At 43.8% G+C, this 144,179-nt stretch overlaps 1 non-coding gene across 1 annotated transcript; it reads left to right on the top strand.

The window, feature by feature from the left end:
• Positions 1 to 46,868: 46,868 nt before the first annotated feature.
• TRNAH-GUG (transfer RNA histidin (anticodon GUG)) lies at positions 46,869 to 46,940 on the top strand. The gene has a single exon. It is a non-coding gene; the product is annotated as a tRNA-His (tRNA).
• Positions 46,941 to 144,179: the final 97,239 nt, after the last annotated feature.

Here is a 144,179-nt window from a genome sequence, read left to right as displayed (position 1 = left end):
GTCCTCCCCACATACACCCCCCTTCCACACACACACACACACACACACACACACACACAGACACACACGGAGGGGACATAGGGATGCTCAGATGGGATCAGAGTGGTGGCCTGGCCCAAACAAAACCTCCCTGGGCCTCCCTGTGTTACCTCTGGGTCCCGCCGTGCAAAGGGCCACAGGCCTCTGGGCCGAGTCCATCACTGCCTTTCTTGAGGCCTCGGCGTCTGCACACTGGGAGACAACACGGACACATGGTGTCCTCTCCAATGTCTCTGTCCGAGTGAGACGGGAAGGGGCAGTTATAGAATGGGGCTGCCTGGTTACCAGGGTTCCAGGTTCTATTGGGCTCCACTTATTTCTATCTTCCTCAGTTTCCTTCCTATACTGAAAAGTATAGGTCTTTTACCTCCTTGGTTAAATTTATTTCTAGCTACTTTATTTTGTTGTTGTTGTTGCAATAATCAGTGGGATTGTTTTCTTAATTTCTCTTTCTGATAGTTCATTATTGGTGTATGAGAACACCACCGATTTCTGAATATTAATCTTGTGTCCTGCTACTTGCAGGCAGTGACCTCATTTCTCAATGTTGTTTTGCTCAGGTGGATATAGAGAATTTAAGTTGCATTTTGGTGGGCAGTTCAATTTCATTGGTGGAAAGAGGACTTTCATGGTGCTAAATGTTAGAGATATTTACAGTAAAGAAAAAAGGGAAAGGGAATTTTTAAAAGTATCATTTGAGGTTATAATTTGGATTTCTTTATATCACCCCACTTGGACTGCTATACTGCACTGTCAGTCTCCAAATCTTCGTGTCTTGAAGCAACATTACTTTTCATTCACATGACATATTAATTGTGGGACACCTCTGACTCAGCTCTGTATCCTCTTCATTGCTGAGCCCAGGCTGAAGGGCCCGTCCTGAATGCTCTATGACAGGCAGAGGGAAGACTAAGATGGTAGAAGCACTACTTGAGGGCTCTTACAGCTTCTGCTGGCAAGTGGCATTTGTCACTTCTCACCTTGCTGTGCTAAAGTGACAGGGCACAGCCTGACGTCAGCAGGTATGGACATGTAATGCTCCCAAAGCCATGCATTTGCAGATAATAATCTATCATGCCCTAGTAAATCCTTTAGGAAACAGGTTCTTTGAAGGAGATATGCTGGCAGGAATTTTATTGGCGGTGCTCTTAGAATAGCACCTGTGAAGGAGTGAGGGAAATGGGTGGGAGCAGAGGGAAAAGGTGAACTATGATGCATTCTCCACAAAGGCTTCATCTGAAACTGAAACTGCCCTTCAGAATTGCCCCACATTGAGGCAAGGAGGCTGGATGTTTGTATGGCAGCACCGACCAGCCATTGGAAGAGGCTGTCCCTGGGAACAGGGGCATGACCTTGGGCAGGACAGTCCCTGTAGCCAAGGGCAACATTCCTGGAAACCAGAAGAAGGAGTGTCTCTGGCCGGGCAGTGCAATCTAGGTGGTACACAAAATGTTTGTACACATACTCTTTGATGTTCTTTATGAAACATCTATAAGGACTGCAATGGCTTATTATTATTATTATTATTATTATTACTTTCTAAGAGTTGCAGCAACAGTCAGAGGCTGCTATGGGGCATCCATCAGTTTATATACATGGGGTTCACAGAGATATAGAACTGGATATCCTGCTTTTCTTTTATGCTGTTTTAAAAATCATCATAAACATCATTTATCCTGTGGTTGAAGGAGATAGAAAATATGCAAAATAGGGAAGCTGAATCTATTTCTCAATCCAGTCTCCCGTGCTTGCTCCTCGGAAAGTTTGCAGGAACTACTGATTAGCTTAGAAAGCCATGGTACTGGCTGCTGAGCTAGCCGTGGGAGGTGTGTGGGGTGGAGAAGGAAGGGAGAGAGAATTCTGCTTTCCTTTTTAATCACGTGTCTGATGCGTTCCAGGAAGGAACTTAAATTCTTTGATTTTTCTGGTTTGCCAGTAAGAATCACCCAACTGTCATCCTTCTGAGGATTTGCTAAGGGGAAGGGGGAGAAGGAGAGTATGTGTGGGCATCACGCATTGAAGCTACTTAAGTCAGTGGGTCCTAACCGCCTGTCTTCTGTGATCTGAGTGTGTTAGCAGTTCATTTCCCAAAAGATCTTAAATTTTAACAGACTATTTCTTTTCATTAGATCTGAAAAGTGATTCTTTCTGCCAGAGGTTTTCTTTCTCTAAATCTTCTAACTGAAAAGGGTACCTATAATGCTAAGTGATCATTGTGAGTTTTCTGCCCTTTTACCAATTTTGGCTGGAACTCAGTGAGGCAAATGTTACCTTAACAATTTATTTTTTAAATTCCTACTGCACTTAAAGGGAGGAAAGGCAATGAAAAGTCAGTTTTTGTATATGTTCAAAGCTTGTCTGAATCCAGGGCAAATTTTCCAGCCTCATAAAACTGGTTTGTCTTATTCAGACAAAACCTTTGCTGGTATCTAAGCATGTGAAGTGTCACTGGTGAGGGAAGGGAAAAGACAGGAAAATGTATTTGGATAAATTGACATGAAAATAAGGCTGCACTTAGGTTTTAGTTCATAGATAGAGCAACCAGCTCTGCAGCTTTGGTACTGCCATGCTTTCCCGGTGTAAGTCAACTTTATAAATTAATTTCGTTGTTTATGCTCACAAAAATAGTAGCTGTTCAACGTAGAAAACATAACATGTAGAAATTGATAAAGAAATAAACAAAAATTGGATATTATCTCACTACTCAGGTACACCCCGCCACGCAAGGAGTATCATGGTTAATATTTTCTTTGTCTCCCCTGCACATACTTAAGTGTGAGCATGCATGTACTTATCTGCATGCATACTGCATACCTGCCACAGTGTTGAAGGTAGAAGTCTCAGGTGGGGAAAGCCTGCTGTGTAATACAATTCCCTCTCTTCGGGGCCAACAACACTTCATTAAAACTGCTCTCCTCCCATTTGTCCGCCGCCGCCTTTTCCTCTTTGCTTAATCCTGGGCACTTTTCCCTCTTTACTTTGAACTTGTGATGCTGGCCACCCCACTCCCCTTGGTAACAGCCTGATGCCTCGCCTCAACCTCCATGGCAGTGCCCCCTCCAGGGCATTCTCCTGCTCTGGTCCACTCACCATCCACGGCCTTGGCTATTCTCTCCTATTTGTTCTGTGTTGCTGCTCCTGAGAGCTCTGTCCTAAGAGTTCCTCCCTCCATACTCTCCATATATATTCGACTACTTTTGGTTTTCCTAAGGAGCTAGATATTCTGGTACTCCAAGTTTTTTCTGTTAGTTCTTCCCTATATCTGGAACATATCCCCTTGGACTGCATGCTTATACACACACTTTACCTAGATTACTCTTACTCATCTTTAAGATTTCAGTTTAGGCCTGGCCAGTGTGGCTCAGTTGGTTGGATGTCATCCTGTATACAGGTCTCGGGTTTGATTCCCCGTCAGGGCACATACCCACGTCTGCAGTTTCAATCCCTGGTTGGGGCATATATGGGAGGCAGTCTATTGATATTTCTCTCTCACATCAGTGTTTCTCTCTCTCTTTCTCTCCCTTCCTCTCTCTCTCAAAAAATAATAATAAAATTAAATAAATAAACAAACAAACAAACAAACATGTCCTCGGGTGAGGATTTAAAAAAAAAAGTCAATTTAGACATTACTTCATTTGGAAAGTCTTTGCTCCAAGTAGGTGTGCTTCTTTTTTGTGTGTGTTTTGTTTTATGTGTGCTTCTTATGTCAGCCCTTAACCCCATCCTTTTCCTTTTTCTAGGACTGAGAACACTGTTTTGTAAATACCCATTTGTTTGACTGTATGTCCTATCAAACTGTAAGGCTAAAGCCCATCTTGTTAGTCATCACTGTATCCCCAACTGCTGATAGTGTCTGGAACTTAGTGGTCTCACAACATTTATTGAATAAAGAGATGCCAACAAAACTCTGCACACCATTTTCTGTGGAGCTCTGTGAGTCTAATCAGTGACGATTGGTACAACAACTATGTCAGCTGAGTTCCTTCATCATATGTGTCTTAGTCCATTCAGGATGCCGTAGCAAAATACCACAGAGTAGGTGGTTTAAACAGCAGACATTTATTTCTTATAGCTCTGGAGGCTAGACATCTGAAATCAGGGTCGATTCTTGATGAGGGCTCTCTTCCTGTTATGTCCTCATATGACCTAACTTAGTGGGTGGTGGGTGGATAGGGGTGAGTATCATTCTTGTGTTTCTTCTACTTTTTATAAGGCCATTGATCTCATCATGAGAACGTCACCCTCGTGGCCTAATCTAACCCTAATTGCCCCCAAAGACCCCCTTCTAAATACCATCAGATTAGGGATTAGGGTTTAAACTTTGGTGGGACACAAATATTCAGTCCACAGCAATAGGATAGGCATATGATTTCTTAAAAAAAAAATCTCCTTGAGTACAAAACAAGATAAATTTGCCTTTATCTGCAACTTGAGTGTTTAGATCAAAGTACTAAATAGTGAGGGGCGTTCAATCCAAGACCCAGCCCTGGAATGAGCATGTGATATCCTTTCCCTAAAGGTCTTTGACTATTGGACATGTCGGTGACGCCTTCACACACATATAGGCTTCCAGACAGCATTGTCTTAATCTGTCTTGTTCACTATTAATCCCTCCACTTTGAATGGAGCCTGGCATATTGCAGATGGTCAGGGATTCTCCGTTAAATTAGTGAATGAAATGCAGTGTGTTGTTGCTCTGAGGCCGAAGGTGGGAGGTAATGGGGAATAAAACTAGATGGCCATTCAAGATGTAGGGAGATCTAATTTACAGTTATTTGAATCCACATAGACCTCTGTTTGCTTGTTGAGTTTCTTTGTTTATTCATTTCTTTGATGAATTTATAAATTCTTAACTATGGTTCTCCCAAGAGGTGTTGAGGTTGCATATGGAAACACGCATTTTTCAGCAGAATCATAAAGAAATAGATGAGAAAAGTGGAGTAAAGTTAGTACACTAGGTTGCATGCTATAAGGATCTGCATCATTTGGCTCTGAACTTGCTATAAGCGAAAACTAAGAGTTAAACCAAGCCAGTTATAAGGTTTTCAGTTTCCATAGATAAAAATAACCTCGTTGCCAGGGAGGTAGGATGTAAACTGCATCACACAGGGCAGGGATTTCTCTCTCTTTTTTTTCACTATTTTATTTTCAGTACCCAGAACAGTGCCCAGCAAAAACTGAGCGTGATACAATCTTTAAATGAACTAAAAACTATTTTTCCTACTCTTAATAACGAAAAGATCTTCACAAAAGGGGAAACCATGTAATAAAGTACCTAGCATCCTCAAGACACCCTTATGATGAGTAAATATTTAATTCCCTAGAGCTACTTCTTTTTTGCACTTCCATGTGAACTGATGACATGACATATAACTCAACAAAATGAATTCAATAATATCAATTCTATAACTTCAGTCGTAGCTTTTTGAAGGTCCGTCTTGTGCAGAGGATAAAATATAGGCTATTTTCAAACAATGTCCCATGAAGGTTATTTCTCATAATATTTGATCAGAAATAGGCAGCAGAATGTCTGGAATAATATTTTTCTGCGGAGAACTATAGTGCACGTACTCTCTACGTGAAGGTCAGCCACGTCCTTTGCCGCTCAATGGCCTGTGAGCAGGGCAGTGCTACTCCTAGATTCTTATTGCTAACACGCCTGGGTAACTCCCCTGTCGTGGGTGCTGGGCCAAGAGTTCCCTTTCATCCTCCCATCAAATATAAGAGTTCATACTATCATGAAACCCCCATTTTTACAGGTAACAAATCAAGGCCCAGAGAAGTTAATAATAAGCATTACAGAACTACCAGTGGTGTTAGAGAGACAAGATTTGACCCAGGTTGTCTGACCTCTTAATCAATATTTCTGCTTATGTGACAATGAAGGAAGCTTCCGAGATATGTGAGAATCGATACTTTTTTCTTTCTCCAGCCGTCATAACACAATTGACCAGTTCTCTCTCTAAGCAGAGGCCGGACTTCCCCAGAACCCTACTCAGGACCTTAACGTGTTCTCTATGCCATGTAGCAGTGAAATGAGTGATGTGATAACAAAATAACATCATAGTAATATCTTAATCTTCCAAACATATTGTGTTGTTGAATTTTTAAAATAATTTTACAATCACACACAGAAACTGAATAGAATTTTAGAAACGTACAGTTCTGTGATCTTCCAACAGCCCAAGCAAGCATTTCTGATTCGGTCCATAGCCAGTTCCAAAAGGGCCATTTCCCTGTGCCTTTTCCTTGAGTAAATAATGCACAAGACAACCATTGTCTGAGTGCAGGATCATAATGCATTTTCTTTTTATTTGAATTTTCATTTATTGATCTTGTTTCTCTTCCACATGAATAATGCATCCTTTCAGAAGGCTTCCAAATTCACATTATTTGGCACACTAAATAGAAAGTCCTTTCTTTTATGCACTAACAAATACAAATTATGTAGTCAATGTGTTTTTAAATTGTTTAAATATGTATTTACATGCTCAGCCGAAGCATTATTAGAGTTGTTTGTATAGCAAGTGGAGTTCTAAAGTGTCCAAATATCTGTTCATCGTAATAAAATAACTTTAAATGAGTCTGTTGTTGTTCATCTGGGGGAAATGGCATATTTAAATATTGATATAAACAGCATTCCCTGTACTAACTGGAAGGCGGGTTGTAACAGTTTAGGCAAACAATGCAGGCCTTTAAAGGGTCCGCACAAATCGAGACACTTGAGTAATGCATTGTATCCATCTTCCAAGCATTCTTTGCTTTGTGTTCTCCTATATAATCAAAAGAGAACCTAAATAATGTCCAAACTGTCTTCTCCCAATTCATCTTCCCAGAACAGCGAATTGCCTGTGGGAGGGTTCCTGAAAATACGAATTAGGGAAGGAAGCTAGCAGTACCCCAGAGGGCGGACACGCGGCTGGGCGGGTGAGCAAGATACGCCCCGTGCCCCAGTACCATCAGAATGGCGTTGGGGCAGAGATATGGTGATTTCATAGCTGACTATGCCCTTGGCCATGGCACTGTGTTTGGCAGGGCTTTCTTTGAAAGAAGAGAAACAGAGGAGCTATTTCTGATCCAGGCGAAGACATTTGACAGGAGTGACATACAGGAACTAAGAAGAATTTATTCAGCCCAGTGACCAAAGAGCATCTTGTTTGTGGAAGAAAGGAGTGATCTTCTGCAACACAGCATTTCAGAAAGAATCTGGTGGTCATTTTCTTTTGTGGTTGACCCAGTCTTTAGAAGATTGGGGCAAAGTCATTGGGGATAGAGACCTATAGAGGGGTTGGGGGTAATTTAGCCAGACTGGTACTTGGAGGACAATCAAAGGTGAAGATGGCACCCATGCAGGGAATGGGTTGAGGGGGAGAACCCTGCACAGCACCACTTGGGACTGAAGAGCATGATTCCTACCTTGGGTGAGACTCTTGGGCAGACATGGAGGCCCTATGGGTCTCAGCTTCCTGCCTGCACATTTCTGTCATTCTGTGTGTTGCCATATTTAACTTGTCGGGTAAAGAGAGACCTAATAAACTCTGCCATCTATCTGTAGGAGTAGCCATGGAGGGGGGGACCACTTAATTTACTGATGGCCAGCAAAACCTTGGGACCTTAAGAGATTAGTCAATGGAGGAAAAGTCCTGAAGGGATGAAAGAAATCCAAGTTCAACAGGAAGAATAGAGAAAAAGATCAAAAGCTTATTTCCTTTTTTGAAATTCTTTTAAATTTACCTTTATTGTGGAAAGTATTAGAGATGTCCCCCTTCCCTCCCACCTTTAACCCCCTCCCCTCCTCTCCCCAGGCCTTCACCACACTGTTGCTGTGTCCATGGGTTCTGCATATACGCATACAGGTTCTTTGGTTAATCTCTCCCCTCCCCCATCCCAGCCTTCCCTCTGAGATTTGTCAGTCTGCTCCATGCTTCTGTGTCTCTGGATCTATCTTGTTCATCAGTTTATTTTGTTCATTAGATTCCACATATGAGTAGATCATGTGATACTTGTCTTTCTCTGACTGGCTTATGTTGCTTAGCATAAAAGCTTATTTTCTTTTCTTGTCCAGAGTGTGTGTCACCCTTGTCTGGTTTGGGTCTTTCTTGAAGAAGCCTCTGAGACAAAGATTCTAATGCAAGTAGACACTTGGGAGATAATCCCAGAAAACTGCAGGAGAGGAATGGGGAAGTGAGACAGGAGAGTGAAGGATGCCAATACAGGGTGCCTTGTCATACTGGTTGCCTAGAGCTCAAGAACTCTAGGGGCAGGGTAGAGCAAGCATGTCAAACTCAAAGGCTAACACGGGCCAAATAAACAAGGTTTAAGTTTATGTGGGCCGCTAAAAAAACAAAAGCTTCAATTTTCATAGAAACATAGGCTTATTTCAAAAAGTATAGTATAAAGAAAAAAAGAACAAGAGCAATGATAAAATTAATGTTTTCTTCCTGACACTTGTCATCTCTTCTCTGCTACCATCTTTCTTACTTCGGGGGAAATCTTGTTCGCAGCGATTACTTTCAAAACTGACCCAAGGTGAATGTCAGTAATTCTGGATGGGACAGGAGACTTACTTCCTTTCATAATTGTAAATAACTGCTCACACCGTTATATTGGCTGGGCCACAAAAAATATTCGTTGTGGGCTGCATGAGGCCCGCGGGCTGTGAGTTTGACATGCGTGCCTCTGATTATTCCAACCAAGGTGTTAGGATACTGATCTACTTGTTGATATGTATCAGCCCAGTCTTTGGCCATTTGTCCATCTGATTGGTTATCCATCCAGTCTTTAGATGAGAGCCGTCATTGGATTCGCTCTCTCACACACCCTACTTGCCTCGAACCCAGGTCTGTCATACTCCCCCGTCTGGCAAAATCCTCAGGGATTTTGTTTACTGTCACAGGGTTCATGGTGAGCATATGAGGGGTCAAGGGTGAGACACCAGCAATGTCTGCTGCTACCTTTTATGTTTTTAATCAAAGTAAAAACCAGGATCTGAGATTTCTCCACTGATGTTGTTATAACATGATCTCCAGCAGAAGTGGTGTGAAATGCAGGAAGGCTTTGTTCTTGAGGATGAGGGGGTGGTTAGAGGTACCAGGACATCTACAAACAGATGTATTTCCATCTCAGCAGGAGACGGCCATGTTCCTCTAAGCGTTGATTACACTGTCCCCCCATGGTGGTTCCCTTGTTTGTCTCATTCATGTTGTTCTCATTTACCTCCTTTTGCTCTGGGAATTTGCCAGCATGGAACTTGTTTCAATGTCTACACTGATTAGATACAAGCTTATGTTAAGCTGGAAGCCAATAAACGTTTGGCTGGGGAACTTATGGGGCTCATTTAACTCAAAACAGGGTTTTGAACTGAAAATGCAAATAGACACGGGAAGGTTACAATGAAGGTATAAATGCAGGACACAGTGGCCTGTTCTTCAGAAGCAGGGACACTTCACTTCACTTTTGAGGACTGATGTCAAGGAGATCCCTCAAGTTCCTCTACTCAGAGTCCTTAGGGGAGACTGAATACATGGGTCTGATGTCATTGATGATTCTTGTATTTGCTTTGAGCTTCTTATTAGGCCTAGAAGCAGCATGGTATGGTGGAAAGGCTCAGGTTTAAAAATCAAGAAAACTTTGATTCAAATCCTGCACAAGGTAATTCATTGCCTTGTGACCTTGGACAAGGTATTGAAACTCTCATTTTCGCAAAAAGTCTGGGTAATAACCACATCTCAAGTTATGGGGAAGGTGAAATTAAGACACAATAGCTAAAGAAGAGGCCTTGACATAAAATGAGCTCCAAATAAGTAATTTCCCTTCATCGTTTGTTGTTTCTCCAGTTTAGAAAAATGTCTACTTTCCTTCTTTTTTTTTTTTTTAACCATCAGTGGTTTCCAGTATGTTCACAAGATTGTGCAACCACCACCACTATCTAATTTCAGATTTATCTTTTGATTTCTTGACAGTGGTTTTGTTTGTTTGTATGTTATACCATGGCATTTACAAAGAGCGGTAGGAGACCCCCTTTACTAACAAAGCCTTACATTTGAAATTCAGTTTGGGCTACAAACTGCTTTCATATCTATGATCACTGTGGTCTTCCTCTGAAAACTGCATGATTCATTACAGAGCCTGTTTTGCAGTGGAGACACTGAGAGGTGACCTAAGGACAAAACATCTGTGAAGGTGATATATTAGGTCTTGTATCTCCCCTCTGAAATAGTACTCAGTGGCAACATTTTACCCCAGCAACGTGCGCGGCAATGTCCTGCGGAGGAGGCAGGTGTGGCTCCCAGGGTGAGGTCTCAGCGGTATGGACAGGTTGTCAAAACGAATGTGGCCAAAGGCTCAGCAGACTCACCCCGACAGATTTCTGTTACTCCCATGGCGCTTTCTCACTGTGGGCTTCACACCTGAAACCTGTTGGCATGGGTTTCAGTACTGCAAGGATGTTTCCCATTTTTAAAAAAAGGAGAAAAGGGCGATTGCACCACTACTTCTTGGGGCATCTGCTCACAGTCTTGGGCCCCCTGGAAGCATGGCAGGGGGTGCCTGTCTGCACCTTCCCTCAAGAGTCAAGGTCAGTGTCGTTAAGATTAGCAACCTACACAAACTCCAGCCACACCTACATTCTCTTGTCATTCACTAGGTCAAGGGTTTTGGATCCCTATTCAGTTGTATTTCCTATCATTTTTTTTTTCGTGTTATGTAGTGTTGCAGTGGGTTTAAGGTGGCAATGTTTAGGAATCATTTCTTGGTCTCATCCTAACTACTTAGCACCTGCAAGGATGATGTGATATGCTAATGACTGTTTAAAATTGTTATAAGACCCTTTAAATATTTCCCTGTGAGTGTGCACCCTGTTGATGGGAATGCATACACATGCTCTCTTGTGAATAGCTTGATACAGTCCATCAAAATTTCAAATGTGCCTATCTCTGAACCTGTAATTCTACTCCAGGGCTTTTCCTACAGCAGTCCACTCATACAAATGTGAGAATATCATGTGTAAGACTGTTCACTGCATCATTTTCCTAGTGAAAAATTGGAGGGAAAAGCTAAATATAGATTGATAGAGGGGATTCCTAAATATAATGTACTATGAAATACTTCCCATAAGGTTGATTTAAATGATATGGAAATTACAGAACAATATGCATCACATGTCCCCATCTTGTAAAATGGAACAATACCAAAATAATCTGTGTATAAAATCCAACCTCTTGGTTTCCTTTTTTTTAAAATCATGAAGGTGTGTTCTTTCTTTTTCTTTCTTAATTTTTTTTTGTTAATCCTCACCTGAGGATATTTTCCATTGATTTTTAGAGAGAGTGGAAGGGAGAGAGGAGGAGGAGAGAAAAACATTGATGTGAGAGAGACACATCAATTGGTTGCCTCCCACACATGCCCTGACCAGAGCAGGGATTGAGCCTGCAACTGAGCCTTTGACCAGAATCAAACCCAGGACCCTTCAGTCCACAGGCCAACACTCTATCCACTGAACCATACCAGCCAGGGCTCTTTGTTTCCTTTTTATAATTGTGAGGTCTCTTTTGGGTGGACCCTGTTAAATGATTCTGCTCAGTAGTTTTAATGAGTTTGGAGAGAAAGATTTTGCAGAAAGAGGTGAAGAAGTCTAACTTGTTCCGCATATTTGAAGGATAGAGGCCAGAGCAGAAAATATAAGAAGGGGTGGGGGGTGGGGGGAGAAAGAAGGAGGGAATTGGTGGGAGTCTGGTAGGATGTAATGCAAAAGCAAGTAAGAAGCTTCTTGGAGCAAGGAGGATGAAAGTACTTTTAAGAACAGAAATAGTTAACGAGCCATTTAAATTGTTTGCTATGTCCTTCATAGTAGCAACTCTGCCCCATAATCCTCAAATCATTGGTAATGTCACTATTTCTTTGTATGGATACATCTGTGTACATGAGTGTGAAGGTAAGGGTATGTGTGTGAGGGTGTGTGTGGGTGTGAGGGTGTGTGTGGGTGTGGGTGTAAATCCAAGGTGGGGCCAAGTTGCAGAACTGAGGCAGCAGATATTGAAGCAGAAGCCCTGATTGGCTTTGGTAACATCTCACTCCACCGTTGTGAAAAGATGCTGACGTTTGGGGGAGGGCATTGGACTTCCTCATAGCATGAATCAGGGGTTCCAAATCTTTCCAGTTTGTTGATGGTTCCCTTTGCTGTGCAAAACCTTTTTAGTTTGACATAGTTCCATTTGTTTAATTTTTTTCTTTTTTCCCCTTGTCCAAATAGATGGGTCAGAAAGAAATATTGCTAAGGAAAATGTTAGAGATCTTATTGCCTACTAGAGGCCTGGTGCACAAATTTGTGCACCGGTGGGGTCCCTCGGGGTGGCCTGCAGGGATCAAGTTCCAGCTCACACCCCCAAGCTCACAGCCCCAGCTTGGGCTCCAGCCTCACAGCCCCTCAGCCCCGCCTGGCACCCCTCCATGACCTGGAGCCACCCCTCACCTGCTCCACTATTCCACCTGCAGGGCGATCAATTGGGGCTGGCGCCGCCCCCCCCCCCCCCGCCCCTGCCCGGCTACCTCAGCACCTGGGAGCCAGGCAGCGGCCCCACCCACTGCTGATCGCCGTCTGTGGGGCGATCAGGCCACCGCTCGCACCCACCTTGGCCTGGCACTGCCCACTCACCTCCACGGTCCTGCTCTTGTCGGGGCCCATTGGGGCCTACAGTGCCTACACTGCCGCCTGCTGCCAGCACCGTGTCACTGATGCCCACCATGTTCCACGCCACCCCCTCGTGGTCAGTGCATGTCATAGTGAGAGGTCGAACTCCCAAGGGGATAACTTGCATATTAGGCTTTTATTATATAGGATGTCTTCTTTTAGTAGTTTTATGGTTTTGAGACTTATAGTTAAGTTTGTAATCCCTTTTGAGCTTATTTTTGTAAATGGTATAAGAAAGTGGTCTGGCCCTAGCTGGTTTGGCTCAGTGGGTAGAGCGTCGGCCTGCAGACTGAAGGGTCCCAGGTTCGATTCCGGCCAAGAGCACATGCCTGGGTTGTGGGCTCCACCCCCAGTAGGGGTCATCCAGGAGGCAGCTGATCAGTGATTCTCTCTCATCATTAATGTTTCTATCTCTCTATCTCTCTCTCCCTCTCTAAAATCAATAACAATATATATTTTTTTTTTTAAAAAGAAAGAAAGTGGTCTGGACCAAGGCCATATCTCAGATCAAAACTCTGGGAAGAAATGAAAATGTTCCATGTGCATTATTGGAAGAATTAACATGATAAAAAGGAACACCTTTTGTAGGTTTACCCCTTCCTGCTGAGTTATCTTGGGCAAGTCACCCACTCTATGCTTTGTTTCCTGAATTGCAAAGTTAGGATGATAATAATTATACCTCCTTTTATGGAGGTTAAATTAGTTATTGAGAACATATTAGATGCTCAGTAAATGTTGGGGAAAAGCCTTCTGGAAAGCAGAGCAGTCAGTGTACATGTTAAAATCTATAGTTTGAATTTGACGTCAGGGTTCTGTAGCTTCATTCCCTTCTCACATCTTGTCTGGCAGCCACCTGATGACTGTGCTCAACACCCGCATGTGGAGTGGAGCCCGCACCTGTGAGGAGGCAGTCAAAAACAAGAACAGTTACTAAAGAAACACTGTGTTGCATTTCAGAAATCTTTTCTTTTCGTAACTGGAAAACAAATCTCTGAAATTTCCAGTAAAAGTGATGGCATATAGGAAATCATTATGGGCCTAGATAGGATGAAAAAAAGAATGAAAATCATGTGACTCCTTATGGAATACCATTGGAGAGCAGTCATGGCCAATGCCATGTTCAGGGAGCTCAGTGACTCATGCCAAGAGCAAAGGGCGGGCAGTACGGCCTGAGTGAAATGGGCGCAAGGCGTGGGGACAGGATTTCAGGGCCAGGATTGCAGGGCTGCGGTGCTGGGAGAGGAAGCACAGAAACCCGCCGCAGAAATAGTGAAAAAGTCACTCCTTTTGCTGGTGAACAGCAAGATCTGCCAACAGCCCATTTTGAAGAAGCTTGGATTGGCTTCTTTACTGAACTGAGGGCTTCCTCAAGGCTTTCTTCTCTAAAAAAATTATTAAATGACAAAAGCCAAAAGAATACCTTCAATTCTACACTTATAATCTTGGCCATATGTCAGATGGCCATTGCTTTTTTTGCCACTAGGTTAAAAATTATATTCCCCTAGTGACAGATGATATGAAAATGTTTATTATACAATGGGATTTTCCCAGGAATCCCTCTGAGACATACATATCCTGTCCGTCAGTGTTTCCCCAGCAGTACTGAGGGGGGGGGGGTTCTGCATACCCCAGGCCTCTGAGAGTTAGGAGGTGTTTATTCCATCCCCTCCAGAACTATGCAGATCCCCTGTTCTTGAGCGGCGTGTAGAGTGTGGGGAAATCTACACCAGGAGGTGCTGATCATTGAGTTCTCCTTCTCAAGCCTGGATGCTAAGATGCATCACTAAGTACGGTTCAAGAAAGCTAGAAAGGAAAGTTGAAATAATTCTAGAGCAGTGCTTTTCAAACTATGTGTGTGTGTGTGCAGAAGAACCAGTTTTGGTTGGGTTTGGTATTTGCAATCTGTTCAGATGAATACTTTTATAAATTCTAACAAAAGTGAATTACTAGACAAATGAAAAGTTAAAAATCATACAAGGTCCAAATTTTACTTAACTGTGTTCAATGGACATAAAAGACACTCTGTAAACTTGTCATCACATTTCTAAACTCCTGCTTATCTCACTGTAGACCTGGACTGCAAGGTTCTGCAGATGGACCCTAAACCAGGGGTCATGACTTTGAGGAGCACGAGGCTAGAGAGTATTGAGAACAGTAGGTTTTTATCTATGCCTGGGACCTAACCTGTGACCATTTCAGAGCACCCAGCAACATGTGCACTGTTCGTGCTCACTTAAAGGAACATACTTTCAGGAAGACACTGTGTTGCAAAGTATTTTATTGCGAGGGACACAAAACAAAGGCGATCTCAAAATTTCAATCAACCCAATAATCCATAAGTAATGCACTGATGAAGGAAAATTGTTCTTCATCATTCTCCATCATTCCTATTTTTATGTATGAAAATGCCTACTACGGGACCTGCAAGGGCAGTCTGAAGAGCGGGAGAACCCACTGAAGGAAAAAAAAAATGAGCCTGAGTCTGGGATCAAGGCAGAGAATGAAGTTTGCCAAGGAGCTGGGGCAGTAAGCCCTTGACAACTCTATGTCTGATGAATGTGGGCAGACCAGTCCCTTCAGAGGCCTCGGGCGATTAAGCTAATTTTCCTAGGCCAGGAGACAGCTCAGACTGGTGTCTGTCGGGCCACTCTGAGACCGCACGTCACAAGTTGGTTTGGTAAAGTGGCAGACTGAATTTCCTGGATGCGTTCCAAGGCCCTCTGTCAGCAAGCGGGGAAGAGGGTAGGGAATTTGCTACTCTTAAGCAGCAAAAAGTAGAACCAGAAAACCCAACTAATAAAAGAACTATATAAAGTCTGGCCATGGAATCCCGTGTCCAAAGACAAGCAAATATGGTATTCTTCCTGAACCGTGGCCATAATTTTAGTAGCTTTGCAGTCTTCTAACTTAGTTATTAAAACATCATCATTGCCCTATCCAGTTTGGCTCAGTGGGTAGAGCGTCAGCCTGCGGACTCAAGGGTCCCGGGTTCGATTCCAGTCAAGGGCATGTACCTTGGTTGCGGGCATATCCCCAGTAGGGGGTGTGCAGGAGGCAGCTGATTGATGTTTCTCTCTCATCGATGTTTCTAACTCTCTATCCCTCTCCCTTCCTCTCTGTAAAAAATCAATGAAATATATTTCAAACAAACAAACAAAACAAACATCGTCATTTCCCCATGTCGCTGACTGCTTTTTTCTATTTCTACAAAATCCATATTTGGCCCAAGCTTTAGCAAAACTTCTGGGGTGCATTCCTCATGTGATTTCCATGTTACCAGCAAACTTGTTTATAAATAAGTCCCACCGACACCTGAACTCAGGGAGGAGGCAAATTCACTAAGAGCAGTTTAACTTTCATGCAGACTCACTGTGCAATGTCAGTGCTGTGGGAAGGAGATTGGAGCTTAGTCATCAGACCTGTTTAAGTGAAAAACCAGATCAGTGATTCTGAGTTTGTTGCTTCCTATCATTATAGAAGTTTATATATAATTTCCACAGTATTTTTACAGCAACATTATGCTAATTCAACATATGCTTACTTTATAAATTATTGTCTCCAAGAATATCAATATATATGGAATTTTTCAGATAATTAATGCTTTAAAAATGAGCCAAGCTCGGTTATCTAATCATGCCTCTCCATTTCCATTTCTTTTTCATCTTGGAGATGAGAAAATGGAGCCCCTTTGGGGGTGGGGGACAGTGAAATGAGTTACTGAAGGTCTTACAACAAATTATGGGTAGGGTCTATCTAGGCTTAATTCCCCTGACTCCTTGTCCAGTGTGCTTGTAGGGATTACCTCCTAGTTTTTGCAGAAATCAGAGTTCACCAAAGAAACCCTGAATATAATTGCTGTGGACATATGGTCTTGAATTTATACTACAAGATGCTAATCACTGCCTGCCTGCTCATACCCTCTCTAAAGGAAATCTCCCTTCCCCTAACCCCTGCTGCCTAAGCAGCCAGATTTTGTATTATGGAACTCCTCTAATCCCACTGTTGTTAATTAGTCTGGAGATGACCATCCTGCCCTGTGGAGTTCATCCATAGGAGGGGTGAAGAGGCAAATAGGACAATCAGATTCCCTCTCTCAGGAGGGTGAACCAAGGAAGAGAGAAAGGCTACTTTCTGGAAGTGGGATCATGAAGTCGAAATAGGAATAAGTTGAAAGAATGCAACTATGGCAAACAAAAGCCATATGCAGTTCAGAGTTATGCGAGAACGGCAATCAAGAGCAAGCGCAGAAAGCCAGTGAGTATAGAGCTGCACACAGGCTCTGCAACGCGACCACAATGGCATTAACAGTTAACTCTGCACCAGGCATTGTCCTTAATGTCTTACCCATATGAACTCGTTTCCACCCTCACAACAACCCATGAGCGGGGTGCTACTGTTAGCTGTGTTTTCAGATAAACAGGCACAGAGAGGTTAATGAACTTGCTCAAGGTCATACAGCTCACTTCACTGCTGTAGTTCCTGTAGGTCTGTTTGTATCCCATGTGGTAATGCCTGATATGGTTCTTTTTTTAACAACTGAAAATATAGTTATGTATGTAACCACAAACAAAAATAAAATGTTTGACTTGAAATCTTCAAACAGATGATAAAAACTCCCTGGGAAAGGTATGATCATTTATATGTTGCAGTTAGCCTGGTCTTTATCTCACAGTCCTTTACTTGAGTTAGAGTAAGAACCAAGGTGGGCAGCCAGTAACAACGATGGGGGTGGCTTCCTATGAAGTTTAGGCTGAAAATTAGGTTCTTGTGACCGAATGTTTGAAAGGGAATATAAGGCAGGGGTAGAAGGAGGAGGCTAAGTGGAAACACTAAACACGAAAGAGCTCACATGCCCAGCCTCTAACCAGTTCATCTCAGGCACCTATTGAATGACCTAGGGGCACGCATATGGGGGGAAGAAACCAGTGGAATGCACAAGGTGAGTCATACCCAAACTTGGAAGTGAGGAGCCATTTCAGAGCACGACTATGGGCAAAGGCAAACTCACCGACTCAGCGCCTAAATCCCATCAGTGAGAGGAACCCGGGGATCTGGAGAGGCCCAAACCAAAGCTGTATCCCGAGGGGTCAGCCCTTCTAAGAGCTTTGAAATGTAGCAAACTGAGAGGGCTACAGAAATACAAATACCGGGGATGTGGGCAGTTGGGCAAGAGGTCAGGAGGAGAGTCTAACAGCATCAATAAACTAATAATTTGTCACTGAAAACAGTGTGCCCCAAACCTTCCTTATGCTATGTAATGGAATAAATTGGGAGCTGATGAGAGAGAGCCAGAGAGAGTGGGGGAGAGAGAGAGAGACAGACAGACAGACAGACACACACAGACCAGTCCCAGGTCCCAACCTAATTTCACCAACTCCACACTTCAGGGAAGAGCCCTGGGAATCCGTACATCATCAGCCTCTGTGTGATTTTCATCCTCGGGGAAGTTTAGGAAACACCAGGCTGAGGATCCTTGTCCTGTGTGTGTCAACCTCACGCGGACTCTTTCAGGTTGACAGTGTGTTGTATTCCTTTGCCAGACGATGAAACTGAGTGCTGGAACTTCACCTCAGGCTACGCAGTTGAGAGGTGAGAGAGTCCACGTGACTCTACAAGCTCTTACATTCTGTGGCTGACAGTGTTTTTTGCAAACTTGTGTGGTGCCCACCGAGTAGGAAGGGTCTAGGCGGGGCCTTCAGATAAGAGGGCTCTGAGTCAACCCACTGCTAAAGGGTTTCAGGGTCCTGCCAGGTTCAATTTGCCCCTCTACATTCTGATGTTTGTATATCAGCCAACTTTGCAAACAGTGGCATCATGAAATCATCTTGAAAGGGAAAGAGGCAGGGCAAGGGAAGCAGACGCAGGCAGCAGGGGTCCAACTTGGAGAGTACAGGGTGTGAGAAGTGGGCATTGCTGTGTCCGTTCTCCCGTCTGGTCCCACTTATGTTACCTGGGTGGGTGAGTGTGGAACATTTGGGAGTGGGGTGTGGTCAGGGTTATGGGGAGGGAGAAAGGGGGGCAGAGGCTGTGGGGGTGAGAAGCTACCAGTATCTCTGGGATTATTTTCTTTCCAATTGCAGGTCCTCCTTCACCTCCAGTTTCAGAGAGAGATTTTATATGAGTCTAGGCTTTCCAACTCCTCACACTTGTTCTAGGTATTGCTCCCTGCCTGCTTCATCATGTTGATGTGCAATAAAATCCTTAAAATGAAGAGGGCTTGTGATTTTGGGGAAACAACCAAGAAGTAGATTTGGTTCCATACCTTCCCAGTTGTGAGATCTTAGATAATTTACTTGTTAGGGTCGAGTCGTGACTCCCTTGTCAGTAAATGAGTGTGATCACATCTACATCTTGACATTGTCTTAAAATTTAATGAATTATGTATGTAAAACACCTAGCATGCAAAAATCCCTCACAAACGTTAGTTCCTCCTTCATGTGTGTCCTCTCTCTCTCTCTCCACTCTATCTTTCGTCTAGCCCAGCCTTGGGCAAACTACGGCTTGCGGGCGGGATCCAGCCCGTTTGAAATGAATAAAACTAAAAAAAAAAAAAAAAAAAAAGACCGTACCCTTTTATGTAATGATGTTTACTTTGAATTTATATTAGTTCACACAAACACTCCATCCATGCTTTTGTTCCGGCCCTCCGGTCCAGTTTAAGAACCCATTGTGGCCCTCGAGTCAAAAAGTTTGCCCACCCCTGGCTAGTCCCTGCCAGCATCGTGCTAAAGTGGATTGTATCTCATAGTCCAAATCCTGCCTCCGAGAAGCACAGAGAAAAGGAACGAAGTGAGAGGCCCTCTAGGCGTGATTTTCACACACACAGAAACAGTGCAAAAATGTAAAGTTCCCCCAACCAAATGGAGCGCCCACTCCCACCCCTCTGCTCCTCCTGGGTCCCAGTGAACAAAGAATCTCTGTTTATAGATAAGTCTGTATTTCTTGTATCTATATTATTCCAGATGTTGAAAATAACCGCCTACACTGCCCCTGAGTGCCTTACACCCGTATCTTCTCATCTTATCTTACTGGCTAAAAGGTTTATTTTAAATAGCATTTCACCCTCCCGCTGGAAGTACAAGGACAAGCATTTTTTTTTTTTTTTCCTGCATTGGTTACCTTTATTGTAAGTCTTTTGAAAGGTCCTTATTCATTCTCCCATCTTAAAGTCTTGCTAAATACTGTGTTTTGCAACTAAGATATGTAGCATCATGTTTCCTAGTGAACTTCATCCTCCGACACCCAGTCTGAGTGGCATGTCTGAATTGGTTTTCTGCCTTGGCCCTTTGTGTAGAAGTTGGTTCATTCCCCTCTGAGAATAATTTCCAGACATAAATTCTGGGGAAACTATTTAATTCCCACTGCAAAGTTAATTACTCTTTCTCAGGTAAAGTGACATCCCCCCAAGATGACCGTCAGGTTGAAGTCATGCAGGCCTGGGCTTGATTATCATTTCTACCACTTAATGTCAACACTGTGTGTGTGTGTGTGTGTGTGTGTGTGTGTGTGTGTTTAATCTCACTGAGCCTCAGTTTCTGCATCTGTAAAATGGGGATAAGAATGTCTGCCATATATGTTTTCTGTGAAGATTGAAACAAATATGAGGCACCTGGCAACCTGCAGACACAGATCTTTATTTTCTTCACCGATGTATCCCAACTCGAGCCAAAAGCAGTGTCTGGTTCATAGTAAGTGCTCAATAAATATTTATTGAATAAATGTTGAATCAATAAATATTTATTGAATGAATAAATATGACTGAATGAATAAATATACATCAAATGAATAAGTGGCTATTGAATGAATAAATAAATCACATTGAATGAATAAACAGTCTATAAAGCTCTACAGTGTCAGAACAGAGACACGTACCCCTGGACACGCAGTAAGTGTTGTTCATGGGAACCAGTAGCCACAGGCGCATTCAGCTACTGTAAGGCTGTTTCCATCCTCTCTCGTCTTCTCTCTGGCTTCTCTAGGCCATGTTTCTCCTAGGCACGCATCCCCAAGTTTTACAGGCTTCTGAATACCTTGATGATGTGCTTGGATCCACCTGTGAGCTGGTCCACTCCTGTGTGCTGGCTGTGTGGGGAACAAGGTCAGCTTCCCCATGTCCAGGTGGGACAGGTCACAGGGGGGCTGGCTGGCTCCCTGTGGTACAGATACAGCCTTTTCCTCCAATCAGGACAGCCTATGGGTCCTCGCTGCCCAGTCCTAGGGTGAACTTGCCAAGTGATCAACTCTATTTACATTCTAAGAAATACTTGTCAACACAAAACAGCAAATACTTCACACACACACCCCCAATTCCTTGAAGGGGAACCCTAAGTAGCTGTCCTTAGTGTGTGGATGGGTTTTGCTGTTTCTCGGCCCCATTGGCCGGGCACACTGGGACCTCAGAGCCCTGGCTCTTTCTCAGGCGAGGTGGTGATCAGCCTGGCTTGTTTTGTTTCATTGGGGCTGAAAGCGAGGCCACCCGCCCTCGACTGTTTTCAAGACCCGGGGTGAACTGCTCTGTGTCTGCTGTGGCCTCAGCCCCAGCTCCCCTGCCATCACCCAGGATTTTTATCTGGTTAAAATGAACATCAAAGGCAGCCACAGAGAGAATAAAGAGGGAGGAGATATCACAAAAGGGGCCATGGGGGGCAGAGGAGAGAGGGAGGAGAAGAGAAAGGAGAGGGCCCCTCATGGGTAGGACTGTGTCCGCCCCCCGTGGGGAGGAGGAGGGGAGGCTCTGACAGGAGAGCCCCCTGTCTGATGGGCCTGGTTTTGTTTTCATGCTGGAAGCCCCCGCCTCCCTGGCTTTTTCCGCTGGCTTTACAGTCTCTGCAGCACATGGAGCCGGAGGCCAGAGGCAGAATGTAAAACACAGGCCCCTAAGATGGTGCCCTGTGCCCGGCTTCCCATCTGCTCACGGCCGTGCAGGAGCGCGAGGCCTGGTGTGTTTGATGTGCCCTGGGGAAGAAGGAAAGACGGGCCCTGCCTTAGTGTTGCTCGCTGCCACCACTTGGCAGCCCTCCAGGATTTTATGACAAATAGTAATGAATAATTAACAAATCATTTGAGCTGCTCCCAAAAGCCTGAAGAGAGAGAACAGCAGCGCCCCTGCTCCCGCCACACCAGACAGGCCTCGACAGTGTTTCCCCTCTTACCATAGGCGGCCGAGATGCGGGCCTCGGAGAACACCCCAGGCCGGCAGGGGACCAGCTCCCTCTGGCCTGCACTCTGTTACAGGAAAAATATAGCTGGCATCTTGGCTTTCTCTCTGCCACGCTTTTCTGTCTTAGACCAAGTTTTGAGGGATGCGTGAGCTCTTTGAGCTCCGTTAGAGCAATAGTGTATTTGGGCTGGGGGACAACTTCACCTTCTGCCCCCAGAGGACACTGAGCACCGTCTGAGACACTGTGATTGTCATACTGGGAGAGGGGTTGTGGTTGTTACTGGCCTCGAGGCCAGGGGTGCTTCTAAGCACCCTGCAGTGTACAGGACAGCTCCCATAACAAGCATCAGCTCACCCCAAGGCCCACCCTGCAGTACAGTAACAGGGTAGGTGCCCCCTCCTCCAGTTGGGTTTCAATGCTTCCTGGTGCCTGGAGTGAGCCCAGGACCAGAGAAACTTGGGCTCCCTCGAGTGGTGACTCACACTATGACAGCCAAGTCGTCAGGCCCAAAGCACAGATTTGGATAGTGTGTGTGTGTGTGTGTGTGTGTGTGTGTGTGAAACAAGTCAGTTTATCCATCACAAATGACGCTTCGGTTGATGGCGACAGCAATATTCATGAATCATTAATGAGCCATTTTCCTCTCTCCATGTTGTTAATATCTATGCAGTGGCCTTGGAGTTGAGAGCAGATTTCCTTCTGATTAGTCAGACAGAGTGTTTATTTTTGAAATACGTTCTTCACGTTTAGAGAAGCCCTTGAGTGTGAATTCATGTGCTTTCTTTCTTTTTTTTTTTTTTCTCCCTAAATAGAATCTCCGAGAGCTTCCATCATATTTCCTCATCCTCCCTTTGGGAAGAGGACCTTAGAAGTAGCCCGAATGAATGGGTTGTAGATAATGTTTCACTTACATTTTTTAGGGAAATGAGGAGAGAGGGTGGAAGGGGATTTTAAGATTCCAATTCTGATCAAAATAACCCTAAATAGGTCAGATCTTACACTGTCCACTCAAATGTATCTCCAGTGAAGCATTTGCGGAGCATCCCTTACCTGTGAGAGGTCATTTGATCTCCCAGCCAGGCAATACTTTTCAAATGGATTGACTTTCCTCACTTACCTAGGAGCCTGTCATCATGTCACTCCCATGTTCATATTAATTATAACAACATCAGTAATGATAATAACACTATTTATTGGGTGAATCCCACATGGCAGGTCCTGTGTCTCATTCATTAACTCATCTAATCTTCATTACAATCATGGGAGGGATGTGACTGCATTTTACAGACGAGGCACTGAGACATCAGAAGATAAGGGACTTGGTATGATCACTGAGCCAACAAGGAAGCACTCAGGACAGGCATCCGGGTCTGTCGGATCGCACAGCTACCTGAGGTTTTCTGGGCTCCGGTCGATTAGAACAGTTCTTCACGCTGGCGCTCAAGGTCACTGCCAATCCTTTCCAGCCAGCCTTCATTCTGTGATCCTTTCTTCATAAGCCTTTCCCCTCTGAGACCATCTCCCAGCTGGGCCCAGCTCTGCTCTTTCTCAACTCCGGATCCTATGCTCCTTTTCCTCGTCAGAAATGGCCTCCCTTCTCCTCCCAGGCCTTCTGGTTCAGTTTTGCTTCTAAGCCCAGTTCCCATCACCACCAAGAAGCCTTTCCTTGCCTTCTCCACTTGAGCATACGCACTGTCTGGTGCGGACACAAGCCTGCCTGAGTCTGAAGTTCTCGCGCTGTCACAGACTGCATTGCCTACAAGAGGGAAACCTGGCCTAGATATTCACTGGTTTTACAAGGCGAGGTTTTGTGCCTTTCTTTATCTGCAGGCTTCACTGAATATAGTGAGTATGCAGGTATCTACACTAATAAAAGAGAAACATGGTAATTGGCGTATGACCGCTACCCTTCCCATTGGCTAATCAGCATATCCTTATGCAAATTAACTGTCAGCCAAGATGGCGGCCAGCAGCCATGCACTGAAGCGAACAGGGAGGCTTGCTTGCTCCAGGGACTGTGGACTCCAACGTTCCCCGCCTAACTTGCCGCCAACTCAGCTGCAACTCTAAGCAACTATGTTGCAAATATAGAAGCTAAACAAAACCCTAGAAACCTGCTTTATTCAGCTGGACCGCAACATTGTATCAATGTTTTCAGCAACGAGGCCTCAGAGCTAAAGCTGGCCCAGAATAGAAAAAAAAAAGAAAAAAAGGAGCGGTTGGAGGTTCAGTCACCTGCCAACCAGAAAACGGCCCTCAGCCCCTCAGCCAGCCTGGCCAGGCACCCCAGTGGAGACCCCCACCCTGATCCAGGACACCCTTCAGGGCAAACCAGCCGGCCCCACCCGCCCACCAGTACTCTATTCTATATAGTAAAAGGGTAATATGCCTCCCAGCACCGGGATCAGTGTGACAGGGGGCAGTGCCCAAACCCCCTGATCACCTTGCGGCTCTGTGTGTGACAGGGGGCGGGGCCACAACCTCCCTATCTGCCCTGCTCTGTTCATGACAGGGGAAGGCGCCCCAACCCCCTGATCAGCCCTGCTCTGTGCCTGACAGGGAGGAGCTCCCCAACCCCCTGATCGGCCCTGCTCTGAGCCTGACCAGGGGCTGCACCTAAGGATTGGGTGTGCCCTCTGCCACCCGGGAGCAGGCCTAAGCCAGCAGGTCGTTATCTCCCGAGGGGTCCCAGACTGCGAGAGGGCACAGGCCGGGCTGGGGGACCCCCCCCCCCCCACCAGTGCACAAATTTTTGTGCACCGGGCCTCTAGTCAAATTATAACATGGCACGCCTGAAACTTATACAGTGGGGCCTTGACTTACGAGTTTAATTCGTTCCGTGACAGAGCTCGTAACTCAAATTACTCGTATGTCAAATCAATTGTGAATGAGTGAGACACGTGATGCTGGGCTGATGTTGTGGCATTCACTGTGACGTTTGCTCCGCCACCTAGTGGTGGGGTATCTGAAGCTGGCTCATAACCCGAATTTCAGCTCACAACTCAAAGCAAAAAATCGGCCGGCTCCTATCTCGAAAAACTCGTTAGTCGGGACACTCGTAAGTCAAGGCCCCACTGTATAATGTTATTAACCAACATAAACTCAATACATTTAATTATAAATAAATAAACCAATTAGACTGAATTGAAACCCAATCCATCTTCACAGAATTGTCGCAATAAATAAATGAGAAAATAAAAACACTTTGTAAACATAAGGCATGGTTAGATTATCATCTGGTCTTTCCCTCCCCTCCCCCCGCCCCCCAATTTTTATTAATTTCTTTGTGTGTTTTTTGTTGTGTTTTTTTTTTTCTTTTCTTCTCCACCCACTCCTGCCAGTTTTGTTCAGAATTACATGAAGTAGGTCAGCCATGCTGGGCTGGAGAGAAATCAAGCTTTTCTTCTCCTTCCCAGGCCTTCTAGCTGTAGAAATGCAAAATGTGGCCAGCAGCCTCGGATGCCACCACAGGGTGTAATGTTTAGAAAAGAAGGGAGAAAACTCAATGACTTCAGTCATGTAAACTATCCCAATGGTTTCTTGTGTCCCAGAAAATAAAGATTTTAATAAAATATGAGAAAAATCCACTTAATTCTGCCGCCCTGCCACGGAGAGAGGGAATATAGGTTTTCTTTGTCATTAACAGCATCACCATCCTAATACCAATAGGCGGGGGAAGTGGAGGCTTTTTCTAGGGTATTTATTAAATGACTAGTGGCCCGGTGCACAAAATTCATGCACATTAAAAGGGAATTAATTAGAGGAAATATTTTAATATTGCTATTTGCCCTTTATCTGTAATAGAAATGTCAGAGATGAAAGAAAATTAATAAAATGTATATGAAAATTTTTCTCCTGTCAGAGTCTAGGGTGTGCCAGGGGACCCACAGTCAAGTCCCTCCTCACCCTTGTGTGCCTTGAAATCGCACAAGACCCAGACCCAGCCAGCCCCACCCCCATTGGGTGAGATCCATACCCATCCAGCCCCACCCCCATCAAGCCCCACTGGGCAGGGGGCGCAGCCTCAGGTCCCCTGGCCTGGCGCCAGGCGGGGGACACAGCCTCAGGTCCCCCAGCCTGGTGCCAGGTGGGGGCGCAGCCTTAGGTCCTCTGGCACATGCCGGGTGTGGGGTGCAGCCTCAGGTCCCCCAGCCTGGGCTGGGATGGGGGGCTTGCTTTGAGGTCCCCCATCAAGCCCCGCTGGGCAGGGGATGTGGCCTAAGGTCCCCCAGCCCAACACTGGTGTGGGGGCATGGCCTGAGGTCTCCTGACCTGGGCCGGGGTGGGGAGCACACTTTGAGGTCCCCCGTCAAGCCCCGCCAGGCTGGGGGTGTGGCCTAAGGTCCCCAGTCAAGCCCCGCCGGGCGGGGGGGCACAGCCTCAGGACCCTGCTGATCGCTCGTTACTGCTCATTGTGGGAACCCCGCCTCTGCTGTGGGCACAGCTGTCTTGTTATGGCGTGATGTCATGAGGGTTAATTTGCATATTACCTCTTCATTATATAGGATAGGCAGAAATTTCCATTGGATTTTCATTGGAGTTGCGTTGATGAATTCAGAAAGAATTGACATATTTTCCTATTGAATCTCTCTATGCAGGAACACGCTGTAGCTCTATCTATTCAAGTCTCTGTTATCCCCTTTGGTGCTGATGCCCATGAAGACTTTTTATATATTGTGTTAGGTTTCTTTCTAGGTAGTTGCAGTTTCTCATGCTATGGCCATAGGCCATATTTCCTTTATGTTATTATCACTGGTTTCATGTCCTTGTGTTTTATAAGCACTGCAACTCTGTATGAATATTAACATTCCGACTTTGCTGAAATCAATAAAAATATATGTAAAAAAAATAAAGTGATGCGCCACATAGTATATATATCTGGGTACTGGGCTGGTAGGCAGAAACCAAAGGACATGTTTTGTGCATTAACCCAAAGCATTAACAGCACATAAAGATTTTTTTACTTTAACTGCAGATAATTTAAACCGATTATAGTGAGATAACCAGAGATGAATTATGGCTAGAATGTAAAATTTGCAGGTATATGTGTGTTTTAAGTACTGGGCACACTGCCCAGGTGTCTCAGAGGTTCCTAGTCAGCCTGTGCCTTGGAGTCCTTTGGGTTAAATGCCTGAGATGCCCTGGGAGTAAGTAGCAGCAAAGATGTACACATGTAACAGTGGAATCTCATTCTCCCCTTGCTTTTCCTCTCCTCTGGTTGCTCATTGGACTCTTCTGGAAGATTCCTTGGTGCTTTTAGTACACCTTTGTCTGCTTCGGGCCCAGTGACCCTGAAAGACTAACTGCCACCATGGTTCTCTAATCCTCTCCTTCTGCGCTCTGCCCCCTGACTAATCCGCCTCGAGCATCATCTTCATTAAACCACATCACCGAGATTCCCTGATCCACACCTTTCCTTGCATTTTCCCTCCCGGAATCGGCATGTCCTCCTCTCACCCCTCCACTGACTGAAAGCCTCGATAAATCCCCTTGTCCGTCTAGTTCACATCTTTGAGTGAAATCTTGCTTGGCTGGTGTGACACTCCACTGGTCCCTTGCGTGAAATCGCTGCTTTATCTCACCATTGGCACGTTTTTTACGTGTTATTTAACCTGAATGTCTTAGGTTTCAAAAACAGAGAAATCAGCCCTAGCTGGTTTGGCTCAGTGGATAGAGCGTCAGCCTCCAGACTGAAAGGTCCCAGGTTCGATTCAGGTCAAGGGCACATGCCTGGGCTGTGGGCTTGATCCCCAGTAGAGGACATGCAGGAGGCAGCCGATCAATGATTCTCTCTCATCATTGATGTTTCTATCTCTATTTCCCTCTCCCTTGCTCTCTGAAATCAATAAAGATATATTTAAAAAAACAAAAAATAACAAAAAACACACAGAGAAATCAACCATTTAGTTACATTTACATTAAACCCAAATTTCTGAGGTTGAAATAAAGAAACATACTCAGATTTTGATTTATTGGCACCTGCATTTGTCTAGATGTATCTCTAGCCGTTCATTCAATCTGTCGACAAATATGTATTGTATGCCGACCATGTACCAGGCACTCTGATAGTCATTTGACATTTGTATCAATTCAAACTAAGCTAAGCTAAGCAATGGTAACAAATGGCCCCCTAATTGTGGTGGTTTATATTCATAAAGGTTTATTTTTTGCACATGTTACATGTCCATCCCCATTCAGCTTTAACTCTGCTCCAAATCTTCGTTTCAGGACTCAGGTTAAAGTAGCTGCCCTATCTGGGATATGCTGGTCACATGGCAAAGGAAAAGAGCAAGGAGAAATCCATGTCAAAACTCTTAAAGCATCTACTTCGAAGTGGCACATGTCAATTGCACTCATATTTTATTTGCCAAAGCAAGACACACAACTAACCTTGAGATCAGTGGGACTGGACATAGAATACTCCAGTAGTGAGGGGCCCTTTAGTGAAAGGCATAGAATATTTTTAACAAATAATAGAATGAACCACAGCAATAAAGTGCTGAGAAAGACATGTAGTACTGATCACACAGAGATTACAAACTAGCAGGAATTAAGGACGTTAACCAAATAATAGCACAACTGTAACAAATGCTGCAAAGGAGAAAGGGAGGATGTTAAGAAAACCTAAAATGGGAAAACCAACATAATCTGGGTAATTGAAAAGACCCTCTTTCTACCACCACCAAGAGATAATTCAGAGTTAATAGAAGTTAACTAGGTAAGAGAGAGAGTTGCCTCTTGGGCAGATGCTTCCGGTAACTTGAGGTCATTCAAAACTCTTCAATATACTAATTTGATCAGGATGATCAGAATTAGAATTCTTCTGTTTTGCAGATTTTCTGCATCTTAATTGAATAAAATAATTTTCTCAAAGTCTCAGTATTTCACATTTCCTTATTAATAGGTTTTCCCCATATAACAAGTCAGAGATAACTTTAATGTATTACTGTGTTGACATTTTTATTGGTTTTGAGGGACCCTAAGTGACAACTTCTAATTAGACTGAGATATACCTTCCTCCAAACAGCAGCATGTAAGTCTTGATATTTATACCACCTATATATTTGCACAATATGTGTAATTTGTGTTATTGTTTTTTGGTAGTAATTATAGAGCAAGAGAATGGTTTAATCATCTGGATGGGAATGTACCCTATCTCTAACATGTAATTATTAGACCATTTCCACATTCATAAGATAATATTACTCTCAATTATTTACTGGGAAATAAATGAGGAAACTAATAATGATGCTGGGGTCTTCGTCTTGCTTTCCAAATGGATGCCTCAGAAGAGAGCCTTTGTAATTTCGTCTCCATACCATATGTCTCTGTTGACATTAAAGTGCTTAGTTCCAAATGAGTTGGCTTCATTCAAGCATCTTAATTCAAGAGTGGATGATTAGATCTTAAGCTAAAAACCTATTAGGAGTAAGCACTTGTGTTTTTGAAAGGTATTAAGGGAACATCATAGTATGGTTGTAGCTAAATCCTCCCTATCTGGCAGTGGGTTGGCAAAATTCTCATTTGATCTTCAAACGCTACTGACTAGCTTCATGTCAAAGTTAAGCACAGAATGAGAAGTCTTCCAAGTGTTTGTTATATAATACACAGACTGGATGGTGTCTGCTTTTATCCTTTTCTTGTAGTACTTTCCAAGATCCTGTCTCTGAGCAGAGATAGAGAGGACCATGTACCCTTTTCATGGGAAAAAAACACACAAAAACCAACACACCTTGAACTAGATTCCAGACTCAGAGCAGGAAGCCACCTTAACAGGACATCTCAAGTGAATGCCACCATGGTGGGATTATGCACCCGGGTTTCTTTCTTTCTTTTTTAAAAAATTATTTTTTTAACTTTTCAATTACATTTGAGGTATAATATAGTTTCAGGTGCACAACCCAGTGATTGGACATTTATATAACTTACAAAGTGATCATCCGGATAAATCTCATACCTTCTAACACCATACATAGTTATTATAATATTATTGACTATGTTTCCTATGCTGTACTTTACATCCTCATGACTATTCTGTACCTGCTAATTTGTACTTTTTAAAAAATTCTTATTGTTGAAAGTATTACATATGTCCCCTCTATCCCCCACTGTCCTCTCCCAGCCCAGGCCCCCCACCCTTTTATTGTCTGTGTCCATTGGTCATGCTTATATGCATACAAGTTATTTGGTTGATCTCTTACCCACCCACCCCCACCCACCCATCCTCCCCTGCCTTCCCTCTGAGGTTTGATGGTCTGTTCGATGCTTCTATATATTTGGGTCTCTTTTTGTTCATCAGTTTATGTTGTTCATTATATTTCACAAATGAGTGAGATCATGTGATACTTATCTTTCTCTGACTGGCTTATTTCGCTTAGCATAATGCTCTCCAGGTCCATCCAACACATGAGGTCTCTTCACCAGCACTGTGCTACACAGCAATCATCATGAGTAGAAAAAGATGAATCACGCTGCAAATACGTTTAATCCCTTTGAGAAAGCACATATTGATCTAAATGAAACCCAAAATATGATTGTTCCTGCTTTTATTTAACCACATGTGTGGTCCAAACTAATAGGATTCTCCCTCTTTCTGAGTTAATTTGCTTTGTCCCTGTGTAATCCTATCATCCGCAGGGCACAGTGATCTTTATACAGGGAATGGGAAAATCATTTGATAACCATCTGCCTAATGTTTTGGCAGAAATTTGTTTAGCTTACAGAGCTACTACCAGACTGGGACTCCTCATCAGGAGTCTCATCCCGGGACTGAGATTCCCTAAGAATGTTCTGACAAATGACCTATGGAGCTCCTGACGGTATCACTGCTGAAGAAAGACAACATGAATTTATTATTTTCTAACTTCAAAGACACAGGCTAGTTTCTCCCACCTCCCCTCTCTCCTTCTTTCTTCCCTTTCTTTCTTCTTTTACTTTTTTTTTTTACATAAAAGATATGGATACATTGAACCAGTAAAGGTGGGCTTTTATGAAAACTGCTTGGGGAATATTAATAGCTCATACTTCTAATTCCATAATCCCTCAGTGTTTTCCCTTTGGTTCACATCAACTATTGACAACTCCTTTATTGCTCATTAGAAACACAAATGAATAGAAAAGAAATGCTTATAAAAACAGGAATGTAAATTGCTGCAGAAAAACGTCAGATATATATCAAAGTACTTACTATTGACTTAACCATGAAAAATAAGAGCAGACCTCTGAGATTAGCTTGTATTGATAATACCTCTTAACTGTATCCTCTCCCACCCCCAAGGAGCTTTGAGTACTACAACAACATTATCTGGTTCAGACATGCAAATTAAAACAGGACTATAGGTTCAGAACTTGAAAGAAATGAGTCTATGCTTAAAAAAAAATTAGGCTTCATGAATGTAAACATTTTCATGAAAATTTAAATTAAAGCATGAGAACTAAGACCATGATGGGAGTGGGGTGGGTATTTGAAGCTGCCCTACTACAGAAATGTCCCCATAAGGATGAGTTCTCTCATACTTTAACTTAAATGAAAGATTAAAAAAATCTGAGTCGCTGGAAGTTAATCAACTTACTAGTATGCAAACTCTGATATAATACTTACTAGTATGTGACAATTGGATGTTTGAACTCTGGCTTTATATTGAACGATTTCAGCAACCTTCTATCAGTTTATTTTAGGCCTGACATGGTATTGTGTTTCTATTTTTTTAAGTGCTTATATTTTAGAGATACATACTAAACAAGTCCTAATGTTTTAGAGACACATTCTAAAATACTATGAAAAAAATAATAATTCATCTTTGATTTGCTTCATAATGACTTTGGGAGGAGGAGTGTACGGGGATATTAAATAAAATAACATTGACCAAGTGTTGATCAATGTTGAAGCTGAATAATGGGCACATTAAAGGTTCAGTATACTATTCTATTTTGTATATGTTAAAAAGGCTTCATAATAGCCTGGCCTGTGTGGCTCAGTAGTTGAGAGCTGACCCATGAACCAAGAGGTCACTGGTTCGATTCCCAGTCAAGGGCACATTGCCTGGGTTGCAAGCTCAATCCCGAGCAAAGGGTGTGCAGGAAGCAGCTATTCAATGACATTTCTCTAACCAGTGTTTCTGTCCTTCTATCCCTCTCCCTTCCTCTTTCTCTAAAAAATGCTTCATAATAAAATTTAAAATAAAAAAGATAAAGTATATTAGATATACAGTGATGTAATAAAGAATAATCTGGTCAACACTTACCTCCCCACTTTCCAACTGAAGAATTAAAACATAGAAATGTGGTTGAAAAGTTATAAAGCAATTCTTTTACTTCAATAACTTGGCTACATGTGTGATGTCCCATTGGGAGGGTAGTGGACTCATTCATTAAAGTTGGTAACACCTAAATGTTTACCCCAGCTAGCTAGAATAGATCTGGATTCAGGCTTCACTGAGCTAAGTCACGCCTGAGAATCAAAAACACCTAGATTGAAATGCCTGCTCTAATTACAATTGTGTGACCGCCAGTAAAGTTCCAAATCCCTCTGAATTCCATTACCTCATGTATGAAAAATATGTTTAGAAATCCCAACCTTGAAGGAGTACAGGCAGTGTCTGTAAATCACATAGTTGGCTCTGGGAAAATAGTAGCTATTTTATTTGATATTTTTAAAAGAAGACATGTGGACATTTCCCAACTAAAACGTATGAGCATCTCTGAATAAGCAATGAATAAATACTTTATGGATGAAAAGACAAAGTCCAATTTGCTGCTTATCAAAGGAAAGAGATCATCACCTGGAAAGAGTTCTAGTAGCATCTAGGAGTGGGGAGGACACGGTTAGGATACTGATAAGTTTGGAGGGGGATCTGATTTAAGGTAGGTCTTTAAATGTAGCATAAGGGGGCACATAATTGAGCAAAATGTATGATATTATAATTAAAGATTGGTAGACACAGAGTTGAGAGGATTTCAAAAGGAGTCTTGAAGCCCTAACTAGTTTGGCTCAGTTGATATAGCACCAGCCCTCGGACTGAAGGATCCTGAGTTTGATTCCGGTCAAGGGCATGTACGTGGGTTGCAGGCTCAATACCCTGCTCCAGTCAGGGCATGTACAGGAGACAACCAATCGATGTGTCTCTCTCACATTAATGTTTCTCTCTCTCTCTCTGTCTCTTTCTCTCCCTTCTGCTCTCTCTAAAACAGTCAATGCAAAAATATCCTCGGGTGAGTATTAACCCCCCAAAAAATAAAAAATGGAGTTTTGAAGAGTAAGTTATTTTTTGAAGCTATATGACATCCTGCAACTTTGGCTTCCTGGGCAAGAGTTTCCTGGAAAAATAAAGTTAGGTTAATGTACTCGAATAGTAAAGTTGTGTTAATGTAAACAGTAAGCCAAAGGGATAGAGATGTTCTTGTTCTCATTCATATATGAGCTCTACACAACATTTTTGTTGCTTGTATTTTTATTTTTAGGTCTAAACATGCATGAGGATTATATGATACGAGTGCATTTTAACAGAATTAACTTTCTTTATGGTCACACTTGCATCTCCAACATTCTTTATTGCTTTTTGTCACCTCATTTGAAGGTTTCATACTGTCCTTAGGATATTATTGTAGCTTTATGCCAGTGATCCTCAATTTTGCCTGCACATTAGAAACACTTGGGGAGATTTTGAAAGTTCCAAAGCCCAGGTCCCCCCTCAGGCCAATTCATGAGAATGTCTGGAGTGGGGCCTGGATGTCAGTAAGTTTAAACTCTCCCAGTCATTCCAATGTGCATCCAAGGTTAACAACAACTGCTTGATGCCTAGCTGGAGAAATACAACCTTGACTGAGGAATTAGAAGAGCCTCGCTAGATCCTGACACTAACTATTAACTGATGAAAGTTGGAGGAGCTTTCTAATGCCATTAAACTTTAGTATAGCCCTAGCTGGTTTGGCTCAATGGATAGAGCCTCGGCCCGCGGACCAAAGGGTCCTGGGTTTGAATCTGGTCAAGGGCATGTACTTGGTTGCAGGCTCCTCCCTGGCTGGGGCCCTGGCGGGGGCTCATGCTGGAGGTAACCAATTGATGTGTTTCTCTCACATCAATGTTTCTCTCTGTCTTTCTCTCTTCCACTCTCCCTAAAAATCAATGGAAAAATATCTTTGAGTGAGGATTAAAAAATAATAATAATAGCCAAAACCGGTTTGGCTCAGTGGATAGAGCGTTGGCCTGCGGACTGGAAGGTCCCGGGTTCGATTCCGGTCAAGGGCATGTACCTGGGTTGCGGGCACATCCCCAGTAGGAGATGTGCAGGAGGCAGCTGATCGATGTTTCTCTCTCATCGATGTTTCTAGTTCTCTGTCTCTCTCCCTTCCTCTCTGTAAAAAATCAATAAAATATATCTTTTAAAAAATAATAATAATAATAAATTTTAGCATAAATAATAATGACAGGGGTTATGTACACACATCCTGACCTCCACAGTCTGGATTCATATCAAATCACATTTCTCAGGTACTTAAAGTTTTATGACAACCTTCATCTTCAATTACCCACTCCAGCAACTTCCTTTTCTTCACTATCTTATCATAGTGCGATTCTTCTATTCATTCCTCTCTGGGAACCACTCCATTTCCTGGATTTGCACATGTACCCTGTCATCCCAGGACCTCCTCCCCCAACACACACAGGCTCATATAAGACTTCTGCAGATGTAGCTGAGTTTGCTGGATGCTGGGTAGATAGAAGTTTTAGATTGCAGAAACATAAAAAGATTAGTGTAGAATATTAGAAATCAGAAAATCCATGGCCTGAGAAAGTCCTTTGGCCACTTTGCATGCTGATAGTTACCCCTCCATCTACCTTTTTTCTGCCACTCTCTTTCTTCTTTGCCCCTCTCTCAAGAAAAAATAATTTTTTCTACCACTAAAGGACCTTACATGTTGTGCTTAAAGTTTGGACTTTGTGGACAATGGAAAGTCACAGAGGAATTTTTATTTTTTGTTCATTTATTAATACAGTAAACTAGAGGCCTGGTGCACAAAAATTTGTGCACTGGGGGGGGGTGTCCCTCAGCCAGGCCTGTGCCCTCTCGCAGTCTGGGACCCCTCGGGGGATGTCCACCTGCTGGCTTAGGCCCGCTCCCTGGGGGATTGGGCCTAAGCTGGCAGTCAGACTTCCCTCTGGCAGCCCAGGAGCCCTCGGGGGATGTCCACTTGCCATTGGGGACCAGGCCTAAGCTGCAGTTGGACATCCTTAGTGCTGCTGAGGCGGTAGAGGCTCCCGTGACCACCACTGTGCTGGCTGCCGTCAGCCTGGCTTGTGGCTGTGCAGAGCTCCCCCTGTGGGAGCACACTGACCACCAGGGGGCAGCTCCTGCATTGAGCATCTGCCCCCTGGTGGTCAGTGTGTGTCATAGTGACCAGTCATTCCCAGTCGTTCTGCTGTTAGGGTCAATTTGCATATTACCCTTTTATTATATGCCTGGTGCATGGGTGGAGGGTGGCTGGTTTGCCCTGAAGGGTGTCCCGGATCAGGGTGGGGGTCCTGCTGGGGTGCCTGGCCAGCCTGGATGATGGGCTGATGGCTGTTTTCACTTTGGCCACACACCCTTCAGGGAGGGGAGGCCTGCTGGGGTGCCTGGCCAGCCTGGGTGAGGGGCTGATGGCTGTTTGCAGGCTGGCCATAGCCCCTTCAAGGTGGTGGTCCCTGCTGGGGTGCCTGGCCAGCCTGGGTGAAGGGATGATGGCTGTTTTCACTTTGGCCACACACCCTTCAGGGAGGGGAGTCCTGCTGGGGTGCCTGGCCAGCCTGGGTGAGGGGCTGATGGCTGTTTGCAGGCTGGCCATAGCCCCTTCAAGGTGGTGGTCCCTGCTGGGGTGCCTGGCCAGCCTGGGTGAAGGGATGATGGCTGTTTGCAGGCTGGCTACGGCCCCCAGCCACCCAATCTCCCAGTGGAGGCTGGCTGGAAGCAGGTATCTGGGATTTATTTATCTTCTATAATTGAAACTTTGTTGCCTTTAGCAGAGGCCACAGCCGGTCAGGGCAGGCGGGAAGCTTGGCTTCCTCCATTACCGGGGCAACCAAGCCTCCTGCATATAGTTGCTCTGATTGGCTAGTGGGTGTGACTTGAGGCATAGCGAAGGTACAGTCAATTTGCATGTTTCTCTTTTATTAGATTAGATATTAAGAAATTACCTGCCATTTAATAGGCATAGTGCTCAGCACTGGGGATACATCCATGAACAAGACAGAGTCTGGAGAAGAGAGATTACTGAGAGTGTTAGGAGGTAGAATGAATGCATTAAGATTGGTGTCACGTTAGGACAAAATGGGATGGAGAAGTGTGGCTAGAGAAAGGGACTGAGGATGACACCAAATTTTTCTTCTGGCTCTGGAGACTGGGGGGATGGCGATGCCTTTGCCTGAGGAACGTGATGAAGGAGGGGAAGGTGGATGGGTGGGAGGCACCTGAGTTCAGCTTGGACAGTGAGCCTGAGATGCCTGTGGGGCTTTCAGTAAGGAGGCTGAGTAGCTCATTGGAAACAGAGGATTGTGTTTTTTGGAGAGAAGCTCAAGACGAAGCCCTTGGTGTGGGACACTATCTGTGGAAATAATAGTTGAGCGTGGTGGGCGGAGGCAGGTGGCACGATATTGCCAAGAGGGAGCAAGAAAGTGACTATTCATATTACATTCAAAACACAATTGGCATTGGAAAGTCAGTGAGTCCTAGCAGTGCCTTAACTAGCTCCTAGCTATGTAGCCTTCGTCTCCTTTGCCCAGCGTTTTGTGAGTCTCCCTCCTACTGTCCCCATATTTATTCAGGGAAGGAGAAAGCCAACATATATAGGAAAATCTTGGGATGGTAGGTTTAGAGATGTATGAAAAGTTTGCCTGTGCTTGACGTTGACCTAGTCACAGCCATGCCCAGGGTTAAAGCACTGTGTGCAGCAGTTCCTGCCAGGTTGCAAACACTATACCTGATAAAAGTAACCTGTATTCATTTATGAACATTATTAATACCATTATTACTAATAGAAATCACAGCTCATGGTTAATTATGGTTGGATTGTGTCCCCCCCCCCCCCAAAAAAAAAAAGTTGGATTTATAACCCCCCAGTACCTCATAATGGAACCTTATGTGAGGATAGGGTCTTTATAGAGATAAGTTAACATGAGGTGATTGGACACTGGTCATCCCAATATGACCAGTGTCCTTTAAAAAAGGGAAATTTGGACACAGCGACAGATATGCTCACAGGGAGATGCCATGTGAAAATGATGGCAGAGATTGGGGTGACTCATCTATAAACCAAGGAATGTCAAAGTTTACCCACAAACGACCAGTAGTTTGAGGAGTGTCATGGGGTAGATTTCCCCCTACAGCCCTCAGAAAGAGCCAGTCCTGCTGTCATCTTCCAGCCTCCAGAACTGTGGGGCGATAAATTTCTGTTGTTGGAGCCATCTAGTTTGTGGGACTTTGTTATAGTAACCCTACCAAACTAATGCATGGTTGTGTATTATTTGACATTTTACCAAATGAATTTTTTGCTCATTCTCATTTAATCCTCACAACCTCCTGTGTGCAAGGCATTATCAGTGATCCCTTTTTTGGGGATAAGAAACTACAACTATCAGAGATCTAGGTTTCTGTGTGATAAGACACAGGACACAGGAATTTTCATAAAGAGAAAGTCAGGACATTTCACCCATGGCCACAGCGTTGCATAAATGGTGTAGTAGAATATGTTGGTTTAGCTGATAGCATTCAGCCAAGGGCAGTCTCGTGGGTTCAAATCCCAACTCTGGCGGTTCAGGCTGTGTGTTTCTAAGTTTCTTAACCAAATCTGTACCTTAGTATGCTGGAGAAAATAACCATACCTGAGGCTCTCATGAGGATTAAATGAGTGAATTCCTGGGAAATGTTTAGCACAGTGCCTGCTGCATTAATGTGTGCTCAACAAGTAGTAACTATCTTAAAATAATTTTTCATGGGAAATTATAGGAAGTTAAGAAGCCCTTTACGAATTATGAGGGTCAAACAATCATAGTTGCCTCTCGTGAATGTACTATGCAAAAGGTCTGTACTAAATGCTTTGTGTGTGTGGTTTCTAGGTGTCTGGGGGTGGGGATGCATGACAACTGCTATCTATTCCACAGACAAACATGGCTTAGCGGTAATTCTGCTCAAGGGTCCATTCAGTTGTCACTGGGGAGGTCCTTTGCCCATCTTAACCCCTCAAGAAGTTCTTTGTGATGGCAATAAGGATTCAGGCCATCTTGTTAGATGTGATCCAGCAGAAAGAAAAAAAAAAGGAAAGAACTGGGGGTTATATGCAATTGGGAATTAATCAGTTAAAAGGTCAGAAAGTAAAGCACGGGTTCCTGACATAGATGGATCCCACATGCTTTGAACTTTGAAATCACTGCATAAGTTTTCACTACAAGCAAATTCTCCATAAAGGCATTTCACCACACAAATAATGAGTAAAAAAACACAGTCACCATTCTGAATTTTTTAAATGCAATTAAAATTGGTGCAGACCCACAAGCCTTGCCAAACCCTGCTTTAAATAACAGTTTAGAAAACCACAAACTTCAATTCCTTTTGGCAATGTCTTAGTTTTCTGTGAGGCACTATAGGTTATTAAATGTCATACCTATTTATCTTGCTAATGAATAGTTTATTCTACTTCAGTTAGGCTGGTCCCCCCACCTCTCTCTTTCCCTCCAGCTCACTCAAATAATTGATGATAATTAAGGGAAAGCTATCAGAGGACCATGCTTTTCATCTAAGATATCTTTACAGTTCTAGGGTTACCTGGTGTAGAAATCTGGCTTTATCTTGTAAACTTAATATCTACCTTTCATATCAGTACTGGCTATCATAACGATGATAGTAAGAATAATTGCAGTTATATGTTCTATGCAACACCTTTCAAAATATTGTGAATATTTTACATTGTTCTTTTACTATCCTATCTAATAAAGAGGAAATATACGAATTGACCATCACACCATCACAAAGATGCAGCGCCCAGTCCCCTCAACCCCACAGGAGTCCCACAGTCCTTTCAGCCCAGCGGGGCGGGGGGGGCGTGGGGGGCGGCAGGTGCACAGTGTGGCCGGACCCGCCCTCAGCCCCCCAGCTGCCTAGGGCCAGCCCAAGACACAGGCAAGCCTCGGATGTTGGCTGCCCAGCCATCTAGGGCCGTCCAAGGCTCAGGTAATCTGGGCCGGCCAAGGCTTTCACTGCCGGCAGCAGCAGAGGTGTGATGGGGGTGTCATCTTCCCCTGATCACCAGGTCGCCTCCTGCCCCTGAGGGCTCCTGGACTGTGAGGGGGGCAGGCCGGGCAGAGGGTCCCCCCTCCAGTGCATGAATTTTCATGCACTGGGCCTCTCATCTTTGTATAATAGACAAGGAGCAGATTTATTATTCTTTCTAAAGTCAATGAGGCAAAGGTGGTCAAATGAATGTTCCCAGATTATAAACTTCATTATGAACAAAGCAGAACAAAACATGAACAGGTGATGTAGTGTTCATTCCATCAAGCTATCCAGTGCCTGGTTCCTCTCAGGTGACAGAAGAACTGAGCCCAGGAGATGCTAATAGTATCTTCACATATGTCTAGCTTCCACACTGCTGAGGTCTGATCAGTTGAATAGCAGTCCCTTCCAGATCTGTAATGTGGTTATTTATCTCATAGCTCGGATTCAATCAAAAGAGTTGATGGCCCCAGTGATTACTGACACTCACAGAGGTGGTCAGAATTGAACACAGACCCTGTGTAATCCAACAGAAGTGTACTTGTGAAATGTATTTCAGGAAAGGCAAGGTTAAACTCATTAAAAAAAACAAAACACCTCAATATAAGAAAAAGGGCCAATTAAAGAGCTCTTAAATATTTAGCAGCTCTAAAGAAAGACCAGGTTCTGGAGTTTGATCCACACCCAAGCCAATTCCGTGTTTTAACCTAGTCAGCCAATGCTCTGTACTAGTCACTAATGTCAAGTGTGTGGGAGACAGAAAAAATAGTGCACTCCTTGGCTGTCATCTGTAGTCATGGCTCTCCTCCAGCCCCACCCCAGCTCGGGCCAGGTACCTCACACATGTGAGACCTTAGTCACTTTAAGAGCAAACTCATCATCATCACTTTAAGACAAAGAGAAGGCCCAGCTGCTGAGCCCAATGCCTTGATCATTCTGTACAGAAAAGGATTTGAGGAGTGATCTGGCTCCTTTGTGTCTCTCAATCACCCCTCCAGCTCCCCCCAACATGTTCCAGTGCCCACACTTACCTCCTGACTAACTTGGCTCCAATATTGGCTCCTTTAGGGCAGAGGGACAACAGGACAGCCTGAAACTGGGCAACTGCCTCTGCTTTGGGGGCCTTCTTGATTTGTATGCTGCATTAGTCTCTCTACTTATCCTCACCGTGTGTCCCAGTCACATCCTAACTCTGGGATTGGAACCACCTGTCCAGACCCCAAGGCATCCTTCCCTCTGGCATCTAACTAGCCACTTATCGTCATAACCAGCGCCCAGTTGGGAAGCCACAGGCCACCTCTGGTCTCATGCCTGCTCTTCTGGCACCTCCTCATCCTGGCCCGGAGCTCAGAGCAGCCGACTCCCATATCTCCTTTGACCAAAATATGCCGAATAATTACTAATGACTTCAGACTAGGCACTTTTTAAAATGCATTACATGTTTATTTAATCCTCCCAATAATCATATACATTTGACATTGTTATCATCCCATTTTTATAAAGGGAACTTAAGCACAGGGAGATTCAAGTATTAGTCTAAGGCTAGCAGCCCCAGATCCCCCAGCAGCCCATGCTTAAACTTCTTTAAGAAAGGTAGCTCCACAGTGATTGGCTAGAACCCTCATGGCCATAAATCCAAAGCACTAACTGGTCCCCATCCTGCCAACAGTTCTCTTTCTTAAGACCTCAGCCTCCTAATGTGATGGGGAGAAAAATATAGTCCTGGGGCATGTCCTCGCTTTCCACTATTAGTCCAGCCCTCTCTCCACCCCCTGCTTCCTCTGGGGGTCCCGTTGCCACCACTTTTCGTACATGCGGAGCCCTAATGCTCTGCCGCCCCAGGCCTTCAGCTGTTCTCGGGGCTCTGAGTTATTATTGCACATTATCATTAATGGATCAGCCCCCCCTCCCACCCCAATAAGGTTTCCAAGTAGAGGCCTGGCCTGCCAGATCATAAAGGTTAGGCCCACGTATTCCAGAGGGCTGTGTCAGATGAGGAATTCTATTAGGAGGCGTTGCATCTGGAGTTTTCTAATGGTGCCTTCAGGCAAAAAAATTAAAATTAAGCCAACCAAAACCCCCTCGGCCCATCCCACCATCCCCTCACCACCACCACCATTCCACATTCCCCACAGCAAGACTTCTGACTTGGTTAAATACAATTCATTAATAAGCATGGGGAAAATCACCTCAAGGAGTTCACTCCTGAAAATGTAAACTGTTAAACATTTTGTGGTTACAGGCATTCTGAAAATAATCCATGTTCTCTATTGTTTTGTGATTTCTCATAATCAAAGATTTTCTGTACAGGCAGGAAGCGTTTCAGAGGTGGTAAACCTAAGGCCATTTAGCTTTCAGTGTGTTTCTTTATGATAAAGGTGAAGTGCTTGAAGGTTTGAAATCTGGAGCTCCCATTTACTTGGGCTTCCTCTACTTCCCCCTACTTTTGTCCCCTCCTAAAAATTTTCAGGAATGTATACAAGCAATTCTTGGTTTCCTTACATGTACAAAAAAAGATTTGTCCAGCTGTTCTCCCCTCCTTTCCTGCTTCCTTCTCTCTCTCTTCCTCCTGCTCTTTCTTCTGCCTCTCCTCCTCTTCCCTTCCTCCCTCCCCCACCTCCCTCCCTCTCCCTCTCTCTCTTATACACACCATGCACATACGCACGCGCACACACACTGTTCACTGGTATGAGAATGAGGTTCTAGAAAGAACCCACAAAATGAATAGTTTTAAGGTCCCTTATATCCTCAAAGCTGGCCGGTCCAGGACTAGAGATGGGACTCTGGGAGGAGGGGACAGGGAGCCCACTTTGCAGGGCAGTTCCCAACCTGTCTTTGTCTGAAACTGGGCTCTGGGCCAGCCCCAACCCAATGGATTGCTGCTCTTGGCCTCCAGCCCAGTGATGGATCTGACTGTCATTTTCCTACCCCCAGCGAGGCAGGAGGCAAGCTGAGAAGAGGGATGAGGAGGAGAAACAGAGTTGGTCTGGGGGAAGAGGTGGGCGTGGCCATGCTGGAGATAGGACTCAGCTGGGGAGGTGGGAGCCTCCACCAGTCCCGGGGCCCTCTTGCCAGCCCTGCTCCTGTGTTAGCATCCATTAGGAAAGCCAGGGAAAGTAACAACTCCATCAGAAGAATCTGGTAGTCAGGCAGCAGGAGGAGAGCAGGAAGGCAGTCGCTCCATCACTTCTAACAAAGAGAGGCTGGTCAGCAGCATTCTTCTTTTTAAAAGGGAAGTCCATATCTTCTTCTTCCGGAATAAATTCCATAGTTAAATGCCCCACACAAGTGAGAAATCTTCACACCCAACTTAAATCAAGAGATCAACCCCTGTGTATGAAAATATGTTGCCATAGGCAGGGAAATAAGACTGGTAACATTTAGAAGCTGACAAAAGACCAGCTTCCATGTAGTTTAGAAAAACATAAGGGATAGCTAAACAGCTGCAGGACTTACCTGTTTTCATTGGGATTTTATCCCTTCACAATTTTTATATTTGGCTATTGTTTGTCAACTTATTTGTAGAAATTAAATTTATGACAAATCAGAGATATAAAGAATCTGAGAGGTCATCTAGTCCAATTCCCCTTACCTTACTGATGAGGAAATAGACTCTGAGAGGTCCAGGGACTAGCCCAAGGTCACAGGTAGAAGAGCTGGAGAGAGGACCAAAATCCAGACAAAGCAAGTGCTGACTTGCTCTCTATATATACCTTCCCTGCTTTTCTCTACTTCTGCCTAATTTAAAAACTTTAAGCAATATATGTATGTATGTATGTATGTATGTATATTCCTTTCCATGACACTAGCTCATACATTCTATTTACCTATTATTTTATCTATATGTCTCTCACTAGAATGTGAAAATCATGAAATCATGATACATGTCTCTCTTGTTCTCTGTTAAATTCTTAAGAGCCAGAAAAATGGCTGGACTATATTAGATCCCCAACAAGTATTTGCGAGTGATGAATAAATTAGTAGGAGAGGGATAATCACCTCAGGGTTGACATAGTAAAGTCATAAAAAAAACACAATCATGTAGTAGATTAAAATGAAGATGAAAATGCCATTAGAAGGCATGTTTTTTTAAAAAAATTATCTTTATTGAAAATATTACAGATGTCCCTCCCCCCCATTTTTTCCCATTGAGCCCTTCACCCCGCACCCAACCCTCCCAGGCCTTCACTACACTATTGTCTGTATCCATGGGCTATGCATATCCTATATAATAAAAGCCTAATATGCTAAGTATCTGGTCAACCTGTCTTCCATTCAACCAATCAAAGCGTAATATACTAATGATATGCTAAGGCTGCTCAACCGCTCGCTATGACGTGCACTGACCACCAGTGGGCAGACAGTCAACTGGTCAACCAGTCACTATGACGTGCACTGACCACCAGGGGCAGATGCTCCGACCAGTAGGTTAGCTTGCTGCTGGGTTCCGGCAGATCAGGACTGAGCGAGATGGGCCAGACACGCCCTCGAGCCCTCCCATGGCCCCTCCCCCCATTGGCCCCACCCCTGATCGGCCCCCAACACCTCGATCAGGGGCGGGGCCGGCCAGCCAACCACCCATGGCCCCCTCCCCCCTGCCGGCCCTACCCCTATGGGCCTCCATCGGAGTGGGCTGGCCAGACCCCACCCGTGCATGAATTTGTGCAGTGGGCCTCTAGTATGTATATAAGTTCCCTGGTTAATCTCTCCCCACACCCCCACCCCCATCTTCCCTCTGAGATTCATCAGTCTGTTCCATAGAAGGCATGTCTTGATTTTATCGCTTTTTCCCTTTGAAGTGGGTCATAGGTCATTGGTGCTTGTAGAAGGAATATTAATATATACTAGTATCCCCAAGAAGACAGTGAATGGGCAAAAGAACCTCGTAATTGTTCATAAGTTCATTGCAGTTCAGTAGTCAAGAATATTCCAGAGTCTATCCACATGGTGCCTACCATTATCTATTAGAGAACCCCATGGAGATGCTAAAGAAAAGCTGATGTGTTTGCCCCCGGTCATGTCTGCTGTTAGGCGTACAGCCTCCCAGATGTACCTCTCTACGCTTCTCATGGAATAGGATTGCTGGGAGCCATTCGTGCTGTTCCGCTGAGGTTTCCAGCACTGCCTTCCGGGTACAAGGCCTAGTGCCCTTGCAGGTACTTTTGCAGCGGGTTGAGCTAAGTGATCAGTTCTAGCCAGTGAGTTGTGAGAAGAGCCTTTAGTTGCTGGTCTGGACACTCCAGGGCTCTCTTTATATTTACAAAGCAATGAGCCATGTTCATGATGTCAGTTTCCTTACCCGGGGCTCCTGCTTGAGGCGCTACAGAGCAGGCCCTGCAGTGGATGTGAGAACAAGGAGGGGGAAAGGCTTCTTTACTCTCAGCCACTAAGACATCAGCATCGCGACATAGCATAACCTAGCCTGACAGACGCAGTGTGGGAGGCGATGCAGGGGGTGTAATGATTGGGGCATTTCATAGTATTGAATCCTGTGCAGACAAAGCTATTTCCTTTTCAGATCTCTTCCATCATTCAGATGAGCAGAGAAGAAACCTTGCTCAGAGGCTCCTATGCCTTTAACAGCTCTCCTACTGTTACTCACTTTCCTTTGCACGGAGAGTAGAACTTGGACTCGAGTACGGGCTGGATTTTAATTCTGTTGTTTTGTTTTCAGATTTTATTTTATTGTGCCCTCTCTTTATGGAATGCGATACTGTGTTTTTTAAAAAAAAAAAACCACATATTGAGCAGCGGTTCTCAACCTGTGGGTCGCGACCCCTTTAAATACATCCTGCAGATCAGATATTTACATTATGATTCATAACAGTAGCAAAATTACAGTTATGAAGTAGCAACGAAAATAACTTTATGATTGGGGGTCACCACAACATGAGGAACTGTATTAAAGGGTCGTGGCATTAGGAAGGTTGAGAACCACTGATATAGAGTGTTATAAAATTTCCTTCAAAAATACATTTAAATAAAATAATATAACTAATATTTCACAGTGCTTACTATGTAACAGGCCTCCTTTAAATTTTTGTTCAGTCCTCATACAATCCTATGAAGTAGGTCCTATTATCTCCACTTTACAGATGAGAAAACTGAGGCACAGAGGTTAAATAAGCAGCCCAAGTTCCCCCAGTTAATACATAACAAAGCCAAAATTAGAATCCAGAAGGCCTGTTTCCACAATTTATACTCTGTGAGTTGACTAAAACATACTTTCCTTTTTATGCTGTTAGTGTGTGCCCAGAGCAAAAATCATGAAGGTGGCACGCAAATGATGCTACTTTAGGAAACTGCTTGTCAGCCAAGAGATGTGGCTGCCCCCTGCCTCAGAGTGATTCTTACCGATTCACCTGTATTCCTGTTCAGGCCAGGGAGTGCTCTGCCCTGGTTCCCACACAGAATCGCTAGGGCTCAGGCCCTCAGCACAATGTTCTTCTATGTGACTGTGGAAGGAAAGTGGATTTGCGAGAGTTTGAAGCAGTGGTTCTCAACCTTCTGGCCCTTTAAATACAGTTCCTCATGTTGTGACCCAACCGTAAAATTATTTTCGTTGCTACTTCATAACTGTAATGTTGCTACGATTATGAATCGTAATGTAAATATCTGATATGCAGGATGGTCTTAGGCGACCCCTGTGAAAGGGTCGTTCGACCGCCAAAGGGGTCGCGATCTACAGGTTGAGAATGGCTGATTTGAAGGAAGACAGAAGGGACCATAGAGAATTAGAGGGGAGGGGATGAGTGGCCATTTGTGTCTGAGGCTTTTAGACTTCCTTCCAGAAGTACTGGAGCTGCTGGCTCCCACTCAACAGATGGACCAGGGTCTTGCCACCCCACGTACAGTACCAGCTAGCCCCAACTGCTCCCAGATCCTCCTTGTTCAGAAGGCTTAAAGGAGACACCCGATAATAATTCATTGATTAGAAATATATTTTCTGTATCTTTTCTATTAAGCCATTCAACCCTGGGAATAACTTTAACAGACTAATTTTTAGAACAAGGAAATGTATTAAAAAATTTCCCCTTGGAACGTATTCAGTGTGGAATGCTCCAGTTTCTTTGTGTGGTGGGTTGCTAATGTTACTGGCAGGTTTTCTTCTTGTGGCTTTAAGACCTACATATTTGTTTTGGGGGAGGGGTAGTTTTAGCTATCAGTGGGTTTGAAAAGGGGCCTTTCCTCAGTTCGGGCTTCCTTACTCTGAATTCTTCTAATAGGAGAAACAAGCTTTCTCATTCTCCCCAGTCCTCAGGCCATTTTGTTCTTGCCATGTTTTGTTATGGCCGCGCTGCCTGAGACGTGGAAATAAGGCTAGTGGTGGAGAAACTACAAAAGAAGCTCAGAGTCATATGTCACTCCATGCGGCCTATTTGGTGGTGGCGGTTGGGGGGTGGGAAATCTGTATTCATTATTGGTTAAAAATAGGAAGCATGAGTCAACAGACTCGTTTCTCTCGGTCTTATTACTTCGATTGCCATTTCCTGGACAGTAATTCTTGCGAATCCGACCTCATACGGTGTCACCAGTCAGCCAAGAAGACCACGTCGGTTTCATGTTCAGCCACTTTGGTATCGTTCCTCTAAATAATTAGAGCTTTCTGAACCGGTGATCCTCTTTCCCAATATTAAGAAAATGTACATAGTTAGGCAATAGATGGCAGTGTTTCCACAAATGATAATATTGCCATAGCCCTTCAGGGAAGCCAAGTGCTCAGCTGTCCTGTGGCTTGCCGTGATCGTATAGTGGTTAGTACTCTGCGTTGTGGCCGCAGCAACCTCGGTTCGAATCCGAGTCACGGCAGGAGGGGAGGAGGCTTTTGGAAGAGAACAACGCCTGCAAACAGCATTTTGCAGCGAGACGTCAAATAATGAAAATCCATAAAAGAGAAGCCGCTACAAATATTTTAGATTTTAGAGAGATGACATACACAGAGTGGCCCTATTAATGCGCTAATCCGGTGGCGAGCGTGTTGTGTGGGGGTTTTTTATTTGCGTGGACGGATAATATGATAAAACTGGAGTGCAGTGGGCATGTAATTATTATTAATTACAGCTACTTACGCCCTGCTTTGAGCGACTCGTCAGGTCTGCTTGCTTTTGAGCCCTGCCAGGGCTGTACAGTAATAACAACCCTGAATTATTTGGAAAGATGTCAGCAGTCCGTGTGGAAATCCTGTTTAACCAGGCATGAATTGTTGTTAGGAGGGTTTTTTTCCAGGATGACAGAGAGAAAATGAACTGTCCCTTATCAGTAATTGCAGGAAACATTTTGTTTCTATGATATGAACTGGCTGTAATTTCACTTTCCTGCATCATTGGATAATGTAAGAAGCCAGTTGTTGCTCAAAACGAAATTCTCTGAAGTGGGCATTTGGGTCTGATAAAGGGCATATTCTAAGTAGACAATGGGGCTCGGGCAATAAATTATGTCCATATATGGTGAAACTCTTAAAATGACATTTTCCAAAAGACTGGGGTCCGTATTATAAATGGCTAAATGTTGAATTAATGTGAGTAACATGGCTTTAATGGGCCTTTCTCCAGGACTTAGAATCATGAACAATATAGCCTGAAAATGTAAAATATAAGTGTGTTATAATGAGGTTTACTGCTCTGAAAGTATTGCCCGCCATGTTCAATAAGGGATCACGAGAATTTCCCTTATTTTAATGTCTCTTGTCCCTGTTTCATGGATGGTCTAGCAAAAACTTGTGTTTGTTATTTATGGAATACTATAAACAATTTTAAATAAAAATATATGTGCAGTGGGTAGACACAGAATCTACTAAGTTCCTTGGGTGTCAGTGAATTCCTAGAAACAGTATTCTAGAAAAACTGAAATATAGATTGCCCACCTCGTCCAAAAAACAAAACAGTTTCTGTTTGCCTATGGCACTAAAAGATCGGCCTCGGAATATCATAAAGTGAAAAGGACATATTTCTTGTTTTCTCCAAGACTGACTTTCAAGACCATTTTTTACTCTGAGTCTCTTCTTCCCTTGGCTTATTCCCTCATCCCTCCCTGTCACAGTCCTCCCCCCCCTCTCCCGCCCCCCAATTCTGCCTCCCCTTATGCAAAGGGCCTATTGTGGGCTTTGCCTCAAGACTGCAAGGCCTTTTTATCTGGCTGGTGCTAATAGTACTTCTAAGAAGACCACTGAATTTGCAGTTGTTCTTTACTGAAAATCAGCTTACAGAATAAGCCCACCCAAGGTTATTTTTATTTTATTAGGAGACTTAAAATGCAAAGAATTGATCATTTGAGGAAGAAAATCGTGTCAGTCAGAACTTAGTGTTTGCAAGTGACAGAAATAAAGCATGTCCTGAGTGAGAGACATGTACCCAGACATGTGTTCAAGGGGTCTTCAGAAATAATTGGTGTGGCTCAGTTGGTTAAGCATCATCTCATGTACCAAGAGCTCGCTGGTTAGATTCCAGGTCAGGGCATATGTTCAGGTTGCTGGCTTGATCCCTGGTGGGAGGGGTGTGGGAGGCAGCCGATCGATGATTGATGTTTTTCTCTCTCTTTCCTCCTCCCTTCCCCTCTCTCTCAAAAAAAAAAAAAAAACAAACAAACAAAAAAAAAACCCAAATCAATAAAGACATATAAAAAGAATTGGAACTAGGTTATTAAAGATGACCAGGGAACACTCTATATCTCATCCCCCATTTCTTTCCGAAAGTTACCTTTCTTCTCTCAAACTAACTTCTATGTGACAGAAAACATGGCAGCCAGAACGGATTCCTGCTCTTTATATCTTAGCTGTTGCTGTGTCCTGCAGGAGAGCCCCTTAGGAAGATGTCAGAATATGATAATTAATTTGGACACAGCCTGGAGCTTAGGGACAGAGCAACTGCTTGAACAAAGGGAGCCCTTCATCTTCTCTCTCCTCTGTCTTTGCCAAAGGGGTTCTTCTTGCCCTGGATGACTGCTCTCCCAGCGTGGCCGGGAGAGAGTGAAAACGCATCTGACTTTGCTCACAAAGACCCACTTGAACTTGGGCAAGTTATCTGAGCTCTCAGAGAAAACAGGAGGAGAGAGGTAAAGCAAAAAATAAAAGAATAATATGCAAGTAAACAAAGAACACCTAATCTAGAGGCACTAATGGAAATACAACACTGGCATCCAGCAGAGATGCAACTAATAATATTTGTTCCCATTATCCCATAGTGTCTGCATCGTGTCCTCATCCTCCACCCAGCCTCCATTGGTAGAGGCGTTAGAGTGAGATTTCTATTAGGAAAAGGGTTCCTCGCCATGGGTTCCAGAAGTTAAAGATGTGGTAGAGTAGACTCGACACCAGGGATAGCACAAGTCAGAACTCATTGAATGACCAGGTCCTTGTCCAGATTTGCTATCCTGGTTTACTCCCCCTTCACGTGGTTACCATGACCAAGAGTCATATAAATCAAAGGTTGTTTTCATTGACTAAAAGTTTGTTCACATTGGATGTCCTATCTGTCTTCTTGCTGATGTTAAAATATATTGATTTTTTGTTCTAAAACCAACTCTTTATCAAGTTGGTGTTCAGAAGTGTTAGAACATTTATCAGAAGAAATGAATTTTAATTACATTAAGTTCGAGATCATTCCTGCTGTTAACCTTTTAAAAAGCATTTCACAACCATCTCAACAGACTCCACTGTGTCCATTCAGATCGTCTACATGTTACACCAAAGCCAGTACATGCTGATGGAAAATCAGAGTGACTCTGCTATAATCTTTCAAAAACTGCCTCTCTAAAATGTCAGGTATAAAGCATTTCAGGGCAAAGGTGAGCCATTCACAAACCAGATTCCCTGACAGCTTTTTAACATTAATGCTGAAATGTTAAAGTACGAACTGAATCCTTATTTTGATCACATGGCTTTGACAGCTATACTTGTCATTAGTCAATGGCATTGTTATCCCCTACATTTGTTCATGCAAATAGTGAAATCATTTGCTCATTGACAAGTCAGGTAGCCTGCTTTTCTTTTTTTCTTTTTAGGGGGAGTCAACTTAAAGAGCAAGCGAAGTCTTAATTCTCAGTATAACCTACTACCGTATGTCCCTCAGGTGGGTATTGCTGCAGTGGTCTACTAGTGTTTGCTCAAGCAAAAAAAAACTTCACCTATGTGACTGTAATTGAGTAGCTGCATTAACAATTCAGAAGTATACATGCTAGCTTTATAAGCTTATGGCTTTAGCGGAATGCTTCTTTCTTGCTCTCTTCAATATAGTAGAGCAGAGTAACTACTTAATCTCCAGCATTAACCTGTTGAACTGAAGAGAGTTAATATTCCAGTATTTTTATATCCATATTTCAGTGAGTTTTCATAAATAAAAGAAATTAACATTTATTTTTCTGACCAGGTCATAAACTAAGCAGCCTAAAGTAAGTTAATAATGAGTACTTTATTTCTTAAAAATCAGCATCTATCCATCCCCTCATGATAAAGATTGTAGTTTAAGTTTGTTTTCTTTGTGCAATAAAAATATACTAAGGCATAGAAAAGGATGTGTTAGTACTGAATCTGAATGGATGGAGCTCCCTCTCAGGGAGCAGTGCTGGGCAGAAGGGATGGGTGGCGTGTTGCTGCAGGCCCCCTTGTCCAGCTCATTGGAGCAGCAGTGTCCCCAGGAGTGGCAGCTGGTGGTGACTTTGCAGAAAGAGCACTTATCCACTGACAGCTGCTGTGGCGTCATTCGCAGGATCTAAGCATTGAGAGATGGTGTGTGGGCTGTTTCTTCTCTCCGTAGCTCAGCCAACAGCAGCATGAGACACTATGGCCCTGCCTATTCCAAGGTACTGTTACTTACCTCAGTCACGCCACCCTGAAAGGCTGAAGACCGGTGGCAAGGCCTGGAAACACGGGCCTTCCAAAGAGGCAACTGGCAGAGGGAAATTCCCACAAAAGCTGAACCAGAGAGAAAGGTTTCCCTAACAGCCCGGATTCAAATTCCAACTCTGCCGCCTCTGACAGCTTGACTTTGGACTTGACCTCTTTGTGCTTTGGGTCATTAGCCAAACAGGGAGGACATAAGGGTTAGATAAGGTGATGTATATCTAGTGAGTCCCGACGACCATGGCAGTGCTCCCCTCCCTTCTGTCTTTTCCCAGAAACATGATCTTTGCTCTCTGTCATTTGTGTGGACTTCCCAGCATCCAAAAGTCAACCGAAGGGGAAAAACACACAACATGCCTTGGAGTCAGCCTCTGGTCGGCAGCAGCTTTAACACACTGTGTCTTCCCCTAAGCGCTGCCATTTCGGGTCATGTTGCCACCAGAAAGGGGACTCTATTTTCCAGCTTGTTTGATAATGAGCAGAGAGCTAGGCAGGGAGGTCACTGTCAAATGGACTGAAGAGAAACATAAATTGCCACTAGATGGCACTACTTGTTATTGTTTGTCAAAGACAAGGAACTTTTTTTTCTTTCTTTCTTTCTTTTTTTTTTTTTCTCTCTCCACGGGTTCCTGGCCCAGGATACCGGCAACTGGGATCCTCATCAGACCCGACTCTTCCGTTCTCTGAAGGGAGGTTCTGTATCCACCATGTTATCACCTACAAGCTGGGGCATTACCGCAACAGAGGTCTTTATTCAGAGGTGACTTTAAAAGGATATGTTGTATGTGGATGCCAACGTTCAAAGGCTCCAAAGCAGAAATTTTTATTTCTAAAGGAAGTATGATGAATGAAGCCACGTAAATCTCTGTAGTTTTATGCAGAGGCTGGAGTCCTTTCAGAAATCACAGCATACAAATCAAAGGAGCGGGTTTTTCTACATCCTCTTTCACTTTCTCTTATTCTCATTTCCACACCATCTCGTCATTTTCTTCCTCTCTTCTCTTTCACAGTTTCTTGAATACGTTTATCCCAATGTCCAAAACAGGAGGACAATTGATCAGAAATCCTAATTACAGCTGGTTCAAGCTCCATCCAACTGTGGCCATTTCTCTTCATTCTTTCCCCAAGAGATCTGAAGACAGGGTTGGGCTGTTGCAATGAACTCACACACCTCACAGACCGCTTATAAAACCTGAGCAAATTCTGAAACTCCGTGTAGTTCAGTATCAGTTAAGAGTCTTACTTAAAGAAAGCCGAATTTTTCCTGGCCAGGTTTGGCTCAGTTATTAGAGTGTCGGCCCTCGGACTGAAGGGTCATGGGTTAGATTCTGGTCAAGGGCACATACTGTAGTTGCAGGTTTGATCCTTGCCTAGTCGGGGCATGTGAGGGAGGCAACCAATCTATATGTCTCTCTCACATTGATGTTTCTCTCTCTGTCTATTCTTTCTAAAAGTCAATGCCCCCCAAGAAAATTATCCTTGGGTTAAGATTAACCAAAAAATAAAACCAAATTTAAAAATCATGTAGATCTCTACTGAAGGTTTTCTAGAAGAGGTGGTGCAGGGATTTTAGAGACTGCCTCACATAAAATATATCCAAAAATCTGCTTCAGACATATCTGTCTCCTTTAAATTTCCACTTATACCAGCTTCTAACTGGGCCCCCTACTCGCCTCCAGGTTCTCCAACTATCCACCCTTCTCTTCGTCTACGTCCTGTTCACACGCTTTGTCCCATCCATAAACGTGGGCCCTCTACTCTCTGTCATGCTGGGAGTCCCCTCTGCCCCTGGCAGTGGTCTCCTCCAATACCATGTTGTCTAGTGTCTTGGAGTGTAGTCTGGTGATTAAGCATGTGAGCTCTGAAGTCAGATTCCTGTGTTAAATTCCAGCTCCACTGATTACTTGCTAGGTGACCTGGGCAAGTTACTAAGCGTCTCTGGGCCTCAGTTTATTCCTATACAAAATGTGGGTGATAATGGTATCTACCCCAAAGGGTTGCTGTGAGTACTGCATGAGCTGGTCTAGGTAAAGCTCTCTGGTTCAGAGAAAGTACGATATAAGTATTCACTGTGACTACTATTATTATTGTAATTGCTATCATTATCACTATTATCACATGCCAGGTGTAATGGTAGGGAAAGAGAGCACGTGTATATAAAATAGACAATAGCTTTGTCTTCATGGAGTTTTCGGGCTCATGGAAGAAACAGAAGGCAGCTGGCACCTGCAATTCAGCGTGGGAAGAGGCTGAAAAGTACAGCCACAGGTATGGTAAGAGTACACACAGATCTTTAGGCCCTAGTGGGTAGTCTAGAGAAAGCCTCCCTTTGGCACTGAGACCCCAAAGGGACTGAGGAGTAGTCAGCACAGAGATGCACTCGTAACTCATGGCTTTTGTGGGAAGGACGCAGCAGAAGGGCGGGAGCCTTGTTCCCCTTCCCCCTGGGTCTCAGCCTGGCTCCAGTGCAGTGAGGCCTGAAGGGAACACAGTACCAAGTTGCAACTTGAGGGTTTTACATCTTCAGGAGCTGTAAGAGGCTCCCACGACAAGGCACATATCAGAGCAAACGGGTACAAATAGATTTCCTTCTGATTGTCCTCCTGGGCACTCCCTGAAATACCCAGCCATCCCTTCAGCTGGAGGGAGGATGAAGGAGAGGGCAGACGTTCCATGACATCTGGTAGGCTTGATGAACCAGCTGGGACAGAAAATACAGAGATCTGTCCTCACTGGGAAAGTTTTTCTTTTTCCTGCTTGTAAGGCATAAAAGACCCAGCTTTATCCGTTAGCAAACATATACTAAATGCTCACACTACAAAATATGGAGATGCAATCAGGAAGACAAAGAAAGCTATCATGAGCTTACAATCTAAAGGAAAAAATAAACAAGCATAAATTCAGTTATAATCCAGCAAAATGTGTCATTATAAAGTCTCAGGAGAACACAGAACTGGGTAGAGAAACTATAAAGACACACCAACTTAGATCTGGTCCATGAAGATTACAGTAGTAGAAGGGAGTAGGGATGCAGGATGAAGCCGGGAACAGGAAAGTCATTTAGAGATTAGCAAGATTATCAAACTACAAATAGAAGATCCTTTTTTCTTTAGGCTAAAAATTGTCATCCTATATAATAAAAGGCTAATATGCAAATCAACCGAACGGTGGAATGATGGGTAGCTATGATGCGCACTGACCACCAGGGGGCAGATGCTCAACGCAGGAGATGCCCCCTGGTGGTCAGTGCACTCCTACAAGGGGAGCACCACTCAGCCACAAGCTGGGCTGACAGCTGGCGAGCGCAGCAGTGGTGGTGGGAACCTCTCCGGTGGGCCTAAGCTGTCAGTCGGACATCCCCTGAGGGCTCCTGGACTACTAAAGGGTGCAGGCTGGGCTGAGGGAACCCCCCCCCCCACCCCCCCAGTGCACCAATGTCATGCACAGGGGCCTTTAGTCTAAATATAAGACTCTTGTCCTGACCAGTGGCTCAGTTGTTGGAGTGTCATCCTGTACACCAAAAAAGAGGTTGAGGGTTTGATGCCCAGTCAGGGCACATACCTAGTACAGGTTTGAACCCTGGTCTGGGCATGTAGGGAAGACAACCTATCAATGTTTCTCTCACTTCGATGTCTCTCTCTCTCACTCTCTCTCTCTCTCTCTCTCTCTCTCTCTCTCTCTAAAAATTAATAAAAACATATCCTCCGATGAGGATTAAAAGAAAATCTTAAGACTCTCCCTGTGTCACAATTAAGGAGGAGTTGGGAACACTCACAGACAGGATCACTTCCTCATTCTTCCAGATAGTATCACCTCCATTTCCCCAGGGAAGAAAGGCAAAGGAAAAAGAAAGGGGGCAGGTGAAAATGATGGGGGAGATAAAGAAAAGAAAGGACTTGTACCTATAAAGAAAGATGGCTGCCACCAAATTCTCCAAGAAGTCTCATTTTTCTTTCTTTAACCAAAAAGAAGCCACAGGTGAAGTCCCCTCTAGAGAATCAACTGAGAAGCAAAGGCTGAGCATCTTTCTAAATGAATGAAATTAGACCTCCGCAGTGAAGTAGCTCATGGTCCAGTAAGACAGCCTGCCAGGTAAACCAATATTCTAGTCCCACACAATAAGCTTTTGATTAACTATGCCAATCCTACCATTTGAAGTAAAACAAATGCCTGGGGATTAGGTGGCCTCAGGGAAGCTTTATGAATATGAAAAAAGGATGTAGCAATGTCTGAAATTTCAATCACACTAAGATTCATATGCGCAGAGAAAATATAATCTCTTTATATTGTTTATGTTCAACCCACTTTGTCTTACAAGCCCCACCTTATGGATGGACAGGCAAAACATCACTAAATGCCCAATTCAGTTTAGATTTTAGTCCAATCCCGAAGTGTAAATATCCCCTGTAAGTAAAACTCAGTTTTTTGAATGGTGGTTTAGTATTAACTATTTCTACCTTCTTTCCCCAAATTCTCTACAAGAGAGACTCGGGTGTGCACTCAGGCAGGCAGCAGGGCTCGCGTGACTTTGTTGGGGCAGAGTGAGGGGTCGTAGACCACAGAGTGCCCCTGTATGTCCTCTCTTCCTGCTGGTACAAATACTGAAGGTGGTGCTGGCGACCCTGGCTTTGGCTTCTCTCACTCTGGTCAGGGCCAGTGGCCCTTCCTGGCTGACTCAGCCTCATCCTGGCTCTCTGAGATGCTAAGGATCCCCATAAGCTCTGCCACATGACCGATCTGGCCACTGACTCCCAATCCATCTGCCTTCTGAGTGCTATGTGGGTGTAGGTGTCATCATGCCACATAGAAACATAGGGCAGAGCAGTAAAACAAATTCTAATTACTCCGTCTGTCCACACTACAGGCTAACTCGCAGATCTCCTAGGTAGGGCCTAGGGGATTTGAGCACTCCTTATCTACCCAATTTTTCTCCTCCTGCTCTAGCCAAAGGCTCATGAAAAATAAAGGAAAAATGGGGACAGATCTGATGAATTCCACCTCCACCTTCTCTCTCCCTCATTGTCGCCCCCATGCTGCTGGCAGGGGACACAGCGGGCTTCCCTTCACAACTTCTCCCTACCTACACATTCCTTATATAAATTCTATCCATGCCCTAACTGGTTTGGCTCAGTGGATAGAGCGTCGGCCTGCGGACTCAAGGGTCCCAGGTTCGATTCCGGTCAAGGGCATGTACCTTGGTTGCGGGCACATCCCCAGTGGGGAGTGTGCAGAGGCAGCTGATCAATGTTTCTAACTCTCTATCCCTCTCCCTTCCTCTCTGTAAAAAACCAATAAAATATATTAAAAAAAAATTCTATCCAGATCCCCAAACTTAACTCCCATTGATGTCAACTTGGAGCTGAAGAAATTTTAAAAACGCTTTTCCTCTCCTACCGCCTGTCTCGTGCTTGTTATCTCGCTCAAGATGTCAAGGACCCGCCCTGAGAGCTCTGCCTCTGAGTCAACAAGCCCCGTGGCTCAGGTCTCTGAGATGCAGCAAAGCAACGACTCAATAAGGAAATTAAATTTATGTCTTTAATATCTACAATGAGCATGTCAGTTTTCAGGTGATAGAACTGTATTTCCTTGTCTTCTAATTGGGTAGTCCAAGGAATGTTGCTTTGCCGGTTGCCTCTGGGTAAACTGTGGCAAGAGTTTCAAGCTCAAATAAGTTTAGGGAATGCCGAGTTAAACAGCGTTCAGTAGGTTTATTTACTGTGAAACCATCAGAGCCTGTGAGATCCTAATATGTTCTGTGAATTCTCTTATGTTGTTTCCCAATCTCATTTGCCCATGGAACACTTTCTAAACATATTCTGGGAACAGCATTCTATGGAATACAGGGATGAAAGAGGCTGAAAATACCTTGTCTCCGAAACCAGCATATACACCTCCACGCCACCATCCCACCTTCACTGAGTGAGCGAAGCCAAGTGTTCAAGAAAAAGTGTTTCTGTATCTGATTTGCTTCCTAACTGGGCCCTTTCTTTACTCCCTCAGACCCTGTGCTTATTTTTTTTTCTTTTTTTTGGGGGGGGGGGGGGGCGCGCAGCGGGGAACATAGCTGTGACATCAGTGTCATGAGCATAGAGTACCTGGGAGTTAGTCAGTTGGAGACACTAGAACTTAAAAGTGTTTACCACAAAGTAAGCAAGCCAGCGTAACCCCCTATGACACTGATGGATAAAAGGGCCTATTTCCCAGGCTGCTCTGGGAATTGTCCAGAGGAGATGCGTGCCTGCCCGAGTTGTCCTCGTGAAGGATGGGAAATGGGTGGTGGCTCATGGTGAAGGAATGCGAAATAAAGATCTTATGACTTTCAATATAAAAATACACATGGCGTAAGATCCCGGCACCGCTCCCCACCATCAGAAAGAATGCAAATGTTGCCTGCATGGCCTGGCCAACAGAAACAGAACCTGAGTAGACAGAAAATCGGGATCAATAGGAAGGTTCTGGCAAAAATGTTTTGTAGGGAACATAATGATCTTAAAATAGGTTCCCTAAGAGGGGCATTGCCTAGGAAAAATAATTGAATCCCAAGGGATATAGATGAGTTTCTAGGGAGGACAATGATGGATGAGAGGAAATGGCAGGAGAAAAGCGTGGATGGCCAGGATAATGGGCCCAGTGACCCTTTACCTTCCTCCAGCTTTTCTCCTGTCCCTGTGTAAACAGAGAAGAGGCCCGACTCGACATATAAAGTAAAAGCAGGAGAAAAATTGATATTTCATGTGCAGCCACATGTGGGCTGAAAGTATAACTCATAAAAAAATCAGTCCCATCGTACACATGTTCATGTAAGAGGGATTGATTTACACGAGAAGCTTTAGCATGAGCAAATACCCTGGCACAGAGGGAAAGAGCAGGGAATTCCAGGGTTCCAGGAGAGTCGCTGTTCCCGGCCACTCTGTACTTTCATGTGTAGGAGCAAGAAAGCCTCCTTAAGAATGAATTAGGAGAATACTCTTTGCCCGTAACCCCATTGCCACTCCAGACCCCTCAGATGTCCTCAAAACAAAGCATGATGTATGCATTATTTTCTAAGTCAATCAATCACAAGTACTGATAGTGGTAGCACTCTTTGAATTAAATTGTAATATTGTCGTTGGCCTGTGGGCGTACATGTTCCTCAGGAAGGAGTCAATAGAGATAAGAATGGTAATTTGAACTGTCATGAATCGATATGGCTCTAAAATAGAATAAAGTAGAATAGAATAGAATAAAGTAGAATAAAATAAAATAAAATAAAATAAAATCTACCCATAGCAAGACTACTGTTCTTGAGAATTCAGAACTGGAAATGCCTGATGTTCTTCCAGAGTAGGCTGGGAGACTGTGAGCATCATTGTTTCCTGTGTTCAACATCCTCCCCATCCTTCTTTCTGCCTCCTACTTCCCCCACAACACAGGGTTATGGCTGCTGGGGCTGGGAAACAGTATTCTCCAGCCCCCTCAGCCACAGAGGTGGTCACCGGACTCAGGTTGGGCCAATGTGGGACCATATACTTCTAGCCAAAGTGATTCATCCGAGTTATGGACATACGCCGATGTTGAGTCCATTGGAATTTTTCCGTGGAACGTCTGGAAATGAAGAGGAGGGAATACTGTCTCTGGGCCTGCCTTTCCAAGGTTTGCTTTTATGAACCTATTGGCCTATAAGCCTTATTGCCTTCTTAAATTTAAAGTAGTTCAAGCTGCTGTTCGTCATGTATGATTGAAAGGCCTCCAAGTAATACAAGGACCTTGGCAGAATGAGAAATACCCTTCCTTTCTCTTTCTTCCTTTATAAGAATGTTTATAGAAGGCACACTATGTGCCAGACCAGAAATTGGGTGGTGAGCAAACATCGGCATTACCGACATTCTCCTTCAGTGAGATTATGGTCTCCTGGGAAGAGCAAGCAACCAATGATTGCTAAAAATTAATGAATTTCAAGTTTTCAGTGTTCTATAAGGACAGGTAGCCAATAACCCACCCCAAGACCTTGCATCTGAAAGAGGCAACAAAGTGTCCACAAGGAAGTGATGATTAGGCTGACCTGAAGATGGTCAGAGTTTAGCCTCATCTTCAGAGCCAAAGTCTCCTTTGCCATTTTAACCCTGCATAGCAGAATGGTTACCTGTTTAAAAATGTTTTTGCCTTTTGTTTTTTATTAACTGAGATGACAGCAGCCTGTTTATTTGATAATACTAGTGAGGATATGAATTTTTCTGTACTTTGCATACTTCTTGTAATATTATTAAGTACTAAGTACATGATAATAGAAATATTTGATCTGAGCAGAATGAAGTACAAATAGTCCTCAATTTAAAAAAATATTCTGATTCTTATGTGATGAATCATCTTTGGAGTCTTACATAGCAATAACAGTTCTGATATATTTATTGTTTTTTACTCAATCAGCTATCATGAAAATATAGAAAAACTGGGCATGGTTTGGCATCAAAAAATATGTCCTTTTGTTGAAAATGAACTCTAAAAGTATAGCCAGATGAATCTGAGCTGCTAGGCATATTAGCACCAGGTCAATCCTAGTGTAGCATCCTTTGCTTTGTTGAAATGTTTCCAGTTATGATGGATTCACTGTCCATTGGTTCATAGCAGGTAATTTACATTTGTCAGCTCTCATTTGTATGCAGGTATGATAACTGATATTGAAAGCCCATCTTCTTATCCTCCTCAGTGGAAGAGCTAATCTGATTTGCCATCTTACACTGTATACTGTGCACTGAGGAATGCATTGAGGAGTTGCATTTAGTATCTTAAATTCCAGGTAGTGTTTGAATGACTTATGTTCATGTGTTTACATTTTCTCTCCTGAAAGAATGTCTACACTCTTTGAAATCAGGGACTAGGGCTTTGATACCTCTTCAGCCTTTCTCTATCATGCCTACAGCATCTCCTCCAATATCTAATATTGTAAATTATCTAACAAATATTTATTGAACTTGTAACATGTACCAGATGCTATTCTAGGTTTGAGAAATTGAAAAATAAATGTTCTTTTAATTAAAGTGATTGTTCTTTATCTTCTCTAACACTTGATAAAAACTGTCATCTAGAAAAGAAGGGAGGAAGGAAGGAAGGAAGGAAGGAAGGAAGGGAGGGAGGGAGGGAGGGAGGGAGGGAGGAAGGGAGGGAGAAAGGAAGAGAAGGAGGGAGGAAGGAAAGGGAGGACAGGGCCTGTGTCTCTATATTTACGAATGCTACAATTACTTCATATGCTACTAAATTTCTTTTTTGCATAAGACCCAGAGTTTTAAAAATATGTGATCGGATTCTGCAGCAAAACAGTTGAAGGCAAGATATCAGTGCAATTTACTTGTAATTAATTTAAGATTAACTTAAAAGTGAAAAACAATTGGCTTACTCTCGGTGGTGCTACTGTCGAACTGTCATCTGAAAGCTTATATAATTAGTGGGAGCATGCTAATTGAATTATGGCAATTAAGTCAGCCTTGAGACAAGAGGGTCCCTTCTGAGTGATGAGGTTGCAGTGATTCTGTAACCCATTCTTCCTCTGTTGAAAAGTTTCAGGACTGTGTCTCATCCTGCCCTTCAGTACTTTAGCTACCATGGCAGCATAGCGAAATCTTGATTTCTCATGTGTTAATTAGTATCTATTAGTACTTTGTGGGTTTTCTGAGCCCTTGGATTTTTACCTCCTTTCCACAGGGTTACCAGGTTGTCCACATTGATGGGTAAACTGGAGCCATGAAGAGGTCATGCAACTTACAACTGTTATTTCTATTACCAAATGTCTTCACCAGTAAAAGATAAGATGTGTGTGGGAGGAAATGAAAATATTTGGGGAATTGGTGTACGGAGAGTGATTATCTTCTCAGCGCTCTCTTTAATAATGTCACTGTTGATTAAAGCGTTGAGAAAACACTGAAGTGGGAGTTCGCATGAGTTTGGGGCAGTTTGGGGACTATAACTGTCCATGTTAACCCCCTTTTATAGATGCTGCTGAATGAGCTAGCCATGTCCCTAACCTGATATTAATAAACAGAGTAGCCTTGGGAAATTCCTTCCCTCTCTCCAGGACTACACTCACTCTATAAAATGAGATCACCATGGTTCCTTCTAACTGCAAAATTCTCCAGCTTTTCGTCTATTCACAAAGCCAAGGCCATGTTTTCTAGATTTCGAATCTGGGTTGTCGGCCTCCTAGGTCCTGGGGTGAGAAGCTGCTCGGGCCGGATGTCTGCCAGCCAAACAGAGGGACAGGGGGTGTAGCGCATGGCCCTGAGGACTGTCAGAAGCGAAGGCCTGGCTGGATTGCTCCAGAAAAAAAGAGAAGCTAACAGAGAAGAAGGGATGGGAGCACCACACTGAAATGGCTGAAAACAGCAGTCCCGGGAGCCGTGAGCAGGGCCAGCCACAGCACACGCCGGGCGTGGTCCGTGCAAAATGCAAACGTGAGGCCCCTCGTTCAGACACGAAGGGTTGCAAAATGGCAACAGCCGAGCTTGAAACCAAACACAGGGTCTTCTGCGTGTCAGCCCTGCCTGTGGGCCTGGCTGGGAGGGATTGAGCCTGTTTCCCAGGGGTTGAAATCACAGTCCCCTCCCCTCCCTGGGCCCCCAAATCTGCTGGGCTCCCTTCAAGCCTGCCTTTCATTCCGTGTTACGTTTCTTTCTTCCTTGCCCCCCCCCCTTTTTTTTAACAGTGCTGCTAGCTGTATAAATATTTTACAGTTCCCCTATGAAAAGTTTCCAAGGGGCCCCTGTTAAGGAAAAAATCTTTGAAAGGATTTTTCCATAGCAATTAAAACCTTTCAAAGCACCGAGAGCTCCCCAGTCTCACTTTGGTGCAACAAACCTCTATTTTTTTTTTTTTTTTTTTTTTTTTTTGCCCGGTTTGGATGGCTCTGGGTCTGAACATAAGCCAGCCTCTTTGTTTGGCGACTTTGTGGGTTGCCGATAGACATTTGGAATTTAAATTCATTAGCTACATGGCAGGGCTGTGGATGGAACCGGCGGAGGGTTTAGGAATGCCGTGATCAGAAACTCTAACCCCGATTTCCTGTATCTCATTTACGGCGGTAAAATGACTATAAATCAGCCTCCAGTTCCTTTTGGCTCCCCAGATGAAGTCCAATGTACACTCTGACTTATGCATATACCATTTTTAGTTAACGCACCAATAAAAATAATTGTGCAAGCCTAAATTTGGAAGTGTTCCCAGCGTTTATGACAAAACTTAATAAAGCCAAATGCATTGAATGTAATCTGGGAGTTTTATTGAAATGAAATTAGTCCATCATGTAAGCCCCACATTTTCCTCAGATTTCTTGGACTTCATCTGAGAGCTCTCCTGGGGACCCTAATAGGGTCCTGCAAACATTCAAGAACGGCTTGTGGTGACCCAGCGTTCAGACCACAGCTCTGCGGTGGATAGGACGGCGCACCCTGAGTTTCAGTGCAGCAAACCACACACACTTCTCCACGCATGTCCCTCTTCCCTTCACCCCAGGGCCTGAGCAGCAGATATATTGTTGGGGTTTTACTCAGAGCCTGGGACTCCTGGAGAGACGGGGCTGGGGTTCACTTGTAATTCTAGTAACCGTGGTGTGTGCCAGAGACGTATTATGTAATTTCCCTGGGGGGCCGGCATGGCAGCAGCCATTGCATTTGTCCATACAGTTTGATTGCTTGACCGTATTTACGGATGGAAGCCTGGGGGCTGTGGGATGCTTTTATGGCTGCTCCGAGGAGGAGGCAATATTTGTGCATTTAAAATTTAGGGTCAGGAGTGGTGGTGTAGGGATAAGGACATTTGAATGAAGGAATTCAAGTTCTGATATGGAGTGTATTTCGTTGACTGTGGTTTGCCAACTTTAGCAGGTACATAAAATCTTCCTGGGGTGTTTGTCTAAAAAGCAAGAGATTTTTGTCCTTCACATCTATAGTTGGACCTAGGAATCTGTTTGTTAAACAATGCCCCAGGTGATTTGACACAGGTTGTCCAAGAATGACCTTTTAAAAAACAATGCTATCAGGTTGGTCATCAACAGCAAACTTCAAGGTGATAGTATTAGGAGGTAGGGACTTTGGGAGGTGATTGGGTCATGAAGGTGGGTGGAGCCCTCAGGAGAGGGATTAGTGCCCTTATAAGAGAGACCCAGAAAGCTCCCAGGCCCTTCTGTCCTGTGAGGACACAGTAAGAAGGCAGGCTTGTAAGAACCAAGAATAGAGCTCTAACCAGACACCTAATCTGCCAGGCCCTTGATTTTGGACTTCCAAGCCTCTGGAACTATGGGAAGTAAATTTCTGTTCTTTCTAAGCCACCTGGTCTAGTTTATAGCAACCCGAACTGACTAAGACATTGCTAAGTATTTATATTTCAGGTTGCTATGTGCTGAGCAGAGGGAAAGCTCTGGACCAACTCCTTCATTGCATTTGGACCACCTCCTAAATAGCTGTCTAGCCTATTTTTTAAAAAACTCCTGGGACAAATATTTCATGTCTTCTTTTTATAGCCTGTTTCAGTGCCTAATCATCATTATCGTTAAGACTTTTTTCCTTGGTCTATTCCTTCTACCTGAAATTCAACCTCATTTCCCCTGTTTCCTCCTCAGAAAGGATGGGGAATGATTGGATGGTGTCTTGATGATAATCCCTTATGTATTTAAAGGAGGTTAGCTTTGTCTCTCCCACTAATCCACAGGCAGACACGTTTGCTCATGGTCAGGACAAGTTTCCATCCTTAAGGCTCCAACCAGCACGTCCAGGGATGGCTGCATTAAAGCCTGGACCTCACACACCTCAGCTGCCTACTCTGATCACCTTCCCCAAAGCCATACCGGATGGACTCTGGGGATTCAAGAATTGTTCTGGACATTGACATCACTATTTTCTCAGATCACATGTAGAGAGTAACTGTCTCTTCTTTGGTCTTCTCTTAAACAGATTCTACTTTCCCTCATCTTCCCTGACCTCTGTGGTTAGAACAGGAAATGAATTGAGAGGTTTGAGGGAGATAGTGCAATGCCTTTTCCTCTCTGCGACAGTGATGGACAGCCTTTGAGGTGGCCTCCTCGTGTCCATGCTTTGTGTAAACGCCCCCCTGTGAGTGTGTGCAGGGCCTGTGACTTGTTTCTAATCAATAAACTATAGGAAAGGTGATGGGTTGTTATTCACCTGATATGTTATGTTATGTTATGTTATGTTATGTTATGTTATGTTATGCTATGTGATGTAAAACTCTGTCTGGCTAACGGACATGACCAGTCTCACCTTGCTGGCTTGATGAAGTAAGAGGCTGTGTTGGGAAGCCCATGTGTCTCTGTAGCTGACTCTCGGGAGCTAGGGCAGTCTCCAACAGCCAGCAAGAGGCAAGGGCTCTCAGTCCTACAACTGCAAAGACATGAACTTCGCCAGCAACATAAATCAGCTAGGAAGCAGACTCTTCCCCAGGCAAGCCTTCCCGTGAGAATGCAGCCTGGCCAAGCGCTTGCTTGCAGCTTGTGAGCCCCTATGCGGAGGACTCAGGTAAGCTGTGTTCAGACTCCTGGCCCATGTAGACTGTGCGATAATAAGTGTGTGTGGTTTTAAGTGGCTAAACGTGTAATTTATAGAAAACTAATAGAATTTGACTTACCCAGCAGTATAGAGGAGGCAGTAGAAAAGGCATCTTAGAGAAGTCTTCCAGGGAAACATTTAGCCTGGGTACCTTCCTCAAAGGAGACCTCGTGTTTATATACTTGATAATCTTTTTGGTTTTGGTGGATCAGAACCATGCTTGAAGTCTTCTACGATGTTTACATAAAAGCTATTTTTCTTTAAAAATTAGAAATAATTATAACAGCTATCATTTATTTAGCATGTTCTAGTCACACTTTGAAGCACTTTATATGTAGTAATTCATTTAATTTTCCTGTCTTATCAAATAGGCAATATTATTAGTCCTACCTAAAAGTAAGAATATCAGCTCAATTATTTTTTTATATTTTTAAAATTTATTTCAGAGAGAGGAAGGGAGAGGGAGAAAGAGATAGAAACATCAATGATGAGAGAGAATCATCGATTGGCTGCCTCCTGCATGCCCCCTACTGGGGATGGATCCCACAACCCAGGCGTGTGCCCTGACCTGAAATTGAACCATGAATCCCTGGTTCATGGGTTGATGCTCAACCACTAAGCCACACTGGCCAGGCTATCAGCTCAAGTATTAAGTGAATTTCCAAAAGAAGGAGATGGTGGGGAGAGCAGGGGCAAAAGGGATAAAAGGCTTTTGGCCTCTTTGGTGTCCAAGTATGTTTCTGTGTATCTTCATTTTTAGAAGTATATCGAACTATTATAAAAACTGGGCATGGCATGGGCCTCCTAGAACTTCTGAGAGGTCCTGTGAGAATTCCTCATAGAGCTGTTTTACCTAATGATAATAAAAGTGCCAAGTAGACATAAGTGAACACTTTAGTACTAATTCTCTAAAGGTGGAAATGGTGGAAGCTCAAACTCTTGAACCAAATAGGATTTTTGCAAGCCTGCTAACTTTTGGCAGGTCATTTGCAATATCTCTGTTTTACTGGCTTTTCCTGGCATATTCTCCATTTTATTAATAGTCTTTTCAAACTGTAGAAACAAAAGACTGAGCTTGACATAGTCAATGAAGTACAATTTTGCAGCTCTCAGGGGTCATGCTGTTTTTATGTATCCTGGGATGATATTAAATTACCTTTGGAAGCAGCAGCATAACATCCCAAGCTGGTAGGCATCCCATGATTTACTTTTTTCTGCAAGCCTTAAATTTAATCAAGCATTTCCCCCATTCTGCTTTCAGTTTATTTATTTCTTTTGGCCTGAGGAACCTTATTCAGATTCAGCCAACATGTTTTTAGTGAATGCTAGGGGGTAATTACTAGTGTCTTCACTTTACAGATTAAAAAAACTACACTGCCTGTGGTTACACAATTAGAAATAACAGATAACAGACTGAAGTCCGACTACCTTGCTCCACACACAGGACCCTGCTCACAGTTCCCAGCTAAGGGCTGTGTATTTCCCCAGAAAAGTTCTGAATGGGCAATGTGATCGACCGCGCTTCCCTGCTCCCCACATTCTTGAGCATGCAGAAAAAATGAGTAAATTTATTTAAATGTGCCCCCAAAAGATGTGGGTTTTTCAGCCCACTGGGAAGGCTCCACCTGCCCGAAAGTGTGATCCCCATTACCATCCACTCCACTGGAGACTTATTCCTTTGGATGTAAAGGCTTTTTGGTCTCCATTAGTTTCATTGAGTCTTTATCAACAGATTATAAGACCATAACACATGATTGGAGGAGGCAGTTCAGAGCCATCAGGGGTTGTTTGGAAACCTCCCACATCTATAATCATGTACCACAAAGCGACATTTCAGTCCATGACAGACCGCATAGAGGGCGATGGTCTCATAAGATTATAATGGAGCTGAAAAATCCCTGCCACCCAATGATGTCGTGGTGGTTGTAAGGTGGTCGGCCACATGTTTGTGGTGATGCTGGTGTGAACACACCTACTGCGCTGCCAGTCGCATAAAAGTATAGCATGTGCAGTCATGTACTGTACATGACAATAAACGACTCTTACTGGTTTGTGTATTTACTGTACTATACTTTTCATTGTTATTTTAGAGTGTGCTCTTTCTACTCATTATAAAAATTTGCTGTGAAACAGTATGCGTGTTTCGACAGCAGCCGCCTCATACATCTCGTGTTTACCGTATCTCTTGATTGCATCTTTTTCTTTTGTTCCTAATTTAATCTGGTGTGGTTTTGTACCGTAACATGCTGTACAGGCTTGTAGTCTAGGAACAATAGGTTAGACCAGTGGTCGGCAAACTCATTAGTCAACAGAGCCAAATATCAACAGTACAATGATTGAAATTTCTTTTGAGAGCCAAATTTTTAAAATTTAAACTATAGCTGAAACCGGTTTGGCTCAGTGGATAGAGCGTCGGCCTGTGGACCGAAAGGTCCCAGGTTCGATTCCGGTCAAGGGCATATACCTGGGTTGCGGGCACATCCCCAGTAGGAGATGTGCAGGAGGCAGCTGATCGATGTTTCTCTCTCATCGATATTTCTAACTCTCTATCTCTCTCCCTTCCTCTCTGTAAAAAATCAATAAAATATATTTTTTAAAAAATTTAAACTATATAGGTAGGTACATTGCTATTAACTTAATTAGGGTATTCCTAAGGCTTAGGAAGAGCCACACTCAAGGGGCCAAAGAGCCGCATGTGGCCGCATGGGCCTAGACCAAGATCACAAGGAGGGATAGAATTTGAGTCCCATTATCCTTCCATTTTCCGTTACTCATGAAGATGTATAGTTTTTCTCCAATGCACTAACAAGGGATGGTTTCTCCTGCCACAACCTTTTCCTTCTCCGTGTGATTAAGATGGCCCTGTATCAAATTTAGCTAGTCTTAGGCCCCATCAGTTTCTGAAGCAAGAGGCAAGTAAGATGTAGAATATGTAAAAATACTAGTATGTTGCCACTCTGAGCCCCCCTCCCTGTCATACCTTTTCCCAGCATCAGGAGCCTTATTTGAATTCTCCTAAGACCTCTGCAATAGAACAATCGCTAAATCGTATGGGTCATAAATATGGATATGTGTTATTATTATTGATGCAAGTTTGAGACCAAGATGATGTCAGTCTAAGACTTAGTATCCAGAACTATCAACCAAAATTGCTAATATCCAGTAATGTGTGTTCATGAAGACTTATTTTTGTTTTCATTTAATAATGACTGTGAGAAATAATTGAAGGTTAGGGATGTTTAGACAATTTCTAAATGAATAGCATCTCAATATGTTTGCTCATTGTTACAATACTGTCAAAATGGAAACATATCTACAAGAATCACAGTTTATTATTTTTTACTAATCAACGTTTTTAAAGCATCAGTAATAGGTCCTGAGAAAATTGCTGACATTTGCAAAGTGTCAAAAGACTAAGCCCAGAGACTGGTTATCTTTAAAACTGATATTCCCTATATCAACAGAAAAAACCCCACAAATGAGTCTGGATTTTAAATTCAAAGCGACATTTGACCTGAGCCTGGGCTAATATGAGGCAAGCCCTGTGTGCACCTGTGACCTGAGCCTGGGCTAATATGAGGCAAGCCCTGGAGGCCCCAGAGCACAGAAGGGAGGTCACATTTAAGAAAATGACTGAGTAAGGAGGGTGGATGCTCCTAGGAGAGTATAACACCATCTACCCGAGGACTCAGGAATACCCACCCTTTCTCTGTTCATAACCTTAAACCTCTTTGTTTTCTCTGACTCTTGACTTTCGGCCACCGTGAAATCCAATGCAAGCCTGTGCCAAAGGTGACTGGCACCTGCTCATAAGAGCCAATGGTTAAATTTTCAAGGAAAATGTTACAATTGTCCAAATGTAGCCAATATTAAAAATTAAATTATACAAGCTTACAGTTAAATAAATTATATTTAAAAGAAAACATAATACTCAAAACTCATCACCTCCTAATTATTTGGCTATGTGTTGCTATTATCTATGCTCTTGAGGGTATTTATCCATAGTGAGAATATTTACACCATGGCTATCAGCAAACACTACAAATCAGGGCCTTTAAAAAATACATACTTTTATTGATTTCAGAGAAGAAGGGAGAGGGAGAGAGAGATAGAAACATCAGTGATGAGAAAGAATCATTGATCAGCTGCTTCCTGCATACCCCCCACTGGGGATCAAGCCAGCAGCCCAGCATGTGCCCGACTGGGAATCTAACCATGACCTCCTGATTCATAGGTCAACACTTAACCACTGGGCCACACCAGCCAAGCAGAGCTTTTTTTTCCCACCCAGAGAATCAATCGTAAGACATTTACCAGCATATCAGGAGGAGCATCTTTCTATTACGCACAAGATTTGTGGTAGCACTTGAGCCGGACGGCTGGGTTTAAATCCAAGTTTTGTCATTTGACAGCTATGTGACTCGGGCACATTATTTAACTTCTTTGTACCTTAGTTTATCATCCATAAGATGGAGACGATATAGTACCTACTCCATAGGGTCGCTATGAGGATGAAAAGAGCTGATATTTGTACAGCACTTTGGAACAGTGCCTTGACCGGAATCGAACCTGGGACCCTTCAGTCCACAGGCTGACGCTCTATCCACTGAGCCAAACTGGTTAGGGCTTTTGCCCCTTTTTTATTTCTTCTTCCATCCTGGTCTCTGAAACTTGGACTTGATGGCTGGAACTCAAGCCACTATATTGGACCCTGAGGAAGAAAACCAGACCATAGAGTTAAAAGAAATTGGAACAGGGAAATATGAAATCAGTGATATTTGATACCAAGATAGAAAAACATATTTAGTTCATAGTTTAGTATGCAAATGAAGATCTACGGATTCAGGTTTCAAAGGTCTTTAGAGCTAAACATCAAATCTGAATGATCTTTCAGTTCTAGATCCCTGAAACCCAGCTCACATGGCTCATGTTCTTGGATTTTTAGAAAATTCCATCTCTCAATGCCATGTACATCTTTATAATAAACCTTCATTACTTGAGCTAATGTAATTGATTTTCTATTCCTTGTAAACAAGAGTAAAATTAACTAAACATTATCGTTTTTAGTACAACCGTAAAGGTAGAATTCTACCTACCTACAGATATATTTTGCTCAGTTACATTTTTTCTAGGCAGGCAAACTTATCCCATAGGAACTGAGGGCTTCTCCTTTGGAAACGTTCTATATCCCTTTCTGGTCCTGGGGAATCTAATTATATTCTCAAGTATCATCTGCCACTTTTCCATTTTGAGAAGGCTCCGAACTTTTATTTCACTCTAGCTCGGTGGTTCTCAACCTTGGCTGCACATTAGAATCACCTGGGAATCTTTTTAAAATCCTGATTTCTGGGCCTCATCCTCCGGAAATTCTGTTTCTTTGTTACTAATGTTGTGGCCCCACCCCATAACACCCCATAACAAAGAAACAGAATTTCCGGAGGATGAGGCCCAGAAATCAGGATTTTAAAAAGATTCCCAGGTGATTCTAATGTGCAGCCAAGGTTGAGAACCACTGTTCTAGCTGGATTGTCATATATTATTCACTAGAGGCTCAATGGATGAAATTCGTGTAAGGGGCTTGGCCTCTGCCACAGCGGTGGCCGCCTCTGCCTCAGCCCCAGCCGCTGCGGCTTCGTCTGGAAGGTCATCCAGAAGGATGTCTGAAAGGACGTCTGGTCTAATTAGCATATTATGCTTTTATTATTATAGATAATCAATATCACCCTTCGGAAAAAATAAATAGATGATGTTTGCTTCTCTTCCAACTTTTTCTATTGCTCATTCTCACCTGAGTTCAGCTCCTGAGTTTATCGGGCACATCCACCTGATTAACTCTTCCTCAGACCCACTCCAACTGAGTAACATTGCAAACTTCACCCCCCGTCTCATTACAACTTGCCAATAATGAAGAATATTTTTCTCGATGCATTGCTAAACAGCTGGTCAGTTAATTAGAAACAACAATTTGATTTGCACTGAGATATTAGCTGACTCTATTAGAGATTTCATTATTGACTCATATGGACCTTTCAAATTGGTCCTTCCAACTCAAGCAAAGGGAAATTCAATACTTGTAAGGCATTGTGCTCAACACTATTTAATTTAAATTTTGCAACTAATATATCAATCAAGGTTTTAGTTGCAAACAACAAAAAATCAATTCTGAGTGACAAACAGAAAAGAAATAAATTGAAAGGATGTTCCAGAAGCTCAAAGGATTGCCACGAAGGTCACAGAAGCAAGCTTAGCAATGGACAGGAATAAGATAAAACAGCACCAGTGTATTCGTTGCAAAACTGATATTACTATCTGTATTAATAGATAAACCATGAGATTTCAATAGCTTAACACAAAATATATTTCTCACTCAAAATTTAATTGGAGTTTGAAGAAAAGTAGGTAAGGCTTTGCTCTGTGAAATCACTAAGGGAGTCAGGCCAATGAGAGCTTGAAACGTTTTTAGCAAATGGGCCCCAAGATCACCTTGAGCCACAACACCCTGTCAGATATACAGTGGGGGAGCAAGGACAAAATAACTGCAGAAAAGCCATTACTATAGAAAAAGAAGAGGTAACAGTCATCGATACGTAAAGGTATTAAATTCTAATGGACAGACTTCATGAGAACCTTGCTCTGGGGTGAGGCAAGTTTCTAGAATAGACCCCGGGGCTGCTTTTTGGGGGAAACTCTCTTGTCCATTGCCCTTCATGGCTCCTGTCTTCATCATCTGGAAGTTTCTACTTTGTCATTTTCCTCCTTGACCACTGCTGATACAGGCAGAGGAAAGTATGCTGTCCTTGCAGGCTGCGTGGCCTACGAGGCCTGTATAAAGCTGATAAATTTGGAGGAATAAAACTCATTTTGATACTCAAAGGTTTTAGTCCAAGCTTATGGTTCCTTTGACAATATAATTCCCTCGAGAATCTAGTAGACTTTTCTAATCTATTTGCTTCCAATCAGCTTTGTGTGCTAGTAACAATACCCAAAGTTCGTTCGGAGTCATAATCCTCAAGCCTGATTTATGGTTGTGCTTCCTAGTCCCACGACTCTTTCCATCTACTGCCCGAGGTCATCGTCAGGTCTGCATAGGACAGTAGTTCTCAACCTTCCTAATGCCGTGACCCTTTAATACAGTTCCTCATGTTGTGGTGACCCCCAATTTCATTGTCACAAATTGAACATAATTAAAGCATAGTGATTAATCACAAAAACAATATGTAATTATACATGTGTTTTCCGATGGTCTTAGGCGACCCCTGTGAAAGGGTTGTTCGACCCCCAAAGGGGTCGCGACCCACAGGTTGAGAACCGCTGCCATAGGAGGCCCTCACCCTTGACTTGTTCTATGCTGCATGCTACATCTTGTCCAATCTGACTTCTTAGTGTGTGAGTTTTGGAAGGAATTTTTCCAACTTTTCAACACCTCGAGTTTCTGACATTGTTTCATTTTTATTTGAAAACAAGCCAATTCTCTTTCTGATTTCATCCACTTTTTGCAGATTGCTACTAACATTCTGTTTTCCAACCCTTTCCCCTAGAGCCAAATAGTCTTTTGAGTTTTATCGGGAGGCAGTGTTATCAAAGATTTTGCCACTGAACAACACAGATCTTTATCTTTCCAACCTCTAAACACCAGTTTCCTTGTCACTCACATCCTCTTTGCTTCCCCAAATCATGCAGTTTAGGGTTTTGTTATGGCAACATTCCACTTCTGATACAAACATGTACATGTGTTAGGGAAATGTGGCCGCTATACAGATAAGCCCTAAAATCTCAACAGCCTCATACAATAGAAGTTTATTTCTCATTCATTAAGATCGAGTGGGTATGGAGGCTCTGCTTCCCGCATTCATTCAGGGAGCCAGGCTGATGAAGGTTGTGCCATAGTCAACATGTGACTTCCAGGCTATTCCGAGCATTAGCAAATGGGTGGCAGAAGAGAGATTATGGAGGATATATGGGTTTAACTTGGAAGTGGTATATATTTCTTTTGACTGCAACATATTAGCCAGAACTTGGTAATAAGGTCATACCTAACTCAGAAGGAATACTGAAAATTACAGTCCAACTTTATGCCCAGGAGGAAGGGAAAATGGTGAAAAACTACATACAGTCTTTCCCATAAACTAGAACCACAGCCAATGTTGTGGCAAACAATAGATGAGTGAGGGCACTATTGCCATAGCTGCTAAAGGCTGGACACTGGAGCTTGTACCACAGATGCCTCCAGCATCACAACAGGATGCTGTCATTACATCACTGACCCTGAAAAGACAGGGCCGCTGCTCACTCACACCATTCACAGCCCGAATGGGCTCTCCATGGTCCTAGCTCCCAAGTCAAACCCACAGCAAAAGTATCAGATTGGTTGATCTTTTTTTTTTTTTTTTAAATATATTTTTTTTTATTGATTTTTTACAGAGAGGAAGGGAGAGAGATAGAGAGTCAGAAACATCGATGAGAGAGAAACATCGATCAGCCGCCTCCTGCACATCCCTCACTGGGGATGTGCCCGCAACCCAGGTACATGCCCTTGACCGGAATCGAACCCGGGACCCTTCAGTCCGCAGGCCGACGCTCTATCCACTGAGCCAAACCGGTTTCGGCAGATTGGTTGATCTTAAATCATGTAGCTACTCTCTTATTGCAAAGTAGACTAGGGAAATAAGTCTGCATTTTTAGTTCTTATAGTGTACAACAAACTCTGCCCTCATTATAACTTCTGAGAAATTCTCCAAATAAAGATGAGGAGTCAAACTAAATCGAGGAATTGACTTCACGATAGAAATTTCAGCAAAAATGGCAAGTTGGTAAAAGAGAGTATATATATATATATATATATGGCTAAGTTCCATTCAACCAGTAGCTATGATGCGCGCACTGACCACCTGGGGGCAGAGACTCAATGCAGGAGCTGCCATGATGCACACTGGCCATTTAAAAATAAATGGCACCACGGACCTGGCACTGACAAACCAACACTTGGCTTCCCCCAAGTGGGACACAAGCCCCGCTACCACTCTGGAGCAACACCCCACCAAATCGCAGCCAACGCTGCCAAGACCCCATGGCACAAAATGCAGCCCACAGCCCAGCCTAACCTGGAAATGGTCACTGGGGTACCAGGTAATGATGTCACATAGCAACACCCGGCTTCCTCTCTCTAGCGACTAGCCTCCTTGGAGTTTCTTCAGCCCAGGAACACAACTTGCTTTATAGCCAGGTGCAAAACATTTTACACTTTAACCAAATGTTTGTGAAGCGTTTTCCCATGCCTCATCTCATTTGATCCTCACAGAAGTCCTGGAGTAGGTAGATAGAAAACTCGGTAGAATCCTATTTTCTTTTCATTAGCCGGAAAATAGAGATTTAGGAAGTTGACCAAACTGAAAAGAAGTAAGAAATGGTGGACCTTGAAAATGACTTCAGGTTTTCTCACTGTGTAGAATATAGTCAAACACTGCTACAGTTAAATATTTTACCCTTTGTTCTCCCTGCGTGATCTACAATAATCTGCTTCATGTTGCTATTTACTGCTGTGTTGCTGACAATTACCTGAAAGAGAAGTTGGGGTGCTTCACTGGCCAGGAAAAAGTTTAAATTAGAAAGCAGGTCTAACTAAGCAAGTTTATTTTATATATATAAAAGGCTAAGTTGACTTGCACATGTGTGATATATATAAAGCTCTCACTGGCACCAATTGCACATGTGTGTTTTGATCTGTCATTGTTGATCATGAGTTTGGTTGACACTTCTATTATAGAGAAAGGGAGAATAGCAATATTAAAATATTTCTTCTAATTAATTTCCTTTCAATGTGCACGAATCTGTGCACCAGGACACCAGTAATAGTAATAGAGCTCTAATATTAGATAATTGACCACAGCACAGAATTGTATCCTGCATGATCTGGCTTAGGAGCACTCATCTAGTTCCATGGTGGAGTTACATGATAGAAGGGACAGTGAAAACCAGAGGTGAGAGGAAAAGAGCAATAAATATGCCTGGTTATTTTTTTTTAAAATACATTTCATTGATTTTTTACAGAGAGGAAGGGAGAGGGATAGAGAGTTAGAAACATCGATGAGTGAGAAACATCTATCAGCTGCCTCCCGCACACTCCCCACTGGGGCTGTGCCCGCAACCAAGGTACATGCCCTTGACCAGAAACGAACCTGGAACCCTTCAGTCTGCAGACCGACGATCTATCCACTGAGCCAAACCGGTTAGGGCATGCCTGGTTATTTTTAAGATTTTCTAAATTACACCCTTCATAAAGAGCCCACTAAAATTTCAACTAAAAAATTATATGAATATTTTCATCCAAGAAGGTTCATGTCTTTGGTCCATGTATTTGAAATGTTCTCCTTGAGATGTTTTGTTTTGTTGTTGCTTTTTCTCCTTGGTCAGCTGGTGGCTTTGAGTATGTCTCAGGGGAATCTGTGTTTGTCCAATTTGAACATAGAACTCTGCTCTGGGAATGCGAATTATGACATGTCTTTGGCAGAGAGAGGTTTGCATTTATAGACATTTTAGGTGGCATAAGCCGCATGACACTATTTTTAAAGATGGGTGGCCAATATGGGGCAAATGCATTTAATCCTTTCTCACCAGATTCTCCTTTCATTCTGTATTACTTTGGTACAAAAAACTATGGCATGCCTTGCTCTGTCTCACTCTTTTGTCCTGACGTAGACGAGGTTAAAAAGTTTTGTGCTGCCGCCGAAACCGGTTTGGCTCAGTGGATAGAGCGTCGGCCTGCGGACCGAGGGGTCCCAGGTTCGATTCCGGTCAAGGGCAAGGGCATGTACCTGGGTTGTGGGCACATCCCCAGTGGGAGACGTGCAGGAGGCAGCTGATCGATGTTTCTCTCTCATCGATGTTTCTAGCTCTCTATCTCTCTCCCTTCCTCTCTGTGAAAAATCAATAAAATATATTTAAAAAAAAAAAGTTTTGTGCTGAATGAGATCTTTAGAGAGAAAGAAAGATGAGAAAAGGGAAGAGAAAGTCCAATATCATTTACACTTAAAATAAAGATCCTAAAAATTACAAAATAAGAAAGCCAGACTCCGCACAAACAGGAAAAATTTCCGGGAAAGGAGTACCCCACATCTTCTATTCCATCTTTAAAACAGGGACATGGGAGCATTGCCACCTGGCGTGAGTGACTTGCATTGCCTGCTGAGGCCGTGTGCAAAAGTCTATCTCTTAAAGAGACATGACTGTATTTTGAACAGGGATCACTGTGGCCTAGCAAGCCATACCCTCTCTGAATCATTTCATTGCCATGGGCGCTTAGATTTCAGGAGCGCAGAGCTGGGAGAAGTCTTCATTCCATCAACTATAACTTTGGAAAGAGGCAGAGATAAATATGCAAGAGCAAGACAAAAAAGTGTTCTGCTCAAGCAATGCAGAAGTGGGGAGTCTCGATGTATTGGCCAGAATGGTCTTAAACAGGAGTGAGAAATTAGCCAAGCTGTTCTTTTCCAGGTTCTGTATTTCAAATACTTTCTGCTATTTGCAAATGACCTTTGAGTACAAACTGAAGGTTCTTTTTACAAGTTGACTACTTTTTGTTGCAAGATAAGACGAGGGAAGAGAAAAAGTGTTTTTAAAAAGAATCAAAAATTATTTTTATTTCTGAGCACATTGGAGTTAATAGTTTTGGCATCTAGTATTTTATTTCGAGGCTAATATGCCACGCCATCTGCCAAGTGACGGTGTCTTTATTAGGTTACCATGGTATATAAAAAGCAAAATGCTTTGCAGAGTTTGTGAGCAAGATGATTTTTATTTCCCCCTTACAATTTTTTCAAAATGTAAACTAACATATTTTCAACAAAACTGTTGAAATTAGAATTATAAATATTGAGGTGGTACTACCTAATCATTTGATCTTTAAAGGGGTATATATAAACTTAAAAATCTACAACAGTGTTAACCACTGGAATAAATGCTCAGAATTATCTCCTCAAAATTTTTTTCTTATGGACAGGCCTTTATTCCAACTGCATTTAAGGAAAGTAAAACTAGTTTGTTCTTTAACATAAGTTGGGAACAAAGGACAGAAGCTGGAAGAAGGTGAAAAAAGAAAACGGGTTTGCCCGCTTTTTGACATAAGCTAACAATTTTCACCTTAAAGCCATGGTTTGTATGCCCTCTTTGTCTCCACCTCCCAAAAGGCACTTTGAGGTGACTATTGGATTCAGCTTTGTCCTAGGCTGGATAGTTTTTTGCCAGGGTTTTTATTTATTTGTTTGTTTGTCTAATTTATTTTTGTTTTTATAAGAGATTGTTGATTTAGAAAGTTACAGAGGGAGTAGAAGGAGCCCTCTGGGCTGTGCAGGCTCAGGAAACAAGTTCAGAGGCAGAAGAAGGGCCCCTGGAGCTTAGGAGAGAGGAAGGCCAAAGTAACGTAAGCACTGAGGGGAAGAAAAGGGTGAAGGGGAAGGAGGCGTAGGCATGCTCCTGAGAGAGTGGGGGCATGCTAGTCCTTCATCTTGAGGGTTTTAAAGGCTGGGAGTTCAGGGAGGTTTTAGGAGAGGGTCTCAACAGAATGCTCATCCGCTTTATGCTGATGCGCCAAAACGAGATTTATTCTTCTGACTTCATCCGCCCTTGGGTGTGTTTTGCACATTGACGCTAATTGAATTTTTGTTATCTGACTCCCTAAGTAGGGTGATTTAAGCTATTTACCCTCTGGTTGGGGAGACGTATAAACCATTTACTCTTTTTAAAATTTTTTTATCTTTATTGTTGAAAGTATTACATATGTCCCCCTTTACCCCCAATTGGCCCCTTCTGGTCCCCCCCCCCCCCCCCCCCGTCCCCGCCCCCCGCAGCTCCACCCCCTCCTCCTCAGGCCTTTACCACACTATTGTCTGTGTCCATGGGTTATTCATATATGCATAAAAGTTCTTTGGTTAAACCATTTACTCTTAAGTGTCCTTGGTTAAGGAAGATAGGATTTTGATTTGCTCAGATGGCTGTAAACTGCTTGGCCATTAAACTGTCTCAGTTTCCCTATTCCACTTGTCCTGGCTTAGGAGCCAGTCTCATTTTCCCCTCAGAGATTTCCATCCCTGAAATCTTTTAGGGGCGATTAGGGAGGGCGCTCTGTCTTCAGTAGCTGCTTCCTGCTGACAGGGCTGTGGTCCCTGCCCATATCGGTCTGGAAGTCTCTCCCCGCCTGATGGAGGGGAGACAAGGGAATGAGGTCTGAGACTGGAGCAGACAGGCTGTTAGCTGATTCTTCCAAAGTGAGATAGCCTGGAGTCCCCACAGCGTCATCGTCTTGATGAGAAGTTGTATCATTCCAGAAGCAAAGTTGGTAGATTGCTCCATATTGCATAGACTCGATTCTGTAGTCTGAAAATAAGTCCGTTCAGTTAAATTGTTGAGTCTCATTTCAGGAGGCTCCTAAAGTGAGACCTATGTTGTGTAAATAAGCAATCGGGTATTTTCCTCCTATGAAGACAGGAGGAAAAAGACAAAGGTTAATGATGACAGCAAGTTATTAACCAGTTCCTGAATCTGTAAGCCTGTTGTCTGCCAGTGTTTTTAAAGACCAAGCGTGATCAATATGCCTCTTCAATGCTCTGAGTCAAAGTTTCAAGCTTTCTCTTCCTTCTGTCTCTGGGGAAGATTTTCCAGGCTTCATGTCTGCCATATTCTTTTTTTTTTTTTTTATATTTTTATTGATTTTTTACAGAGAGGAAGGGAGAGAGATAGAGAGTCAGAAACATCGATGAGAGAGAAACATCGATCAGCCGCCTCCTGCACATCCCCCACTGGGGATGTGCCCGCAACCAAGGTATATGCCCCTGACCGAAATCGAACCTGGGACCCTTCAGTCCGCAGGCTGACGCTCCATCCACTGAGCCAAACCGGTTTCGGCTGCCATATTCTTAAAACATTTTTTAAGTGAGTCGTTTATGTCCAGAGACACATATGCACATATACAAAAGGCACACGCATATATGACAATGGTCACCTGTACTTTTGACATGCTTTGGAATTCATATATGCCAAGGGTAAGTGGGGAACTATCTCTGGCCCACCAACATCACTTCAATGTTTGAGAAGAAGCAAGTAAAGGGTTGTTCTGGAGAAAACTTTCTATAACCCACGGCCTATATTTACTATTACAAACTCTCGGACTGCGCCTCCCACAGCAGATAAGATTACAACGATAGTGAAATGGGTGGGAGATTCAAGAGTACTCGGCATCACTGCTTCTGTCCAGTTAGAACTAGTGTTTCTAGTTAAACACTAGACTACAGAGCTCTGCTCCGATCCACCCAACATAAAGAAATTGCATTCTTAAAAGCAACACAGGGGAATAGAGAAAATTCCACTTTCAAAGGAAGTCAATCAATATTTATTGAGTGGCTGTTCTGTAGTTGGGACTGCAAGGTGCCGAGAATATTACTTGAGTAAGATAGACCCTGTCCCAGCCTTCTCAGAGCTTCCAAGCTAAGGGCAACTTGCCTTTCCCGATGACAACACTGTGCTTAGAAAACTAAGACTTCGGAGCTTAGAAGCAAGGCCTCACGGGGACAGCTCTCACAGGCCTGACATCTGTACAGTGGGATGGATTCCAGTTGAGAAAAGAAATGGCAGGAGTGAGCTGGGGAATGACAAAAGTTATATTGGAGATATTGACTTGCGAGGGTTCAAGAGACTGATACCCTAACAGTGGTTCTCAACCTTCCTAATGCCGCGACCTTTTAATACAGTTCCTCATGTTGTGGTGACCCCCAACCATTAAATTATTTTCGTTGCTACTTCATAACTGTAATTTTGCTACTGTTATGAATCGTAATGTAAATATCTGATATGCAGGATGTATTTTCATTGTTACAAATTGAACATAATTAAAGCATAGTGATTAATCACGAAAACAATATGTAATGATATATGTGTTTTCCGATGGTCTTAGGTGACCCCCTGTGAAAGGGTCGTTCGACCCCAAAGGGGTCGCGACCCACAGGTTGAGAACCGCTGCCCTAGCATGTTACTGCTGATAGCTAATGAGGTGAGATGGTGAGGGCATGGATACATTTAGCCTTTTAAGGTAAGGAATTCTCCAGTGAGCTTTTTGATAAAGACTTGACATTTTCTGTGAAATCTGCTGCACATTTAGTTGACACCTACTTCTTGGAACTTGTATAATTCTAACCAGAAATCTACCTATATAATATTCTGTCCCCTGTTGGGGTGATTATAAAAACATTCCTGGTGATGAAGGTGAAATATCAAAGAGGGGACAAACCAGAGGCTACTCGGCTGGAGGAGCGGCCACCGATTAGCCGCTTTGCCGGCAGCCCACCAGCAAGGCCTTTGCCAAGCCATTGCCTCCTCCCTAAGCCAGTGATGCAAAATCACCCCACCAGAGTGTTTTGTTCTCCAAGACTCTGGCTTCAATAGGTACATCCCATTAACGAGGCCAGCAGATGTCAGTCCTGATCCACTTTTTCTCAGCATGAACGGAGGAGGAGGAAGAGTAGATCTGATTTCCCAATCACTGCCTTCTCTTTGCTGGCTTTTCTTCCCGAGATGGAGGCCCCCTGCTTGGTTTGCTTTGTTAATATTTGCATTATTCAATAGTTATTATGTGATAAGCATGTTGTTTGCTTTAGGTTTTGGTTGGCTTGTTTTCTAGTGCTTTTATTCTTAGCTGGAGGCTTCCCTTGAATTACAGCCGTGGTCTGTGTATTACTCAGTGTGGGTAGGATGTAGAGGTTTACGGAGACTTACCTGATGGCTCAACAATCCAAAGTTGGGCCAGAAAACAAAAATATAACAAAAAAAATTTTTTTCCAAGGAGAAATAAAATATGTAGTTTTTATTCTATGAAACCATCCTCTTGGTGTCAGCCTTGGATTTATCTCTTAAAATGAAAAAGCTTAGCACTACGGCAAACATCCCTAAATGCACATATTTTTAAGCTTTCTGATTAAGAAATAATAGTGTCCCTGCCTGTTTATCACGCAAGAATCTTGTCCTTGAGTGAAAAATATTTATGTCTAAAGACTATCATAAGTGAAAAATGGAATGATTGTAGGTAAACAGAATAATATAAAGCTAGTGTTAATAATGCATTCTGCTATCGGTATTGCAGTGTTTATTATAAAAGCATATTTTAAAGTTGCTATTGAAGTTCTAAACTTTAGGACTTGCTAATGAAGGGGAAAAAATGTGTGTTTTTACCTTTGATCTAGTGCTTGCTTGCTAGAGCTGATTAGCTGTTACACGCACCAAGGTAAGATTGTCATATAAGAAGATTTCAACATGTAAGGAAAGCATCTGAACTGGGAGCTGGCTGGGCCCGGAGTACATTTGGGCAATACTCTGTTGCTTAAATTCAATATTAAATGTTTATTTACTAAGTTGCTTCACAGGAACTTTCTTGATTTACTAAGAATAACAATGAAACCCGGAATATGTATGTCATTTTGAAACAGCTCCCACTGAGGACTGTAGTGTTTTCTTTCTTTTCAAAGTAATGCCTATAATAACCAGATACCTCACATTGGCTTTTTCCACTTGAACATAACTTCTGAGTTTAAAGAATTTAAAATTCTAATTCAAGTAAACTTGGACAATCTTCTGGGGGCAGGAAGAGCAAAAGAATCGTGATTTATAATTACTACAATGTTAAAAGTTTAAAACCAAAGACTGACTATCTCCAATTTTGTATTTCAAGCTGATATTTGAATTATTTAAAATTCCTTTGGCTGGCTTTTTAATTAAGAGAGACTCAATGCGAATACAAAAAACATGCACATAAAATATTTTCTCATCCTCAGTGTAGGATTTTTGTGTTATTATCAACTGTAAACTGAAAAGCAAAGCAAAGGGTATTTTTTAAAATGTTTTGCCTTCGATTATAAAACCATGTCCCATTTTTCTGTTCAACTACCCAGACTAGCGATGTTCAATGGAAATATATAATGCAAGTGCTAAATGTGAACCTTAAACACAAACTACACGTGTCATTTTAAATGTTTTGATAACCACATTTAAAAAAGGAAAAAGAAACAGGTAAAATTAATTCCAGTAATATATTTCCAAAGTATTATTTCAACATGTAACCAGTATGAAAAATATTTAGCAGGCACTTGAACATTTTTTTATCTGTGTCCTAAATCTTTGAAATCCTGCCTGTATTTTTACTGCCTGCACAGCTCAGTTCGCACTTGCCGCATTTCATGTGCTCAGTAGCCACATGTGGCAAGTGGCTACTCTATTGGATAGTGCAGGTCTATCTAAATTATCCAATTCCTACACCCAAACGCACTGGGCGGATGGCTTTATAAAATATTACTGCTGAGCTGACACCCATCTGAAAGATTTACATGTCCAAGCTAGATGGTTAGTGGAGCCGAGACCTTCACCCAGGAACTACTTGTTTCTGTCCTATTTTGCTGTTAACAGCTTGCTTTGCTCCGTAAAGATACACCAGTCACCCTCACGTGGTGAGACCCTCTGTTTGATCATGCCCATGCGTTTAGGTGGCTGAAATTGTCACTCTGGAGCAGGTTGACTTGGAGCAAACGTTCTAAAATTGCCCAACCGAGAGAGGCCGCGTCTACAGGAACTGTGTCGGGGATCCATTCAGGACGTGGGAGGAATCCCAGTGTCTGCTGACTTTGTGCGGTCCTGAAATGTAACCCCGGGATTCCTGAAAGAATGTCAACTCGAAGGCTCGGATTTTCTGGGAGAGTCTAAATTTCACATAGTTCAGCCGGTTTTTCTTCCCAGCGCCCCTATTCCTTAGGCCGTGTGTCTCGATTTGAGGTTCAGAGAGCACGGCCCCTCTGGCAGCGGTCCCTGGGGTGGTGGGGCTGGTTTTCCAGGCTCCCAGGGCTGGCATAGGGTTACTGGGAAATGGTGAGGGAAAGAATCGAAGAGGCCTGGGGATAAATTGTAGGTAGTGCAGAGAGAAGAACCAGCACGGGTGTTCTGAGGTTCATGCCCTTCCCGCAGGCCTTAAATTGCTATGAGGTTAGTCAAGGGGAAATTAAGCTGAAAAATAGGGAAGAATCGGCAAAATGCAGATATATATATATATATATATATATATATATATATATATATATATATATATATATATATCTTTATCTTTTCAATCCCTCTACTGTTATACCCCACCCCAAAGCCCTTATCAAAAATAAATAAGGGGCCATTGATCTTTGCCATTCCCTGTAATATAACCCAGAACGATACGGGAAATATTGGTATTATGTAACCATATTGAATGGAACCTGGGACGTAGTGGGCACTAAGTGGAGGATATTATTAGGAATATTTGTTGGTGATGAACCATCCAGGTAACACGAGAAAACCAGAGAATGACAAACGGCACCCTCTCTTTAATATCTGTCATTTTTCTGTTTTATCGTGTGTGCTCTGAAAGGCACTACATGCCCACTAGACCCTCTTTGTATTGTTCTCCGTGGAATCTTATTTTCTTCCTTATTAACACACCTTAGTTAATAGAGGTGCATTTGTATAGCCGCTGTGGCAGAACACCTCAGTAGGATAAAGGTTTTGCATGATATTGCTGGCTCTCTTCTTATTTCCCTATTAAGTTGGAAAAGAATATTGGTGCCAAGGTATAATCATGACTTCTTGAATAGAAATTTAATGGTTTTCTTAAATTGGTTCTGAGTTCCTTCTTAGTCTTGGATCAGATAAAGACTTGGGAAGAATTTCTCAAATCTTGAAAAATATAGGATTTTTATTCTCTACCCATTTTTAATTTATAAAAAGTATCACATTTCATATATATATATATATTTCACATTAGATATTTTAAAAATATCTTGGGAGTGAGAAATATGGATTGTTTTCTCCAAAATTAACACTTATAATCTTTACCACCCAAATGTCCACGTCATTACCAAACCTTTGCATGAGGCAGTTCAACAGGGATTTATCGAATAGCAGGAATGCACAGTTGTCTTTGCATATTTACCTAAGTCACTGTTGTTTGCACTGTTCTTTTTTGTTTGTTTGTTTGTTTGTTTTTCTCAGGCAGTGTATGAGAAATAACTGTATGCAATCCTGCAGAAACAACCTACAGTTGAACACAGCAACAGCGATTTTATTAAAGTGCAGTTTTAGGAGGCAGTGGGGTTTTTTTGTGTTGTTTTGCATTTCCACTGTTGCCTGTCTAAAGTCCATGGGCCTTTTATTTAAAGAGGAAGAGAAAGAGAGAGACAGAGAGAGACTGGACATACCTAGTGTAATAACAGAAAGAAATGCTGTCCACCCATCTTCCCAGAGACAAGAGGAAGAGCTTTGATAGGGTCTCCGATTCTACCTCATTTTAGAAACCAAGTTATGTTTACTTCATGTTAACGTTGTGGCATGCAGGCTAGACAATGGCTTTCCCAAACCCCTCTGCATCCCCACACTCTTAGGGGCACTGCTCTTCCTTTTTGATGCCATTAACAACTCAAGGGACCACAGGACCCTCACCTTGCTACGGAGGAGGACACTTGGTCACTGTCAGGCTCCCAGGAGAGTGACTCCCTGTGTCACTGTTAACTTTTCATGAACACCCTTCCTTCCTTTGAAAAGTTTCAGCGGAATGAAATGGATGTGCAATTTCTGTTTTTGTCTCCACTCTGTGTGGGGGAAGAGACAGTAATTCTGGGTGCTGGAGTAGGCTGTGACGTGCCTAATTTGGGGTGTTTAGAAGCTAATAATGTAATTTTGGCCACAGTTACACACAAATGTAAAACAATATATTTTTTTTCAAACTCCAGGCCCTAACATGTCTTATAACTGATAATATACCAAAAAGTAGAGAGACTGCCGGCCTGATTTGGGCCCCACTGTTCATTGCAGGGGATTGCTGACTCCATGGAGAACTCCCATAGAAGGCGTGCCAACAGCTCCCGGGACAATGAGTGCACAGAGGCACCACAGTGCTATTTGGGAGCATTATTCTTTCTTGGTTTCCACAATAGCTGGGATCTGATAATTTAGCATTAAGCCTCTTTTCAACTATATGGAACTGTAATAAGGTGATTTCGCCAATGTGCCTTTCCATTGTCCTGCAGATCCTGTGATCTATTATGCGGTAATGTGTAAAAAATAAAAAAAGAAAGAAAAATGAGGCGACACCCATAAACCAACTAATTATCAAAACCATGAAAAGCCGCTTTGAGAGAGCTGTTATTTATTGGCATTTTCTTATGAATCAATATAGATATAGGAATCGACTGCAGACGCCTCTGGGTGCAGGCACATAATGAAAGCCCAATTAATATCCAAAAGCACAGCGCGCTGCCGGCGATGGGGAGCTACCAGGACAATCACCGCTTCCGCAGCCAACACTGACAGCTGCAGTGCCCGATAGAACACAGCTTCAAAGGCCGGTGCCCACCCCGCCCCCACCCAGCCTCCACCGAACACTCCCTTCAAATCTCCCCTCACTGAGGCAGGGCCTGCAGGAACAGATGGGATACCAGAAGCAACCCATGGCTATCTGTGATGTCACCAAATGAGGCATTTGGGGATGCTGTTTGGGTGGCAAAAAATGTCAAAAGAATATGCAAGGGGGGTGGGGAGGGGCGAGGGAGACTTTTGTAGGTGAAATTAGTGTGGCAAGGCACCCCTGCCGGTTGGAGAACGGGCTGTGGGGTGGTGGCAGGGGTCATGCTGGGTCCAGATCGGGGCGGCTTACATTTCAGGTTTATTTTGGTGTGGATTAAGGGAGCTTTACGTTGGTTGGGCTCACCAGAAGAGCATGTGGCTCCATGTCCTGCAGGCCTGTTTGCTTTGGATTCATCCGGGACGCTGGGCCCGTGCCAGCCTGTCAGAGACGGTGTTCGGGGGCTCATTACCCCCCCTTCGCCCTTTCTCCATCACTACTACCTTTCTCACACAGGATCCAAGCTTTCTTCCTTAAGATGTGGCATCTCTTGATTTTTTTATTAGTTTTTATTTCTTTGGGGACCCCAAATGTGAATCCGTTTCTTACTAGACTAAAAAAACCAAACCCACACACAAACAAAACAAAACAAAACAAACCCAAAAAACTGGATTCTAAAATCAGACCACCCAAAATTGCTATCTGGGAATCCTTTTCTGAATGGCACCTCAGTATAATGATACCTAAACCTGGCTATCAGGCTCTCTCCCCCAGCATGCATTGCTACCTGGGCACCTAGGGGTCTGAAGAAGCCACCCAATGCCAGTCTCGTAAAAGCAGAAAAGTAAAGCTTGATTAAGTAGATCATAGAAGAGAAAGAGCAGCTCCACATAAAATGTTCAATTCTTACAAAGGCTGAGTGGGGGCAGAGGAGTTGCAATGGAAACATATTCTCCTTTGTTTTTAATAAATATGATAATTTATTTGTATTCTTAAAGCTTGTTAGAGTGTACAAAGATCTCCCATTTGATCTTTCCAGTAAGTCCAAGGTACTTTGTGGCAATAATGGCAAATAGACTATTGAGGAGGAAGTTAAGCTCAGAGTGATGCAATGACTTGCCCATGGTCAGAGTTGGGAAATATCAGAGGCAAGATTTTATTCCCAGGCTTCTATATCCTCAGCAAGACATTTGAAGAAATTCATAGAACAATTAGTAATTTTGGGGTGTTGCTCAACTGTCATTTCTCTATGAATATGTCCCTCCAACTAGAGTGTCCACATTGCTCTTATGATGACATTTATGTTGTGTTTTGCTTGCTTTCCGCCACCCCCCACCTCCCTCCCGCCACCCGCCGCCCCCCCCCCCCCCCCCCCAGCACACACACTGCATTGGGAGATCTTTGAGGAAAGGGGCTCTCATATTTATCCTTAAATCCCCACCACTCAGCATAACACGTTCAACCCAAAAACTCCCTTCCATGGCCTGGAAGAAATGGAACACGTTGGGTTTAATCCTTTCTGCATTTGCTAATTTGCCAAAAATACGATAGCTGGCAATAATAAGAAACAAAAAGAAAAGGTGACTGATTCTGATAAGTGAAGAGGGAGCATTATAGTTATATTATGCAAAAAAATGATAGGAAAAAGAAGGTAGGCAATGGCAGCTTTTATTTTTATTTTATTTTATTTTATTCCAATTCTTGGGAATTGTCCCTGCAGACAACGAATTAGAGCCCTCCCTGGAGCTCCCTGCCTGCTGAGGGAGATGAATCCTCACATGTAAATGCTTCAGGTGCTTTTCAGATGGCATCCACATTATCATCTGGGGCACAGGAGGTCTCCACCTTGATGCTAAACGCGGAGAAGGTTACTGGGTGAAGCTGGAGTTGGCCTCTGCCCAGAGGAGCTAGGGGAGAGTATGCAGAAGGCCGGCAGTCCCTGCAGCACAGGGCTCTGACCCAGTGCCCAAGAGCAAATCTCTAAATCCAGTCCTTAGCGTCAGCTCCCGGGACTTCCAATTTGAGCTGGGAGCAGAGTCAAAGAAGTGTAATGGACAAAGTGGAAGGGATGGATGTGTAAGTAGGAGCCAGGGGTGTTGTGGGGAGCAAGCACCACATGGCGAACTGCACGTTTGAGGCCGTGTCCGTCCAGTGCCATAACCCTACAGAGAGGCTCTAATGTACTGGAGGTGTATGCAGCACGTTTCTCATAAAATGACTAAAGTCGGATTTGTTGGATAAGGAGACAGGGTTGGAGGAAAGTTATTAGAAGGAGCTTTGCCCAGTTCTGTGCAGATGAAGTTTAATAACCCAGAAGCGTTGTCCAATCCATTACTCAAGAGTTCTATCCTGATGTGCGGAATAGTGCTGGAAAAATCAAAGTGATGAAATAGACTCACCCAGCAAAGATAAGAAAGATGGGATTCCCAAGACCATTGATCTTTAAAAATAGTGGGTGTTATTGGATCTTTCTGAATACTCCCAAAATAATAAGAGCATTCAACTTCTGAAATGGGTTGGTAAGCAGTTTGTGAATTAACTCTGCTTAGTAATACTAGGTACAGGGCACCATACTAAATGCTTTCAATTTGTTATTTTATTTAACCTTCACCATCACCCTATGAGGTAACTGTTTCTCTTCATAACCTTCTTACTTTAGACTAGTTTTAGACTTACAGAAAAGTTGCAAAGATGGTATAGAGCAGCAGTTCTCAACCTGTGGGTCGCCAACCTGTGGGTCGCGACCCCTTTGGGGGTCGAATGACCCTTTCACAGGGGTCGCCTAGGACCATCAGAAAACACATATATCATTACATATTGTTTTTGTGATTAATCACTATGCTTTAATTATGTTCAACTTGTAACAATGGAAATCCATCCTGCATATCAGATATTTGCATTATGATTCATAACAGTAGCAAAATTACAGTTATGAAGTAGCAACGAAAATAATTTTATGGTTGGGGGTCACGGCCACATGAGGAACTGTATTAAAGGGTCGCGGCATGAGGAAGGTTGAGAACCACTGGTATAGAGGTGTCCTGCATACCCTCCACCCAGTTTTCCCTATCAACATCTCACATTCGTAGAGTACATTTTTCACAGTTGACTGATATATTATTCATGACAGTCCACACTTCATTCAGATTTTCTTGCTTTTCACCTAATGTCCTTTGTGCTGTCCCACGATACCGGGTTACTTTTAGTCATCATGCAACCTTGGCTTCTCTTGGTTGTGACATCTTCTCAGACCTCCCTTGTTTAGGGTGACCTTAATAGTTGTGAGGAGTGCTAGTCAGATGCCCTGCAGAATGTCTCTCCATTGAGATTTTTCTTAGGATTATATTGGGTAACGGGTCCTTAGGAGGAGACCCACAAAGGTCAAGTGCCATTCTTATCACATCCTATCAAGAGTGCCTGCTGTCAACATGGTTTGTCACTGATAATGTTAGGTTGCTGAGCACATGCCTGAAGTGGGTCAAGATTCTCCACAGAAAAGTTACTCTGACCTCCCCCTCCCATGCTGGGCTCGGGAAGAAAATCACTGGGCACAGGAGTGGGGAGTCATGCTCTACCTCTCAGAGTGGGCAGTACCCACATAAATTATTTGGAATGTTTCTGTAGGGGTGATTTGCATTTTCTCCTCATTTATTTACTCAGTCATTTATTTATATCAGTATGGACTCAAGGATATTTATTTTATACTTTTGGTTATAATCCAGGACCGCATTATTTATTTTGTTGATTAAATTATCTCAGCTTTGGCCATTGGGAGCTCTTTTAGTTGGCTCTTTGACATACCCCTTTTGTTTTATTTTTTTGGAGCATTTCCTTACTTGCATGCACTGCAAGATATTCCAGGCTCATCTTGTATCTGCCTTGTGCCAGCCTTGAAATTAGCCATTTCTCTGAGGAGTCCTCATTTCTCCTGTTGGAGAATGGTATTACCAACCAGGATCTGGTCCTTGGGTATGGAAGTAACTCTTTATGTTTCTGTATTTTTTCCATGAGGAAAGTGAAGTTGAGAGAGATTAAGTAACCTGCCCAGAGTGATGCCTTAGAAAATTGTAGGATGCAGATTAAAACTCAGATCTGTCTGATCTTGTAACTGTGGCATGATTTCTTGCTCCCCCCCCCCTCCTCCCTTGGGGTATCAGTCTGCCTTCCAATGAACCTTAAGTAGTGTTGGAAGTTTTCCTGGTCTGTTGACATAATATTGTATTTCGGCATTCCCTTTCTTGCTGTCCCTGAGATCAGATTTTGGTAGGATTTATTCAAGACAATCACACTTTAGTTCGTGGTTCTAATCTAAAATAAGTATCCCCAGAGGTGTGCTGAGTGTCTGAAAGTGATTTTTCCACATTTGGGGAAATCTAATGGAAATCATACACTTACCCATGACACAACTGCCCAACTAAGGAGAATGTCACATTTCTTTGATTCTATATCAACTCAACGAGGCTGGCTGCATTCATTATTTCAAACCGTTTGAAGCTCTGATTGGTCGATGATGACTTCATAGGAATTTCTGAAGTTGGAGAGGATAATAAAGAGTCTTTAGGGGTAGAGATGTTGGAAAAGGCCACATCATTACCGTTCTACTTGTGATCCAACTCTGATTGAAGTGGAGCCATTATGAGAGCTGTCTGTGTGTAAGCGGCAGGGAAAGAGTAACTTTTTTGGATAGAAAGTAGACATCTATGTATTTGGTTTATGTTTTACCAATTTGCTGTAATGTTTTAACGTTCAAAATTCTGGTCCAAGTTACTTTAATTTCAGCTTCATTTTAGATGCCTGCTTTAAAAATTTGAAATTATACACATTGGAATGATTTTTTTTTCTTTAGTATTCTATTTTCTGAAAAAAAAACCTGTATCTTAGTGTAGATAGACATATGGATCTACTTAATATATTCAAAAGCAATGCATCTGAATGACTCAGAACCTAAGTGTGTGGCACTTGGCTGAATTGCCTGTTGGGATGGACTCAGAAAGGTGAGAGGAGAAAGCGGGGGGAGGGGGGGGGCAGATTGAACAATTTAAATAAGAGAGGAGTTACATGTGGTCCTAGAGAAGAAAAGAAACACAAGCACCAGGAAAAGATAACTGGTTTTAATGGGAAATTCTCGGTGAATCGTAACAGAGAATGTGTTTCACACAATTGTGCTCACATGAAACTGTATGAGGAAACAGTGCCATTAAAACGTCGCCTGGCCGCTGTGGCTCAGTGGTTGAGCATCAACCCATGCACTGAGAGGTCACTGGTTCGATTCCTGGTCAGGGCACATGCCTGGGCTCAATCCACATGAGGGGCATGCAGGGCCACTGATGTTTCTCTCTCTATCTTCCTCTCCCTCCTCTCAAATCAATAAAACATACTCTAACTAAAGTTTAGAAACAGAAAATATTATTTGAAAAAAACTTGTGAGATCATCGAATTCAGCAGCTCTCAACTCCGGGATGTACTTTAAAACACTGGGGGAGCTTTTAAACAATACTGATGCCCAGGCCCCACTTCTTAGGTTTCTGATTTAATTGGTCTGTGGTGCAGCCCTGGCAGGGGAAAAGCGCCAACCTCCTCAGTAATGTTAATGTGCATCCAGGCTTGAAACCACTGATCTAGTTTTGTTTTTTAATTATGAAGTATTTCGAATACACAGAAAGTATAGTGAAAATATATTGGAGACCTTCGTATTTGCTACCCAGATTTAACACATGGCTTAGTGCCACGGTTGCTTCATTTACGTTTGCTTTTTAACAAATGAGTTGTCACCAATGTCCTTGGGATCCCTTGGCCACAATCAGATCCCATCGTCTCCCCGCCTTTTCCAAGGCCTGAAAGTTGGTGACAACTTGTCCATTTTTATGTTCATATCTTTACTAAATAGCTGTGTAGTTATGTGCATTTGTGTTTTTGTGTGTGTTGGTTTGTTTTAAAATTTCCCACACATAGTATCATAGTACCTATACAGGGTGTCCCAAAAAGATGCATACACACTTTAACAGCTGATAGCTCAATTTTGGAAATGAAATGTATTTTAATAAACACTGCTTTTATAATGTGCATATACATTTTGGGGGGGGCACCCTATATTCCTTTGCATTTTGCTTCTCTTACTTGGCATTATGGTTTTGAAACTCAAATTCTTCAAGTTCATTCATTTCAACTGCTGTGCGGTGTCCCCTGGTATAAGTACACCTGAATGTAGTTATTCATTCCCCTACTGATGGGCACTGAAGTTGTTGCTTTCACTTTATTTTGTTTTATTTTTGGTGTAATAAGAATTCTATGGTGGGACACTCGTGTATATTGTGTCCTTGAGCACACAGAGCATGCTTTGCTCTTACAAAGCTTTCCAACAGTGCTGTAGAGCAGTGCCTTCCAGTTGAGTAAAAGATGTGGAGGTCTTCAGCCCTCAGGGAAGCCAGGTAGGGCCGGAGGTGAACACAGACCCCCAGATGGGTCACCTCCTGCTGTGAACAGCCGCCTCAGGTGACCCTAATGTGCTGTATTGAATATTATCATTCTCTGTGTGCACCATGATGGGAAAGAGGTTGGGAAACACCACAGCAAGAAAAGTACCTTGAGTGGATGTTTTGTATGGCAGTATAAACACATATTTAACTCCAGAATTATTGCTAAATTATTCTCCAAAATAATTATACTGATCTACAGGCCCACCCCGCCAGACCTGAAAAGTGTTGGCCAGTCTCACAGATGTGAAATGATACCTTGTTTTTATTTGCATTTTCCTGATAAATCAAGGTGTCTTTTCCTGTGTTGATTGGCATATATTTATAGTTTGTGAACTGGTTGTTTTATCCTTTGCTCGTTTTTCTCTTGAGTTGTTGACTTTTCTATTGAGTAGTTTGCTAATTGTCTAATATTTTTTTGGCTATATGATTTGCAAATATTTCACTTCAATCTCTGGCTTAGCTTTTCTTTTTAGGATCATTTTTCATAAAAAGTTTGTGTTTTCTAATTTATGTTTCCAATGAGGAAACTTGAGACTCATGGTTGCATAGTAGTAATATTTCAGTACGGAATGCTGTCATCATGCTTTCCACTCTTGCAGTGTGGCAAGGTTGAAAAGAACACGGGTCTGAGCCCAAGGTTACAGAGGTCTAGTTGCTGGAAAATATCAGTCTAAAATGTTTTCTCATATTAATTAAATGACTACATGATTAAGCTGAGACACACAGTGATGAACAAAAAGTCACCTAATCTCAAGTCAGATAGCTATTTTGTGCCAAAGCTACTAAAATCATTTCCCAAGGTTTACTCTGTGGACCCCTACTTGTTAAAAAATATTTATTCTGTGGTCAATGACATTTTTCATTTTTTTATCTTAAAAAAATTTAAACTTATTAGTCTGTGCAATCCCCTTTCTTTGTGGAACACTTAGTAACACCTCAAGAAACTATGGAACAGACACTGAGAATCTCTGCACTTGAAAACATTCATCTCAGGTCTGCAAGACTTCCTTCCCTGTGCTGGTTCTTTGTCTAAAAAAAAAAAAAGTCCAGCGAATGAAAACAAAAGCACAGACATCCATTCTATTGAATTTCAACACTGATAGGTAGTAAGGAGGAATACTAACACTAATTTTGTTCCCTAATAGAATCTTGTGTTTTACTCTATGAGGATACAAAATACAATGATTCCCCATCCTTTCTGTGTTCATCTCTTTAAAATGTGAGAATTATTGGGGTATATGGGATCGGGATTGTTTATTGAGTCCTGTAGGATAAGTATCTTTGGAATGGTCTGTCACTTACCTGAAGATCTAGAATTCTAGGGCAGAAAGCAGAAACTTAGAAATTTGACCTTTTCTAGGGGAAACATTTCTCTCTGAGCTCTGTTCTCTTGAGACAGGAATTTAAGAAACTGAGTTATCCAGGTACATGCTCCCAAAAGTAGGTGCTAGAAGGGTTGGGAGCTTGGGCCTGCAAACTCTGGACAGCCTGGTATCCTCATGAGTCAAGAATAGGAGGCAGATTTTTACTATAAAAATTTCTCTACATTTGAAATTTTGAACAAATGTGTGTATTATCGATTTAATAACTTAATGAAATTCATATTAAATGACCAGATTTTATCTCATGATTCTGCATGTGTTTATCAAGATTGTGCTGTATCTCTGACCACACATTAGGCATTAGGAACTATGACAACCAAAAAAATATCTGTAGGGAAGTGATTATTATAATACTAAAGAGGAAAAATGGGATATATATATATATAGAGAGAGAGAGAGAGAGAGAGAGAGAGAGAAGTTACAAATATACATAGAAAAATGGCAAGAAGTGTATATCATAATGTTAACTGGTGATCTTTGAGATGCTAGTAATATTGGGGGTGGGGTGCCTTCTTTCTAACTAAAAAGTTCCTATATTGGCATATGCTACTTTTCAAATAGTTAAAAATTTTAAATTTTATTTTTAGGTGTACAAGAAAAATATTTTTATATAAGTATACCAGATGCTGATATAATTTTACTCTTAATATGTGTTTTGCAAAAGCCTCCTAGTCTATTTGTATGTAGCAATTGTATCATGTAAAATTACTGGTCCCCAATTATCATGATTGGAGGAAAGCTGTTAGCAAGTCCTAACATACATAAGCTACAGAAGTATAAAGACCAAGGGCTTAGGTGTCAAGTTTGGCACTCAGTACGGGGTGACCATGGGTGAGTTCCTTACACCTCTCTGAACCTCAGTTTCCTCATCTGTTGATGGGTAAAATAATGGCACCTACCCTACAGAATTGTTATGAGGAGTAGATGAGAATCCATCAGAGTTCTTAGCGCTCAGCGTGGTTAGCACATAGTAAGTCCTGAAGGTTGTTAGCTCCTACAGGGGTTTGAACTCAAGACTTTGAGCTAAGCTGGAGGAAATGGCAATGCAGACAAATTAGCAGAGCTGTCTACTGACGGACGCTATTTATCTGAAAATCAAAGTGGAGAACTGGCTTCCGGGAGAGAAATACCATGAAATGCTTCTCAAGAAAAGGATTATAATTTTTTCCCCCCACTGCCATAAAATGCAGGAAAAGGAGAAGGTGACAGAGTGAAAACTCGATTATACAATCTTGGACACCAGGTATAGGGTTACCTGTGGGAAGGAGATAAAAGCAAGGACTGTAGAGCTACTGACCAGACAAAACCAACAAGGGTATTAAAGAGAGGGTTTGATACCAAGCCCTGAATAGAATTTCAGGAGCATGAATGATGGTCTGGGATTACCATGTTATAAATCAATGAGGTGACGCAGATGATATCATAGACCAGAAGAACAAAATTCAAGTAGATATTAATAACACCTGACCTTGGACATTAACCTTCACCACAGTCATTTGTAATGTAAAATTCCTGGTTGGACAACCTCTCCTATCACCATATGGCTTTCCTTTTGGAGAGGAGACGGTGGCAAGGGTTGGCTTTGGAAAGGGAAAAAATTAGGGCAATTCAAAACAAGACATTTGGGCTTTGAAGGCAAAGGAGCTTGGAACGGTTCGGAAGTGCTGAGGCTGAGCTATCAAGTATCGTGGTGGTGTCAGGTTTGTTTTCTGCAAAATATTTGAACTAATTTTACCAGCAGGGTTTCTCTCGGGCTATTTGCTACCTGCGTATTTGTCAAGGCCTTCAGAGGAGGCAGCCAAACATGTACATCTGAAATTCTTTCTATTTGGAGCACAACTCGGGTGGGGAAGGCTCTCTGATGACAGGGGCGGGGAGCTGACAGTAGATGTTGCTGTGAGAAAGACGGGATTTCAAGAGCTGTCATCAGGATGGCAACGTCTGGTTGCAGTCGATATTTTTCCAAATGCCAAACACACAAGGATTTAAAAGAATGTGCAAAGAAGCGTGTGGCGTGCTCCTCGGGAAGCGAGAGTGGGCTAAGTGGCTCACTTAGCTTCACGCCCCCCACCCCACCCCCCCAGCCAATCACAAGCTTGGGCACCAGGGCGTCTTCTCTGCAAGACCTTGGCCTCCTATACAATTGCGAGGAGACTGGCTGAACCACGGTGGTATTTAAAGCACTCTTCCATGGCGCTCTTGCATTTGCAAGATTTCCCAGGAGGCCGTTGCCAAGATGATATTCTTTCCTACTGGCTTTTAATTTGTACATTTGAATGGGTTCCCCTGTAGATACGGCAATATAGGTGGCACTGCTGCAAGGTGGCCAGAGATGAGATGGTCCCATGTAAATCTTCAGGGGACCGTTTCTGCCATCCCGAACGGGGCTGAAAAAGCAGAAAGACCAGCTTCTCTTCTTGCCAGCAGGCTGCTTGTTGAAACTCTGGTTTTTCAAAAGAAATCTGTGATCAGCCGTGTTCTTATGGTAACTTGAAAATGGCGCGATTTTGTTTAAAAGTAACCCACCCTTAAACATGGAGAGGGAAACCCACCAGCCACTGGACCATATTCCTCTTTATGTTTTTATCCACCCTTCCCATGCAGACCCTGCTGGCAGCCGTCCCAGATTCTGAACGCTGCCTTGACACTCTTTTCTCCCCTCCTGGTGGAGCAGCCCTATTTGAATTATTAATCCTGAAACACCGCCTTCCGCCCAACATAGCAGGCAAACAGATCCCCCCTGTCCGGGCACCGGAAGAGTAATCAACAACGTATTAGGACCCACTTGTATTTCAGCATCGGGGCCCTCCCGCAATAAAAGGATATTTTTCGTTCAGAGTAACTTAATGTTCATCCTAAGAATAAAACTGTAAATGGATTTACTAAGCAGTTCCACTTCGCATATGTGATAAACTGCAGATATTTCTAAGCGAATTTTCTTCCCAGCTCTCTTTGCTAAGCTGCTGGTAAGATTTTTCAAGGACCACATGAGCCTGTTACTTTTGTTTTCAATTTTCAGCGCCTAATAATCCTCTTCTTAAGAGTTCCACATTGTTTTTATTGAGCCGCAGGCTAAGCTGGTATCTCTTGGTTACTTCTTTCCAAGTGGTGCCATACACTGCTGGGAAGCTTCCAGATACGCAGCCCAAGACACTCAGTATGCAAGACTAGCATCACCAGGGCTGCCCTGCCTGCAACACTTTCTATGATCTCCTTTTCCTTGCTTGCTTTTTCTTCTCTGCGCTTCCATCCTCTCTTTCTCTCTGAAGCATGTCTCCAGTCTTGCAGCCGTGGTTCACTTAGTCTGATCATTTTGGTTGCTGTGCTATATTCCACAGGAGGAATCGGTCACAACTCTTTGTCCTATTGGGAGACACTTCGGTTGGTTCCACTTGGGGGTTCTTACAGCATTGCTCTAAGCTTTCTTGCACGTGTCAAACCTGATATACTTAGGCAAGAGTTTCTTCAAGGTTTATGCCTAGGAGTACAACCGCGGTGCCGGGGAATTGGCTTGTATTACTAAATAACGCCAAACAGTTCTCTAAAATTGTTGGCACAAAGAACTCCTTAGTGAGGGGCTCCAGTGTGCCAGGCTCTGTGGCCAGTGAAATACAGTCATGGCCCTCCCCTCAGTGTGCTCACTTTAAGTTCTAGGGGGAAGAGGCGTTCAGTTAAGTCACCATCCAAAAAATAGGAAGTACAAATGGAAGGACTTTGCACTCTCTCTCCCTCTCCCCCCTCCCCCCTCTACCTTTCTCTCTCAACATGCTCTGTCTCCCTGGTGCAGTCAACAGTAGAACAAAACTTGCCTGTTCCCTGCTGTGCTCTCGAAAGTGGGGTGGTTATTCATCCATCCTCAGGAAGCCTCTTCTTTGCATTGGAAAGGATTGCCTCCTGGGATGTAGCTCCGAGATCATTGCTCTTTTAGAAGATAATTCAGTCATCCAACAAGTAGTGACTAGGTACCTACTAGGGGCAAGGTGGCTTTGTCCCTGGCCTCAGAGACCATAGATTTTAATGGAGAGACAAGCTAGTCAGACTTTCACCAGAAGGGCCTGCTGGCACTCTCCTGAAGAAAATAAAGAAAATGCTCCAGGCCACTTCACTTGTTCTCCAGCAAAAGCAGACGTGTGAGGCTGGTGCTTTGTGCAAAACATGTTGTCCCCACGATTCCATTGCCCCCTGTAAGTGGATTGAACTGAGAGGGCTCTCGATGCTTTGTGCTGGTTTATTCATTCCACAGATATTGATCGCGTGGCCACGGCGTTCAAGGGGCTCTGCTGCTCCTTTGACCTGCTGGGGCTGACTGTCTAGTGGACTCATTTCCACGGGGCTCCCTCATGTCTCTCTAGATTCTCTCCTGGCCTGATATCACCTTAACCACACAGAATCTCAAATGTGTTACTGACCTGCCTTAATCTTTGGATGAAAAAATTTCCCCACCCTCATTTTCCAATAATGCTCACTTGCTGTTTGTGGAAACATACACCATCTGCCTAGATGTATGTCTGTGACCTCCCTTGATCTCCCAGACATCAGCCCAAAAGAATGAGGAACCCAAGGCACAGAGAGGGTGGGTAACTTGCCTAAGATCAAACAGCTACTAAGCGGTAAAGTCAAGGTTTTGTCTTTTCATGTTTTCCTGTACAATTTGACCTCATCTCTCATCCCACAGACTATTCTAACTCCAACAAAACTTACTCCTGCTCCCATTCCTATGTGCCGCTCTAGACTACCCAGATCTTCCTTCTTAAACGTGGCTCTGGATCCTTGGGGACCTCCTTCCAGTGAAGTAGCCCTTACGAGGGCCTCCCAGAAGTAAGACATGAGCCCTAATCATGCCCTAAGATCCCAAGACATCCAGAAACGTGGCCCCCTTTCAAGCTTCCTTGGATGACCATTCTGTGCTGTTCACTACAGTAGCCACTAGTTATGTGTGCTGTTTCAAGTAAAATTAAAATTCAACCAAATTTAAAATTCAAGCGGCTACTGTATGAGACAGAGTAGTTGTAGAACATTTCCATTATTGTAGAATGTTCTACCGGACAGTGTTAGTTACAGCGATCTGCACAACCCCACCAGCACGGGTGTGGCAGCCACCTGCTCATAAGTGGGCTTTCCTCATAAATACATGCTGGAATTGGGGGATATGGGCCGAGGTCCATGGGTTTTTAAAAAGAGAGAGAAACAGGGAGGATCTGCAGGCCATGAATGAAAGCGGGACGTGGGCAAAGAGCAAGGGTGTGACCCTGAAGAACAGAACAGTTCCATAAATGGACACAAACTGGATTTTGCGGGCATGTCGGCAGTGGTCACAACGGCAGTGAGACTTGCCCTGTGAGGGGGGCATTGAACCACCACTGTGGTTTATACCCAAAGTGTGGAGAAGAGATATACCCTGCCTTTGCTTGGACCATAATGCGTAGGCAACTAGGTGGTCACAGGGAGGGAAATCCAGGGAGAGGGGACAGGGGCCCCTCGTGGCAGGTCTGGGTGGTGCAGGTTGGTGACCGCACCCAGCTCTGCCCGCGTCCCGGCTCTGCCCCTGCCTGGCTGTGTGGCTCTGTGCACATTCTCAGATGGGCCCTCCTCTGCAGCTCACGTGATTCTGTGGGATAGAGGCCATGGGTGAAAACCACCAAACCCTGCATGGAGTGTGTCCCCGGAGGTTTCACCACTTACACTGCTGCTCTCTGCCATGATGCCGTGTTCTTTCAGGAGGTTCAAGGCAGGGTGGTCCAGGTGAGATGGCATTTCTTAAGGCAGCACTCTCACCATCTCCCACCTGTGCCACAGCGGATTACTCTGCTTCCTTGTTTTCCACATAAATAAATTGCCAATGAGTCAGGTCATTTACAAATTCCGAATCAGCTCAAAGTGAATGAAGACATTTCCCTTTAGTCCTGATCTGCCCCCAAACATTTTCCTATTTACATCACCAGCTTATTGGGTCAAAATCTGGTGCAAGGATTAGGCAACAGACCAGTCTCTGGTTTGTTTTTTAAACCTTGCCTTTAAGCCCTCAAGCTCTCAATTCACCTTAGGTAACCTCCTGTGCCACCTTACCACGGCGGTTAGACTGGCTTTCGCTTGCTTCTGTGGGGCTTCCCATGGTAAAGACCCAGAAGCGTTCTAGATCTGGGTGAAAGGGCGCTGCCTGCAGTGCTGTGCGCCATTTAAAATTTTCCATTAGGCCGTTGCTCAGAGGAGGATCTATTTATTGGATTGAGTCCATTCTTCCAAATATATTTAGAAAATTATACATTACTTGGATAAGAAGTAATGGCAGAAGCCAGAAGTCTTCCTGTAGGTCAAATAATGCTTTTTTCTTAATTAAACCCCCCCACAAACAACAAAAAACTAATTACCTAAAACAGAAAAGAAGGGAATTTTGTCATGCGAAAATAAGTCAAGCTCTCAGGCAACCCTCTCACCCAGAGTCCAGATGATGAAGGACCACAGTGACCAGAGGACTTTCTGATCCCCGGTTAAATGGGTCAGGTTATTTACAAAACATTATGCTTATTATCATGAAAATAACCGGTAAGCAGGGAATTTTCACCTGCAGTCAGAATTTACAGCACACCACAAATAGCCTCTTATGTCCCAGCTGGTGAAACCATACAGAGGCTGTTATTCTACAAGACAGCTTTTCACAGAAACCTAATTCAATTTTCAGAAAACGAATGTGAAGGGAAAATACCTGTTCCTGCTCCTTCAAAAGCTCTGTTCTCCCACTCCTGCGCTGAGTCCGTTCCTTCCATCCTTCCCTGCGAGGCCTCTGGAGTTCCCATGTTGTCTGAACAATTGTCATTCATTGTTTGATACTTAGCTTCTGCCAGAGGGAGGTCCATCCAGGGACTCTTTGGGGAGAAAGCAACCATGTCTGGAGGGTAGACACCAGGGTGAGCTGTACTGAGACGTGGTTGGTTGTATGCTCCCCTGGCCTCTTCTGGAAGTAATTCCATTATCAACAAGTTAGTACAGCTTCTTGGGAAGTACGAACAGTTACGATGGTGTCCACCCATCATTTCAAACGTGGTTCCCTTTTGCTAGACACGAAATGCACGGATCCTTCTCTAATGTCATTGACATTTTTAAAATGTTTACTATCCAAGCCCAAATGGAATCAAGTCAGAAATTCAAAGTGTTGCTCTATTTTTAAACTACGCTTTGATTTCCATCTTCTGTACAGCTGGGAGTGGGTGGAGATGGTGGGTCCCTCCAATTAACAATCACTGTCCTATACCCGCCTAATTTTTCTTCTTTTTTTAAAAAAAAAAAATATTTTTTTTATTGACTTCAGAGAGGAAGGGAGAGGGAGAGAGAGATAGAAACATTAATGATGACAGAGAATCATTGATTGGCTGCCTCCTGCACACCCCCCATTGGGGATGGAGCCCACAACCCGGGCATGTGCCCCAACCAGGAATGGAACCATGACCTCTTGGTTCATAGGTCGACACTCAACCACTGAGCCATGCCGGCTGGGCAAATTTTTCTTCTTAAATGACTATACCATGATCCATTTTCAGAAGGTGATCATTGTTCACCTAGATGAATTTCAAACACTGACATTTTATACAGTGTAAGAATAAAGTGATTTGGCAGGAGAAGGGGGAACTGTTGAAAATAATCTATATATATAAAAGCCTAAGCAACTGGCCAACCGTTCAATAATTCGACCAGTAGCTATGATGAGCACTGACCACCAGGGGCAGATGCTCAACACATAGGCATGGAAACATGGAACAGACTGATGAATCTCAGAGGGAAGGGGGAAGGAAGAAGGGTGGGAAGAGATTAAGCAAAGATCTTATATGCATACTAGAGGCCTAATGCACGGATTCATGCACTGGCAGGGTCCCTCAGCCTGGCCTATGGGGATCGGGCCAAAACCGACAGTCTAACATCCCCTAAGGGGTCCTGGATTGTGAGAGGGTGCAGGCCAGGCCAAGGGACCCCACTGGTGCACGAATCAGTGCACCGGGCCTCTGGTAAGTAATATAAATAGCTACATTTATTAAGCCCTAAATATTAACCAGACATTGTGATAAGCCCCTCACATGCATTACTTAGTCAAATGTTTATAATACCACTATGAGGCAGTTGTTATTCCCATTAGAAAGCTGAGGAAACTGAGGCAAACAGTAGTTAAATAATCATCCAGGTCATACTGCTCAGAAGTAGCTAAACCAAGGTCCTAAGTATACAGTGCCCTACTGTCAGGTGATTTAGGCTGCCTTTTTAATCTTTGCATTTCTAACTAGTTAATTTGTCAATTAACTATTGCAATGGTGTTTACATAATGTTATTCAAACTAGAACTTTTATTTTGAAAATGAAAGTGAAAAAAATTATGCCAGGACAGCAGGCATAATGGGGGCTGCCCTAGGGAAGTTTAGATGTATAGTCAACTTGTGTTATTAGAAACGTGAGGTACATTATTTTCTGAAGAAACAATGTCAGACATGGATAGGGTCCTGGGATAATCCTTCCTTCTCCTTGCTCTTAAGGTTTTCCTTCAGGACACTGTTGCCTTCACACACACACACACACACACACAGCACACACACAAGTTGAAGCAAAATACTACTAGTACATGCTCCAAAAATATGTAATTCTTTCCCCCACCACACTTTTATTTTAACAGAGAATCTTTTATTTTATTTTTTAATATAGCAGGTATATGTGCTGATAAAAATTCTTCAATAACATTTTTTATTTATTTTATTTTTTTAATTAAATCTTTATTGTTCAGATTATTACATTAGTTACTCTTTAAATAACATTTTTAAAAATTTAAAAATAGCACAAAATAGTGTGCACAGCATATGATCAGTTGGCTAAAACAATATAATTTTATATATTTGCATTGTGTGTGTATATGTGTATTCATTCCTATGCATGCTCCCGCATGCAAAGTACATCTCTGAATAATACACACAAGAAATGTTTACTAATTGTTACATCAGGAAGGAAAAGAATATTGGAATCTGGAGTGAAAGGGAGATTTATTCACATAGTATATCTTTCTGTTCAGACAGAACTCTTTTTCATGAGTATGTCTTATTTCTCAAATGAGAAGGAAAAGCTAGATAAATAAATGCCTCTAATGTGGTGCACTTGTACCATTGCCAGTAAGAAAGCAATCTGATTAAAGTTATTGGGCCCTAGCCTGTTTGGCTCAGTGGATAGAACATCAGCCTGCAGACTGAAGGGTCCCAGGTTCGATCCAGTCAAGGGCACAAGCCCGGGTTGCTGGCTAGATCCCCAGTAAGGGGTGTGCAGGAGGCAGCTGATCAATGATTGTCACTCATCATTGATGTTTCTATCTCTTTCTCCCTCTCCCTTCCTCTCTGAAATCAATAACTATATATATAATATATTTTTATTGATTTCAGAGAAACATCAATGATGAGAGAGAATCAACAATCGGCTGCCTCCTGCACTCCCCCTACTGGGGATCTAGCCTGCAACCTGGGCATGTACCCTTGACTGGAATCAAACCTGGGACCCTTCAGTCCGTAGGCCGATGCTCTATCCACTGAACAAATCTGGCTAGGGCCATGGTCAGCAAACTGCAGCTCGCAAGCCACATGCGACTCTTTGGCCCTTTGAGTGTGGCTCTTCCTAAGCCTTAGGAGTACCCTAATTAAGTTAATAACAACGTACCTACCTATATAGTTTAAGTTTTAAAAATTTGGCTCTCAAAAGAAATTTCAATTGTACTGTTGATATTTGGCTCTGTTGACTAGTGAGTTTTCTGACCACTGGGCTAGGGCAACTATATATATATATGTATTTTATTTTTGATTTTTTACAGAGAGGAAGGGAGAGGGATAGAGAGTTGGAAACATCGATGATAGTGAAACATCGATCAGCTGCCTCCTGCACACCCCCTACTGGGAATGTGCCGGGCAACCAAGGTACATGCCCTTGACCGGAATTGAACCCGGGACCCTCCAGTCCCCAGGCCCACGCTCTATCCACTGAGCCAAACCAGGCAGGGCCAAAATATATTTTTTAAAAAGTAATTGGCACTGATTGTTGAATGACTAATAACTATATCTCTGTAAAAAACGACTTTTAGAAGGGGATGCCTGGGAACCAAAGTGAGTCTTCAGTTGGTGGAATTTTAAGGGTTGCGAAAGGGGAAAAGGAAGCAACTCCAGTGAGGGCAGGGTACTCACCCCTGCAGGACATAGAATCTCCTAGGTTGGTGCTATTCTACAGTTTCTTCCTCCTCTCTATGAACTCACCAATTTTTTTAATCTTGCATTTTTTGTGATAGAGGAGGTTTAAGCTCCATCAACAATGTAGACAAGGAAAAAGATTGTTGATGATGTAAACATTTTCATATGTAATTTCTAGACAAATAACTGTATTTGCCTAATTTTGAGGCTCAAGATTGTGTGGAATTTTCTGCTCTGTATTTATACACACAAACATTTCCAAGATTAAACTACACAAATAGTGGAGGAAAGGGTCTGTGATGTGTAAAAGTATTCATTTTGGCCATGTGCTTTGAGATAATGCAATGCAAAATGGGTTCTCCAACTAGTGCTGTAAGAACTGCATACTTCAAACAGAAATGATCAATAAGCCTTGAGCAGTATAATGGCATTAAGGATGTTTTATAGGAGCATGACAGAAACTTGGGGTTTCCCATCCAATACCTGCTCTTACCTAATTTACAGAACCCCAATTTCATTTGGGCAGTGATTTTTTTCCCTCCTAAAAGACCACATCTCCCAAGCTCCCTTGCAGTGAGGTGTGCTCAGGTGACAGAGGTTTGGCTACTGAATTGTAAATGCAAATGTTCTGAGGAGAGAGCTCCTTAAAGAGAGTTAACCAAGCCAGGATGAATGTTCATTTTGCCTTTCCCTTTCCTCTGTTATACTTGGAGAAACATCATGAAGACTACAGGGACAGATGGCCTCAGGGTGAAAGAGCAGAGCGCTAGAAAGAGCCTGCGACCCTGATGGCTTTGAGAAGCCACCATATGAACCTCAGATAGACAGAGGTAGGATTTGTTTAATGTTAGAAATAACCCTTGGACGTTCACTAAGCCATTGAAGTCGTAGGTTATTGACAGCTAAATGCAACTGTTAACTTGATCAAGCAAGTCACTTCTGTCCACTGTGAGGAAGAATATCATGGAGGAAAATGAATGTGACATTCATTCATCCTCATTCCTAATCTGTGCACTTCACTGGGCCTGCTTTTCGTTTTGTTTCATTTTTAATTAATTCAATTTTAAGAAGACATTTCATCTTTTAGAACAATCTAGGGGCTGAGCCTTCAGTTCCTTGTACTCTAGACAAGTCCCTATCCTTTATGAACAACCCATCTTTCAACTCATGGGAACCTCAATTAATAATCATTTAGCTTGCAAGATGACTCTAGGGGACATTTACTCAGACACTGTGACTGTCACCATAGTTGTTGGAACTGAAGTTATATACACAGATGAACTTTTCTCATTTATTTATTTCTCATTTATTTATTTTCCTTGTGGGGTGTCTCATTGTAAATCCATTGTAAACCCCCAGGCCCTAAATGGAGGCTGTGTTATAGATATCCTTTGAAACTTCCCTCTTCTTTTTTTCAGGAAGGAGGGGAGGTAAAAACTGAATAAAAGAAAAAAAATTAAAAGAAAGAAAGAAAAAAGGAAACAAAATAAAAACCATATTTTTAACAAAAGGATTTTTGAAAGCCTTGGAAAATGTTGTGTTCACTCACATAAGGCCCCACTGTTTTAAACATATTTTACTATAATTTTTCCTTCAAAATTCTGACATGCGAAGTTGAACAGGGCTCTTTCAGTGCACAGCCCTGGGACGTGGAGAAATAAAAAGAACAGTATTCCAACTAATGCATACTCAGTGAAAATCATAATATCTCATAATTGCTTGAAATCTACAGGCTGATCCCATGTCATCTTCAGAAATATGCAAGTTTCCTTTTGTTTTCTGAGTAAGATATTTTTTCTTGCTTTAGGGCTTAACCCTTGAGTTTCTACCCATAATTATTGAAATATGATTTAAAATGAATAAATGTAGAGCTACCCTTCATAAATACACCCCAAATGTTAGGTAAGACTCTCCAAATCAGCCAACTTTTGTTCTAACAGAAACAAAAAATATGTACTTAACTTTATCAGTGAAACAACTATTCTTTTTTATCCATTTCCTTTTCTACCTGTTTCTAAACACACACACACACACACACACACACTCCTTTAAATTTCCACAAGAAACTTTGAAAGAACAAAGAGTTGCTATTTCGGAGCATGTAATAGCATGTTTAAAAGTTCATCAACTTCCCCCTTTAAAAAAAAACTGGCAATGAGTCTAAAATAATAATTCAAAAAGATTTAGAGACAAAAATCCTTAAGACTTCTTCCTCTGTAACATTATGTAAATCATAAATATACCACTGGTCTGGAAGTGATTACAACAAGCTGTGAGACAAAAGATATTCCTCAGCAGACACTGCAGACAATGGATTCTATTCTCCCATCAGCATATAAGAGGATTTAGGAAGGTAAGTTTTCATAATAGCTAATAGAGAGTTACGCCATTATGGAGTGAGTGTGTGTGCTCTAAGAATAAATTCTAAGTCCGGGGCCATAACTGATTGCATGAAACTCATTACAGAAATGTATCCTCTTTTTGAAGGCGGATAAGCTTTTTGGTGTTCCAAGCCTTCCTCCCCTCTTCTCCGGTTTTCCCTTTGCTCCTCAGTTGTCATTATCCCTAACCTTGCAGACAGGATCCCTGGAACGAAGAGGAGGAAGCACTATGTAAACAGTTAACTCTAGAAGCATGAGTCATTCAGGAATGAGCTCCCCGAGTCCTATCTAAGGAACGCCCACTCATATCTAAACTTCTCGATCTCTTTTAGAAAGCACTTCTTTGTTTTGTCTTTGCCCATACCTTCTTCTGAAGGGCGCAGGTTTAAATTTTTCATCTTCTCCAAGCCTTTCAACACTTGAGTTGGATATTCAGTTATCGCAACATCAAGAATTGCATTTTGCTTGGTAATACAGCCTGAGAAGCTAAGGCCAGCCAACTCAAAGGGACACTGCAATGCCATTTTATAATTAAGCAGAGCACCCGCTGGACTGCATGTTATAACAGATGTTTCCTGGCCCCAGGTACTAAGCCGGCACATAGTAAAACTGCCCAGAACCTCTCTCTGAGCCAAGATGGGTCAGTGTCTGGAACAACTCTTGTCTAGTGTCTCTTACTGTAATTAGAGAATGAGACTAGCTTTTGGTCATTAATTCAATTTGAAAAATAGCCATGGCTAAATTAAAAAAAAAAGAAAAAAAATAAGAACATCAGAGTGCTTTTAAAATTGAAAAGCCCAGTGAGAACCTGGAGATAATTTATTGGTGATTTATTATTTCTAACAGTGTTTTAGAGCTTCTATAAATTCTGCACAATGCCCTCTCTTCAAGATGATTTGCAAAAATTTTCACTCCATTTATAAAGTGGATAAAATCAGAGGCTCCTTATGCTTAGGTTGGAAAAGAGTTTATAGATTGGTTAGTACCAGGAAATCAAACTCAGATGCTGTAGCAGCCAGTTGGTAAGTGAACAAAGCAACCAAGAGCAAGAAAAATCATTCTGTATTTTCTAACTTTCATTTTCTTGTTTTCAATAAGAAGCAGGGGTATAGGAATATATTTCTCCCCTTTGGGAACACAATGTTCGAGCAGGACTGACGTTCAGGTGGTGTGCACCTGAGGCTAGCATAGTCCGTACCATTTGGCGTATAGATGCTGCTCTCAGCCCACTGAGTGATGGCCACGCCTGCCCTTCCTCCAGGTATCCTTGGACCTCACCATGGTCCAACAGCTGGGGAGAGCAGGACCTCTCCAAGATGTTGTTCTAGCACAAACGTGTCCATCCCGTAAGTCAGTCCCCATGCCTTTGTAGGTAAATATTTTTAATATTACCCTTGTTTACAAGTACTTTGACAAATAGCAACTGGTGTTTGGCCTCTGTGTAGGGCAGACAAAGGGCAATAGAAAATGATGAAGTCACTGGGAACCTGGAAAGCCCATGCCCTGTTAAAGGAGGCAGCTACTACAAATTGAGTAGAAATAGGGGACCCCTGTGGCCAGATCTGATTTCTCAAGGGAAAATAAAAACCTGCGTTCTTATATAAAATCTCCCAATTAAATTGTCACCTCATTCAAACACGGTCAAGAGTAAACAACATGCTTCTGTGGTCCCAATCTCCCAATCTGGCTTTGGTGCTCCAAAATAGCAACCTTTTCTACTTCTGAGAGATAAGAGAGGGTTGGTGTTTAAGTGACTTACCCAAAGATCACTCAAGTGCCTAGTGGCAGGGTCAGAACTGCACCCTAGAGCAGCCCGTGACTCCCCAGCCAGTGAAGTCTGATTTCTTCCCACCAGGTCCTGGATAACACGGAAAACGCTTCAAGAGGGATGCGTAGATTACATGCCCTAAGAAGTAGGGTGTTAGCTATGTTTAATCTTACAGTTCTTTTCATTAGTGTCTTCTCCTGCAACAGAAAGGTAAGCACTCATTTCCAAAGTTGACACACGAGGGTGGAAAAGATGACAGGAGTTCCAGAGATAACTGAGGCCTTATACAACTGTAAGAAAAGGTTGGGCCCTAGCTGGTTTGGCTCAATGGATAGAGAATTGGCCTGTAGACTGAAGGATCCTGGGTTTGATTCCAGTCAAGGGCACATGCTGGGGTTGCGGGTTCGATCCCCAGTGGGGGACTTGCAGGAGGCAGCTAATCAATGATTCTCTGTCATCATTGATGTTTCTCTCTCTCTCTCTCTCTCTCTTCCTTCCTCTCTAATATATATATTTTAAAGAAAAGGTTGGTTCTTTGACTGGTTGGAATTACTTTTTAAACAAAGAAGCTGATAGAACTCTAAGAAGAATTTTATAACACCCCCAGGTGAGGGTGACCCATTGAAGGGTAAGAACGCATCCAAGTTCAATGCAGCTTCACTATTAGGAGTGATCTGATTTTAATGGATTTCTAGTTTCATTTGATCCTGACACCAATCTGTCATTTTCATAGCTACTCTTTACCTTTGTTATTAAGCAAGAGTCATGTCAGGTGTTTATAAAGTAGGTTTATTCATGGGTGAACCCATGCTTATTGACTACCCGCTATGGGCTAGACCAGAATTCCCAAACATGTTATTACTCCACCTTCTACATGATTTATCTCCCTTTTACCACTTACACTATTACTTAATTTTTTAAAAAAACTATGTATTCTTTTTTTTCTCCAACAGAAAAAAAAAACTTAACTATCCTTGTGTTGGAATTGGGGTTACAATGATGAATTAAATAATCCTTGACCTTAAGGATCCAAGGACCATTAATATATAAACAACTAATTTTAATAAAAGCAATGGAAACGCTATGATGAAGGCAAAGGGGAGCCATTAATTTTCCTTGAGGCACATGGGGGCGGTGAAAAGTCCCCAGCTCAAATGTCACATTAGGTTGAGCTTCAAGGAATGAACAGGAGTTTTCAATGCCAAAAGGAAGGGGTCGTCCATTCCAGACAGAGGAAGAAACTTGAAGAAAGGCGCAAAGTCCAAGTGTGTTGGGTGTTTAGGACGGCGTGAGTGATTCAATATAGCCAAAGCCCAGGGCACATGAGGGGAGTGGCGGGAACATGTGACGGGTGGGCGTGGTTTTAAATACAATATTACACTGTAGGAGCATAGCTTCCTACCCTGAGGCGCAGGAGCACCACCAAAGGTTTGGAGCCGGAGGTGTTAGATCTGCAGTCCATGATAGGAAGGCTCCTAATGGAAGGGGCTGAAAGCAAGAAGGTCAATTAGAAAGCTGTCAAAACCCTTCAGGCAAAGTACTGAATTAAAGAGTAGCAGTTGAGATGAAAAGGAAAAGTCAGCTTTGGAAAACTTTTTTGATATAGAAACAATAAAACTTGGTGACCTGCTAGATAAAAGTAAATGGGAGGAGTAAAGACTGACTCCAAAATTGCTCACTCGAATGCCTGGGTGGGTGAAAACACCGTGTACTGAGACATAAGGGAAGCCCTAGCCAGTTTGGCTCAGTGGATAGAGCGTCGGCCTGTGGACTGAAGGGTCCTGTATTTGATTCTGGTCAGGGGCACATGCTGGGGTTGCAGGCTTGATCCCCAGTAGGGGGCGTGCAGGAGGCAGCCGATCAATTATCCTCTCTCATTATTGATGTTTTTATCTCTCTCTCCCTCTCCCTTCCTCTATGGCATATATATATATATATATATATATATATATATATATATATATATATATGCCATAAGGGAAAGCAGAGCTTTGGGAGGTGGGTGTGGGGAAGGAAGTGGTGGGGGCTGGTTGATGAGTTCTAGCTTGGAGATGTTAAAGACAATGTACTTCAGAAGACCATTGTAGGTAGACCTTGCCAAGAAAGCATGAAAAAAAATGGAAAGAGTGGTCCAGAGGGAAGAATTATCAGCCATGAGCTTGATCCATGTAGAAATACTCAGAAAATGACTTTTAAATGGTATAGGTAGAAACTATTGATCCTGAGAACCCTAACTTGATGATAATTAAATAACTTGAAAACTGGTAGTAAAAGAAGGCACCAAGCAGCCCTTCTTTCAGCTTCCAGGTCATTTTCATTTATACAGTAAAACTGGGAACTCATTAAAAGCTGGTCTTATTATCATGCAGATGCAGTTCTGAATCACACTCATGTTACTTTACTAGATGTTTGTCTTTGGACAAGTCATTATTGGTATTATTATTTTTTAAATCCTCAGCCAAGGATATTTTTTCACTGATTTTTAGAGAGTGGAAGGGAGGAAAGGAAAGGAGAGGAGAGGAGAGGAGAGGAGAGGAGAGGAGAGGAGAGGAGAGGAGAGGAGAGGAGAGGAGAGGAGAGGAGAGGAGAAACATTGATGTGAGACAGACAAATCAATTGGTTGCCTCCTGCAGGCACCCCAACTGGGCTGGGATTGAACCTGCAATCCAGGTACATGCCCTTGACAGGAAATTGAACCTGAAACCTTTTGGTGTACAGGCAGACACTCTAACCACTGAGAAACACCGGCCAGGATTGGACAAGTCATTATTTAATTCCTCTTAGCCAGATACTTATGTGCTTTGAGGCAGACACTATTCTGGGGCCTGGGAATATAATAGATAAAGAAAAAGTACAGCCCTCATATACCTTAAGTTTCCTTTTCTGTAAAACTAGAAGATTGCAACAAGATATGACATATCAAGCACCCAGCACAGGACATTACACGGAGTATTAGAGACCTGTCACTTACTATATGTGCTGAGTTGTGCTTTTCATTGGCTCATTTAATTCTTACACCAATGAGGCAGATATTAATGCTGTCCTTATACAGGCAGAGAAACTGAGCTGAGGTGTCTTGCCCAAATTCATAGGGAACAAACCAAGAGTTATCTGACTCCCAAATACCAGACTTCATCACCTTTTTCTTTGCCCAAACCAAATGAGTCATGTAGAGAAGAGCACCTTCTCTCTTAGTGCCCTAAAATGTGAGTAAGGGAGCTAGAAGTTATCATCCAAGGAAGTGCCAGGTAAGTTGACATGTGTGGCATTTTAACAGGAGGATAATCAAAACTCAAGCTCTTCAAGACAGCACTGGCATCAACTTCTTTAAATAATATTCTGAAAGACAGAACCAAGGATAATGTCCTACAAATGCTCTTCACCAGTTCATAGATGGGCAAGGCCGCACAGTCAGACAGGGTGACCCTGGCTCCAGCTACGGAATTTCTTTCCTACCTCAAATCATTTTTGCAAGTAGGTGGAGAAAAAAAATGTTAGCCAATAACTTAGAATTAAACGCAATTTGGGGGTAATTTTCACTCTTCAATAATGGAATACAACTGCTTAAAAATCATTCTGGAGTGGGAATCTTTACCACCTTCTTCTTTGTTGTCACTACTACTATGCACATCTACTACTACGTCTTCTTTGCTATCACCCGTCATCTCCCTCTCCATGGCTACCACACTGGCCTAGTCCAGGGTCTCCTCATTTCTCCACTGGAGAGCATTCAGCCACTCACCCCCCTCTCCTGATCATCTACAATTCCTCCAAGCTGTTAGCCTCTGCAGCAGTTTCCCCATCACCTAAAAATATACCCACACTCATGTGTGAACACAGGTGGCTTACAACATTTTGACCTTCATTCCCAATGCACAGAACTTCTTAGGTTCCGAACGTGCCGCGCTGTTTCACACCTTGGAACCTCCACACTTGCTGGTCCCTCGGCTGGGCTTGTCCTTCTTCAGGTTCATCTGATGAACTCCTACTCACCTCTAAACACACAGCCCAAGGGTCATCTCCTCTGAGAAGCCTTTCGTTACCTTTCCATGCTCGAGTCTTTATATCCCACAAGGTTCTGCTTATTAATAATCTGTCACACTCAATGACTTTTACTTGTGAACATGTTTATTTCCCCTAGTAAACTCTCAGCTCCTAGAGTGAATGCACATGATCCTCTACACCTTTGCATCTCTCTACCCAAGAGAGCCCTGGCATATGTAGTAGGGCTCAACACTGTTATTTAATACTGTTGTATTAAATAAAATTGAACCCAATTGTCATTACCATGGTCATCAACCCACGGTTCGGGGGCTCTCACAGGAGGCGAAATGGTTGGTAGGTGTTCCATTTAGTACTTAGGGTGGTGAAAGGAGAAATAGCCAAACTCCTCGCTGATTCTGCTGGGGAGGAAAGAGAGCCCCTCTGAAATAAGAAACAAAGGAGAAAAGCCAGGGGGGCCTGACATTGTTCCTTTGGTCACTCTTGGGTGCCAGAGATTGGGATTTGAAAGCAGGCCTACTCACTTACCTATGGGGTTCTGACAAATTTTTCTGGGAAAAAGAAAAGAAATGAGTGAAATGAAAATCTGTGGTCAGAAGATTACAGTAAGGAAAGGCACACAGTTCTGCTGGGGAATAGGAAGTGGTCTTGTCTTCCGCAGCAGGGCTGTCTAATAAATCTGGAGAGTTTTATTGACTTCATAGGCGCAAAAATAACCACCCGGAGAAGACATCGGGTTTCACTTATTTTTTTGGAGAGTAATTTTTCACAGACGCGAGGTTAAAAGAAAGTGGTTGCACGGGCCTCAGCTGCGGTGGTGTGTCTTCTGGTATGCGTCATGAACTGGGTCTCAATTCTGGGACCATGCCCAGTTTCAGAGGCCTGAAACCTCTGTTGAAAGCAACGAGGACAGAGTGTTGCCAACATTTTATGTATGCAACTGTAGATCGATTGTCTTAGTGCAAGCGGAGACTTTGATCAAGAGCGTCTGGAGGGAGGGGTTTCATTAAGTGCTGTTTTCAACCCTTAATTCTACAGCTTTTATGTCTCCTTGTTCCTAAGTCTACTACAGCCCCCAAATGGCCTGACACAGAGAAGCCCCTCCCCAAACCCACGTCTGGCTCTCAGGCAGCAGAAGTGACTGGCATGGAAGGAGTTCTTGGGTCGAAAACATACACAGTTTGGAAGGTTTTGCTTCTACTCCCGGGTCTTTGGTCTCAAGTTAAAACCATTCAAAAAGGAAAAAGCTTGAAGCTCTCCCCCTCCCGCCTCATGTCTGTGATTCATTAGGAAAACTTGCAAACTGCCCCTACAGGAAAACAAGCTTTTCTAAGAAAAGGATTGATAAGAGTGTATGTTTGTTGGATGAATTCTTCCTCTTAAAAATGTCCGGCCAAGAATAGAAAATTCAACAAGTCGTAGAACGTTTAAGTGTCTATTTCTAAATTCCTTTTAACTGTCCTTACAATCATAGGGAAGATGGCAACTAGGTACTATTCTTAACATTTTGTAACTTTCATGTTAATTCTTGTGATGAACCTACAGGGACCTTCTCCCACAGGACAGGGAAAACTTTGCTTTGCATGGTCATATGTCTGCCATCAATCAACTGGAACACAGATAGAGCGGCTCTAGCCTCGGCCAGGTTGCTGGCGGGTGGCACTTCCTGGTGTGTGGGAGGCCACATTATCCTCAGAGATCCCAGCTATTTTGGACAGGGGTTCGAGAATGAAAATGACCATTTGATTGGGAATCAAGAAATACATATAAACCACTCCATCTGAAATAATCATCATATTTTACAGGAGATAAAAATAATTGGGTGGTTTTAACATGTATTTATTAGCAGGAAAATCCTGTTTTAAAGGTAAATCTTAGCTAATAAAATAGCAAACATTGATTGTGTCCTTGGCATATACCAGGCACTGGGCTAAGCACCTTCCGTGCGTGGTATTATTTAATTATGCTTTCATTACTCTTAAATAGGCAGTGTTAGCATGTCTACTGTGCAGATGAGGAAAACCAGAGATCACCTTGTCCCAGATAACACAATATGTGACCTAACACATAAAATAGTCCAAAGTGGGCCTCGTAGGGTGGGATTAGGGTTGGAACACCAAGAACCTTGAACCCCTGGCTACTTTACTCCTCTACCAACCTCTTCTGTTTCGTTGAAGCAACTCTAAGGCTTTGTGGAGCAGAGTTTCCAAATCTTTTGACTGGATAACTCCTGAAATTTCCCCCAGTTTAATGCCCAGTGCTCCTAATTCAGGAAATTTGATCCATAGTAACCCCCAAAATGAGCTCCTGAAGACTGGTATTTGGCAAACCTTGCTTTCCTTAATGGGCTGATTCAAAGTCACTCTTCACATCTCTCTAAAGAATAGGTTTTTTTTCAAATTACTTTGCTCCAATAAACATAGGGATGAAATCAAATTATTGTACAGATGTAAACATTCTCACGCTGTACTATTAAATGTGTTGTTTACATTGAAACAGCAGTGCAAAAGTCCGTACCCATTTATATTTCTTTAGTAGTTGTTGTTAAGTATACTATAACTAGCACATTTGCTTACACATTCACGGACAAATTGTCTGTAATAAATTCAGCTAGACACAAGCAGTAGGTGTTAGAATTTTCCGCCTCTCACATTAACTAGATGTCTGTCTGGGTATTGGCTCACTCAGAGCAGGGGGTTCATCAAGGAAAGGGGGAGACTTTTGATCTCTTTGTTAGCTCTTCACAAAGGGAAAAAACCCCACAGGCTGAACCTCTTAACTCCTAACTCACATCAGACAACCCCAAATTGCATGGTTTTAGTGTTGCTAAGGGAGGGGGGGGAGGGGGAGGCAGGCTCCTTCTTACAGTGTGGTTGTGGGTGTAAATCGGTATAAAATTATTGGAGAGCAATTTGGCAATAGCTATTAAAAATGAAATGCTCATACCCTCTGACCCAATAATAATTCACCTTCTGGGAATTCATCATAGAGAAATACTCCTACAACTGCTCAAAGATGTAAGTGTAAAACGATGTTTGCAAGAATATTTGTTACAGGGAAAATTGGAAAGAACCCAAATGTGCATTAACAGCATTTGGTTAAGGAAAGTGTGTCGGGCATACAGTGCAATACCATGGAACGTTTTTTTTTTAAAAAAGGACTAAAAAGATTACTTTTTACAGACGGGCACGGAAAGCTGTCTAAGACATACTGCGAGGTGGTATAAATATAGCCCTCTTCAAAGTGGAGAGTATAATCTTATTTTTGTAAAATAATAAATGAAATTTTAATATATGCTTTGAAAAAAAGTTAACTAGTTTTCTCAGCTGTGTGAGATTATAGAAGATTTTCACTTTCTATGCTACATATTATTATAATGTTTCAAGATATGTTTTACACACACACACTCACATATGATACTTTCATAATAAGAAAAAAATAAATGTTTCTGTGGCTTGGTCCCTCAAGAGCCCTGGTAGGAAAGGTATAGAAGTCTAGTCCAAATCAATGAACTTTATTGGAAAACAAAGCTTATCTGACACTGGAACAGGGATACCACTTGACCAGGCACAGAAATACTTCTGGCCTGAAGAGTTCATGAGCCATTGTAATAATTAGCCCTCAGTAGGGTGACCTTTCAGGGAGGAGCTAAGGAGAATACGCTTAACGTGCGGCTGGTTTTTGAAGCACTTCTCTAGGTGAGAGGACATCTGAGGACCAGAGGCTCAAACTAAGAGATCTCATCCTTCGTGGTGACTGGCCAGGGGTAGGGGATGTCCATAAAAGGCGAAGAAGAGTTTGTGTTTAATTTTTACACTTTTATCAAGCTAAGATTTGGGGTCAGTTCTCTTGGATTGAGGAGCAAATCCCAATTTGGGGGAGGGCAGTGGGGAGGGATGGTCTATAGTTTATACAATCTAGGGGATTCTTTTGACGAAAAGAATGCAAAAGTACAAATACAAAACAAGGGGCCCTGGACAAGGAGGACGCTGACGCTACGCTTCCTTAGCTTCTCAGTGATTGCTCTGTTCGAAAACCAAGATGACACGGGAGAGGAGCGGGCACACTTCCTCTTCTTTAAGAACGATCCTGGCAAAGAGGAGTTTCCATGTCACATGTGGTGAAAGCTAGAGGAAGCGCCGTGAGCCCTGTGAGACTGTGTGAGCTGTGCTTTGGGGGATACTTGAGTTTCTGTGGATGGATAAGCTCTGGGGAAGCTCTGTTTGTTGATAGTGGCAGGCGCCCAGTTCTTGATGCTCATAAAGCTATGGCAGGCAGAGATGTATTAGGTCATCAATCTAGATTCGGGTCCAAGGCAGGATGGTTCGCTATTGTATTCATTCCAAACCTTTGTCCAGGCAGCCTGGAAAGGTTTGAGGGCCTCACTCTTAAAAAGCTGTTCCTCTCCTCTGGTTCCTGGGCAAATGTTGAGATGTTCAATGAAAAAATAATAATAATTTAGAGTTGGAGCCACGAAACTACTTAATTATATCCATTCACCTAGATTTCTATCAGTTTTCCACATGAAGAAAATAATTTAGTGTAAGAAAAAAACACCCTGAAACTCGTATCTCTGGCATAAATTTTCCATCAAGGAACAAATCACTGATTTTTTCTGGTTCCTTATATTTAACTTTGATGGTAAGTTTCTTTTTAGCTCGAGGGGAAAAGCAAACGTACTTGGATTCTCTTTAGCCAGCGTTATCAAGAATGAGTAACATTTGAAAGCTGCTTTTGTGCATGGAAAGAAAGTGGTCTCCTAAAGCTTATTTTTGTCTGTTTTCCTCTGTTTTTGGTAAACTTGATATGTTCCCAGTTTTTAACTTAAGCTTCTATAGGGGATATAAAAACAGTTTTTATTTTCTCATGTTTTCCTTTAAGGCCATATTGATAACGATCCTAATCTCCCAAAAGGTTTTGGTGGCTTCTTTTTGTAGCAAAGAGAGGAGGCTTGTTCTAGACTAGGAGAGTAGATCTGAATTGTTATTGATTGATTAATGTACGCTATCCCTCCTTAGTGAAATCTCTAATTTCCTAGGCCGTGTGTGTGTGTGTGTGTGTGTGTGTGTGTGTGTGGTTTGCTTTCTAGTTCTTTATGTGTTGAGGATGTATGGGGGGAATGGCCTTGAAAATACTCAAAACAATTCCTTTTGATAATGAATGCTACTAGAAAATATAAAAGTGCTAGCAAATAATATAGCCTTCGGATATTTGCATTTGAAAGATCATTGCTATTTTAAGTCATGACATGCAGGCATTAGTTTATTGATGCTGCTGACATCAGTGCTAGTAACGTTCAGCAATAAGCAACCCTCAGGAACCATTTGTTTTAAGAATCCCCAAGATAGGCCCCTAGTTATTCAACTATCAAGAAATTGACTCTAAATGCTATCTGAGTTAAACTTAGCTGGGTTTAATTAGATTTTAAAAGTTGACTGGGAATTCATCCAAAACGTGCTCATCAAAAAACAAAGGTATTGGAAAGTAGCAGAAAGAAATAGGATTATGGGGGACAAAATTAATTTTAAACCTCTTGAAGTGGAAAAATGTTTAAAGATAGAAATGCTGAAGGTAAAAAAGATTTTCCTTTTATTTTAAAATGAGTTCAATACAGTATGTCTCTCCCTAGGATTTTCTGTGACATGCTCCTTTCAGAAATATGCCAGTCTCCACTAATAAATTACTAAGGGTAATGGGAAATAAAAATTCTTGAAAGGTACAAAATTACCAAAGGTACAATGTCATTGAAAAGCACTTTGAGAATATCTTCCCAACTCAAAATATTCAATTTGGCAAAATATTTTTTATGAGATTTAAATGTAATCTCATAAAAAAGTTAAAATATTTTGATTGTGCATTAAACAAATTCACTCTAGGAAAAAAATAGTGAAGGTAAATGAATTTAGTACTGTCCAGAAGAATATGAACTAAATAATAAAAAGTTAGTACTAATGGTGATCTCAATGATATAGGCTATACTAGACACCTTACTGGCAAATTCATCATAAGTTCTTAAATGGATGGGTATCCATCCTGAATGGAATGCTTTAGACATGGCCGGGCTCAGTAAGTGTGTGTGGAACAAATGAACATGATTGCGTTTGGGTAGATCCCAGATTGTTCACTGTTTGATTTCTATTTCCCTGGTTGTCAGTTATGCCTGATCAAAATGGTAACTGATCAAATGATAGCACTTGTATATATCAACAACCCTGCCTGTGCAAATAAGCACTTTCAAATGTTCTCTGAAAATTGACATGTCTATATTGGTTGGGAACTTGGTTTAAAATGAAAAGACATTTGTTCCTATAATAAAGATTCCAAGTGGTAGATTAGATCCAGCTTCTCAAACAACATTGTCTAGAATGCCTCTCTCTCTCTCTCTCTCTCTCTCTCTCTCTCTCTCTCTCTCTCTCTCTTTCTCTCAGATCCCAAATTGACCACTTTCTGCACTATTTGCATTTGTGGGCGAGTATAGTAGCCAACATGGAAACCACTCAGCAACCCTCCAGTCTGAGAGTGTTTCTTTTACAGTAGAAACTAACCTTCATCGCCCTGGCTTGGGTCACATGGCCATCCTGGAACCATGTGGTCATGCTGCAGTGGTATGCAGGTATATTAGTTTCCCATGGCGACCATAACAAATTACCACAGACTAGGTGGCTTAAACAAAGATACATCTATTCTTTCACAATTTCTGAAGGCCAGTTATCTGAAATCAAGGTGTCACCAGGCCTATGCTCCCTTCACAGACCCTGGGGGAAATTGAGTTCCAACTTCTGATAACTCCAGGCATTCCTTGGCTTATGGTCACATCAGTCCAGTCTCTGCCTGTGTATGTGATCACGTTGCCTCTCATCTTTGTGCCTCTTCTGTGTCTGTGTCAAATCTCTCTCCCTCTCTCTCTCTCTCTCTCTCTCTCTCTCTCTGCCTCATATCATAAGGTCACGGGGATAATCCAGGATGATCTCATCTCACGATCTTTAACTTAATTCCAACTGCTAAGGCACTTTTTCCAAATAAGGTATATTCACAAATTCCAGGGATCAGGACACAATCATGGCTTCTGGGGACCGCTGTTGAAGCCACTCAAGCTGGTACATGTTTAACAGTCTCCTGACAGAAAAGGGAAAGCCCTGATGTATAGTATTTGCCTAATTCCGTAGTTTAACACTGCCACCATGGCTAACGTCAGGCTGCCCCTGGGAAGTCACTGAACCTGTAGTTGGAGGAGATACACAGTAGCACATCCTGACACAGTACTTCCACCCTTATACCGTACGTCCAGTAGGTGTAAGGAAACTCCAGAGCACAGATAGCAGTAAACCCTATTCAAATGAATAGGAAGCAATGAATGTTGAGAGCCTATTAACTTTGTTTTAAATATAATTTATTTAATTATAAGTTCATGTAATCTAGCTTTTAATAATGATTATGTTTAACAACTGGCTCACAAAATTCCTAAAAATTTATGAGTTGGTTCGGATGAGCTGGTATGAGCCAGCTCCAACATGCTACTTAATAGAATTTGCTGATTGACCAGGCCTGAGTCACAGAGCCTGAGGCAAAGAAAGGGTCAACAATATTCAAACCACATGAACTGAAAAGAAGGTGGGTGGTTTCTTAAGAGAAAATTGGGGTGCTATTACTTAAGGAAGCAGAAAGGAATATGGGAAGACAGAAACAACAAAGCCACTCATGTATCATTGTTTAAACATATTTTAATGATTTGAGCCTAAGGCAAAATTTTGCAGCAAAGTTCAAAACAGTTACAGGTACAAGTATCGTGGCTGTGCACCGACCTGCAAGTCACTCTCTCGGTCTAAGGCAGCGGTTGTCAACCTGTGGGTCACGACCCCTTTGGCGGTCGAACGACCCTTTCACAGGGGTCGCCTAAGACCATCCTGCATATCAGATATTTACATTATGATTCATAACAGTAGCAACATTACAGTTATGAAGTAGCAACGAAAATAATTTTATGGTTGGGGTCACAACATGAGGAACTGTATTAAAGGGCCAGAAGGTTGAGAGCCACTGAACTAAGGGGAAAATCACTATTTTCCACATCCTCATTTTACTTAGCTCATAAAATCTGTTTGTCAGCCTGAGCACATGGATCCCAAGGTGGTGAGTTGCAGAAAAAGAGACATAAAGCAATGCTCTTTTTAAAAGTATCATTTAAAAAAAATGTTTAACAGCTGTATTGAAATATTATTTGAACACTATGCAATTCACCCATTTATAGCACAAAATCCATTGGCTTTGGTACATTCACAGAGTTGTTCAACCTTCACCACAATTAACTTTCGAACATGTTCATCGCTGTACCACTGCCTTCCAATACCCGCCTTTTGACTCCCAGCCTTCCACAGCCACTAGTCTATTTTCTGTCTCTCTAGATTTGCCTAGTCTAGGAATTTCATATAAATGGAATCCTACATTATGTGACTAGCTTCTTTCACTTAGCATAGTGTTTTAAGGTTCATCAATGCTGTAACATGTATGAGTATTTCATTCCTTTTTATTGCCAAGTAGTATTTCATTGTATGGATATACCACTTTTCTTCAACCATTCATTAGTTGGTGGACATTTGAATTGTTTCCCCTTTTGGGCTATTATGAATCTAATGCTGCTGTGAACATTCATGGACATAGTTTCTCTTAAACCAGTGGTCTTTAAGTTTCAATGTTTAGCGAGGTTTCTTATTTTCCTCTTGCTTAAGGCAACTGTCACTTAGGAATTAAATCAGAAATGCCAAGTTTAGATTTGAATCCTCTTAAATATTGACTCACTACCCCAACTCCTTAAGAATCCTGGGATTGGCTAAGCCCAGAGGAGAAGTCCTGCTCACCAGCCCCGGGGTGGGGGAGGGCGATGGTGTTTGTCAGGAGACCTTAGGAGCTGACTTAGGGCCCACAGATCACTGTGCAGGTGATTGCACACCCGGGGCTGTACCTGAGTCCTGGCCTCGCCCCAAACAGGCTCACAATAATCAGTCCCTCGCATGCTCCCTCGGGGACTCTTCCCAGGCAAAGTATAAAGAATAACAAAAGGAAAGCCTTATTCTCTGACCTGGAAATCAGAATCTTGTGGTTTGGAAAACTTGCACGGGAGAAGGGAAAATGTTAGCTTCCCTGATAGAGGCCAGTAGAGAATTTCATTTTCTCCCTTGCATGATGGGAGAGTTCTTCCATGTGTCCTGCAGACCTGTGATAAAAGGAAGAAAAAAAGCTCTATATTAATTTATATAGCAACTTTCTTCCAAGAAATTCGGAGTGTCTCAAACAGTCTTTCACTCATTCCCCTGAGGGAGTTTGCATAAATGTGCATAAGAAATGACTTCTTTTAAAATTTACACTCCCCAGCTAGCCAGTACTGGGCAGAAATAGAACTTAAAAAAGCAGGCCTCCTGACCAAACATTCCGCTATAATATTTTCAGTGAGGTTCTATAAATCAATGCATGGCCTTAAAAACAGGATCTCTTCATAATATCCCCATGACTCTGTTCCACCGGGGACTGGCCTTCCTTTCACCAGGGGCCAAACTTTCTCTTCCAAAGTTTCAGAATCAACTGGCATGGCATGTACCATGAAAAAGTGTATCATTTACTTACAATTAACGGTCAAGTCTTCCTGGAAGCCGGTCGGCCAGGCTGCACTCTTGCAGCTCAGCCCTCCTAGCCCAGCACAGCTGAGAGCCCCTCAAGAATCCTGGGACTGGCTGGGCTTAAGGAGAAAGAGTCCTGTTCACAGTCCCCTCTCACTGCGGCTGCTTGCTATGTCTCTGTGTTGCTGTTACATGGGCTGCACTGGCCCACAGGGTCTTGATGGCCATACTGGGGAATATATTCAATGCCAGCTTCCCAAAGCTCAGCTCGGTGCCTGGATGGATGAGCCTGGGAGAGCTTCCAGCATCAGTCATTGGTGGGGGCCCAACCCAGCCCTTCGCCCCAAACCAAACAGTTCATCTTGCTGGGCCTCTTCTCAACTTATTCTTACTGTGAGGTTCTCATGGCACATCCCGGAGAGAGAAAAGAATCCTGGTCAGGGCCACACTGGGTCCTGCAGAATCTCAGGGAGTCACACCTGGGAATATCTTTTCTCTCACCTCCACGATACCTCTGGGCTCCATAAATTCCTCCCCATGGATTCTCGGGGAATGAGAGGTCTTCATCCAGTTAGTGACAAGAGGTTGATATCAGTGTCCCATGCTATATCCAGCCCCAGACATACGTTGTTTTGGCTGCCAAACTCTTAACCTGAACATTATTTAAAGTTTATATTAAGGACTAGCTACATAGTGTGTGGGGCCTAGTGCAACAAGAGAATGAAGGGCTCTTGTTCAAAATTTTAAGAATTTCAAGATGGCAACAGCAGAGCAATAAACCAAAAGTGGAGGCAACTTTTTACTACAGTCGTCCCTCAGTATCCATGGGGGATTGGTTCCAGAATCCCCCTCCCCGCCCCATATCAAATCCAAGGATGCTCAAGTCCCTTTTATAAAATGGCATAGTATATGGTGTATCCTCCTATATACTTTAAATCATCTCTGGATTACTTGTAATTCCTAACATAATGTAAATGTGATGCCAATAGTTGTTATGCTATTGTTTAGGGAATAATGAATGACAAGCACAAAAAGTCTGTATGTGTTCAGTACAGATGCAACCATCCTAAGCCTTAACTACATAGTATATGTCAGCCACAATGTGAGATTTATTTCAAGCAATTTTAATTCGCAGTTGGTTGAATCCAGGGATTCAGAACCCGCGGATACAGAGGGCTAACGGTAGGTAGGGGTCTTATGTGACTTCACAGGTCAATGCCCATGAAGCTAGCCCTGCTGCCAACATTTGAGAAGCAAAGATTCTTAGCCTCTCATAAAAACTAAAAACAAAAAATGGTGACTCTAGGTCTGCATCCACAACTGGAACACAAAACTGGCTGGTGTGAGTTGTGACTCGTATAAGTTTGCTAGGGCTACCATAGCAAAGAACCACAGACTGAGTAGCTTAAATGACAAGTATTCACTTTCTGACAACACTGGCAGCTGGAAGCCTGAGATCCAGGTGTCAGCAGGATTGCTTTGGTCTAGGGCAGCGGTTCTCAACCTGTGGGTCACCACCCCTTTGGCGGTCGAACGACCCTTTCACGGGGGTCGCCTAAGACCATCCTGCATATCAGATATTTACATTACGATTCATAACAGTAGCAACACTACAGTTATGAAGTAGCAATGAAAATAATTTTATGGTTAGGTCACAACATGAGGAACTGTATTTAAAGGGCCAGAAGGTTGAGAACCACTGTTCTGGGGCCTCACTCTTGACTTGCCTACTCGCTGAGGCCCCTCCTCACTGTGTCTTAGTGGAGTTTTCCCTCTGTACCTGTGTCTGGCCACTTCTTCTAAGGACTTCACCAGTCGCAGTAGATTGGAACTCACCCTAATGACCTCCTTTAACTTCGTAACATCTTTAAATCTCTACCTCTAAATACAGTCACATTCTGGGTACTGGGGGTTAAGACTTCAGCCTAGGAGTGGTAGACGGATACAACACAATTCAAGCCAGAACGTAGCTGGTGCCCCACAGAGGAGGCACAGCGCTCCCCGTCACTGCCCTAACCCCGTCCTCCACAGCGGCCATGGCCATCTTGTCTGGACTGCTGTTTAACCTCCTAGCTCACCTCTCTCATGCAGAGGGACCCGCTCCCCCCACGCAGCACATCAGATGCCGACACTGTCTATTACAGGGCAGAGGCTGCCTACGCCCTCCACATCCGCAAAACCAAGGTTGCTCCTCCAGTGATCTTTTGCAGGACTGGGTCAGTTTCTTAAAAACAAAAAGCAAGATGCACTCACTACACAGAGATAAGAAAGGAGATACAACTGCTCATCTCAGAGTCTAACCATGCGGCGTTAAGGAGCGTGAACTCTGGATGACACCATCATTTTTCCTGGGGCTGTTTTCTACTGCAAATCACCTGACCATACCAGGAAGAGCCTGAAATTTCAGTGGAACCCAACCACCCAGCCCCCTGGACAGAGCCTACTCCCAAATTGGCCTTTGTACCTATTTGTGGAAACGTGAGCTAGATTATAGCTGAAAACACTGAATTCTGGGGAAGGTTTTGGTCTTGTGCCTGGAACTGTTGAAGCAGATATTCGCACCTACCACATGGAACACGTTAGGAGCGTAATTTCCAGCGCCGCACGTTCGTGCTTTATTTTTACAGGAAACAGCAGCATCGGAAGGCCTGCTCACTCTGCTGCTTTCTGTAGGAGGCCCCACAAAAGGCAGGGGGGACTGCTACGGTGCTAAAAAGAGGCACAGTTTGCATTTTTAAAAGGAAGGGGGACACACACACACACACACACACACACACAAAACACCCTTTGCTCAGGATCAGGAACTCAGGATGCTGAAACATACAACATTTGCACCTTCATAGCAATTTTTTAAAAGGTCAAATTTGCAAGGCTCTGGAAAAGTAGTGTAACATGTTATCCAATAAATCTCAGTAGTAGAGCTTAGAAAAGAGCTACCAACATCTTACTCTCACCCCTTTGGTTTTAATACCCTAAAGGGAGGTTTCTAAAATGCTCAGTGACTCGCCCCACACCCGCTTCTCTACCTAAAATGCAGGATTTTGCTTTTTGGCTAAACAGGCATTGTCTGGTCTGCCTCAAGTGCATGCAAGAACAAAACCCTCCTCTCTCGACATCAGAGTCCCTCTGCAGATTCCAGAGTTGAGAAAAGCAAAGGCTATTTCCACTCCGTTAGCAAACAGAAGAAAAGGCGTCTGACTTTTACAGCTGGTCCCTGTGTCTGACGGCCCAAGGTTCCCGGCCGCAGCGAGCGGGCGCCGACTGCCAGGCGGACACCAGGGGGCGCAGCATCCTTTGTCCTGACGCCGGCATTGAAGGCAGGCTCTGCAGCCTGCCTGGGCCTCCACGGAAATCGGACCTTCCCTCCTTGTCACTGGTTTTCTCTGGAACACAGCCCCCTTCATTCATTGAGAATCCGCTTTCTTCTTCCTCCCCGAGGCTCGGACTCTTCCTCGGGACCATCGAAGATGTGTGCGTTTCACAGGGTGTCGCTCATGCGTCTCCACGGATTTTCAGACACACCAGCCCTCCACACCTGCTCCTCCTCGGCACAGCCTGGGAGACCATGGCCCCCCCCGCCCATCATTTGCTCTCATTTGGAGTCCCCTCAACTCAGGGTGTTTCTAAAGATTCTTCCAGAATGAAGGAGCCTCGGGGACAGGACGAACTTCTTGGAAGAATGATCATATCTGTCTCCTAACACTCCTTCCCTTTCCACTCGAACACAGGATAAACAAATGAAATGCATGCTGCCCAGCACGTATCCTCACCCTCCTCTGGCGGCTCTGGAACAGTCTCAGGTCAGCCTTGGGTGCTGGACACTTCCCCAAAGAGACAGGCTCGAGCATCTTTTCAGCCACACCTGGGACTGTGCAACCCAAGCAAGACGAGGCCTCCTCCTGCCTTCACCAGCTGAACGTGGCATGTTCTCCAGCCCAAAGAAGTCCGCTTTGTATTCCCAAAGTCTCTGATCCCAAAGATTCAGTGCTCCGATTTTTTCACCAAGAAGTGAACATCCCCTTCCACTTGAAGGCACACTTCTAGCCCTGGTCCTATTGACACAGCACACAAAAACGCAAACCCCCAACCCCCCCCCCCCCCCCAAAACACACCCTTTTGCAAAGAACACTGAAAGTCCACTGTTTGGAATTCAAGGGCCATGGGGCCCTAGCGCAGCTGCTCTATTTACATAAAGATTTCAGGGATACACAGTCCTTTCCCTGTCTCTCCTTTGAGCTCCCCAACAATGCTGAGAGGGAGGCAGGGAAAGTTAATGCTGAAGAGGCTTACCCCAGTCCCAGAGCTAGTCCAGGGTGGGGGCAGCACAGGGGTGGGGTGGGGGTGGGGGTATGTGGCAGTCCTGGGGTGACATTACTTGGGTGACAGCGGCCTGAGGAGAGGAATGCAGTCATCACAAGTGGTCATCAGGTTCTCTTCGTGGAAGGGGCCTGTGGGCTCAGGTCCTGAAACACTGTAGCAATAGCGGGAGCCTAGAGGGCCAGGTGGGGAGGAGAGGAAGGGGTGATGTAAACACTGACCTGACCCTTCATTTTGTCTGTGGCCTCGCTCACTCCTTTTTCTCCCCACTCAGCTTAGCTCACGTGGACTAACGGAAGCACTGAGCCTGGAGTCAGTAACCACAGCTGGTTGTCTTGTCCGTGAGCCTCCCTCTCCTCATTCATAAAGCGTCGATCACATCTGTGTATCAGTTATGGGGAGAACTACTAAACGAACCCAAACATCAACATGGTCTGGGAGAGACGGCAGAGGTGGAGATCTTTATTTTCATCTTATGGCCTTGGGTATTACTTGAAGTATTCTGACTTATACATATATTACTCTTACAGTTCTATTTTTTATTCTCATTTGGACTAATGATGCTCCTTAGACTTGCTGTGATGATGAGTTGTGTCAAGTGCCTGGCACATGGCCTGATGCACAGTTGATGCTCCCTAAGCAGTATTTTGTTATTAGCTTCCAAACCACCCTCAACACTGAGCAAAGGGACTTCACATCAAGAAATTTGGGGTCTGGCTCAGTTGGTGGAGGGAGCACATCCCATGCATTGAGAGGTCGTCAGTTCGATTCGGGCTTAGGGCACATGTTGTGGGCTCTCTGTGAGGTTGATCCCCAGTAGGGGGCATGCAGAAGGCAGCAGATCGATCTCTCTCTCTCTCTCTCTCTCTCTCTCTCTCTCTCAGATGTTTCCCTCTCCTTGCCCCTTCATCTCTCTCTAAAATAAAATTTAAAAAAGAAATGTGGGGTCTGGTGCAGACTCTGCTCTCAGCTCACTGTGTGACCCGGATTAAGCCCAGTCCCTCTTTTGCCCCTCAGTTTCCGCATCTGTAAAATGGAAAGATCCATGCCAACTGATTTGGAAAATGGTGGGAAAGACAGAGCCATGCTCACCCCCGATGGATGCCCGAGGCACCTTCTAAAATTCAGCCTCTGACTTTGTAGAGGAGACCCCCAAGCCTGACTTTGTGAGGCAGAAACCCTCCCTGGGGGCAGGTGCCACCTGGGGTGGGCAGAAAGGGCTGCCGTCAGCTGAGCAAGTTCTGAAGATCATACAGAAATTAAATTGGGAAACAACAATGTATGAACAACAGTGTGTAAGGCCATCAGCTGAGGTGGGAAGAAGAAAATTTAGGCTGTTCCTCGGGCACAGTTGGTACCATTTTCCCAACAAAAGAGATGCCTTTGGTTGCCAGAGCCAGCCCCAGTCCAGTTCCCTCGGTGGAGAGCGCTGTGTCCAGCACAGGACTCACCTTGGTGAGATGAGACCTTCCCCTGGGCATGATCAGAAGCAGTAGAAATGGGCTAGCACCTCCAAAGTCTCTCCCAGCATTAGCTGAACAACAACAACAGTGGAGAGACGGTGCCATAGAAGGTGCAGATGCTGGGACACTAAAACTTCAGCAGCTGAATTGGGGAGACAAGTACTGGGACACCTCAGCTCCTGAGAATCAAATAGAGATTTGTTGCTACAGCACACCACTGGTTCATTTTCACCCCACTCCCCCGGAATTTGGGTGCTCCTGGTGGTCGCCCTTGCCAGCGCTTGGCCTTTGGGGGTGGGAGGCAGGTTGTCTGGTGGGTGGGAAGGTGGGGACTCCCCCACCCCCTTCTTCTTATTTAAAGCAGTGCTGCCTGCCATGTTTGCAGGCAGCAAGGCTCCTGACATTGTAAGGGGGTGTTCAGAGCAGATGGCAGACCCTTCCCAAGGCCATGAGGCAGGACAGAAATCAGTTGCACCCTGCACCTTGGGAGGACTTCCCAGCCCCCACTTTCCCAGCCAGCACTCAGAAGGAATCTGAGCTTATTTTTTTTTTTAAAAAGAAATTTTTAAAAATATATTTTTATTGATTTCAGAAAGAAAGAAAGAAGGGGAGAGAGATAGAAACATCCATGATGAGAGAGAATCATGGATCGGCTGCCTCCTGCAAGTCCCCCACCGGGGATCAAGCCCACAACCGGGGCATGTGCCCTTGACCGGAATTGAACCTGGGACCTTTCAGTTCGCAGGCTGAGGCTCTATCCACTGAACCAAACCGGCTAGGGCGAAAGAAATTTTTTTGTATCTTAAATTATCTGGCCATGCCTGTTACAATGGCATCTCACCCCCTCGCCCCCCCCCCCCCTCCGCCCCCAAAAAAGCGCCTGTTGTCACTGCCTAAAGGGGAGGTAGTATTTTCGGTTGTCGAGGGGAGTGGAATAAAGGTGTGGAAGTGTGTGGACACCTGAAAGACCCCTCCCTGGTGAATGACCGCTCCCTGGGAGTGTGACTTTGAGAGCTAAGGGGGGAGGAGGTGGCGGTGGCTTGCAGAGCGGCTTCAGCAGGTAACAACTCCACCTGCTTTCCAGAGGCAAAACCAAATACATGAAAAGAGCTCCCACCGCCTTCCTTGACACAACTAGAGAGCGGGGCTTCTGTCATGGGAGAGCCACGCCTTCCGCTGTACATGGCTGGCCGCTTGTTAAAATGCCCTGTGCTTGCTTTCCCGCGTGGCTCCTTTCCGTGCCCGTTTGCATCTCCAATAAGCGGCATTGTTTATTCTCCGTGGGTCGGTGCCTCTGGGACTAAACTGAAAACAGGGGCGCGGAGGCTGAGCGCTGGAAGACAGGCTGGCTTTCCCTGCGCCCCTACCCCCACCCCCGCCCCCAGGCCGGCCCCCAGGGCTGCAGCGCACGAGGAAAGCCCACGGTGCGCGTGAGCGCCCGGGGAAGGGCAAGTTTGCCAGAGTTATTCCAGCCGCCGCGAGGCCCTGGGCCACCCGGAGCTGAGAGGATGGGCAGGGAGCAGGAACCCGGGGAAGAGACTGTCACTGAGGACTGAGGACTGAGGACTGGGACCGGGGGTGGGACTGGAGGGCTGCCGGGATCATAAGAAGGGACTGCGGCGCGGGGAGCGCTCCGAGCCGTCTTTCAGTGGGAATTCTCAGCTCTCATCTCCGTGCAGCAAATCCTCGCGAATAAACTCTCCTCCTTCCAGGTAGCCCGACCGTTTTCGCTGTAAAAATGAGTGCCCTGAACGAGACGAGGCGCGCCTCCCTCCTTCCCCGCGGGGGGCCTAATATCTGTCCCCATTTCGTTATTTTAGCGGGGCTCGTGGTGACCCTGCGGGATGGGGCGCACACCCCGGGAAATCAGGCGTCGCTGCAATCCCCGGCCCCGGAGGGAGTTGCCGCCCCCTCCAACTCCAGAGGGCCTTCAGTCGGGCTTCTCGCAACTTCCACTGCTGCCCAAACCGAGCGGGCTTGTATATCAAAAAGCAGAAACCCGCATCGGAGACACAACGCGGGGACTCCCTTCGGCCGGGCCGTCTGGGGGGAAACCACCCATTTTAGCCCACCTTATACCTCCCCTTTCCCCCCAAGTTCATGTCGGGGCGGCTCGGTCGGAGAGCGCGCCTAGCGCGGCAAACCCTGGCCATGCGCGTCGCAAATCAGCGAACTGCCCTTCCCACAGGATCCTGTGAGCCGCAAGCTCCCTGCCCTCCGGGACCCCGAAAATTCCACCCCCCAGTCTGTAAAAAAACGGTACAAATTGGCCTTGCTAGCTGCGCTCCCTCACACAGTGTTTAAAAATAGAGAGATTCGGTTTTCTCGCCAGATCAGAGCCGTTTCCCCCGCGGCAATTCATAGGAGTTTCCTTCCTCCAGCAGCCGCCGCGGGACTTTTCCGCATTTCAAGAAGCCGCGGAGTGAATTTCGGGGCAGGGGGGAGGGCTCGGGGTTGGGCTGCAGGGTGCGGGTGGTCACCCAGGAATCCGCCAGCCGGCTTTTGGTTTTTTTAAAGTCAGACTTGCACCGAGAGGCCAGCACAACCGGTGCGGCTTCGCGGTGTTCGGATGGAGAGGCTCGTGCGGTCTTGGAGCCCATCCTTGTGGCCGGGCCCCCCGGTGCCCGTTCCCGCAGAGCGGGCAGAGGCGCGGGGGCAGCTCCCGGGCCGGGCCCTGCCAGGCGCCGATGGCCGGCTGAGGCTCTCCGTCCTCGTCCTCCCGGTGCCCGGCCGGCGCTCGGAGAAAGCCAGGCCAAGGTCTCGGCTGCGGCATCTCCCAACAGGTAGTTTCACGCGGGAGCTGGCGGGGTTGAGCTATCAAAGGCCGGGCGGCCCGGCTGCTAAGCTGGGGCCCAGGGACGGCCAGACACCTAGAGAGCCCTGGAAGGAATGTTGGGTTCCGAGTCACTTGAAATAACCTTGTTTTCTCTCCGCTCTCCAACTTCTCCCGAAATAGCGGCAGCCGAGCGTTTAGGAATGGCGCTCCCTGAGCCTAAATAAGCCACTTCGGGCTGTAAACTCACATCCGATCTGGATTCGTTTCGTCCCCACCGGCAGGAGTTACCACGGAACCCAGCTCGGTTTAGAACGATCGGCTTTTATCTGAGGATTGGGAAATTCCCCTTCGAAACGCCCCAGGCGCTACAGCAGAAAAGGACGAGGCTGCGCTGGGGTGGCATAATTGAATTCTGTGTGCGCACAGAGGAAAAGCAAGTGCCAAGCCCAGCGTGGAACGGGCGGCCGCGGCCTCGCGCTCCAGCCAGCGAACCAGGCTGCCTTCCCAGGGGACAGGGAGAAGTTGGGTTGGGCCACTCTGTCCTTCCCCGGCGGCGAGGATGCACAGGCGGGGACCTGGCAGAAGGCTGCCCTGGGTGTTGTGGCCCCCTCCCATCCCGGGGCGCACTCCAAAGTCCCCGCCAGAGGCTGTGGGTGCACGTGGTGCGTGCCTGGAGACCCCGCGCGCAACTGGAAACTGGGTGCCTGGCTCCAAGGATCCCAGGCGCACCTCTCTGGGTGGGGGAGGGCGGGAGCCAGGCCCCGGAGCCCACGGATCTGATCCTGCCTTTTGCGCTGCTGCTCTGAGCGAGTGCTGCCTCTTGCTTTCGACATCTGCACAAACCCCCGAACTCCCGGCTCTGCCTCCCCTGTCTGCTAAAGAAGGTCCTGACTCCCCACAGCTTCCGCCCATGGAAGCGTCTGTGGCCTTTGGTGAACTTGACCAACGATAACGATACTTGGATCTTGAACCGCCTCTGGACCTGGCCCTGGCTTCCCAATAGCACCCACTCCGCTGCTCGCCCCCCCCCCCCCCCCCCCCCCCCGCCCTCCAACTGCTTGCTTGCCTTCAGCCTCGTCACTAATCGCGCTACTAACTTTTCGCCCAAAGTTTTCTTGGCCACCCCAAGTTTGCCTCGACTGGCACTGGCAGGAGGAGAAAAGGAGCCCCCCTTTCCCTCCACCTATCGTCTCCTGTCCCTCCTCCTCCCTCTCCCCTGTGAGTGCAAACCTTGTGGATGGGAGCAGGCGCTGGTGGAGCCCCCCCGAAGGCACCGGCTCTGCAGGGAGAGCCAGCTTCTCAACCCCCACCTCCTGCGCCGTCTCCGCCTTCCCGCCCCTCCGCCCCCACCTCACTTCACTGGGGACCTGCAGGCTTGGAGTTTAGTTTGATTCAAATTAATTTTTTTCTTTTGAGATTTCATTTTGCTGGAGCTTGGAGCTTCTGCCTGCCTTCCAGTGCTCCTGCGTGTGGCTTGGGAGACGCGCCCACAGTGCCGCGCGGGTTGCCTCCCGAGTGGGGGCCAGGGGCTCCCAGTGCGTGCGCGTTCTCCCGCTGGGTTCTGTCTCCCATGGAGACCCGACGCCCTGGTGTGAGGGGGTCCTGGTGTGAGGAGCTCGGCCTAAGGCAAGCCTTCTGTGCCTCTGGGCCCCTTCCCAGCGGTGGCCGCTGAGGGTTTGGGGGGTTGTTGTTATGTTTCGGAGACAGGAATAGTCAGGAGGGAGGAGACCTCGTTCTAAGACCCGGTGAATTGTAGGGAGGAACGTTCCCTTACTCCGGGCCGAGCTCCATGTGCCGGGCCAGGAGACTACCACGCAAGTGCCCCAAGTCCCTTCGTTTGTGGCCTATTGTGTGTTTATTTTGTCTGGGATTAGCGGGGTTTGAGATATTCCTGGACAGCCATACGACCCGGGGGCTTCAACTCGCAAACCGACAAGCCCACGGGACGCTCCTGGGACAGGGACTCTCCCAGGGCGCCGCCCGGCAGCGTGCGGAGAAGATAATCGGAATCCGCCGCCATCCGCCACCTCGGATGGCGGATGACGCAACAGGGCAGGTACTCCCGGCCTGGTGCCCCCGGGCGCTTCTCACTCTCCTCGGATTGAAGTCGGACTGGAATCGGACTTGACCTCGCCAGGGTCATTGCCAACATGTTGCTTTGACCCTTCAACGTGCCGGATGTGGCCCTTTAGGATGCCGCCAGGGCTCAGGTGTTGCGCCACGGTCCTGAAATCGGAATCAAGTTTTTCCTCCGCTCAAAATTAGGAGGCTATCAGTTACTTCGTGCGACTGCAGACGCAAACTGTCTCAGCAAAGGTGGCCACCAATGCCTCCCCCAGGAGCAGCGGATGCCCGGTCCCCACCGCATTGCATTCTCTCTCTCCACCGCTCTGCATAAATGCGCACCGCCCTATGCAACCCCTGCCCCGCACGCACGCAACCCCGCAGGCTCCTGCCGCGCTCCTTCGCGCCAATCCTGTGCACAGGCCTCCTTCGGACTGGGCCTGGCCAGAACCAAGGTCACAACTCCTCATCACCCATTTCTCCACCCTCGGCTGGTCCCTGCACGCTTTAACCCATGTTGCCCCCAAGGCCGTGTTGGAGATAGCTCAACAGAGGGTGACCTGAAAAGGAGGGAGGTTTTCGGGTCCCTTCGAAGGGTGCCCTGGCAGAAACAAAAGAATGCAGCCACGTCGGGTCAGCGGGACCCCTAGGGTGGCTTTGAACATAGTGTGCGGCCGGGAGAGGTGAGGCGGACAGTGGAACCAGTTGTGGATGAGGGTATAAGCAGTTTGCTTCTTAACTCCTTACCTCACCACCGCCAGGCCTAAGCCTTTGACAGAATTGCCTACCTTCTTTTTTAACTCCCAAACTCCTGGAGGGTGGGGCAGGGGAAAAGCCCCCTAACATCCCTCCCTCCCCCACCCCAGCCAGCTGGTACCCTCCAACTGTGGCAGCCACACTTGAAGGGGCAGAAGTGTCCACTCTGATCTGTGTTTGCTTCGAATATAAAGGATCCCTTTCACAAAGGAGCCCCCCCACCCGCGCCGCCGCCTTTGCCATCGCCACCCACCCATACTCTCCTATAGCCCAGAGCCCTGGGACTGTGGTCGTTTATTTGTAACCTAGATTCCACTGGGAGATGTTAAAGCGAGAGAAGAGAAGGGAAAGTTAGGATTGAGAAACAGAGCTGGGCTTTCTTATGGAAAGAGGTCTAGAGAGAACTGAGTATCAAAGGTGGATGCATTTGGGAGTGCCTTTCAATTTCATTTCTTTCCCAAGCTGTCCTGCCTTAGACCCAAACCTATTTAAGTTACTATGAGGACAGGAAGCTGGGAGTCTCTGGAAATGAAAAAGTCGAAGACTTGCAGGACACCCCTCTTGCCCCTGCCTCTCCTCAAGTGAATGGAAAGCAGCTCTCTGTTCAGTTTAGTGACTCAGGACCCCCAACACCGGCACCTGGGCTACTGAGTGTACCAGTGGCCGGCGACACCCCCCCCCCCCCCCTCCCGCAGACAGGCTCCCAGAGCCTCACTTTTTGTCTTTCTGGGATGGAGCCTGGAGAGGGCATGGGAGGAAAGCCAGCCTGAGATTCAGGCTGGGGTATGGGGGTGGGAGTGGGGGAGGCCTTGGCAGTGTGTGTGTGTGTGGGGGGGGAGATGTCCCATTACCCCTCTTCAGAGCCCCTCTTCTGCTGGTAATTTAAAGCTCCAAGTTTATATTTCTGGTCTTGATGCCTAGGTTTAAAAAAAATAGAATTTTTTTTTTTTTAATTTTAAAATGTAGAATATTTACTCATGTGTTTGAGGTTACTTATATACGGTCTCCATTTGCTTTTATTTGTAGGTTTTTCTCTTTTTCTGTCTTCCTTCCCCTGCCCTGTTGGCAACCCTGTGGGAGATTTGGTAGGGAAGGTGAAATTGACCAGTTTATTCTTGATAATCAGGCACAAAACAGCATAAATACTGACTTTCCATGTTTAATATGATCCTTAAAAATAAAACAGGCATGTGGGTGGGAACTGGTTAGGACTGAGAAATCACTAATACTGGTGTACTAGCGAATCCTGTCCCTTTAAGAAAAAATCCATAAAGCCCTTCCATCAGCCCAGTGTCTGGGAAAGACGCAAACTAACTGCTTGCAACAAAAGAGACAAAGAGGCCCAACAACAAAACAAACAAACAACTCCCCCTACCCCTCCCCTCCCAGACAACAATAGACTAGACACAGCAAGTGCAGTTACTGCCTGGCCGGCTGCTGCTGTCCACCTGCCAAGTCTCCGCATTTGGCTGGAGACTTTCTCTCCTCCCCACTCCACCCCCCATCCCCCCCACCCCCCCACCCCCCACCCCCGCCCCAGTCCTTTCTGTCCTTTTCTCTGGGTCCCTCTCTTGGGGTCTGGCTATGTGTGTGTGTGTGTGTGTGTTTTGTCCCTGTCTATCTCTGTTTTGCTTTCACTTGATGTTGCTCTCTGTCTCAGACCTTCATTATTATTCTCTCTCTCTCTCTCTCTCTCTCTCTCTCTCTCTCTCTCTCACACACACACACACACACACACACACACACACACACACACACCCTCTCCTCAGTATATTAGCATACTCGGGCATTTATTTCGTTATTTGCTGGGCCATTTCTGAGGCATCTCTTAACTGCCTCCTCACAGCTTCTGTTGCTCTGAGTTGTCACGGTGGCCTGTTTTGTATTTTGTTTGCAGCACTCTTGGCCAGCAGCATCCCAAAGTCCATTTGCACTTCAGTCGCTAACCATTCTTCATGTTCAGGTCTTTGCTCTTTTCTGTGAGGCTGGCACACTTCCCCCTCCCCCCTACCTTGTCCCCTTTCTCTGCTTCTTGGCTGCTGCTTGGGACTCTCACGCATGTCTGCCTTCCCTTTCTCTCACCCCCTCTCTCCTCCTCTCTCTCCAGCAGCCAGTCATCACCCCCACCCCCTGGCCCCAAATCCAGCCTTTTCCTCCCCCTCTTCTCTCCTCTCCACAAAACTTTAATAAAATACTGTAAACGCGGGGATTGCTTGTCTTTATAAAGTGAATATAAACCCATGCAAAGTAGAGAGTGGAGCGAGGAAAGAATCAATACATGGAGACTGCAGACAGCAGAGACTGAAGCATGAAACAGTGGCCCTGCCAACAGCCCCGTCCCTTTCACACTGCCCCCCCCCCCCCCCACACACACACCCCTAATAGACCTTTTGGTGAAAGCATCTCCTCCTGACACATCTGTGCCTGCTCCAGGGGGACCCTGGGAAAACCTGGCCAGGACTCCCCTGCCCTGGACAGCAGGTGGCAATGGGAAGGGAAGCTGAGCCTCATCACACACACTCCACCCCCAGCCCCTTTCCAAGTCCTCTCAGCAACACACACACACACACACACACACACACACACACACACACACACGCAGGGGGCCCTTGGCTGCTTGAAAGAAGCACCTCCAAGGACAGTTTTAAAGGGAGCAATTTCAGCTACCAGAACAGTGCAGGCCTGACCTGTGTATCTAAAGCTGATCTGAGAATCCACAGTTGGGGTGTATGGGGTGTATGGCACATGACGTCCCTCCCCCTCACAAAAACAACAACCACCAAACCATGCCCAGTAAGCAAAAGCACTAGGACAAATGATCTCTCTCAAACTCCTGCCTTCCCATTTCCTCCTTTCTTCAATACCATATAGGCAAAGGCAGATGAAAACAACATTAGAGACAACTTTGCAGAAAGGGAAACCATTTAGCCTGAGACGAGTAGAAAAAACAGAAATAGGACATTTATCCTTATTGTTTTGGTTTCTTGGTGATGAGGGCAGTATTAAGAAACACTTGTGTAATAAAACATACATATGCACATGCATATATATATATATATATATATATACACACACACACAGGTGCATGCATGTGTATTTAGTTGGTGGAGACAACTTGCTAAGAGGAAAAGAGAGGAGTTTTGAAGTCAGAGAAACCTGATTTGATTATAATCCTGGCCACTAGACCTAGCTCACAGTGGGGGTCTGAAGATTAAGTGGCATTGCACATATGAAAAAGCTAAGAGCAAGGTCTGGCAAGCAGCCTCTGCTCATGAATGCTTGTTCCCCCTCTTCCCCGCCCTCTCTCCCTTTCTTCTTTTCTACCTTCCTTCTCAGTCCACTGGCCTCCTCCCTGAGCTTTCCAACGTTCAAGCAAAGGGAAAATCCGTCAAATCTCCCCAATTTTCAGATCCTAAGCAAAATTTTACTGCTCTCTGAGACCCCATATTGGAGCTTTACAGACCATACCCTACATCAAGCATGTCAAACTCTCGGCCCGCAGGCCGCAGGCCTCGTGTATTTTGGTCCGTGTTAGCCTTTGAGTTTGACATGCTTGCCCTACATAGCCCGCTAAGTCTAGCCCCAAATACACCTGGGAGGATTTGTTCTTGGATGGGATTATTTGGCTCCATTATTTCACTCCCTCCCCTAGATTTTTTTTCTTTTCAACAGTTACAGGGAGAGAAGCCTTATCCAAACCCCAACTATTTACATGTTTTTATTTGAGAGCGTGTGTCCAGAGAGCCTCTGTTTCGGGGGACATATTAAAAATCATGCCATGGCCAAAAAGCCGAAGAAAGGAGAAACAGAAAAGAATATGTTCTAACGAACTGTGGTCCTGACCCGTAACTTCCCAGTTGGGAATGCTGTTTTCTTGGTATTTTGACCTTGTCAAAATGACTGATATTTTTTCCCTCCAGAGGAGTCCCTCTCTAGCTGAGCTATATTTCTGGAGCCGTGTTTTGGGACGGCACTTCAGTACATCTGGAAGCATTCACTGGGAGAAGTGCCTGTCTGGACCCTCCACCATGACTGTGGCTAGGACTCCTCCTCTCACTTTCTCTTGCCCAGAATCAGGTTGTAGCAGCAGCATGCAAACCTGCACGCCATGGCTGGGGCCCCAGTGTCAGTTGGTGGGAGAATGAACACATGAAAAAATGTTCCCACCTTAGACTTCCTTTTTCCACAGGTCTCATTGTCTGTTCTGCAGATATTGCATTTCCACATTTCCTGGGCTTCCTGTCCACTTTCCTGTTTTACCCCAGCCTTAACAACCGTGGGGAGCTGCTAACATTGGAGTACATTCTGGGGTGGGGGTGGGGGGCAGTCTCTGTGGCCCCTCCTCGGCACTACTGGTCATCTCCTTGCTCTTCTCTCGTCTTCCCTGTTTTCATCACGAGGCCTCTGCTACTTTTGACGAGGGTGTGGAAACCTGTTGTTTTTTTCCCCCTTCCAACACCCCAATTTCCATGTGGCACCTTTCCGGGAACGACAAATAGAGCCATCTGTCCTTCCTGGGAGCACCTTTTCCCACTGCAGACTCTAGTGTCCACGCACCAGGCGTCCTTGGGCAGTGAACAGTCTGCACAACCAAACATGAGCATCCTGAAGCCCCCGATTCTGACAGGCATGAGTGGTGCTGGGCTCTTAGTCATTTAGGGACATTTCCCTAAAATGAAAAGACCACAGTGTCATGTCAGAAGCCTAGCAGCCTCTGGAGCCTTCCAAAGCCTTGTCTTTTATTCTTCGAGGGCACTTGTCCAGGAAGAAGCCTGAGATTCTGTTTCCTTATTTTGTCTTTGACCTACATTTTTCATCTATTGTTACTGCAGGGGGTACAATGGGTATTAATGCCTCAATAAGCCAGCCCCTCGAACAGGGTTAAGTTCTCTGTGCTTTACCTGATGTCGCTCCAGTGGGCCCACTTTTATACCAAACTTCGGGAACACCTGAGAGCTTTAAGTTGGCACTGTTGCCTACACAGTTCAAGTCTGGAAAAATTGCCAGGTGTAAATAGTACCACCGGATTAACAGATTCCACACTACATCATTGGGAGCTGGCATAGCAATCTGCGCTCTTCACGGGGAAAATGTTTGAAGAGCAGTCAGTTTCCTGTTTAAGAGGAAGGTTTGTGTCTAATTGCTAGGTTACAGCGGTTCGTACTGACACCATTCTATAGAACAAGAAACCTCCCAATGTAGACGTCTTTGGAAAAACACTGTCCTCTGAGGTGGCTCTCCACCCTGGCTACACGTTAGAATCACCTGGGGAGCTTTAAAAAATTACCAGGGCCTGAGACTCTCCTCAATCCAATTAAATTCAAATCTCCGGGGGTGTGGTGTGGGCATCGGTATTTTTTAAAAGCTCCCTTGGGTGATTCTAATGTTTAGCCAGGGCTGAGAACCACTAATTTGTAGGTTGAGAGAACAGCACATTGTGGTGAATAATGCTCATTCCTTTAATAAGTATGTAAAGAACTGCTACTACAGGAGATGGTTTACTGGAGACCAAGAGATGAACTTGTTGGATACTGAGCTCCTTCGTGTGGTTAGGATTCAGTGGCCAATGCTAATGTGCAGTTGTCTGGACAGAACCTCTGTGCGGCATGCTCAGCCTTGCTTCTGCAAGTTAGAGCCCGAAGTTCCAGTCCAGGTCCCACCACGAACTAGGGCAGTGACCTTGGACAAGTCTCTTTACCTTTTTGGACCTCAGTCTGCTCATCTATAAAAAGAAGTGGCTGAAAAGAAAACTATAATTTGCCCGGCCACGGTGGCTCAGTGGTTGAGCATCGACCTGTGAACCAGGAGGTCACAGTTTGACTCCTGGTCAGGGCATATGCCCGGGATGTGGGCTCGATTCCAGATCAAGCAGGAGGCAGCCAATCGGTGATTTATCTCTCATCATGGATGTTTCTATCTCTCTCTCTCTCCCTCTCCCTTCCTCTCTAAAATCAATAAAAATGTATTTTTTTTTTTTAAGAAAAGAAAACTGTAATTTGTGTTGGTGCACTCCCACCTTATCATGTACTGCTAAATTCTCAGAAGCCAATAAGCTTCACCAGGCAATTACCAAATTCTTTTGGAGGCTGGCTCACTTCACTTATACATACTACGGACAACCGCCCTTCTGATGTTCCACCAAATCCCTTTCCCAAACCCCAAGTATAAGAGTATTAACTTTTAAATACTGGGCTCCCCTAATTCCCTCAGTCTCTCACAAATTAGCAGAAGAAGAGAATGGAGTGGTGGTGATGTCTATGAGCAGTGGGTAATGACTAACAGAAGTTTATCCAGTTGGATAAATGTCTAGTGGATTGCTGCTGGGGTCAGTGTTAGTTCTGGTCTTAATTAACATCTTCATTAGTAGTGTGGGAGAGGGAATAAACAATAGCTAATGATATTTGCAGATGGTAGTAAATTCAGAGGTGTTGCTACTACCAGTGAGAGCAAGAAGAGCCATGGGGATGTCAGAGACGTGAACAAGAAGTGATTCTAATGTTGTTTGTTCTGGAAAAGGCAGAGTGAAGCGTTCGGGGAAAGGACGGGGGCGACTGAGAAAGCTCAACAACAGCCTCCATAGCTATCGTTTGTAACTTGGGTATGCATTTGGCAACCGAGGCAGCTCCTGGCCTTACAGCTTCTGCTGCAGGTACCGGGGTGTTGTCCTGAGCAATAATAATCATCCTCATTAACAACAACACTCACAATATGCAGCACTTACTGAGGGCTGGAGTATGGTACACAGGGCTCTCAGTGATTTACACAGAAGCAATTTTTATCCCCATAATTATGATGCAATTCTCTCAGGCTCTCTAAGGGTTCTGACAGCAGCCTTGATATGGTTCTTGGATTTCTAGATGTGAAAGAGGCCCGTGCGTTCCAGGGAAAATACGGATAAAGGGGAATGGGCTCTTGTGGTGTGGTGCTCTTCCCCCGGGCCCATGAGCAGAATCTTCTTTCTGCCTTTAACTTTTTCCTGTTCCCAACCTGCTTACCACACTTATCTCTCATTCTGCAATTGCTGGATTAACATGGTGGGTGAGGGCAGACAGAAAAAAATTGTGAATATGCTAATAAAGGAAGAAAAGAAGAAAGTAAGGGGGTGGGGGGAAGAAGGGAGAGAGAAAGAAAACTAAAATGTATGGCATGTGTACGAGAAGTCATGCAGTGGCACGGTTTTCCTGTTTAACCTTCTACATATCTAATTCTCCCAAGGACTCTCATAGGTATCTTTTCTTTTTATTAATGAAAGAAAAGACTCAGAGAGTTTGGGACATTGGCTATGAACACACAGCTGATAGGTTGAGTGAAGTTGGTTTCCTCCTATACTCAAGTCCTAAAATCATGTCCATGAATACATGTGGGTTTTTTTTTTTCCTTTCAATTTAGTCCTGCCCAGTTAATGACAATGTACAGCCACTCACAGAGAACCAGGAGGTAGAAATACTAAGCAGAGAAAAACACTGAGGAGCAGAAGGCTAAAGGGAGAGTAGCAGTACACATATCCACCGCCCAACTCAAGGTGATTGCATTATTTATAATTATATTTTGAAATTAGGAAAAATGGAATTTGCAAATAAGAAAGGCTTCTCAACAATGGAACCCATAATAACATGGATTTGACCTTGAGGGAATTTGGCAGAGAGTATTAGTGTCTGAGACAAAAGTAAACTGAAAGGAAAAACATTTGAAGGCTATAAAAGCCAAGACGCTTCTTGGCAAACGTGAGGCCCAGGGCCAGATGGACGCCAAAGGTCTTCACAATTGTGTGAAAGGAGCTTCAGGAAGTGGGAAACATGTGGCCTGGCCAGGGCAGGCAGTTCCCTGTCCCCCAACCTCACTCTGAAATAAGGCTCCAAATTCCAACTCAGGGTTAGAATTAGTAACTAACATTTTTTTTTAATTTCTTTATTGATTAAGGCATTACATATGTGTCCTCATCCCCCCGTTACCCTCCCAACCCCCTCCCCCCCTACTCATGTCCTCACCCCCCTGTTGTCTTATGTCCATTGGTTAGGCCTATATGCACGCATATAAGTCCTTTGGTTGATCTCTCCCCCTTACCCCCACCCTCCCCTACCTTCCCTCTGAGGTTTGACGGTCTGATCGATGCTTCTCTGTGCCTGGATCTGTTTTTGTTCATCAGTTTATGTTGTTCATTATATTCCATAAATGAGTGAGATCATGTGATATTTATCTTCCTCTGACTGGCTTTATTTCACTTAGCATAATGCACTCCAGTTCCATCCATGCTGTTGCAAATGGTAAGAATTCCTTCTTTTTCTTACCACCGCGTAGTATTCCATTGTGTAGATGTACCACAGTTTTTTAATCCACTCATCTGCTGATGGGCACTTAGGCTGTTTCCAAATCATAGCTATGGTGAATTGTGCTGCTATGAACATAGGGGTGCATATATCCTTTCTGATTGGTGTTTCTAGTTTCTTGGGATATATTCCTAGAAGTGGGATCACTGGGTCAAATGGGAGTTCCATTTCCAGTTTTTGAGGAAACCCCATACTGTTCTCCACAGTGGCTGTACCAGTCTGCATTCCCACCAGCAGTGCACGAGGGTTCCTTTTTCTCCACAGAACTCTATCATCAACAAATCAACAAACGACAAGAGTTGGCGAGGATGCAGAGAAAAAGAGTAACTAACATTTTTAAATGATGGACATACATTTCAGAGTAGATACATGAAAAGTATAGTTCAAGAAATAGACACAAAGCAAACATGAAGGTAGGCAAGACCCAGGTCAAGAAATACAGCACTGCCAGGACCTCAGCAGTCCCCTCCCCATCACCTCCTTCTCCCAAGTGGTAACCATCATTCTGATTTTTCATAAGATCATTTCCTTGTTCTGTTCTATTCTATTCTATTCTATTCTATTCTATTCTATTCTATTCTATTCTATTCTATTCTATTCTATTCTTTTCTATTCTATTATTCTATTCTATCTTAAATATATTCTTATTGATTTTAGAGAGGAAGGGAGAGGGAGAGAGAGATAGAAACATCAATGATAAGAGAGAATCATTGATTGGCTGCCTCCTGCACACCCCTGACTGAGGATTGAGTCAGCAACCCGGGCATGTGCCTGACCTGGAATTGAACCTTGACCTCCTGGTTCATAGGTCAACACTCAACCACTGAGCCATGCTGGCTGGGCCATTTTTAAAATTTTAGTTTTAGCACTTATGTAGGCCTATTTTTTAAAATTTTATACATAAAAACATACTGTATTTATTCTTTTATGACTTGCTGCTTTCTTTCAACCATATGTTATATCTAAATAAATGACAATGTTTTTATCCTTTCTACCTTTATGGGGACTTTTGGTTGTGTCTAGCTTGGAGCATCTAGGAACAGTTGTGATGTGAACTTCCTGTACATGTCACCTGTTGCACATGCGCAAGAATTCCTCTAGAGTAGGGCCAGAAATGTACTACCCATAGGCCAAATAGAACCCACTGCTTGTGTCTGTATGACTTGGGAGCTTAAAAATGGCTTTTACGTTTTAAATGAGACAATAAAAAACAAAAAAAAAGGAAGTCTATTTCATGACGGAAAAATAATATTACATTCAAATTTCGATGTCCACAGACGAAGTTTTATTGAGGCCCAGCTAGGCTCATTGCTCACATAGTGCCTATGACTGCTTTCGTGTAATATGGGCAGCGCCAAGCTGGTGTGTCAGGGACTATCTGGCCACAAAGCCTAAAATATGGATTGGCTACAAAATATCCAGCTTAAAATTAAATTTTAGAGCCTCTTATTTTTTATAAAAACAACAACCAAGAGTTTCAGCATGGGGACAGCTGAGCATTATTAAACCAAGTGCAGAACCTTTCTAAACACTTCGTGCTGTGCTAATGCACAGGTCCGTGGCCATGAAGTTGGCCCTGCCTCAAATTTTCTGGACCTTTACAGAAAAGGTTTGCAGGCCCTGCTCTAGACCATATTCCTAGAATGGAAATTACAATGATCCTGGATAAAATAAGACGCAAAACAGCCAGCACAATAGCTAAAAACTTGCAAGAATTACTATAACTTAAAGGCCCCCTTCCCTTCCAATTTCCATCTGGGCTGCCCAACCCCAAAAAGGTCAGTCTTCCCAAAAAAGTCAGGCTCTCAGTTGGCTGCCAGTGACCATAATAACTGATGGTGCTTGGCTTAATACCACCACAACCCTACTCCCTCCGGTGTTCATGCAATTTATAAAAGATCTGAGTTAAAATGACTTTTAGGCCCAAAGAAATGAAGGAATTAAAATCCACAGGTGTTACTTCCAGCCCCACGTTGGAAGAGTGTCTACCTGATCAGATTCAAGCTTTCTTAGAGAAAACTTGTTAAAAAGCAAACAAAACACCAGAGGAGTTCATCAAAAGAACAATACAACAGAGGAGTTCATCAAGACAACATTAAAAAGAACAAATTTAGAGAACTAACACTACTTGATTTCAAGTGTTATTAAAATGCTATAATCACTAAAACAGTATGTTATTGGCATCAATATAGGCAAAATGATCAATGAAATTGAGTAGAGAATGCAGAAATAGACCCATACATATATGGACAACATTATAAAGGCAATTCAGTTGAGAAAAGACAGTCTTTTCTACAAATGGTACCGCAACAATTGAATATCCATATGAAAAAAGTAAATTCTAATCTATACTTTACATTATACATAAAATTTACATCAAAATAAATCAGAGACCTCATGTAAGCCATATAACTATACAAACTACAAATGAAATAGGAGAAAAATGTTTGTGATGTTGGATTAGGCAAAATTTCTTTTATTTTTAATATATTTTTATTGATTTCAGAGAGGAAGGGAAAGGGAGAGATAGAAACATCAGTGATAAGAGAATCATTAGTCAGCTGTCTTCTGCACACTCCCTACTGAGGATTGAGCCTGCAACCCCAGCATGTGCCCTGACTGAGAATTGAACCATGACCTCCTGGTTCATAGGTCGGCATTCAACCACTGAGCCACACCAGCTGGGCGAGGCAAAATTAAATATCCAACCAAAAGCATGATCCATAACTTTGACTTCATCAACATTTAAAAATTTTACTCTACAAAACACATGGTTAAGAGAATGAAAAGAAACACAACAGTCTGGGAGAAAATATTGCAAATCAAATATTTGATAAAGGAGTTATAGCTACAATATACAAAAAAGCTCTATTGGCAAAAGATTTAAATATACACTTTAACTTTACTAAAGAAGATATAAGAATGGCAAATACGCACATAAAAGAATGCTGACACCATGAGTCATTAGGCAAAAAAAAAAAAAGTTAAAATGATAATGGAATGCACCAGCTACCTTAATAGGTAAAAAGAAAAGACTTGATCATACTGAGTTGCGAGGATGTGGAGGAACTGGAACTCTCATATATTGCTGATAGAATTGTAAAATGGTAGAGTCACTTTGGATAACAATTGACAGTTCCTTAAAAGGAGATGCCTAACCTTTCAAGAGATACCTAACATATGCCCAGAAATTCCATTCCTATGTATTTATTTATTTTATTTTTAAAAAATCTTTATTATATTACATATGTCCCCTCTATTTTCCCCCATTGACTTTTTCTATCCCACCTCCACTCTCTACCCCAGGCCTTCACCACCCTATTGTCTGTGTCCATGGGTGATGCATATTTGCATACACGTTCTTTGTTTGATCTCTTCCTGCCCACCCACCCTCCCCCGCCTTCCCTCTGAGATTCAACATTCCTAGGTATTTAATGGAGAGAACTGAAAGCTTATGTCTGTACAAAGGCTTGCACACAAATATTCATAAATCTTTACTCATAATAGCCCCAAACTAGAAACAATTAATTGCCTATCAACAAGTGATGGATAAGTTACTATACAATGGAATACTACGCAGTAATAAAAGCAAATGAACTATTGATATTCACAAAAATATGAATGCAAGAACCCAAACAAAAAAAAGAGTACATGCTGTGCGATTCCATTTACATGACATTCTGGATAGACTATGCAAACCAAATCACAATGACGGAAAGCAAAGCAGTAGTTATAGGGGAGGAGGGATGAGGGAGGGGAAGCAGAGGGGATTGGAA

Source organism: Myotis yumanensis, unplaced genomic scaffold (genome assembly GCF_028538775.1).
Source record: "Myotis yumanensis isolate MYYU_CA2020_CCGP unplaced genomic scaffold, mMyoYum1.0.hap1 SCAF_12, whole genome shotgun sequence".
Lineage (NCBI taxonomy): Eukaryota > Metazoa > Chordata > Mammalia > Chiroptera > Vespertilionidae > Myotis > Myotis yumanensis.
The sequence above is the reverse complement of the archived record's forward strand: the minus strand, read 5'-3'. Positions and strand labels throughout refer to the sequence as shown.